At 39.7% G+C, this 107,031-nt stretch overlaps 1 protein-coding gene across 2 annotated transcripts; it reads right to left on the bottom strand.

Annotated features, from left to right (window-relative positions):
- Nucleotides 1-1,215: 1,215 nt before the first annotated feature.
- Nucleotides 1,216-102,758, bottom strand: SLC24A4 (solute carrier family 24 member 4). 2 transcript variants are annotated; one of them, XM_074868635.1, is made up of 17 exons: nucleotides 102,155-102,758; nucleotides 99,666-99,776; nucleotides 37,809-37,885; nucleotides 36,541-36,615; nucleotides 34,394-34,478; nucleotides 30,054-30,157; nucleotides 29,234-29,308; nucleotides 28,180-28,205; nucleotides 27,439-27,492; nucleotides 26,651-26,793; nucleotides 21,653-21,822; nucleotides 19,515-19,659; nucleotides 9,282-9,448; nucleotides 6,917-7,031; nucleotides 4,700-4,812; nucleotides 3,992-4,057; nucleotides 1,216-2,232 (listed from the first exon to the last, which is right to left on the bottom strand). In XM_074868635.1, exons 1-17 carry the CDS (start codon nucleotides 102,309-102,311, stop codon nucleotides 2,080-2,082), a joined length of 1,836 nt encoding a protein of 611 aa, XP_074724736.1. In that variant the 5' UTR covers nucleotides 102,312-102,758; the 3' UTR covers nucleotides 1,216-2,079. The 2 variants fall into 2 exon arrangements, with proteins under 2 accessions (XP_074724736.1, XP_074724737.1); XM_074868636.1 differs by having other exon boundaries at nucleotides 26,708-26,793.
- Between the last annotated feature and the right edge of the window lie 4,273 nt (nucleotides 102,759-107,031).

The raw sequence follows: 107,031 nt of genomic DNA, 5'->3' as shown, positions 1-107,031 counted from the left end.
AGCCTTTCTGCAACAGAAGACTCATAAAGATGAATATGAATTCCATCTCCTCAGCTTTACACTGCAGCAAAAATATCTTGAATGCCTGGAAATGGGGCCACTGGCATACTTGAGCTCAAATGTGTTTATTGTCATGCTTGCCTATTCAATAAAGCACTTTAATAATGCTATATTTGTTGCCATCTTTAGGACTGGCTAGTTTAACTATGTAACTACTTAATTAAGGTGAAAAAACCCTGAAGGGGTACAAATACTGATATTTTTAACAAAGTGTAAAGCAAATAACAACTATGTTGCTCTTCTTTCCTTAGGATTACACTGAAAGGATCCAATTCCTAGAAAAATTCAACAGCAGAATACATTCCTTAATTTGTACCAAAATAGTTTTTAAAATAGCCTTAATTGTAAACACATTGCCTGGTGTAAACAGTACTATGCATGTGAGCTGGCTAAACATAATTATTTGTCATATATGTCAAAATAAGGAATTTTCTGAATAAGGGTGTATTTGGTAAGGTTTTATAGTATGTTCTCATTGACACAAAAATGGGATTTTTTTATGTATAGTCTTAAGTGCAAAATATTAATATATTTTAAAATGCATCAACTGTTAGTTGATAGATTTGTTTTGGTTTATAAACATTAAAAAAATTTAAAAATCTATGTATAAAATTAACTGTGCTTCTTTAGAAACTTTATGTGATCATTCACATACAGCTTTAAAATATTTTTAAAGTTCAGTAGCAATTCAAAATATGCTGTCTCAGTGATCTGCAATCATATGACTGCTACAATGTGGAATGTTACCCATTATTTTTAATACTCTGATCAGATCTTGCTGTTAGTTACATCCAGAGTAATTCCTTATATCAGATTTATGCTGGTTGAAAGGATATCAAAACTTGGCTTCTACTGGGGGTTAAAAAAAAGTATATCATGCTTCAAAACTTGCATGCAATCAAATCAAGGGCCATATTCTCTTGACAGACTTGCTTTTGTTTAGGTGTTTCTTATCTGCACTGCTCAGTGTCAGACACTCATCTTCATTAAGCTTCTGGGAATAAATAAAAAATGGAGAATACACCAGTTTCTTGACTGATGATATAAGCTCCTTCCTCCTACCAATCAAATCAAATCAAATCATAATCAGGGTGGGGTTTGTTGTAAGAAAGTCTGGATTATGTTCAGATACTACTCTCAGCTGATAACAATAACTGATAGTTACTGAGCACCCAGTTATATTTTATTTGTTTAGTTTCTTCTAAATTTACACAATGGGCATACAAGGGCCAAAGCAAAGTTTTTCTTGTGGTGTAATCCACAAATGTTACTTTATATTTATATATATAGCATTTCTCATTAATGGTAAAACATATTTTTCAAGTAAGAATTTCTGCATGTAATTCTCTTCTTCAGTATGCAGATACTCTGACTTTTAGTGTGCATCATCACAAGTGATACAACATAGAACCATTTCCTCTTCCTTCTCTGCCACATTGTTCATGTTCACTGAAGGAGCGGTAAATACTCAACACTGCCATGGAAAACCATCAGTGCAGTTCCTCTATAAGCAGAGCACTTGAAGGGGAAAATGATGTCCTCAACAGTGCATGCCATGATATGTGCCTTGGGACTTTCTGGTCCTGTAGTTGAGATATTTTGACTGAGCCAAGAAAAGTTCTGAACTTGCCTCTTATCCTTCCGTGGAAAGTAAATGTCAAAACCAAAAGAACTATAAAGATTTTTCTCCCATCCTTTTGCTATCCTTGGTGGTGGTGGTTGATTGTCTGCAAAAGGAGAATGAAAACCACAACAGAATGTCCCAGAAATGGGTCATTTTAGAGTTCTGCGTAAGATCCACACAGCTTTATGACTGAGCAGCAGTATCCAAAGAGGAGGAAAATGCTTTGGTTGCCTTGAGCTAGCATGTTAAAAGAAAGGTATGCTTTCCTTCCACACAGCTGATGAAGCAGGAACAACACTCAAATTACTGATGGAAGAAGGTAGAAATGTGAAATGCCTCCTGTCATTTACAGCACATGTAATCAGAAGAATTTCAGTCTCTCTCCTTGTTGTGGTTTAAAGTTCTTCTCGGCACATAGGGAAGTTGACAAAGGTGAAGACATTAAACTCTATCAATATAGAGAAACACAGGAAAATGGCATAAAGAAACAACACATAGATGCCTAATTTCCTGTCAAGTTTCCACTTATTTACATGGATTCCAAACACCTGCAAGCAAACAAAGTGTTAGTTAATTAAGCCCCAATGTAGACTTTTGGAAACAACCACTATAAGCTAAAAATGAGTCTCTTGCATTACAGATCCTGAATGAAGATAAAAATATATTCTCTATATTTTATAGATCAAAAAGGCAACATATATTTTTCTGATCAAGAAAATTAATGTAAAAGCCCAAACTAAGAACTCAAACGCTGGCCTGACTCTCAGTTGTCCTAAGATCCTTTTACAAAATATTAAATGAACCCACTTTAAGGCCCCTTCACAAGTTCTTTATGTAACTGAGAAACAGGCCCCTAGGTGCTCAGTCTCAGTATGCGGTGCATTTTCAGTACATGGGGCACGTTCTAGTCAGGCAGCACTCATTCACTGATTCAGTATGAACTAAAGGAATGCACTGAACTACATGAATGCTTCTCCCTCCAGTGTTCCCCTACAGATCCTTTATGTCCCAGTAGTATACCAGCACCTAATGTTCATTCTTTCAACAGCTTCAGAAAAAGTGCTTTTTTTGATGTTTTGCTCAGCTCCACAACTAAGAGGAGTTACAAGTTACAGGTAGCAAAGCAATGAACTCCTCACAAAGACATCTATTTTCAGTGGTGTTGAGTGCCTCTGAATTATTATTTGTTTTGCTCAAAACTCTCCACTGAGTTCTGCTAGGAGGGTCTGCGCGAATCAGGGTAGCCAGCAGAACAAATGAGACAATAATAGATGCTTCAAACTCAGGAGATACAGCTACTGCTATGAAAAGACTCTCTTCAGAAAAACATGAACAGCTAGCATAGAAACACATCTGCATAATCCTCCCATTTTTTTCCGAAGTGCTGATTACCAATATGCATGCAGCAACATCAGATACAACTGTCTACAGAACATCTCTGCGGTTTCACAGGCACTGTGCAGTGTGACAGAACCAGAGATAAGAAAAGAACAGGCTCCCAAAGCTTACGTATCAGATGCATTAGGAAGTCAGTGGCAGAGTGAACAGCCCTGGTCATTCTATCATTTAAGTTGTGCACAGATGATGTGGAGTTTTGTAAGATTTAGTCACGCAATAGTGTGAAATCTCCAGTGATAATCCCCTCCTCTACAGAGCATCCACAGGCAGTCAGTAAAAGACATTAGTATAAGTGGATATTTTTATACCTTTGGGATTTGATTCTTCCCACAGAGGGTTCCCTGGGAGTCAGCAGGATCAGACCTTAAGTACCAGCAAAATTGACTTTTGAAACAGAATTATTGTTTCACCTTAACAAGTCATATATTACAAGGGTGTCTTATGCTGAGTGACATTTAGTATGCCTATTCAAAGTTCTGAAGTTCACAGTCTTCATAAACTAGTCTTCATTAAGGGTTTTGGCTATGGCATTTGATTAGTCCAGGCTAGTTTTGGAAAACAGACATGGGTAAAGGGTGATGAAGCATACCTGGGTCTTGTCCCAACATAGAGACAGGCCTAGGGTATGCAGCTGGACACAGGAGCACAGAGGTATTATTAGATCTACAATTTCAACACTGCCCCAGTGGGACCTACACGTATACAGCATCTGTTGCACCAAATGTAAGATTTCAGTCCTCATCAAGGACAATGGTAGCTCTTCAACTCATGGTATTGCTAGAAGAATGATACTTTACAAGAATCAATGCTTCAGGGATAATAAGTATTTCCATTTTGTCCTTCTATAACATGTAAATAACTAATTAAGTATTTTGCAACTGGAATACTTGGAGACACTCAAATACTTACGGTAAGTGCCACTGATCCTAGCAAAAGTGCAACTGAATAGACCAGTCCTTTGCTGTTAATCTTCACCTGTGGGAATTAGAGGAGAGACTTTCTAAATGCTCAGCATATAATAACTGTGCTTGAGAGATCAGAAAACAATTTATTGATCTATGGTCCATCTTCTGTTTTGAATAGAAACTGACTTACACATTTTAAACTATGCAAATCCATGACAGGTTTATCATAATGAAGAAAAGGAAGGCTAAGGAATCAAAACAAATTTATAAGTAATCCCACTACCATAAGAAAAATATTCAACATTTATAATGGATATTATGTTAAAAGAGTCTCAGGAGAGAGAGATGCGCTGTTATTCTCATCTTACAGCCAAAAATACTAAGGTACAGGAAGATAGACAGGTGTGCTTGAAGCTGTGTAATGAGAAAATAACAGAGTCAATGAACAGATATCCATGGCGCTATTCTTCTGTTATACAGTATAATGTACTCCAGTTGACAAACTAGGAATTAATTGCAGCTTGTGGAAGAAGAATTGCTTCCTTAACTCCCCGTTCCTTGGCAAAGAAATAACACCTTATTTAGCAACCAATAACATGCTTAGCAGGTTGTTGCTTTCTTTTAAAAATTTCATTTGCATACCTTCTTTTTAGGATATATTTTTTTTTAAACAGACAAAAAGAACAAATTAAAGATTCGCAAGTATACGTACAGTTGATCCACAATCAATTGCCATGGTCTGCAAACCCCATGGAACGCCAAGGCCCACCAGAATGTCAAAGACATTGCTTCCTATTGTGTTGGATACTGCCATGTCACCAAGGCCTGCAGAGAAAAAACCCACAACTCTTGGGTAAAAACAAAGTATAGGACCATTACTCTGTGTACTAGAGGAAATGATCTGCATTGATCCAAGCCCCCTTGGGCTGCCCAGAGTATCTGAGGTAGGGAGACAATTTCCATAATCTTTGCATGACTTCTGAAAAAAGTGTGCAAAAATTGCTCACTCCAACTACACCTTCCTTGTGTCTTGGAGAGTCTTTACTGGGTGTGTCGTACCCATTCAGCATCTGAGTCCAATGCCAATTAAAAAACCAAGTCTTGTTCTAGGTAGTCTGCAGCCACAGGGAACCTGGAGATTATGTACTGTATTTAGCATGTGGACATGTGGCCTTTATCTCATGTGAATGATGAAAAGGGATCCTGAAAAGAACCCAACCAGATGGTGGTAGTCAAAGATATTAAGCACTGTGGGGCTTAATCAGCAATAATTTCACTTCAGGAACAATAAAATGCTATAGGAAAGGAAAAAACAGAGTAAATGGTTGTGAAGTCCCTAGGCATTACTCAAAATCGACTTCTAATGCTCATCACTGGCTGGCATCTCATTCTGCAACAATGTCAATGGATGTGAGGAAGGCAGAACTCTTCTCTGTGCCTGCTAATTTCCCTTAGGCACTGGCCTAACTACTGAATTACTTCCACACAGTAAATACTGGAAAGGAAGAGGAACTCTGATGTAAATGGGACATGTCCCACAAATACTTTGAGAGTACACAGAGTGGAGATAGACACTGCCACACCATAAGTACAGTGTCTTCTTGCAGGAAGCTGCCGAGAGAAAGGTTATGCTTTGGATCCATATTACGGTAGTGTCTGTCTCTACTTTTTAGATATTTGTCTGCAATCTGTCAGTAAAAATCTCTCTCAAATCCAAGTAGTGCAAAGTCCCTGTATTGTCTGAGAGGATGGGGCTGCTTACTGCCAAACTATTGCTTACCTTCACTTTCAGAGGAAACAATCCTACAGTAGTTTTGCCTAATACTAAAGAAGAACCAATCTAAAGAAGCACCCTGTCCATTTAAAAATGTAACATGTTTTCCTTCTGTTCTTGCAAAAATCTGTTCACTTGAATACTACATATGGAAAACTAATTTAGTAGGAACGTGGTTCCATAAGAATCCTGAATACTTTTTGTACTGATTTTTGTGAGATTTTCCTGCACACAACAAATAATACAACATGGAAAATGAAATATTTTAAATACATTTTTTTTTTTCAATCCAGCAACATTCAACAGTACTACTCTTATCTCAAAGCTTTGAGTACTTGATTTATCACTTCACAACCCTTGTTGTTTGCCCAATGATATGTGCTGGAGATCTCATTATCTGGAAAATAAAAAAGACTATAGGAATTGGAATAGTGGAAAAGAATACAATTAGGACCTTTTCTTATTCTACTGCAGTACAGGAGATCACACTGTCAGGTTTAATGTTAACAGAAAGGATGTGGCTCCCGGTATTTCTCAAGTAAGAAAGGAAATGTAAAGAACCTTAATCAAAACTTAAAACATACAGGAGAAAGCCTTTGACAATTTCAATTGGAAAGCTGGTGAGGACATAGCTGACATTTATCTAAAACCCTTTCCAGTGCAGCTATTCATATATCCCAGTGGGAAAGAGGTCTGCATTTGGATGAGCAATAGCACTTGCCTGGAGCAACATCACTTCTGCCAGGTCCTCTTAAACCACTTCCCTGGGTTCCAAGGGTCTTCTAGAAATCAGTACAAGTTTTACATGGACAAGTGCTGGTCAGCATGTATTTTTCAATATAGTTTTTAATAGCTGATATTCCAGTTTTGTCTACTACTTTTATCTTTTTAGCCTGACTGATACATACCATGCATGGGATATCTGAGTGTTGAATGACCTTCTAGAATGCTAGGATGTGCCCAGTCCAAAATAAGCAAAAGATAACAGGACAGGGATCATTTTTTTGGTTCACAATAACTAGAAAAGTGGTTTGGCTTTTAATGAGGCCCTGAATCAGCAAAAATACAAGAAAAAAAAAGAGTAAACTTGCATGGAGGAAGCAAATCACAGAGCATGTATGTAAGATTGCGGCTATGCTTCAGCAGACACAGTACCTTGTCTTGCTACTATTAAGCTGGCCATGCAGTCTGGGACGCTTGTTCCTGCAGCTAGGAAAGTAATGCCCATGATCACATCTGGTATCCCAAGGGTGTATCCAATCACAGTCACCTGAACAGTGAGGAAAACAGATTAACCTATCATATTTGGAAAGTCTCCTTATTCCAACACAGTTGTGGCATACTCTTAACTTTGGTTTCTGGTGTGGATCCTAACAAGATTAGACTCAGGATACTTATCCATTTCTGCAAATTAAATAATTGTGGAATAACCAGCCTAAAACCAACTCTGTGAGAAGGAAAAGTACTTTGGGTCATATTATTCAACATTTTATGAGCAAACAAAAAGCTCAATTTTGTGTACTTCTAACAGGATGTACTGACCTTTTAAGGAGGAGCACAGACATAATCCAACCTGTGGGTTGTTTTTTTTTTTATTCCTAAGGATGGCAAAGTTCTTGCTGGTTCTATTCTCAAAAGCACAGCAACAAATTTACATTGTGTTATAGGGGCAGAGATATAAATAACTTATTTTATCCCAACACATAAAGAAGGAACCAGTTTCTTGCATGACTTCTGATATAATCCCAAGGTGAGCAAATCTGGTTATATTGTCTGCTGAGAGTCCAGATGCAGCTTTAAAAGAGCTCAGGGGAAGGCCGAAGCTTGTAGGAGAGCTCTTGGAGAGGACAGGGAAGTGTATTTAGCTGGAACATCCAAAGAAGGCTGAAAAAGCGTCAAGAAAAAAGGCTGAACAGGCAGCTGAAAAGGAAATAGCCTTGTGAGAGTGAGAAGACTGAATCAGGGACAGGCAGCTGCTTCCCTGCTGAGACTGCTAAGGGTGGAAATCTTTAAGGTTCTGTGTTGTTTCTTGAAATAGTTTGCCCGTCTCCTACATGAGGAACACCGGACCCTTCACCAAAGAAAAGGCATATTTTAGGAACCTGCTCACAAACCTTATTCTAAGGGGCAAGCTGTGGCTCAGAAATAGAAGCAGGCATGATTCTCCTGCTGCAAGTGGCAACAGGGTATTAAAGTCTGGCTGCCTCTTAAAATAAGCTGCGTTGCAGTCTTCATGAGCACATCTCTCATTTGTAAAGGGGATATCTACAAACGGAACCAAGGTACAGAGCATGGTCTTGCAAAGGACATATGGTATGAAACGAATGTGTGGCTTTGGCACCATTATGCTGGGCAGAATGAGTGGCTGGCATATGAATTTTTCCAACGCAGTCTACATTAAGAGAAAAGAGGATTATTTTACAATGCAAAACTTGTATAGAAAGTTGCAAGAAGTATATAAAATACACAATCTTCCATGAGAGGAAACATAAATATAAAGCAGTTCGCAAATGCCTGACACATTTGAGGAAGGTAGCGATGTTCTCCACCCAAAAAAGATTTTGCAGGTAAGATGCTCATGAACAAAAATTCTTCCATATGCATGACTAGAAAAGTGTGTGTATATATATATATGTATGACTACGAGTGTATGTATGTGAGATTATATATATTCCAGTATGAAACCAGCTGAAGGTTTCTTCACTGTATTTTCCTTTAAAAGGAAAAAACAGGCACATAAATTCTTCAGCAGCACATCCTACCAGTATTCCAGTTATAGGTATATACAACTTTTGGGTTTTCCATCTTTTAGTGTAGAAAAAGTTACCTTTCCATATTTCAAATGTATGGCTAATTTTTCCATCACAGAAACTATTTGAGGAGCTTTCCTATTCATGCCTCTTCTCTGACTGAAAACGTAAACTTGAGAAACTGAAAAAGGGTAAGAAAGAAAAAATAGGAACTTATTCAAATCTTCCGGTGAGTGTGCTCCTGAACTGACAACAATTTACAGATCTACACCCGATACACTGCTTCTCACAGATCTAAGGCAAATGGAAACATACCAGCAGTCATAAAACTCTTCACTAAGAAGGATTTTCTTGCATTATTCCTGTCTACTTGAGGTGTTTTGCACCACATCTGAATCTTTAAATTTTGCCATCCATCTGCCTTTTATGCATGTTTCAGTATCAGACCCTGTAAAGTTCTAAAGATGGCTCAGCTGCTGAGAGTTAAACATTTTCATTTATACTCCCTTTACTAGTAGGATGCGGATGTCCGCATTCTCTTGAAAATCATGATGGCACTTTCCTTTACGGTATTGGGCCCTATACAATAAAGGTCCAATTATTTGTGCAGAAAAGAGCAGCAGAAAGCTAAGATTATAATAATTAGAGTATGAGCTGAAGAGACTGCACTACAATTACATGTCTTTCTTTAACAAATACACAAAAGATCTATTATCTGTTTTGAGATGCACATTTCACTCAGTACGAGGAGTCTTGATACATGTACTTACCATCCACACCATGAAGTAGGAGAACAAGGCAATCCAGAGCGTGGATAAGACAAATGTCACCATAAAACACCTCTCCCACCGTGGTTTGCTGCAGTTTGGAATGGTGCAAAAGAGCACGAATATCAACGGCCATGTCAAAATCCATTTAATTTTGTTCATTTTTCCATCTGCAGGACAAAGAAATGAAAGAACAAGTTTAGCTTTCCCATCACTATCCCAGGCACAGTTACACCTCTTTGAACACAGCAGATGATCCCAGAAGGATGTTTACAACTGTGCATGTCAGCTCATTTTCCAGTGTACCTTTCATCTGTACTTGGTCTTGTCACTCTCAGCCAAGTTCTGCATGTACATCCAGAATCTTAAAGTTAAGCCTGCCAAGGTCTATGTAAATCCATGAAAGAATTACAATGATTTTAAAATATGGCTGACTTTAAAACCAAAATTAACAGTCAGGTTTGTTGCTCTTTCAAATACCTGTATTACTATTACTCCAAAATTAAAAAAAAACCAAAACCAAACAACCAAAAAAACCCATCCCCTTCACCTTTTAAAAAGGAAGATGGAAATCCTTGTAGTGAAAATAATTTGTACCTTCTGTGCAGCAACAGAAAATACTTTCACAGAAAACAGAAGCAGAGATCCAACCTATGAACATGACAAACTTGTTTCACGTGCCTCACAGTGGTCACCTGGGAAGAACTTTAAAATGGTACTTAGGAGATTTAGACTTGTTAACTCTCCCCAGCTGCACATAGACCTTGAGATGGTCTCTTATCCTCTATAAAAGGAAACTGAGGATGACCTCCCTCATACAGGTCTCCAAAATCAACCAGTGAGAAATACCAGAGAACTGTCATTACTGAAGACAAGTATACACCTTCTCATTTTTTAAAAATGTAAAATATTGTAAATGTGCACAGAAATCTCAGTACATAAAAGAGGATTATTTTATAATTGGGCCATAAATAAATGGAGCACTTACATTTATATGTTTCATGAAGTATCCTGTAGGTAGGCTAATAAATTTGTTTATCAGGCTAAACCACAGTATCACAGCCAACAGCATGGTGCTTCTTGTTTGGGTTTTCTTTACATTGTTTTAGAACTATGCTAGTAAGGATTTCCATCATTAACTGATAACAATATGCATGCGATCTAAAAAAATACATCATTTTGAATAAAACAGTTGATCACATTGAATGATATTATCAGATACAGCTTCCAGTGAAGTTATTTAGCTAAGTTACAAAGGGCAAATAATAATCAGCAAAATCTTGTATCAGTTTCACCAGGAATTTTCTTTCAGCAAAGACTTGTTTAATGGGAGTTTTTGTCAGTGAATTCAATTAGATTGAAATCTGTCCTCTAGACCAATGTACACCACATGCAATGAAATTAAATATTAAACATTTAAAATTTAGTAATACTTTTGTAATTTATGAGGCTACTTACCAGTCTAATTTAAATTGGTGAGTCCAAATGCAAGTCTTTATTCATTTACTTTGGTATATATTCTAGTACTAAAATGTCTTGCTTAAGTTATGAATCAGTTCCTTAACTTGGGATTTTCTTGTGAATTCTGAGATGCCATCAACCCACCAGGAAATCTTAGACTAAGCTTGGCTCTTTATTCCCATTTAGCCTGTGGCTGTAGAACTTCTAACACATAAAACTACTGAAGTCTCCTAGGGTCAATTTTAATTCTAGAGTTTTACGTGTCTCTGCGGATCTATTACAGATTTTACAGGAAAGTCCTTTTTCCCTCTGGTTACATATACTGCTATGTAGATATTTAAACCAGTTATTTTTTATCTGTTCTGTCCAGAAAATGACACTCCTTAGATCCCATTTCACTTTAATTCTGTTAAAAAGGCTGTAAATATCCTACGGTAATTTATATCTGCCCCTGTTTAATTTGTTAGTTTGGATCATTAAAAGACTCCTGCTAGTTAATTTGTACTCTTTGTCTACCCAAGTTGCTAAGTTTGGTTCATAGTCGAACAAGTCAGCATGGCCTAGGCCAGTAATTTCCTCAGTGAGTAATTCCAAATGCAGGGTGAGTAGGTGACTGTTTGGCAGGAAAAAATTATGGATCTGATTCTGATCTGATGTGGGTGTAATCTGACTAACTTCAGTGCTGTTACACATAGGAAATTCAGTCCCATTTCTCTTTTCAATAACATGAATAAAAGAAACAAAATTGCCTGGAGAACAAATAGAGAATAAATAGATGCGCTCAGCCTCTGCTGAGGTATATGCATCTTGTCAGTGATCCCGTCTAGTGCCCTGAATTACTTAAACAAATGCTGAACTGTGAGAATTCGCAGGGCTTTACCACTGGCATTGCTATGCTTGCTCAGATCCAGGAAAACCAAAATATTAGTGGAGGAGGACTGGCCTTTCCCTTATCTTTGCTCAGTTTGAATGGATGTGCGTCAGATTAAAATTGCTGGCTCTATTAGTGGTGATGCTTTACCCACACAACGTCATGAGTCAGAACTGCTTTTTACAGCTAGATGGTTTGTGGAAGTGACATTTGCATTCATTACATGGCACCCAGGCTTGAGACTTTGGGGAACAACTGCATGTAATTCTGGGTTTTGCTGGGTTAACAGAGAAGCTGACTGGCCATCTGCAGTTAGCTTGGAATAGTTCTGAACCACCACAGTCAAAGCAGCGTACTTGACACACTTTACATTGGCTTCTCTTTTGCATCAAGGTTTGCTAGCTTTTATAAACTTTTCTATAAAGCCTTAAGTGCATCTGGCCTTGGTTTTGCCTCAGGCCCTTTTCTTCAGCTCCTGCTATGCTGGGTCATGGAAATTGTGTGGTACCCAGTGCTAAAAAAGTCTCCTCTTATGCTGTAACTTGGTAGTTTTGTAAGAATTTAGTAAATAAGTTTATTGAGGTTGCTGCTAAAGTGAGACTTTATTTCCTGAGAAAGCAGATGACTTAATTCATTTCACCTGGCTTAGATGAATGCACAAACAACATACAGCTTGAAAATTTTAAATTTTTTTTAAGTTCTTTGAAAATTGCTTCTTGTGCTGCTCTGTTGTTTTGGTTTTGACCACCCACGTTAAAATAATCACTAAAATTAGTGATAAATTTGTTAAATTGGAGTATGCTTTTAGTTCATGACAAATTGTTTTATGATTGTTGCTTAGCTTCCTAGTACATCTGCAAGGAAGAAAATTATCATCCTCATCAAGGCTATTATTCAATACATAGATATTCTGCTAAAACCAACAAACAGTCCCATTACAAGACCTTAGGTCAGTTGTTTTAATAGCAGTACCAGCCACTCCTGTGAGTCCTGAGTCTGAAAACTCCTGCAGCAACCCACATAGCTGAGGAAAGTTGTATTTTGTTTGCTACACCTCTCACAACAATAATGAAAGAATATTGCTCTATTACAGAAAGCAACACTGGTCTACATTCTGGTCACTTCACTCTACTGTAAACCAGAAAGATGAGGTTTTTTGCATGAAGTTGTTTTTCCTAATTTATACATCCATTTTCTGTTTATTCAGATATTTGGAAGCCAGGCATACCAAGTATTTCAGAGAAGTATCATTACAGAAGAGCTCTGAAAATGAAGCAGCAGACCTACAACAAAGAGCCTTTTGCTAATTTCCAATATATTTCTGGACTTGTCATCATTCCAGATGTTATGCTCACAATAATTACTTTCACATACAGATAGTGTCCTGGTGAGTGAAGTCGACTCCACACATCACAGCACTGAGAGGAAACTAATATTTCCTTAAGGCACTAAAGAAAGTGCTTTTTACAGGAAAAATACTGTCCTATTTTCAACATTCACACAGAGTTGAGAGGAGCTCAGTATGAAAGTGTGAAACTACATTTGTGTTTTCATTCAGATCAGGAGTGTACCCTTGAAGTAAATCTCAAGATTGTTCCCATTTACTGTATTTTGGTTTGCAATTTACTGTATTTTAGTTTGTAATACGGAGCAGCCTTGCATCACACCAATGAGATTCCCTTGGTATAAAGCTGAACCAGAGGCACAAACTCAAAATTGCTCCATATATTAATGGGTGTTTAGTCCATGGGACCAAGCTAGAGCCAGTCTGAAACACAACTTCCAAACATATAGTGCGGACAGCCTATGTGTCCTAATCAATAAGCTGCATAGAAAACACTTTTTTTGAGTTTAGACAGACTGGAGTCTGCAGCTACACCGTAAGGAGTCAGACCTAACTTACTGCAGTTAGTTAAATTTGATAGCTTTTCCACTTAGTCTTCCCTTTAAAAGTGTGGCAGTCAGGCATAGACCACAACTCCACACATGAGCTACTTCAGAACATGCCTGAACCTTCATAAGGTGCATCTCCTTGCACAAAGCAATTAGTAGCTGACTGATCTAAAAAAATTATAATATCCCTGAAAACCATGAATTTAATTGACACACAGGATTTTCGTAACTGTATTGTTATGAATTCACACAAATCTCTAATTTAAGGTAACTTGAAAAATGGGAAATGCTTTCTCTAATTGAAGTCTATCTGTGAAATAAGAAAGGCTTCCTGGAGTTTACTACTGATTTCTATTTATCTGGATTTTTTTTGCTTTTGACAATGGTAAACTTAGAAGAAAAATAAGGCATGTCCAGGTTGGCCTAGGAAGATTATTGCTGAAGATTTTTTTGGTGCTCCACTTCAAAATTTTAAAATTCTTTTTTTAATCTTTTTAAATCTCTACCATTTTTCATTTAAAAAAACCAAAACCAAACCAACTGGCTATCCCCAATGAAAAGTGATTTTTAAATCACTTGTCCCCTTGGTCCTAATTAGGCTTTATATTTACAAAGATGTATTTACATGCACCTATCATTACCAGTATGAATTCAAATCTTGACGTCAAAACATGTAACAGTAACACACTTCCACACTGGGAGCTTTGTAGTAACCCAAACAGCAAGTAAATTTCTGCTAGAAGGTGCTGCTATTTATTAGAGTTGAGACTGTCTGGAAAAATTTAATATATGTAAATTAGCCAATCTGAAAGCCTAATTCATTTCTGAGCATATGCAGTATCCAAAACACAATAGAGGAATATAAATCTTTGTCCCAAGTATGGGATTCAACATAGAAACAACTGAAATAGATACAACAACCTAGATCCATTGTGAATTTTGCATCAGAATTATCTTCCACTGTAAAATGCCTTTGTTGCAAAATAAAAAATTTTTGAGAAAATGGTTTTCAATTTGCTGTTAGGAAAATTAACGCAGCAGCTGCCTCTTCACCTTCTTGGAAAATCCTTATTGATTTCGGCTCTGCAACTTTCCCTAGGAACTGTGGAAGCAAGATACTCTCTGTGTTACCACACCAGACAGGCTAGTACTGTGTAAAAGGGTATCCAAGAAGGCCCAACCTTTGTCAGCCTTCCAAGTGGGCAGTTGACATATTAAAACATTTTTATTGCAATTTTCCTGCAACAGAGCTTTGGAAACAATTCTTTTTTTTTTTTTTTTTTTAATGTGGAAAATACCGAGGTTTTACTTCATCCTCATTCAAAACATACTCTTTTCCAAACTACTGACACTCTTCTCAGAAGTTCCATTTTCCAGAACACAAGTTCCAAATTCCAGACCAGGAGATCTGTCCAAAACAACTCAGATTTCTATTTTCAGCCTGTGCCTTTACCGCACTTTGCATATTTGAATTTATGTCAGTAAGTTTCTCTTAAAGACACATTTTTGGTACAGTGGGAACTGGTTCGGAAAAAAGAATTTGCTCCAGTATGCAAAAACAAGCTTTATTCTCAGAGTTACTGTACGCTTACACAGGACAATATTCAACAAAAATAAAATGTAATTGAGCAGAGGTAGTCCCCATCTCTTGTTTGACTTGGTTGGATTTTGGCATGGTTTATTTTATGTTTTAACCTTGCTGTCTACTTTATCAAATTTTTTTAGGAAGAACTAGGATTTATAGACTTCCTCAAGTCCCTCTTTGCCCATCAGAATGAAGTGATGAGTTACTAAATTAAATCCTTGCCCACTTCTCTTCCGATTTATCCTGTGTATACTCCCCTCCAAGGTAGAGCACACTCACTGCTCTTTCCAGTTTATTCTTCTACAAAAGGAGTCCAGTTCATGAGCTCCACAAGAACACTATGCAAATCAAAGTGCAGTAACATGAGGACAACAGTGAGATGTGCCTTAGAAGCACACTCGTGTTCTGAAATAAAATTCTAAGGTCAATGCGCCATTACATAGGTAGTAGCAAGAGGAAGCTCTTCCAAAAAAGCATTTCAGAATATTACAGTTAGGTCCTGCTCTGAACTACCTTCTTGGAAGAACTTTTCTCTTGCAACATCACAGAAGCTATGGAAACTAGCTCTCTTCCTAACTCAGGCACATAAGTCATGCTTCAAACTTTGGCAAAAGCACCATAAAGCAGGCCAAAAAGAGAGTCTGATGAACAACTACAAAGAGGAATCAAAATTCACAATAAATCTTACTTACATTAGGAGCAGGAAGTCTGCTGGGTCCTCTAGTGATCAAAGTATAAAGGAGCACTGAGAGAAGACAAGGGCATTGCAGAGAAGCTAAAAGAACTCTGCATCAGTGTTCAGAGACAGAAATTTTAGAGGTTTCTATATGGAACTCTTTTCCATCTCCAGCTCAGCCTTGAGGACATACAACTCCATAGGGGACATAACAAAGAGCTACAGCATCCTGAGTGTTCAAGTGAGGTACATAGGATTTTGCTTTGTTCACTGTGTTTTCCAAAAGAAGACAACATCAAATGAAACTAGTAGGAGCGAGATTCAAAGCAAGTAAAAGGAGATGGTTCTTCACACAACCATGGGATGTTGTGGGACCTAAATGTTTACAAAGATTCTATGAGAATTAGACAGATTAATGAAAAAGAAATGCATTAAGGATTTTTAAATATTTGGACATTACACCCAGTCCAGGAAGTTTCTTGAGCTAAAAATAGCTGAAGGCCAATTTATCCTGTCTTATTCTTCCCCAGGATTCTTCATAAAGTCATCGTTGGAGACAAACATTTGGTTTGACCAAATACAAACATTTTTAATGTTTTTAGTAGATACTGTTAATTCCTTTTTGCTTCTATCCTACATGTTACCTTTGTATTTTGTATCCCTACAAAAATGGGCAGGATTGCTAATCTCCTTTATTGCCATCTCATTTTAGCTCTGGGAATTATAATTCCTATTTTAACTAACAGCATCACAACTTATATAAAGCATGCATGGTCCAATCCTGTAAGGGAATGAGTTCATTTCTGTGAAACCAGAAGGAGTTGAGAACACTGAGTATTTTAAAGGATCCTGTACATGTGACAGTGAATGGGATTTAAGCATCCATTAAGAGCTGCACAGAAGTGCTTTTTCGAGTCTGGGCTCTAAAAAACTACTTGAGCTATGCAAGGGCTTTTACACATCATTTTGTTGTCAACATATGCCTGCTCAGTTTCATCCTGCTTTATTCTGATCTGTGGGGTTTTTTTAAAGTTTAAGACCTGTTTCCAAACAACTGCAGAGTAATCGAACTGTAAAGCATCAAATGAGCCTTTCTCTTGGAAGATAATCATCATGGCCTAAAGGTTAGGTCAAGAAAGAAATTACTCTTAAAAAGAATGTTCCTTTCCCCACAGAAACCAAAGGCAAAGGCTGGTTAGTATGATACCATACGTAGTTTCCATAAAAACTGTGTTGTCTCCTGTTTCAAGATGGGCCTGAACCACACCCTGGGGGCTGAATTTCTCTAGATGTCTGACATATGGGATCTAGGCTGGATGCTGTGGTTTGAGACTGTTTTCATGTAACAATTTTATTCTCTATGTGCTAAAGCCCTACATTTATTGCTAAGCACTGCTGCTCATAGACGATAAAAGAGAACAATAAGCAAAACTTACAGATGGCAAATGATTGCTGAGAATCACTCAGAGATAATGTAGTGCTTTAAACTTCATTCACATTTATTTCTGTTTCAGAAAAAACTTGTTCTTGCAAAAGGATCTAGAATACATGATTTGAAGGAGGAAAGTCAAACCCCAAACTAGGCTGAAAAAGGTGACTACAGAACAGCAGAAAAAAGGGTTTGGGCCAATTCACAGCCACTTCCATTGCAGCTCTTAAAATACCGGAGTGAATTTTCGACTTAGCACACTGCAAGTAGTTGACTTGGAAAGTCCTATTGGAAAGTGAAAGCCTATTCTTCATAGAGGTCTTTGTAGTACTGAAAGAATACGTGAACTACTGATCTTTAGAAAATGTATGTATGTGCCTTATTCCTGGCCTGAAAATATATCAAAAGAAGAACAGGAGATTCTGGGAAACTGTCTGCAAACTACTTTTTCCCTAAAGCCAGTTTTAAATGTCAGGGTTTTTTTAGGCTACCGATTGTACCACAGTACTTAAATAACAACAAAGCATGATGACGGTTCTTTACATTTTCTCCAAAGTTATTAAAGTGGTACTTCTGAAAGCAAACATAAAAAAATTCTCCATCAGAATATATGAGTTGAGCAATGAGAATCCAACCAATAGATAATAATCTCCAAACAACAGGAGTAACAAAACCTGAAGATAACGATCAGAATTTTAAACAATCACTTTAGCACTTTTGCACAACTCTTTGACTTTGTGTTGAACTTTTGCTCCATGCCAGTATGAACTGTATCATCAGTGGTTCCACTTTGGCCTGTTACACCTCAATTATCTTTAAAGACTTTCTCAAAATGCAGAAAAACTGCATTTGAAAAAGGCCAACAGCATAACTAATAACTCCCTCCTTAGTTCAATGCATTTTGTCTACTGTGAATGTCACACATTTAGGAAGCTCTATTGCGAAATCTATTTTTTATTCATAAAGAAGCTGAGTCTTGAACAAATCCAAATATGGTCACCAGGTAATGTTTGACACATGTTAAGATTTCTGCATTGTCCTGGAATGTAAGAAGAAATGCATGACTGCACTGCCCTAATAAAAACTTGAATCCAAAAACTTGTTAAAAACAACTCAGTTAAAAAAAAATCTTCTTTGTCAACATGTGCATTGAATCCTGCATTTTAAAGATGGTTTAGGGAGACATTTTTGGTTTTTAGAAGGTGTTTATTACTGTTACTGTTATTGTTGCTGTTGTTACTATTAACAACATGTTCATGCACACAAGCATATTGCTGACTTGGGTCCACTTATTTCACCATACAACAAAAACAGGTTTTCATTATCTCATTGATTATCAGGAGCCCATCTAATGGGCCTATCTTCAGTGAATCAGTGTTTCCATTCTTCACCCCTGATGAAAGTCCGTAACTGCTGACTGCAAGAAGCTCCTGTAAGAGCACATAGTACAGTAACATGAAAACACCCTGTTTTAACCAGTCTTCATATAGTATGTTCCGATGTATGTTCACTCACAAACATCTTTTCTAAGATGATAGCAACTGAAGCAATGAGATCTCTAAGAAATTAGAATCATATACAACATGGAAAATTCTTCCTTCCTTTTCACTGCAGGTGATATTCATTTATGCCAAGTAATATTTGTGTTCAACAGTAACTGTGTGACAGACAACTACTGACTACATGTCTGTGAGGGGTGATCTCACCTCTGCTGTCTAACCTCCAAAGCATTTGGGAGACAGTCAACCTGCAATGTGCTATGGGCACCAACCTAATAAGGTTGGTTATATATAGCCCTTCACACCAGAGTTTCCAAAAAATTTCAAAAGGTGAATATTACTACATACTGCTAGTCTAAGAATTTTAAACACTCTCAAAGATATTAAACACAGTTTCTTCCCCTAAACCTTTCTTTCTCTTCATCCAAGAAGCCTCTCCTACAGTCACTAAACCAAGTTATATATTTAGACACCTAGCTGCCTCTGGCCTAGCCATCTTCAGTGGGCCATTATTAACTATTGACTTCAAAATTACTAGCAGTGCAGTGCTCATTGGGTTGGTCTGACACTTTTTTTTAATATAAACCTGCCTTACCTGTTTTCCCTTTCCCTCTGGCAAATCAGCACTTCTACCCTTATCGTTCATGATGGCTGGAAAACACTTTACTAAGATCTGCTTTTAGCCACGTAGCCTCCAGCCAGCCAAATCAATCCCCTTCCTCCTCTCCCCCCACGTATATTATCGTTTCTTACAACCCAGTGTTTGGCATTTTAATTATCTTTTGTTTCCTTACTATAAACACTTGGAAAGTAAAGCCTTACCTGGCAATGAAAAGGGAGATAGATTGTCCTGTTCATTTTCCTCCTCTTGGTTCACCACAGGTATGTTCCCATTTTCAATATTCTCATGTCTCCCATTCTGAAGTGGTTTGCTTGAGCCATTGGCAGATTGGATTAACCGCTGACGCTGCACAGTGTCAAAGACAAAACTTCCACAGTTTGGAAAATATTGACTTTGTTAAATCTGGGTTTTTATCTCTGTCCAGCCCCAGTCATGTGAGCTATGATGTTTCTCCACAAAGCCTTCCTTCCAGTCAGCAACAAACAAATCTGTCTGTGGCCTACCTGTCTTCATCAGGCCAGTGTTGACAATCCACCTCAAAATTACTGGCAGAAGTCTTTCAAGCCATGATGGAGGAAGTGGTCATATCTGTTCTTCTGTGTCATGTTTTAATAAGTGTGGTTATTCTGAAGCACTTCTCACTCCACAGTTTCCACTCAAACCAGCAATAGCACCATAATCTAGTGGTAACACTCAAGACATTTCCGCACTATTAGAGTTTGCTTATGAATCACTCATTAACCAATATCTCTCCTACTCTGGTCCAACTCTCCTTCCTCCTTTTCATCCCCATTCCTTGAGGTACATGTAAAGGTCCTACTTAAAATTTCAAAAGCAATATTAATCCGTGTTGCACTTGTCCGATTATATACTTCCACAAAGCCCATAACTGGCCCTGCAGACACGTGTAAGGCTGCTACAGTTCCAATACATAGTACAACAATTACAGGAATGGATTTTAAACATCAGTATATATACCCATTAATACACTGGAGAATATGAGATGTAGCAGTAATTTCCTACTTTCATAAAAAAATAAATATTTTTAGTTAATTAGTTGAGATAACGCAGGGTTGATAAGTTTTCTCTCTTTCATGACAAATTGTTGCAACTTCCTAAAAATTGCTCTGAAATGCCTTGAAAAAATAAAATAACTGCACAACATGCAAAAAAATTATGAAACTAGTATTAACACTGCAATTAAAAATAGAAAAAACTCACATCTGAATACTTTGCAAAACTTTGGCAGTGAGAATACATAAGAACATAGATCCAAAATTCTTTGTTTTAGAGAATGTTTTTTGCAGATGTTGAACTAGCACATCTGTGCACATATCCATTAAGAATTTTTTTCTGATCAACGAATTGCCTTCAAAGCAGAACTTCTACAGAGTCAACTGCTGCTGTGTGCCCTATCTGCTCTTCTCCTCTTGACTGTATGCCACCAAATTGACTTGCTAATAAACATTTCACTATTTTACCGTTAAATTGTACTTTTTTTACAAATGTATTAGTGCTGCTTTCTTTTATTGGGGTATTCACAATGCTGGGTAGACACATGAACTGTGTTATGATGTTCAAAGTCTAGGAACTTGCTAAAGCTTGCATTTCCTAAACTACTGAAATAATTTATTTGCCAGAGTAAAAACTTCTCATATTTGACATTGGAGGGAGCAAAGAATAAAAACCTGCCTTCATAGAAGCCAGGGTTGGCAGGCTGAAGATTTCACCCCAAGTACTTCATACAAGCACAGAACAGTGTCACTTGGCCAGCCTTATCACTTCAGCTGCAGGGTATGAAACAAGTAATATATTATATGGTGGTGACAAAGTAACAGTGAACTGAAACTGTCCAGGACAAATTCCCCTTGTGAAAAGATTTTGGTTCGTTTTTATTTTGAGCTGAGGACTACACTGAAGACTAAAGAGGGCAAACATCTGATGTGATCCTGATGTGCTGCTAATATAAAAGCAGTTCTAACAGATCTTTGGTGCCCTGTCCATTATCATTTCTTAGCCTGACAACTTTTGCAGTGATCAAAACCAATTCTGCTGCAGATAAAATCCAAATGTGCACACATACACACACTGAAACGAACATCTTCAGGCAGGGAGATGAGGGAGTCCTGCCTTGATGACTGCCCTCTCATTAAGACAGGCAGCATCACCAACTGGGAATCCATCTTCAAATCTGCTGTGACATAGCTGCTAGAGAAAGACATAGTTCTAGCCCATCCCTAGCATCATGGGAGAATCTGAACTTCAGAGTCACTATGAGCATGGCTCTTTGGCAATGCCTCTGCCTCACAGTCATTTATTGTTTTCTTAATGTACCTACCTCATTAATGATGAGTCGGCTTGCCATCCGCATTCTGGTGCGTGGTCCAAATTTATTTGTAATCATAATTCGTAATCCAGCTTCAGGGAACCGGTATTTAGGGGGACTGGAGCAGATGATCTCATCCACCATCACAACACTGTTTTTGCCATACTGCTGCATCCCCTTCACTAGTGATCACAATGGACAGAGTTAGTTGCAGAACTGATCTTACCATCCTTCCCATCACCCAGAGTCATTCTTTTCAGGCTCAGGTCGGGATAATATTCATCTGAATGCCTGAATTTACGAATGACTTTCCTGTAGTAGTTCTGCAGCCTGGTTAATCTGCTCATCAGCTGTGCACTTCGTTTAGATCACATGCTGAAAAGGGATTTCACTCTGCTAAGGTAGCCACCAATCCACTCTCAGATGAGTGGGAGCAGTTCTTACCAAGCCGTTCATGCTGTAATACCAGTTTTCTTTGCTTATGTCCCACTATGGTTTTGTAAGCCTTCACTGTGGCAATGTAGACAGTGCTCCTGAAACCTCTAAAGCTATCCCATTGGATCAATGTGCTGCACATCCAGAAGTCCCTAAAGTTCTGCTCACTCCTTTTGGAAATCTTCACTTTACTCTTACAGAATATTATCAATATCTCCAACATGGTAAGATTTGGAATAATGAAAAACAATTGTCAAGAACAAATGTATGTTACAAGTAAGCCTTTGTTAACATAAAGGAACTTGTACCAAGGTTAAGAGTTTTGTTCTACCATGTTAAGAACACAGAGAGACAAAATTATATTGGGAATCAACACAAGTACAGGCAAGGACTTTCAGAGCTCAACAACAAACCAATATTCTCACAAATGCTACAGACTACACATAGCAAGCAGAGCAAGGCTCAGCAGACAGGAGACATACCCATGTGGTGTTAGAAAGCAGGGCAGGAAATATGCATATGACTGTAATAAATATTAATTATTACATGTAATAATATGTATGGAGGGAAAAAAAACAATAAAATTCTTTGCTGCTTGTTTTCTGCTTTGCTTAGCTTGGCTTCACCCTCCCACTCCCCTTTTGCATTAAATTACTTACTTTAAGAAGAGGAAGAGAATTTAGGAGGTAGAAGTGAAAGATAATTATTAGTGCATGGTTCCAGTCAGGAAGCAAAGGAAATCTAAGAAAACATTCAACTCAAACAAAGGAATTAAAATGGACTTGTTCTAAACACACAGAAATCTATATTGGGGTTTTTTTGCATTATTAGAGCATTGAAATATTTTTGTTTTTCAGGAAGAAGACTGGATCCACGCGTGCATGTAAATCACATCACGCAATAAAGGCTTTGCTGTCTCAAGCATCTTCTAACATATTTGAATTTGAAGAAATAAATCTTTCCATTATTATTCAACAAGAAAAATCTAGCAAGCCTGTAAATCATCAGTAAATAGCTATATCTTTTACCCTTTAGCATTTGAGTATCTTGCTTTGTTTCACTAAAATGAGTTTTCAGTGAGTACACTGGGGTCACCTGAAGTGTCATAAAGAGACCTTTGGTTTCACAAATAAATATGCCCAACTCAAAGAATCCACTCTGTAGTCTTGTCTTACAGCTTAATATTGCTAATGGAGAATAGAACCAGTAGTAATTTTGCATTTGGTAAACATAAAGGAGCAATTATCGTCCCACTGCCCGGATATCTAAACCAAATTAACCTTGCTGAGTACTGCAGCTGATGATGCAAATAAGGAGCACATCCATTCCAATGACTTAAAATTAAGAGTGTAGCAGCTTTTCTGCAAAGGAATATATAGCCAGCAAGCTCCCTTGGAACCAATCCTCACAGAAGAGGCTACCTAGGAACCAGTCCTCACAGAAGAGAACTCAACCACAGTAGCTTAACTTTTGCTTTAGTTAGACAAAAATAAATGTTTGACAGCAATCCTGGTAAGGTAAAAAGGCCACATATCTTTTTAATAGTCTCATCAGATTAACTGCTCTCAAGTAAGTTTCTCCAGTGAAGTCTACGAAGTGCTTCTTTATTTTACCGTGTCATGAAAAACATGGAAGCACTGCAGTTACTCTGGAACTGTTTCTTAGTGCTCTAAGGAGACAGTGACCAAACATACTCAGCTTTGATGAAATACCATGATAAAAAACCTCAGCACTGATGTAGAATACATCACTATATATACTGCAACTGTTTTGACTTACTGCAGCACATTGTTCTTATATTTTCATAACAGCTCTTCAGTCTCACTCCCTATGCCCAGAAACATACTCACCTTGGTCCCACATGGTACAAACAGGCTCCACCTAAGACTTGTAAAAGTGATTTTCACAAATGTGAGACAGAGAAAATCCTTTTTCACTTCTCCTTTGTGATATTCCTTAGAAAAATATCTTCTGAGAACAGCTTTTCCTTTTAACAAACTACCTAAACTTCCTTCTCATCACAAAGGGTCATCACCAACAACCTTGTCACAATAAACAGAAAGCTTCTCGCTGGCTTTAGTTAACTCCTGATCAGGCCCTCAGAAACCCACTTTTTTCCAAATTTCTGTTTTTAGGCAGGAATCGAACAATGCCACCTGGTGAAAATCTGGGTCGACATAATAAAAACCAAGGGCAGTGAGCTACATGTTTGTACTTTTAAAACAGAAGAATTATTCACAAAGTACAAATATTTCACCTTTACCCATGGTGTGTAGAACTTGCCCTTGAAACTGAATTTATCTTATGGTGAGAAGCTCTCCTTTTTCTCTCTGAAACGTGAGTAATGGAAGCTTTCATACTGTACCATTGGAAGCTCTTGAAAGTAATAAAACTTACAGGTGTAAAAGAGAGCTGTGCAGCATGTGAACCCCCCTTCTATCTGCACCTTGAGCAACAGACTAACCATCCTTGGTAGGAAGAAAGTTCCTCACCCAAAGCAACTATTCTTTTTTTGGGAAGTAATCAGACTTTCCTCCAGTGGAAAATGGAATTAAGGTTAGACCTACACCTTGGTGAAACCAAGGGAGGTTTTTCAGTGGATCCTGAAACTTGCTAACCACTGGCTGGAGGTAAGGCAGAGGCCAGCTCTAGTTCTCTACCTGCTACTATCTGTGCTCCTGTTTCTGAAAGCTGCTGCTGGGGAAGGTGCATCTCAGCTTGTGAAGCCAGCCAAGTGTCAACAGCAAGTCACTGATAGGTCATGGCATATTTTGACTCAACAGGAGGGAGATGCAACAGGCAGCCACGTGATGATTTTCTAGGACAGCTTCTTGACACATAAAGCACCCATCTACAAAGCAGCTAGGCTAACACTGCTATCCTCCTCTCCCACTGCTCACTCCAAACCCTCCTTAATCTCTTCTTGGTGTCCTCCCTCTTGCTAGGTAGGTTTGCCTGTGATATCTACTACACTCTCACGCTTTGAACAATGGTCCCTCCACCGCAGCAAGTATTTGTGTAATGGGTGCTGGAGAAGGCAAAGGGAATCTGACTGAAACTGCAGTCTCAGTACATCTTTGAGGGAAACTGGAGAAGAATCTGCTGTGGACAGTTGCTAGCGGAGACACCATTCTCATGAGTTCAGGTTTTTATTAGCTTTCTTGCTCCTTTTCCTAAAAGTTCTGCATGTTCTTCAAAAGCATCAAATAGTCTTCACATTTCCTGAAAAGGAAATAGGTGGACAGGCAAGCACTCTGTGCTATCATCTCTTTACCACACAGTGCCTACAGAGGAGAACATGCGGGGAGATGCCATCAAAACCCAACAAATACCTCAGAAGTAAAAACCACTAATATCTGTTTCTTTCACCGGATCACCCTTTTCCTGTGTCCCCACTTGAATACATCAGTAACAACTGCCCTAGAAGGTATACTCTAAACCTTGTATGTACGTAGCTCCCCACACAAGTGACAGACTTCACTATACCACAGTCAATACTCACAAAAATTCATTGCAAAATGAGATCAAAGTATTTCAAAGGCATCTTCATTTAATTATGCTACAAAGTCCTATGAGAAGTAATTTTAAATCTCTATTAAACTATTGTCTAAACACCGTATCTGAGACCAGAGTATCAGTGTCATTGCATAAACCTGTAGTAAGTGACAGTACCTACCTTGAAGAAAATCCAGCCTAACCACTAAAAGCAGAAAAGAGTGAAATTCTCTGAGGCTGCTCTAAATTCCCGTTTGCCGCAATCTGTTATTACATGAGGACCTTTCCAAATGCTACCTACATTGCTGTTGAGCTCAGCCTTCTAGAATGAGAGATATTTTCAAAGAACAAAGCAAGGAGATCTCACTTGTTAAGAGTAGCCCAAGGCTCACCAAATTATATGGTTTGTGCTTTGAAGGTAGGAATGATTTTGCTCTGCAGAGAACAGAGGGAGTGGAAGAGAAGAGGGATAAGACAATGATAAAAACAGGCTTACAAAAAAGCCTAAAATACCCAGGTATGTTTGCTTACCTTCAGTACCAGAAGCTGAGTATCATCTTCTTCCCCTTTATGATAAAGACACAGAAAGCAAAGAACCTGCATTTCTCAATTTTACATATGTGATTGGCAATGTATGCAGAGCTATTTAGGCAAGTGAAAGCTAGTCTTCTGAGGATCTGAACTCAACACATAATCCCTCTTGCCCACTAATCTGCCACTGTCCTTTCCTTCAATACCCAAGTCTCAGCTTCTAGTTCCAAACTAATTTTTGAAGTGTAAATTACCTTCTTCCTGGAAAAAAAAAAATATATTTCTTTCACGGTGTTGTAGCTCATCACTGAACAGGAGATAAAAAGGGAGAAAAATTGCCAATGTGCAAAGCAGCTTGTTTTCAGAATATCAAACAGATTTTTGATTGGGGTTTTTTCATCTGGCAGTCTGACTGCTGAATTGTCAAGTTAACTCAATAAAAATTCCTGCTTATGATTGAATAGCAACACTCTTTTGATCCACATTAAAGAAATAAAAAGGATATCCTGTGAACTACTCTTTTTCCAAGTCCTGTCTGCTCAGCCTTACCTTTCCATAGTAATGGAATGGATGGGTCATCACAACTAGAGGCATAACATTTATTACCATCTTCCAGCTCATTGTTGACTGTGTCACCATTTCCAACATTCTTGCTTTTAAGGGTGAAGAAATTTTGTATCCTCGTATTGTACCTGAAAATGCAAAGGAAAGATCTGAAAAGGTTGTATTATTGCATTTCCTCATCAAACTTTTAAGTGCCTAACTTATGCAGGCAAGCAGTAAAGCCTAGATGCATGTTCTCTGACAAGAGGAAGTTAAAAGAAAAGACTATCCAATTCAGTGGCCAGCTGATAAGAAAGCAAGGGCTGCACCTATCTCTCATGAGATATGGAAAACTGAAAAAAGACACTAGGGCAGATCTACTGAAGGCAAAACACTGAAGCTGTGGATTTTGGAGCCAGGACATTCACTATACAACAGCTTCTTTCCTCCTGCATCAGCTCGCAATTCACTTCACTGTTTCTCTCAGTACTGTGTTCCCCAATCTAGAGTACCTAGTGGACTATTTCCATATATCTCTGCATAAATGACATTTTCTCTCAACTTTTTCTGAAAGCTACTCTACACTGCACTGTGAAAAGGATGCATGAAAATATTTGCGGTTGACTGAGCACAAATCTAGAGTGAAACTGATTAAGCATGAAAAAGCAAGGAATCTTACACAGAAACATAACTGGGTGTATTGTCCTCAGCAGGAAGGCCAAGGACAAAACCACACCAAAAGAATGATGGTCAATTAACACCTAAAGGGCATACAGAGGAAGAAAAGCACTTACTTCATGATAAGTATGTAGAAGGCATACATAATGATGAGTACAAGGCTTTCCCACCTCAAAAAGACAAAAAGAAAAAGTGTTAAAAGGTCATTCAAACAGCTGTATGCTTTACAAGTTTTATGTAGGAGTGTGCATTAAACATCTAGTACAAGTCACATCTGTGTACACAGGATTCACATCATTAAGATTAGATGGCGTCTCAGCAGAATGAAGGGAAAGCAGACTCTCAAGTTCCAATAAATATGCAAATATAATATTTCAGAAATGTGCTATGCAGACTGAAACCATAGCTACCTTCTGACGATCATAACGCCAAGGCCTTTTGTCATTTCAGTGCTGAAGCACAGGCCAGGCACTCTGAGAGGAGTCTTTTAGAGGTTGCTTATGATCTTCCACAAGGATCCCACCTTGGACTGTTCAGCGGGACACCTAGCACTCCCATAAATGTTAGCAGCCAGAATCAGAGCAGCAGAACTTTGGTTACCCTCTCTGCATGTGTGTCTTCAGGCCTTACATATAGCCTATTTACTTCGTTAATGTTTCCAGGTTCTTAAGTTTTCTTTTAGTTTTCCCTGATCATCATAAAAAATATAACCAAAGAAAATACATAGGATTTCCTAGTTGTCAAATCCAGCTGATACTCCAAGCATGTATGAATGAAAGCTAATTACACTTCAACTCTATTTACTGATCAGTCTCATGGCAAATACAGGACTGCAGGGAATAATTTACACAACTTACCATTCTATTTCCTCATCATATATGAACTAGAAGGAGGAAAAAAAAAAGAAAACATATAAATCATTCATTTCTCTGATCTATCTTGAAAAACAGTCAAATTTATTTAATAAATATATAATATCATTTATAATGTAATATAATAAATATCAGCCATATCTAGCCAGAAGCTACTTGAGTTTTGTCCCTTTCTAAACAGAACTTTCACTGTATGGTTTGTGCCCCTCACAAAAGCACAAACCTTGTGAACGAGGCTTGGATCTCTCTCAGTGACTGTTATAAATACTATTTAGTAAAACAGTGTGAGCATGTGACAGACAGACAGATATGCACACATGTATATACAACATGCTGTGCTGTGTAAATGACAGCAGAGTCATGTATTCTGAAGAGGCCTAGCTCTGAGTCCTTTTAACAGCTAGACTAGGTTTAGCAGAAAAGGCAGCTGCTCTTAGGCCAAGTGGTTATACACATTTTCCTCCACCCTATGTAACTCCTATAACTGAATGGGTAGCTAGTGATCCATATTTATTACAAAACAAAGTGGATTCTTCTCCTTGCCACCAGATATAGTAAATGTGTACGTTTTAGAGCACACACTTCTCTACATGAACAAAGTGGTATCTCACCTATGCTCTACTTAGAAAAATTTACCCAGAATCTGTGAAACAAAATTACTGTGCAGAAGCAAGAAACAGCCACCTTCCCTATTTAAAATATAAGCGCAGCTCAAAATTTTTCATCTCCACAACAAGCAGTCCCCTAGGTCAGAAGAGAGTGCTAACTGCACTGTGTAACACTAGCCTGCTAGCCTGCAGAACTTTACAGGCTGTAGATAGAAAATGAATGGACATTGATGGACTTGATGGACACATATTCTGTGGGACTGTATGAAGTTTTCTATTTGGACCATATTGTGGAGCTGAGCCCTCACCTCCAGATGTCACTAGAACTAGCTATGAAAACAATCTTTTACCAGTGTATATCAAGGGTTAGCAGGTTGGTCCTCCAAAAATTCAAGCAATGAAACACATTAATTGGTAAGAGAACTACTTACAACAATAAGTACTATCACAGATATCGTGTAGTACACAGAGTCCCGGAACACAGCCCACTGGGTGAGACAAACCACCTGAAAAATATCACACCTTCAGCCAACAAAAATATGCGATTTTAAAGACAAAACAAAAGCCTCTATCTTGCAATCACTTAGGTGTGTGAGCAGAATTATTATCAGCAATGATTCTGGAACCAATCACAGTTTTATGCTAAAAGGAAGACATATCAGTCTGTTAGACAATGGATCTATAATAACCACCATAATAAAAAAATCATATAGAAATTTCCATTAATGAAATACATTTCTTACTAATGATATTTTAATTGGTCATAATTTCAATTGTAAAGTACAATTCATTGTACTGCAGCAAATCAATGGTTCCCACTTCATTATGTTTGTGGATATATCCGACTTAATACTTCAAAAAATATAATACATAGTCTAACCATCTACTGAGTAGATGGAGGAAATCTGATGCTTGTGTCCTGGATTCTTTGATCACCATCAGTATGAGGAAGGATTAGCAGATGCCACTGAGCAGCTGACTGTGAACACAGTATTGTATGAAGAGGAACCGGAACCAGTTTCCTCTGTATGTTACATGTTCAGAGTGCTGAAACTACAGCTGAATTTTTTGGAAACATTTGGTATTTGTAAAGCATTTGTAAATTCTTTCCAACATTCGACATTTTTTACAATGCTAGCTCATTTTTTGTTTTTGACTAATACTCCTTTTTTTTTTTAATTTTTACATTTGCTCACAGAAACCCCTAAATTGTAAGCAATTAAACGCCATAAAGATAAGTATTTTACTAACCTGTCCCGCAAACATTCCACAGACACCAACAATGCAGAGGATGTTGAACACTGCTGAACCAACAATGGTCCCTACTCCTACATCTCCATGAGTGATAAATACACCTGCAGAGGGAGCAGAACACGCATTATTACCTCTGTCATTTCATTGTAGGTCACAGACAACTACTTAGAACATGTACTACCTGAGAACAACAGGTTGTTTGAAAGTTTAACCAAAAGATATTTCAAAATAAACATTCATGTCTCTGTGGAATATTTTGTGCTTTTAGTCTAGCTAGCAGCTCCCCATTTTTGGCTTAACATCTCTACATATATATTTTTATTGGAAGTAAGTGATTTCTTAGCTAGCTAGTTCTACAGTAAGTCCTGTATTTCACAGCTTGGTTTTTAGTGGTGCAGTAATCCATTAAAATGAGTATAAAATATCTCATCACATCAGGATCATGGAATTCATTTCAAACAGTATAATAAAGCACAGAAACCTTAATATTTAGTGTGTTCTTCCTTGCAATGTCTCACGGGAGCAAGAGATTCTTCCCTTAAAAAACTGGTAGCCACTTTGGGTGCAGTAATGTGTGCCTTCTGACTCGAACAGAGAACCAGCATTCAAGACTTAACCTGTTTTAGTACCAACTTTCAGATTTCCCTTAGTACTGAACCCCTCTATGCCTCAGGTATCTATCTGTAACATAATTGTATCAGAATGACAAAAATTAATGGCTGGAGTGGACCTCCAGGGATTATCTAATGTAACCTTCAGCACTGAGACAGAACCAAAGATAACATGAATGCACTATAGAGCTGTATCTACTTGTACTGTATATCTTCTGCTAAAGTGAGCCTTAAAGGCTTACACTTGCTGCTTTTTAATAAGTTGGACATGAGGTTATAGTGCATTCCTTTAGACTGTATTGCCCTAAAGTTTGTAAAAATGTCAGGATAGTAGCAGAAAGCCTACTAAGGCTTTACTAAAGACAGATTCATCAAATTTAAGCCACAGTGCTAGAAACTTATGATCTAGTTGACATTACTGAAACTTGGTGGGACAAATCCCATGGTTGGAGTGTGGCTATCAATGGCTACAGACTGTTCAGAAGGGACAGGTGAGGAAAGAGGGGTGGGGGGGTTGCCCTCTACATCAAGAAATGGATAGATTATGAAGAGCTGTCTCTGAAGAATACCTACGAGCAGGTTGAAAGCTTATGGGTAAGAATTAGAGGCTGAGGCAACAAAGGAAACCTTGTGGTTGGTGTCTACTACAGGCCGCCCGATCAAGGGGAGCCTATTGACGAGGCTTTCTTACTCCAGCTACGGAAGGCATCATGCTCACAGGTTCTCATCCCGCTGGGGGACTTCAACCATCTGACATCTGCTGGAAAAGTAGCAAGCTGTAGGCAATCCAGGAGACTCCTGAAGTGCATTGAGGATAACTTCTTAAGCCAGGTAACAGACAGCTCTACCAGAGGGAATGCGATACTGGACCTGTTGGTCACCAACACAAGTGAGCTAATTGGTGACATGAAGACTGGAGGCAGCTTGGGCTGCAGTGATCATGCACTGGTGGAGTTCGCAGTCCTGAGGGATATGGGTCAGGTGAAAAGTCAAGTCAGGACCCTGGATTTTAGGAAAGCACACTTCCAGTTGTTCAAGGAGTGGGTCATTAGGGCCCCTGGGAAACTGCCCTCAGGGACGGGAGCAGAACAGAGCTGGCAGATCTTTAAGGTCGCTTTCCACAGAGCACAAGAGCTCTTGATCCCCAGGTATAGGAAATCAGGAATGGAAGGGAAGAGACGGGCATGGATGAGTCAAGACCTACTGGTCAAACTAAAGGGCAAGAAGGAAATGCACAGGCAGTGGAAGAAGGGACAGGTATCCTGGGAATAGTGTAGGGATGCTGCCTGGCTGGCAGGGATGGGGTCAGGAAGGCCAAGGAGTGGCTGGAGATGAACTTGGCACACGACACACAAAGAACAATAAGAAGGGCTTCTACAGGTATGTCAGCCAGAAAAGGAAGGTCAAAGAAAGTGTACCCCTTCGATGAGCAAGACTGGCAAAATAGTTACAATGGACAAGGAGAAGGCTGAGGTACTCAACAACTTTTTTGCCTCAGTCTCCACTGGCATCCTCTCTTTCCACACCTCTCAAGTGGATGGACTGCAAGACAGGGACTGGAGGAGCAAAGTCCCTCCCACTGTAAGAGAAGATCAGGTTTGTGACCACCTGAGGAACCTGAACATACTAAGACTATGGAACCTGACGAGATGCATCCCAGAGTCCTGAGGGAACTGGCTGATGTAGTTGCCAAGCCACTCTCCTCCATGATATTTGAAAAGTGATGGCAGTCAGGGGAAGTCCCTGGTGACTGGAAAAAGGGAAACATTGCACCCGTTTTTAAAAAGGGGTAGAAATGAGGACCCTTGGAACTACTGACCTGTCAACCTCACCTCTGTGCCTGGGAAAATCATGGAACAGATCCTAGAAGCTATGCTAAGGCACATGGAGGACAGGGAAGTGATTTAAAACAGCCAGCATGGCTTCATCATGGGCAAGTCTTGCCTGACCAACCTAGTGACCTTCTGTGATGGAGTGACTACATCAGTGGACAAGGGAAGAGCTATGGATGTCATCTGTCTGGACTTCTGTAAGGCTTTTGACATGGCCCTCCACAACATCCCTCTCTCTAAATTGGAGAGATATGGATTTGTTGGGTGGACTGTTCAGTGGATGAGGAATTGGTTAGATGGTTACGTTCAGAGGGTAGTAGTCAACAGCTCAATGTTCACATGGAGATTGGTGATGAGTGGTGACCCTCAAGGGTCCATACTGGGAGAACTACTGTTTAGTATCTTCATCAGCGACATAGACAGTGGGACTGAGTACACCCTCAGCAAGTTTGAAGATAACACCAAGCTGAGCGGCATGGTTGACATGCCTTAGAGACAGGATGTCATCCAGAGGTACCTGGACAAACTCGAGAAGTGGGCCCATGTGAACCTCCTGAAGTTCAACAAGGCCAAGTGCAGGGTCCTGGACATGGGTCAGGGCTACCCTCAGTATCAACACAGGCTGGGGGATAAAGGGATTGAAAGTAGCTCTGTGGAGAAGGACTTGCAGGTACTGGTGGATGAAAAGCTGGACATGAGCCGGCAATGTGCACTCACAGCCCAAAAAGCCAACCATATTCTGCATCAAAAGAAGTGTGGCCAGCAGGTCGAGGGAGGTGATTCTGCCCCTCTACTCCGCTCTTGTGAGACCTCACCTGGAGTACTGTGTCCAGCTCTGGAGCCCTCAGCACAGGAAAGACATGGACCTGTTGGAGCACATCCAGAAGACCACAAAAATTATCAGAGGGTTGGAGTACCTCTCCTATGAGGACAGGCTGAGAGAGTTGGGGTTGTTCAGCCTGGAGAAAAGAAGGCTCCAGAGAAGCCTTTTTGAGGCTTTTCAATACTTAAAGTGGGCTTACAAGAAAGATGGAGACAAACTTTTTAGTAGGGCCTGTTGCGATAGGACAAGGGGTAATGGTTTTAAACTAAAAGAGGGTAGATTTAGACTAGATATAAAGAAGAAATTTTTTAGAATGAGGGTGGTGAAAAACTGGAACAGGTTGCCCAGAGAGGTGATAGACACCCCATTCCTGGAAACATTCAAGGTCAGGCTGGATGGGGCTCTGAGCAATCTGATCGAGTTGAAAATGTCTCTGCTCATTGCAGAGGGCTGGGACTATATGATCTTTAAAGGTCCCTTCCAACACAAACTATTCTATGTATCTATGACATTTGCTGCTTTCCCCCTTCTCTATCAGTAATCCTGTGTCCTTCCTTCTCTTAACAGGTACTGCTTTTGCCATTTAGACCTCCTCTCTATATCAATAATTTTTAATATTTTAGAGATTACTTCAAATAATTCTGTAAGTAATGTACACCATGTCCTTCTGTCTTTAACAGGTCTGACTTAGCTATACATTAATTTGTTCTTTTCCCCATGTTCCCTGTTCTCCTACTTCCTTGCTAAAATTAATTCCCTTTATTCGCAAAGAAAGAAGCCGAAGAGGCATCAAATATCTCAAATTCTCTCTCAGGGGACTACAATAAATCTCTTCTTTTACTTTTACTTCCTATGTTCAGAATCAGCCACTCCCCTCTATGTTTTGAGAGGAGATTCACAGTTTCATGAGATATTTTGAGTAGTTAATTATACCATGAACCAAGACTAGCTGACAGATGCCATTGCTGATTATAAATTGACAGAAGAATGGTAACACTTTTGGATACCTCTGCTTCATCTGCTGATTTTTTAACAGCAGATCTCACAAAAGCTAGTCTGTGGGCTCCATACCTATAACAGATGCAAACAGTTCTGGAGTGGAGCTCCCTGCTGCCATGAATGTGGCTCCAGCAACATCTTCACTCAAATGTAGCTTCTGGAAGAAAAGCATCGGTAATTTCAGCACCGCTACTGTACTTACATTGCACAGTTCTACAGTTGCAAAGATAGAAGCTCTTAATTTTCTGGCCACATTACTGTTAAAGGATGAACAGTCACTATGACAAGAAATCAGACACTGCTTTTTGAGAAGGCATATAAACTTTGGACAAGTAAAGTGTTTGTACCCTAACCGAGTGAAGTGTAAGATAAAATTATATACATATTATATTATATACTTATATATAACTGAATAGCCAATAGTGTAGCTGATTAGAGAAAAGCATCTCTGCAGATTCAAAAAGATTGTAAACATCTCAAATTGTTTTCATTAATTTACTTTTGGAACTCTAAACACAATCATTCAAGAATTAAGGGCAATTCTTGGGGCTTCTAAAATTTGAAAATAAAAATCTGTAAGAGAAAAATACAACCTCTGTGAATAAAACTTACAACTGGCAGGCCTGATTCTGGCTTCACTTTACAATTGTGTTAATCAAAAGCAAGTCTGCTGACACAGACAAAATTAGTCCAATTAGACACAGAGAGGCCTGTGAACTGTAGACAGATCTATTTTTATGACAGTGTCTCTAAAGCTCTAATAGGATATAGATAACTTAAGAGTTATCAGACCAGCAGAAACATGTGTAGCTCCACAAGTGGGCTGCATCAATTTAATACTCTGAAGAGCTTTCCTTTGAACTAGAAAGGAGGTTTTATGGAGGAGCTTTTTCCTTTTTGAGTCTGTAGACTCATCTTTAGCGACTTATCTTTCTTCCAAGGATAGAAAAGTGATTAGTGACAGAAGGACCAGTACAGAAATCAAGTATTTTTCGGGCAGTATGCAACATTTTGAACTGATAAAATTGGCATCCTACAGAACTTGACAAAACACAAACACAAGCCCTTACTGTACCATTTGAACTATTACCAGTCATACTGTTGCAGGAGCTCAAACGTAAGTGTGCTGACTTCTTTTTAGCTGTTTGAATGTTCAGCAGAACATGAGACAAGCAGCAAAGATTTTATGAAGGATCAGTGACAATATAATTAGTGCAACCCAACACATACAACTTAAATATTGTGTATAAGGTGCATGCTGAAGACAGAACACCTGAAAAGGGAAAGAAAATATCCCTATTGAGTATTTTACTATTATGGGCAGCCTCCCTTATTCTTCTATTAGTTCTTCTATTGATAAGCGTAAGTACATAGCTCTAACACTAACAGGAATTCAGTATGTATATCCATTGGAAAACAGACTTTTTAGCTACAGGAGTTTTTCAGAAAATGGTCATATGCATTTTTGTTAAAAAGCAAAGGAGATGAGATTTTCATTTTGCCTTCAATAAAGAATTAAAATCTGGTTTTGTATTTTGTATTAATTTTGTAGTTGTTCACCAAAACCTTACCTAACATAACATTTACATGCCAAGTATAAATTCTACACTGTCCCAACCAACTCACTTAATTAGAATCCTATGTGTAATTCTGCAAAATCTTCTCAACAATTATATAAAGGAATTACTTTTTTTGGGCATATAAAAATATGTATTTTCATTCCATATCAAACCAACGTACATACTTTTCTCATGCATTGTCTCTTTTTTCACTTTTCTCCACTTTATGCTAAGACCGCATACACTTGCTTTCTACTTGCTGATACAGTGACAGATGTACAATAAAATTTGCAAAGCCAACACATTAATTTGGCTATGTATGATTTCTTTTCATAAGTGACTTTTAAAACTAGGAGTACAGTAATAAATCCGATTTATCCATATGTCATATCCATCCTAGCTACATGCTTCAGGTATTCAAGAGTGGGTTTTCCCATCTGATCTCATTAAATCTTTAACTTTTTCTCCTTGAGTGTGGCCAGGGGGACCAATGTGCCCAGACCACAGGTTTGGTTTTTGATAGAAAGTTCAAATCATTTGAAAAGGACCGAGGCCAAAAAGTTGACAGGAATGAACTCCAAACAATGACAGCACAAAATGTTTGATTCTGTAATATTCTCTAAATAAACTTCCAAAAGAGAATAAAGTTCTTTAACATACCTCACAAATTTTCTCTAAGGATGGAACAAAGAAGTCATCACATACTATAGCCAAAGCATAGAACATATAAAGAGCCTGTAAAGAAAATGAATTCAGGAAATACTTCAGATTTTTCCTGTACATGAAAAAAGGAAAGAAGGCAATGCTATATTTATCCAGGCTAGTAGAAATATATAGCCTCATTTTTTATTCCATTCCAAATAAAAATCCCTCTGCTGATCAATTTATGGCATAAAAGCAAATTCTTGAACGAAAGACTAAGTTTAGACCAAGAATGTTTGCCAGACCCTAGAATATGAAAGGTACCACAGTTTGACAGAATAGGGTACCACAACAGACTTTATATAAAGAAAAGTAATGGGTAAAGCTTACAAAGTTACATAGTCATCATCTATATTTTCAATTAATTATCAGACCAAGTAATTAAATAGGAAGTAACACCATGTTGATTAACAATACTCAAGAAATAATCACACTTGAAAATAATCAGACACTGACCATGGCTCACTGCACCAAACCTCTCAGGAATGATCCTGGTTCCCTGCATACATGTGATTCTCCCACTGCCTTATGTGGCTTTATGTGCTGGGCTCATGCAGTAAGCCTAATCCTGCTGTTGTCCATCAAACAACTCCTTTTTACTTTACCTTCCCCAAGCTGGGAATGGAAAACTGGAGCCTGCAGGCCCTACTTGTTTTGTTTATTCCACAATAAAATATAAAACTCCATTTGACATTTTCTATATTTCTTCAGAGTTGTTTGGGGTTTTTTTAATAACAATTGCATCTTTTGCATAGAGGCACAATAGGAAAGAAAGAGAATCAAGAATCTTCCACATCATGTTTGATGTCATCAACAAAGGAATCCCAAACTCTGTTTATACAAGATGAAATACAAACAAACACAAGTCTGTTATCCATGCAGTCAGGATTTTATCTCCAAGAGGATGAATGTGCAGGCACTGCAAATTCAGACTTGCATCATTTTCTTAAATAAATCATAGAATCACTTAGGTTGGAAAAGACCCTTAAGATCATTGAGTTGAACCATTAACCTAACACCACCAAGTCCACCGTTAAACCATGTCTCTAAGATGTTACCTTTTGAGCATTTGTACCCATATAGACATATTAGAAATACTGAAATCACAGTATTAGAAAGATGCTGATACATACAGAGCACTATTTAGTAAGGCCACTAAGATGATTAACATCTTACAGACAAATAAAAGAAAAACAAAAATGAAGCACAGTAGGAGAAAAACTTACAGCAATGATATGAAGCAGAACTCCTCCTTGCTGCCGTTCTTTATTTGTAAACACATCTTCAGGAAATTCATTAATGGCTGAAAAAGAAATATACTTTTTTTTTTTTTAAAGTTTACAACATCTATAGAAGGAAGACTGAAAAGTAAGGATGCATCTGTATAAATATATGACCAAATGTGAAAGCATCTTCGAGTTTATTACACTACAGTTTGTCACCTCGGAATCTCTTTTCTGCTCTGTAGAAAAAAGAGAACTGATACTCAGGTGTTATTAATTATCATCATTCCAGTGGCTTAAACCAACCTCCACTGTACTAAGAGTTTCACATTCTTATTTTTACTATCATCTCCTCTGTGTGTCCTCTAAATATAGTTCCAAAGTGATAGGCACAGGCACAAAAATTCATCCTGAAATTTAAGTGTGCCTTGCCTGAAAAATTATGCAATAGTTGTAACCTTCTATCAGGTTCTTAACTACAAACTTTTATAGGGCTCCACAGTCTTGCAAATCATTTCAGAAAGATTAAAGGGATTCCAAGTACTTTCTCCAGAAAGTCTAAATCTGGCAAAGGAAGGAATGAAACAGGAATGGTAGGTGTATGATAGGAATGTGCAAAGGTATGAGTTTTGGGATTATTTCTGGGTGACAGTGAAGCTGTTTGGAGCTCAGTTAAAGGATCTATGTTCCACACAAAGGCAACGGAGTGAAAAAAAGATTCCAGATGCTGGAGACAAAGACAGCAACTAAATCAAAAACCTGAAGAAATATATGAGATAAAACACATCTAGACTGACAAGGCAGGCAGAGATAGAGATCTACAGTGCCTCAGACAGAAGGCACTGTATTTCAGCCACTGGAATCCAAAAACACTGAAGTTATTAAATTATTATTCAGAAATAGGTGTTCCTGACTGCAAGGAGTTGTAGGTGTAGGTTGACAACAAGATAAGATGCAGAAGGTTCTTATGAATTTACCATAATATACTGAATATCAGGGAAGAAAACAGAGGGAATATATGATCATCTTCCCCATATTCAAGACTGCCAGTTTAACAAAATGCTTAAGAGCACAAAATATTATATTTTTGCTGTTCTATTTTCAACTTCAATGGTATATTTTCTCAATTTCTCAATATAATTCTGCAAACAGTAACCATGAACCTAGAAACTAAGAATTTGAGGTATGGTTTATGTTTTTAGCTACTAAAATTTAAATACTCTAAACCAGCCTTATTTTCAGAAAATGTTGCGCTGCAACTCTTTGAAGATTGCACTTTCTAGAGTATCTTAAATTTGAGTTACCTGTAGTCACCAAACACAGTTGAAAATCTTCACTGCAGTGAGAGGATAATCTAGTTTCAAAGACCTTAATGACTTCTTATCTCCTCAATCTGAGTTTTATATATAGAAATGCCTCTTTGCAGCTGTACTACACACACCTACATATGTTGCATATGTCTAGCTTGACAAAGACTTGACAAAGAGTGTCTCTGCAAAGCTGAAGATCCCATACCTCTGTCTTTTCCTTAGACTGCCATAAATGTATTATTTTTGAATTAATACACTGGCAGCAGGCAGTGATTAAAACTTTATATACATAAATCATACTTACTTTCCTGTCAAAGTTACCATTTTATGAAATCTCTCTAAATCCTCCAACCTACTATTTGAAAGCCACTGTAGTTTTCTTTAAAACTACTGATGGTCTATAAAATAAAAATTAATCAACAATGACTAACTGCAATTCCTTTACTGATTTTCATTAGGCTTTTCAATACGACCTATTCTTACGGTTGTATTCTGACTGGAACCAGTATCAGCACTTGATATGTTGAATAGTGCTTTCCCAAGATATAGGTGCATCTTTTCTTTTAAATCTCAGACAACAAAAACAATATAAATCTATACTAAATTTTGCTTAGGTGCTCTTGAATGTGATTTCCTATTGCTAGGTAAATGTTCTATTCCTGGTCCTCCTTCTGTAATCACCAGGAAAAATGAAAGCAATAGAGGATATAAATATAAAATGCATCAGCACAATAGCACAATAATACCCAATCACTCATTGAATTATGGAATACCATTCAAGGGTATGCAGAGTACTTCAGTGCCTAAAGACCATCAGCACACCAGTGTTTAGCAGGACCAGCTTCACTAAAGTGGGTCTGGGTTGCTACAGAACTCCACAGTCTTCAAGGGCCATGATTTGCACCGTAAAGAGGTCTGTGACCAAACGAAACAGTCTGAGGAATAGTATTGCTATACAAATGCAAACCACACTGTAAAAAAAAGACATCTGACTGTTGAGCCAAACAAATTCAAGTTCTTCTAAAATCGAAATATGTGAATAAAACATCTTCCTTTCTATTTGGTTTTCATCACTATTACCCTCAAACAAGGAAAAGGATAGAGGAAATGCACATAAACTGTGAGAAAACTGGTTGCATTCTAGTTTTGAGACAATGTGTATTTACAGTTGACATTCTAACTCTCTTACTGAAAGACAGTGAAGGCTAATCCACAAACTATTGATCAAGATGCATCAATCTGCAAGGCTTTTATCTACAGATAAACCTTTTAAGATGCCAAAAGAACCTTACATGCATGTAACAGTCAAGCACGTTCTCTATAGTAATATACTGCTATATATAGTAATATGTAATATAATAAAATACGGTAATATTGTTCCCCCCATGTAGCAATCAGAAAGGAATACCATTCTGGAATAATATCGGAATATCATAAAATCTAAGAACTTCCTGTCAGCTACACTAGCTGCCAAAAGCAAAATTCTCAGAGGAGTTATTCGCTACCACATGAAATAAAGTATGGCAAAAAATTAATCAGAACTCAAAGCATGTGGTTTTAAATAAATTCTGCCCATTAACAATTAATATTAACTAAAATGACTAATAACCAAAAAAGCATCAAGGAGACTTCTCCTTTGGGAGAAAAGACCCAGAGGTACAGCTGCTGGCATCTTACACAGTATGGTTGTTCTTGCATCACTGGCTAAAATACCATCCTCACATGGATGTATTCAGGACATACATACTATTTGTCTTATTGCATTTGTCCTCTGTCTCCTTCATTCAAGCCGTGGCTGTGAGAATACACATGTTCTAGCAATGCACTAGGACAGCAGAGACCAGAGCCCTGGCCTGAGTCTCTAGCAATGATAATGTGACCCTGCGCATTGCGTGCATCCTTTCACATAATCTGACGCAAAGGTTTGCAGCTCCCTTCACAGGTGCTTGTGTCAGGAACACCATCCCCCCTTACTGCCACCATAGACCAGAGGGAATATTTCCTTGTCCCATAACCTGACAAAACGGATGTTTCATCTGGGAAGCTATTACCTACCTGGTAATCTCATTCAGTTGACTGTAAAATATTTCACAGTATAACATTAAAAATGGTTATGTCAGTATAAACTGAAGTTCCAAGAAGCATGAATAAAAATAACTACCTTTCTAATCTTTCTAATGTGACTTTACTTATTTGAAGTTAATACTAAATAGGAAATCAGAAGACCAGAAGATATCAAAGGTAAGAGCCAGAAGACAGAAATGAGCCCAGGCATTGATCACCAAGCAAAAGTAAACCAGCTTCACTGCAAACCATCCTGCTTCATGTATAGTCTGATGATGTAGTATTTGTAATAAATAACTACTTGTAATAAATATCTGCTTGCCTCACAGAGGTAATTTAAAATGAATTAACATGAAGACAGCTTTTCTCAAAGATAATGCTCCTCTCTACACAGAACTCATGGCATGCAATTGTTCTCACACAGAGACACTACAAAATCTTCTTTAAAAGCCAAAGAAATGAAGCAAGGCTCTGGAGCTTGGTAAGCAAGATTTCTTCCTTATGAAAAGGCCACCTGCTACAGAGTTCCAAGGTGAAGTTTGGAGTTTTTCAGTGAAAGCATTTGCTGTCTTTATGGCTTTATTATCTAGATAATCATAGGTTTTGTATAATTGTCATCTATAAATTCTGTATACCTTATCTACATGCACTGTTCTTTTTTTACTCACCGTATCACGGCTTTAATATTTTAAACAAAGGTTTGTTTTTCTTACCTACTGCTATGATAACCTGGTTGCTCAAGAAAAGGCTCTTTGGATTCCTTTGGCTCCTAGCTTAGGCCTGGGAATTAACATCACTTAACTGAGGGGGGCAGTGGTATTCTGTCATCTGTATGAGCTGACAGAGGGGATGTGACATTATCATGGAGTGTGAGAGAGCACTGTCTGCCCTCATGGTACGATCTGATGTGTATGCGCAGCAGGGCACCGGTCTACTTCACACAGAGATATTTTCTCATATATTGGAGACAGAGCTATCTGGCAACCTGAGTGGGAGCTACATCTCCACAGTTTCTACTGAAAAGAGACAGAACAGATGGGAGAAAGAGATGAAATGAAGAGCAGTACATCTAATGGGGCTAACCTTTGCCAAAAAAAAAAGGAGGGGAACATACACCAATCGTCTGAAAATCAGCTAGAAATACAGAAATATTTATCCTGCTGGTACTGTTGCAAACCCATGGCTCCTGCAGATCATCTTATCAAGCACAGATTTATTGAGGGGGAAGGGAGGGCACCAAAAGAGCCAAGTCTATATTGGAACTGTCATCATTATGCAGCTTGTTCCCGCTCCCCAATCATGAAATGAGCGGGGAAACAAAAGCAGCTTATCCAGCCATGACTTGGAGGGGACACCACCACCTTTTTCTCTGAGTCATGGAAACAAAAAATCCTTGATAATGCCACGACAGAAAGGATGATTCAGCTTTGATAAAAAGCTCTGGCTGAGCTGTCTGTGGCTAAAAAGCTACCCAAGGCATGCAAATAGCATGCCTTGGAACAGAATATAACAGCAGCTGCACAGCTTAAGCTGTCTGCATGGCCCTGGAGTGAGATGTGATATGCAGCAGCCAGGGTAACCCAGGCATGCCAGTGACACCTGCCCTGACTTAGGCTGTTACCGGATTACTGCTGGGTGCCATCAGAGCATTGTTCCCATATGCCCTATCCATACTGTGACAGGCAGTCTGCCAATGAAGATAAGTTTCAAAATCTCCTAAGCCTGACAGAACATCTCAACAACTACGTGGATCTGTGGTTTTATAACCTACCTCAACATGTGATTTCTTCACCTTATCAGCAGTTGATTTACTCACAGAGGCAACAAACATGCCAACTCTTAATACCTGCTAAGCATTCAAGTCTGTTACAATGCTTAAATTTCTCCTCATAGGGAGGAGGGAGCTGTAGCTGATTGAAAGGATACATGCAATCGGCTCCACTCTGCCTTTGCAGGAAGCGGGTTAGGCAAACGAGGTACACAGAAGCCCACTTCCACTTCTAATGCCTGCATCTTGTTCCTCTGCCTATGTTCTTCTGTCCCTTCGGGACATGTTACAACTACAGATTGCAATACCTACCCCCTTTGCCCTGGCATTCAGGGGTTGTTGATCATCAGACTCACCCAGGGCAGAGGTATAAGGGGAAGACAGAATTACATATTTCCACTTTTACCCCCTCTATAATCACATTCACAAGCCAGCCTGAATATTCCAAATTTGTGTCATTTGTTCAAGCACTTCAAGCAGCTTTAAGCACCTCTGCATTTAGTGTATTTCTGCTTATGTGCAATTCCCTTTTCATGTTGCAGAGCCTCATCTTCCCAAGGCCTGGTGCTGCTTTCATGCACATGTATTTGTGCCTCAGTGACAGCAAAACAAACTCTTCACTGTGTGCAGAAATGAGCTTCTTCATACCTGTCAAGCAAATGCATACATCCTTACCTGATGTCAGCAGTAAAATGTCAACAGTTTGTGCACCAAGAGTTGAACTTGCAACAGCTGTCATGGCATTGCAACTTGCACTAATTTACAATTCTGTACTAATATAATCTGTTAGAAGATTTGAGGGAAAGCCAAAAAATCATCACTTCTTTCAACCACATCTCCCTGAATGCAGGGGTTCTATATGAGCTGAGTTGCAATGAATGGGCTAGGTATGTCTTAGAATTACCCTTGTTTTCAAAACATTTGTGGCTTTGACCCATACCATTCTTCAAAATCAGTGCACTGGGAAGATTTTTACAGAAAGAAGGTTAGCCACTTTGAAAGCATCCTGATGGGAGAAATTCCTCTAATATTCTCTTCACCACCAATGTCAAGAGGGTCAGTCCCCTGTCATGTTTCACATATTAGCTCAGGTGCTGAAGTGGTGACAGTCCCAGAGATGACTGTGGTGAGCTCAGTACAGCCAAACATGTGTAGGTAGTCTTGGGGAACAGCATAATACACTCATCTAATCTTCTTGCATAACCTGTGCACTGTCAATATTGTGACAGCAATTGTGTACTTCAGAAAAGAAGAGCAGGGTTGCTTTTGCTCATAGGAAAGTATTGACTTATTTTAGTTATGTATTCCGGTGTTAGCACTGGAAACAAAGTCAACCCGAAGATCATATTATCACAGTGAAAATAGTTTACTCATATATAATACGTGTCATATGAAAGTCCTCCTTTTTAATACTACTTCCCAAATCATAAATTTTAACAGTCATTAGAAAATCATAAATGTGCCACAGTACATTAAAGCTATATTTTTTACAGAATTACAGAAAACCTGAATTCATTAAAAAACCAAAAATCACATAAATCTCAAATTTTAAAATAACCCTTTCTAACACCACAATCTAACGTGCCCTTAACTCTGAATTGCCAGTGGAGAAAAATGGTATACTCAGCAAATGCTTTTATACATGAAAGCTGGTAACTTAAAACATCATACAAGGACCAAAGAAGGAAAAAGAAGACCAGTTCAGTGATAATCCTGGATACCATCTGGAAAAAATAAGAATTACCAAGCTTCAAGATTAGATTCCCATTACAGAGCTGTTTCTAGTTTTCTGTAGCAGGATGATGTGGATTTTCCTTCAAATACTCAGCTTCAGCTTCTGCTGGATGCTAATCTAGGCACCAGTGTTAAAGCAAATCAGGAACAGGCAATTCAAAGAAACGCACACGTTTACTTGAGAAATTCTGCAAGGAAATTCCTTTAGAGATAACTCTTTAGTAAACTGGTTTCATGGATTATACCAGCTGGACAGCAACAGAGCATCCAAATGAAGTGCACTGAACTGATATGAAATACCACCCAACTTCTGAGAGACATTTGTGCATCAGTGTAATGCCGTGTGATGCCAAAGATCAAGCTTTCTATTTGCCGGCAAAGTACCATACAGCAGGAGGCACAGTGAGCATCCTCCTCCATAGCCCTCACCTCAAAACCAGTAGAATTATAAGCAAATTTTATCTCTGTTGTATATTAATTCAATTTGCATTGCTCATCCAAAAGATGACTGCCAAATGCGATTATCTGTGCAATGGCAAGAGACAAGTTATGAAGCAAAAAACTGACTCAACTCTAAACTATTAAATTGATTTAATATATGTATTGCAAAGAATGGTGTATTAATGAAATAGCCTTCAAAACTCTCCTTCCATCAGTATGAAATTATGAAAATTTCTATACAGGACTGGATTAGCCACAATAAAAATAACATTAATACCTTACTAAACCCTGGACTTACATTTAATTTCTTTTCTCTTTTATAAAAAAGAAAAGCGTCTGCACTCATTACAGCAAAGTCAAACAATCAAATAAAAATACATTAACAATTATCTGCCAACAAAAAGAAAATTGAAAGGAATGATGAAAGCTCATCTCCTGATCTAGGGAGTCAGTGATGACACATGGATTGCACAAGTACTGCAACATAGGGACACATCAGCATATCAAGAGTGCAGTGTTTCATGCATACTGGGCTTTGTGTTAACGGTTTTAATGTCCTCAAGATAACTCTAAAAGGACCCTAAGGTTTGGAATCACAGATTTATTTTCATCCCTGGCCTCCAGATGATATACTCTCTAGAAACTGTCTTTAAAGAGCTAGAGATGAAGAATCTCATTATTATTTTCTTTTCTTTCTGACAACAGTTAGTTATTTCACATTATTTTCTCATATGGATAGCTCTTGCCTGATGCCTTCATACAGCTGTATCTCAACCTTATCACTGCAAAGTAGCAGTTCTATAGAAGATGGTTGGAACCTGCCTGGAACACCTCTACCACGATCCCGGATTTCAGTACAGCTATCAAACTGTGAAGTCCACTCAAATTAATTAAGGAGGAGGACATGAACATTTCTAAATCAGTGCTGAACAGACGTGAAATTACCAACACCCAGGTTTTTTACAGTCTAAGAACAACTTACATTAAAAGATTAAATTCAGTGTAGTGCAGTGCCCTAAGTCTGTCTCTGACACCTCTGTTGGTCTCAGTGACCAGTCACAGAATTTCTGAACTCTGCTCACATCTTCTGTGATTATGGTACTGGTTTTCCACAAAGCACATGTGTATTCTTCAAAATCCCACCCAAGGACACCAACCCTTTTATTTTACACCTCAAATTCCTAAACCAGGATACTAAAATGTTTTTCACCTTCTCCCCTTTCTTACTGTCTCATACTGCCTCAGCTGTGTTTACATTACTCTGAGCCAAGGTTGCCAAAGCAATTCAAACATTAGCAGGGTCCAGCACTGGTGTGGCTTATTCAGACATGTCACTTTCCAGCTTAAGGGGGAAATAACATGATCCATCCTCCACTCAGGACTGAATAATTATTGTGGAATAACCTGAACAGGTTTAAATTGTACTAGTTTATGATTGTTTTGTGAATTAACCACAGATATCAGTCACCAGCAAAAACTGGTGTCTTCTACATGGAATTTCTCTCTGGTTTCTCACTCTGAGCTTCATACATTTGACCTCCACCCTTCCCTTCACCTTTCCCTCATTTTTTGCTTCCTGAAAGTTGATAGTTTCTATGGTCCACAGCCTCTTGTTTCATTTAAGGGAGGGAGCCCTCTGCCTATGCAGGGTTTTGGACTCAGTTTAGTTGTCTCCTTTTTAAATACAGGTAGAAGGAGATGTCCCTGGCAAGATCACTACCTGATAGGAAAAAAGTTTTGAAAAAGGGATAATGATTGAATTAACTATCAATACTGTAACTCACATAAGAAAGGACAGTTATTAAAAGGTCAGGCAATTTTTCATCCCAACAGAAAAAGAATAATTCCTTATGTTTTTCCCAGGCAAGCCTTCCAGCGGCAGACAGGCTGGAGAATCAAACAACACTTGCTTTCTGTGAGTTTTTGGTATCATCACCTCAAGCTCAATGAGGTCTTGATTTGGGGGATTTTGCTGCCAGTCAGACTTTAAAATCTCTTCCAGAACTAAGAGATGGAAAGCATTTATGCTAGTTGTTCAGCCTATCCATTCATAAACTCCATTTGTTCACCTCTATGCAAAAAGGCCAGAAGTCTGCTGCCAAGGACAGGCTGCATTTTCTGCAATGTTAATGACATCTGCAAGGGGATTTCACTACAAATCTATTAGGAAACTGTAGAGCCAAGGAAAATGACAGTTTGGTTTCAATACCAGAGGCTTTAAAAATCAACAAGCAAGCTGTAGCACTTCACTGAAAAGATTATGAAAAGTGTAACATAATTTTAAGACACTGTGGACTAGTAAACCTCTTTGAAACAACATGATATTTGGCACAAAAGAAGGGCATTTTTACAGAAGGTGGGTTATAATTCCCCAATTTTGTTACTGAATATACATTGGAGCTGCTTTTATATATAGTGTTGTTGTATTATGTCTAATGAACAGCTCAACAATCAGAGTAGACCACTACCTCCCGTTTTGTTCCCAAAATGACTCTTTCAGCAGGTATACAAGGAACAACTACCACAGAAGTTGTCCTTGATGGATTTTCCTATGCTACAGAATCTCATAGCTGGAAGAATCTCTTTTCTGTGCTGCCTGAATATGCAAGCAAGACAGATCAGTAAAGTGAATTTGGCCCAAGGTTGAAGTCTCCTTCCTCTCTGAACATCTGCTGTGGTTTAACCCCAGCCACCAACTAAGCCCCACACAGCCACTTGTTCACTCCTCTGCCGGTGGGATGGGGAAGAGAAGTGGAAGAGTAAAAGTGAGAAAACTCGTGGGTTGAGGTAAAGACAGTTTAATAGGTAAAGCAAAAGCTGCACACACCAGCAAAGCAAAACAGGGAATTCATTCACCGCTTCCCACGGGCAGGCAGGTGCTCAGCCATCTCCAGGAAAGCAGGGATCCATCACAAGTAACAGTTACTTGGAAAGACAAATGCCATCACTCTGAACGTCTCCCCCTTCCTTCTTCTTTGTTCAGCTTTATATGCTGAGCATGATGTAATATGGTCTGGGATATCCCTTTGGTCAGTTGGGGTCAGCTGTCCCAGCTTTGTCCCCTCCCAACCTCTTGTGCACCCCCAGCCTCCTCGATGGTGGGGTGAAGAGCAGAAAAAGCCTTGACTCTGTGTCAGCACTGCTCAGCAGTAACTAAAACATCCCTGTATTATCCACACTGGTTTCAGCACAAATCCAAAACATAGCCCCATACTAGCTACTGTGAAGAAAATTAACTCTATCCCAGCCCAAACCAGCACAACATCTGAAGAGCTCATTTGGCAGATGTCACCCATTTCAAAACTCGGATGCATTGTTATTCCATTGATGCCACATAACAATGGTATCAAAACTGCCCTTCAAAGACAAAAAGAAAACCTGGCTACCAGTGACAGAGCTGATATGAAAGATGATCACATTTATGAATGGATATAGACGGTCGTGGCAGGAAATAACAGTTTTCCTTACAAAATATCACTGATACTGTTTAATGAACATCTCTGCTTACAAACTGACTATAAAAGTATTTGTCTATACAACCAAGTTCTTTCTTCCCAGCTTTCTTCTGTGAATAAAATAGGGTGTTACTACCTTCTTATACCTGCTGGAGATAGACCCCAAATAACACAGAATACGAGGCTATTCCCTGCCTGGTACATACTCAGTAGAAGTGACAACCACATTCAAACTGCAAAATGACTGGCAAAATTTGACTCAATCGAAGTCAGACCACAGATTAAGTTTGAACTGCTGGAAGCTAGAAAAGTTACCATGTTACTTGAAAACTGAACAGATTACATGTAGAAAACACTAAGAAGGAAGAAACAAGCAACCACAAGAGCTGCCAGAGCAGCTATCCTTCAGAATAGAAGTGCACTTTAAATGAAACTGTGCTATCGCGCCTTCAGCACAGTTAATGCATAATAATAGGCTTTTGAATCCCTTTCTACTTCAGCAAAAGCTGCAGTATGGCTCATTTAAAAGCAGCTGTATTGGCACACACCATTTTTTTCCCCAAATGCATGGAAAAGAAAATGAAATTCAATTTTTAAAATATATGTATTTTTACTGTTTTTCTGATACCAAATCCAAGTAGTTACAATCCAGGAAAATTTTGTTAATCTCCAAGTTGAAACAGCACAAAAAACATAGATGATATCTTCTACCAGGCTAAGATTAAGTTAAATAAACTGGTTTTCTAGAAACATGTTCCAGAAACAAATGGGCTCAAGGTAGCAGAGCAACAGCAGGCCTACAGAGACAAAACAGAGAAAGGCATAAAATAAAGTCAAGCATGGGTATTGTTTGAACTTTCTTTACTTAGAAGGCTTTCTTTCTGGATACAGAAGGAAAATGCTGGTAGGCAGCAGTAGAAAGACCTACTTGAACATTTATTCCACCCCCTGCCAATTCAGGATTGTTTCCAACAGTGAGTTTTCTAGTGCTTTGTCCAAAAAGCTCCATCAATCAAGAGGGAACAGGTAAAATACACAGATACAATAATAAGGCAGAGGAAGTCCCTTAAGTCTGTTCATTAGGTGATCTTTCTGGGGCAAGAATTCCCAAAAGGGTTCAGCACAGGCAAGACAAGATTTTCAAGGAACTCAGCTCACCACAGTCACCATGCCCAGCCCTTACAAAAATCAGGCTGTTGATACCACAAGCTGAGATCAGCTGATTAATTCTCTTAATTTTGCCTTCATTTTGGAAGGAAGCTGCATGTTGAAAAAATGTTTCAAGTTGCACATATTAAGCTCTCAAAAAAAATGTTAAAAAATACTGTATCTGTAATGAAGTCAGGTTTTGGAGTCGAGTACTTAGGATAATTTTTTGTTCCATGTACCCCTTGGTGCTTTGAAAAACTCATTTTCATATGGACAAACAGAAGCACAACACTCTCTCCCTGTGAGCCACACACATGTGGTGTAGCCAATTCTCATTACTTCATTGTAAACCATGTTATATTTGTTTTTTACTTTTCCTGAAGCCATGGTCCTGGAATCATGCAATTATGTAAGAACATCAGCTTTCACTTAAAACAAAAAGTCTGCTTCTGGCCTTTGTGTTTGTGGAAGAGGGCAAGCTCAAAAATCTAAAAGACTGACAAAACCCAGAAGACAAACAAAAAAAGAGACCCAGACTTGTTGTTTATCTTTTAAACAAACATCACAATTCTGCAGGGCTAGGTTTACACTTTCTGAGCACACAGGATTACTAGCATTACTCCTCATTTCATATGCTGTAGCTCAAAGTCACAAATACATGTACATTTCAGCATGTGGTTTCTGCCCAATGATGTAAAGTTATGCCAACATGTTTCTTATACCATAGGCTAAAGCCTACTTCACCTTTTGCACACAAGTAATCCCACCTAAGGCAACCAAGATTTAACCCTCCAGTTCCTATGTCATGATTCATTTACTACGTAAATAATTTTTCAAATGGCAGATTTGCACAGTTGTCTGCTATTTTTCCCCAGACAATATCCCTCAGGGCATTTTTTCCTTACTCTAGAAATTCAAAAAGGGGCTGTAAACACTAATGGAGTACTTCAAGAATGATCTCTTTTCAGTCCTAGCTCTACTATATGATTCAGCAGCCTCACATTTGATATGAAATCTGGTAAGTAAAAACCAGCTTTTTAAAAGATTTGGAGACTTCCACATGTTTAGCAGCATATTAAGTGGCATTTAAGATTTGAGGGAGGGAAAGTGATTTGTTTCTTAAATGCATAGTAATTATTCCAGAATAAAAGCAATCTTAATCCAGAATAGAGCCATTTAGCAGAAGAGTCCACTGCTAGAAGGTGAAAAGATAAACATTACAATAATTCCACAATCCAAATTTATAGTCCTTCTCACACTATCTTTGTCCACGCGAAATCCTATTCCATGATTATTTAGTATCTATGAATGAATGGCAGCCGGTCACGAGTGGTGTCCCCCAGGGCTCAGTTTTGGAGCTACTCCTGTTTAACATCTTTATTGATGACCTAGACGAGGGGATCGAGTGCACCCTCAGTAAGTTTGCAGATGACACCAAGTTGGGTGGGAGTGTTGATCAGCTCAAGGGTAGGGAGGCTCTGCAGAGCGATCTGGACAGGCTGGAGCAATGGGCCGAGGCCAACTGCAGGAGTTTCAATAAGGCCAAATGCTGGGTGCTGCACTTGGGCCACAACAACCCCCAGCAGTGCTACAGGCTTGAGGAGGAGTGGCTGGAGAGCTGCCAGTCAGAGAGGGGCCTGGGGGTGTTGACTGACAGCTGGCTGAACATGAGCCAGCAGTGTGCCCAGGTGGCCAAGAAGGCCAATGGTATCCTGGCTTGTATCAGAAATAGCGTGGCCAGCAGGGACAGGGAAATGATCCTGCCCCTGTACTTGGCACTGGTGAGGCCGCACCTCGATTACTGTGTTCAGTTTTGGGCCCCTCACTACAAAACCGACATTGAATTACTCAAGCGTGTCCAGAGAAGGGCAACGAAGATGGTGCAGGGTCTGGAGCACATGTCGTATGAGGAGCAGCTGAGGGAACTGGGGTTGTTTAGTCTGGAGAAGAGGAGGCTGAGGGGAGACCTCATCGCCCTCTACAACTACCTGAAAGGAGGTTGCAGAGAGCTGGGGATGAGTCTCTTTAACTGAGTAACAAGCGATAGGACAAGAGGGAATGGCCTCAAGTTGCGCCAGGGAAGGTTTAGACTGGATATTAGGAAGCATTTCTTTACAGAACGGGTTGTTAGGCGTTGCAATGGGCTGCCCAGGGAGGTGGTGGAGTCCCCATCCCTGGAGGTGTTTAAGAGTCAGGTCGACATAGCGCTGAGGGATATGGTGTAGTTGGGAACTGTCAATGTTAGGTTAATGGTTGGACTGGATGATCTTCAAGGTCTTTTCCAACCTAGACGATTCTGTGATTCTGTAAATGTTGCAATGAAGCTCATACCTATTCACATGAAGGAGAAACATAATCTTCAATTCGAGCAGTGCATAAACAAAGCTGAGTACAAGGCCAAAGGCCACAGAAGTGAAATTGCAAATGGAAAGAAAGAGGGAAAAATGGTACATTGATTTAGTGACGTCACAGCCCAATCGTGAAAGATTAGTACAGAGTTTTTTTAGATTTTAGAAGTGTAGAAGAATGTATAGTTTAATACAACACATCTCTTTAATCTAGCCAGGTCAGCTACCAATAATAGAGGAACTACTGTCACACAAGCTTCAGCACATATGGTACAAGCCCAGCTGGAAGCCTGGATATATAGGTCATAGCTGGAGCTTCTCCTTCACTGCTGCTGGTACCACAGCTAGCTCACTTAAACTCAGGTATTTCTCCATTACTGCAAAAATACTCTGTAAATTTGGAGTGATGCTTTCTAAAAACAAGCATCACACTGTCACAATCCTACATGCACATCCACTGTCTGAAATCAAGTCAGAAAACAGCACTTCTTGTGCCAAAGCAGCCATCAGCAGTGCACACAATTTAAAGAGTGCTAGCAGATTTTATTTTAATTTATTTCCAAACTTCACTGTTAACAGCAAATTGATGAAAGTGGTACCTAGAGTTCTCTCCAGCTTACTCTGCACTGGTTTACTACACAGCATGCATGCATACTATGGGGAAACCCTCAGCAGAAAATCCCAAATCAGCACATCAGAAATGTATTTGTACTCGATGGACATTTGCACTTGGCTCAACAGGCACCAAACTATGTTGTCTGGCCCTGAGAGGCAAGAAAGAGACATTTACTTGGAGTCTCAGAAAGACACCCACGGAAAACAATCACTATCTATAAATATCACTGGGGTAACCATATAAATGAAGAGAAAGAATTATGGAGAGTCTTGGAACATGGCAGGAAAAGAATCAATGTCTGAAAGCTAAGGAAGGAAAAAAAAAATCAGTTAAATATATGCATTAAGTTCTTAACAAGAGAAGAAATAGGAAAATGACATACTCATCTAATCATACCAAACAGTAGCAGGTATTTAAGACAGATATATTATAAAGCACTTTCTGATACCATATACAGCAAATTAAAAAAATCTCTAGGAGCTCCTTCTAAAATATTCACAAGAAGCATCACACCAAGATGGTGCCCAGCAAAATACATGTAGTTAGAAACAACTGATTCAAGGGACCTTTTTTAGTCTGGTCTGAATGAGGCTAGACTCCAGTGTTACCCACATCATACTTTACAGTGCCATTCAGTGCAGTAGGACCACACAAGATACAACCACCTGCAAAACATACAAAATGCTTTCACATCTGCCCATATAGGAATAATACTGCTTTACCCTTCTTTCTTAAAATAAGCTTGTATCATCTTCATCTCATTGCGTCTGGTGGTTCAGAAACTGTTTTTGCTCTCCTACCACTTGTTTAGATGAATTGAAGAGGAAAACCCACTTTCCTAATATATATTAGAAATACACAGAAAAAAAGAACATATTCTGTTTATATTCTCTCTACATATATCTATTTAGGTCTGCCTCAAAATGTTAGGCAAAAAAAACCCTGCCATGCAGAATTAAGGTGGTTGCTTGTATTCCTGTTGTGCAGGAAAACAGAGCCAGAATCATAATATGGCTGCAGGAGCAGAAGGGTGCTAAAAGACCAGTGTGGTCACAAAACCAAGAAATGTGGATTAGGACAGCAAGTACTCAAAGACAGCAGAGCCTCACCACAAAATTCATTGCTTTCAGCTGATGTAAGGAGAGCAGAGCAGGAGTCTTGGCTTTAAACGGCTGATCTGATCAATCATCTCTCACCCGCCCAGAGAGGGCATTTCAAAAGATATTTATATGCCCATTTTGGATTACTAAATCTATGAACTTAATTTATAGTGTCACTGTGTCATTTAATACCAATCTCTTTCACAGTCAGACGGAAGACTAAATGTATGAAAATGCCTCATACTGTTTGTACCTCCCTTCAACAGCCTGGTTGAATGCAGCAAGCTGAGCTGTCTGTGTGTTTCGATATATTTGGATTTAAGAATTTGCAAACCAGTTACAAACTCCAAGGGACATTACCAGATGAGTAGCATTTTCCCAGGCTTTTGTTCTGTGAAAATGCTTTTCTGTTACCTTGCAATCACCAAATACTGGGCATAAAATGTTGTACCTGGTTTGTGAAACAGTAAGGCCTGGTAAACCTTTCCTGCTTAATAATGGATTACACCTTTTAAAATCCTTAACTTGAGCGTGACAGTGCTTTGATTCAAGTTGGCTAGCCTGTCAGAAAGCACTAGTTACAACTTACATTAGCATATCTCATCAGCCACTCTGCAGTTGCTCTCATCTGTGTTAAACTACTCTGAGATAGATCATTCAAGTTAATTTTGCACAAACTGAATGAGAGAACATGATTTTCCCAACTGCATGGCCTATTTAATGCTACAGTTGGGAATGACATGTACCAGTTTGATTTCCAACAGTTGTTCCATCCACTAGACAAACCTCTTCCCATTCTTACCGTGAAAGCATAGATTGTGGTTTAATAGAAGACCGGGCAGTTGACCAAGTAACAGCTTGGTTTTTTCAGTTTGTGTTTTTTTTCCTAAATTTAACAGCTGGGAGATTCTGAAATGCGTCTGCAGATGAATCAACTGCTTAAATGGTTCAGTGAGCAAAATAATTGTATGGATTTTTTTTTTGTCAACATGGGGATTTTAACATATTTGCACTTGGCAGACATAACAAATTCGAGTAAAACTCATTTCAGTTCAATTTCTGTTCTCTTTAACTCTCATTTCTTCACCATATTTCTGCTGAAAGGCTAATACTGAAATTAAGGAGCATAGCTCTACAAAAGTTAGTGGAGCTTTGCTGATTTACATCAGCTTGAGATTCCAGCCCACATATTTTTCTTTAATTAGAAAGGTTCAGAGGCATAAACAGTGCAAACACTGTAAGTGCATGATGTTGTTCTCAAGTATGAGTTTAGAATTAGACAAAAGAATTCTGAAGTAGAAAAAAATGTGTGGATGGTGCATTTCAACAAAGACAGAAACAAAGTTTTTGCAGCTTTTCATAACAACTACAAGGCACGGGGCTATGAGTGCTGTGTCTCTGTAAGGTCATCAGCACAAATACTTGTTTTCTGAGCCAGGCATCTATCTATTTAAGTACTCTGATAAAGCTCCTGTGATGATCTTATCTAAAAAAAAGTCACCATGCAAAGACATATTTGCCTTTGCAGTTCATTTCACTGAAGACAGTCCAAGCTGTAACTACACTGCAAACCCACATTCTACTACAATACAGTACTATTTACACTAAGGAATAATTATGAGGAATTATCACTGGTAGGCAAAACAAAATTCTACATTCTGAGAAACATATGTTGACATTTTAGCCATTAATTATAGTCAACGGCACTGATGCCCTTTTCTAACGGCTTCACACAAGTAAGGTTAACGATAAAAACAGCACAGACAAAATAAAGCTGAGCTAGCACACAGGGTCTGCTAAATGTTCAGAACCACTGGGTACTGCTTTCTACACAACTGATAGGGAAAAGTACTGAGACATCTATGTCAGGCCAGGCTCCTTATTCCAGTTTGTAATCTAGGCATTGTGGACACTGCTCCGCTAACTGTATGGTGAACCAGTGGTAGCCCTGGATAGACAGAATCTGAATTACTTAGGCACTCTCTTAAAATGTGATGCTAAAAGAGATGCCACACCTAAGACAAATTCCTTGTAGAAAGAAATCAGAATATAATCCCTTAAGGAAGCAAGGATAATGTCCAAGTATTAGAGAATTCCAGCCATATACAGTAACATACACTGTTAACATCCCAAGCTAAACCTTACCCCTACTACTCGAGGGATGCTGGGGCAGGGCGATTAGGAATGTGATTGCCAGACTGAAATAAACTCAATTATTTGTGGAAATATTTGGAACACAGGAGATCATCAGAGGACTCAAAGACACAAGTGGTGTTTCACACTGGAAGAGGCCTGCCCTGGTTTTTGGATGAGGCACACCACACCTAAGACTGGGCTGTGAATGGTGAAAATGTAAGGAAATGACAGATTCTGACACATACAGTAATAACTGTAGAACTTAAAAAATACCAGCAAAATATAGTAATAACAGAAAGGCTGCAGCCAAGTAGGAGTGAGGAGGTACTGTCCACAGGGGTCCTCTGCCACCACATCAAGTGGGAAGAAATTTGTTTGATAACCAAAAGCAGGCACAGCTTCCAACAAAAGGAGGATGGCACAGCTGTGCCAGCAGGCTGAGGAGGTGTCAGTGGCATCTGGAAGAAGCTGAGGACAGGGTGGTAATTGTCTAAAATTAACATTACAGAAGGAACAGTGTACCCATGAATAACTGACATGAACAATCACAAGACGAGTTGAATCTTTTCCTGCTAGTAAGTGCATCCGCATAAAGGCATCAGAATGTTGACTAACCTTCAGTGAATAAAGCACTGAAAAATAGCAACAGCAAGTGCACTGTAGGAAAGCTAGATATAGGACACAGATTAATGTCAATGCCTACAGAAATAAAATACATACACAGATTTTACCAAATGACATTCCTTCACACATTTGATATGCAATCAAATACTTCATTTTCCATCAAAAAAAAACAACTCCAGCTGGCATAGCTCTGGGTTAAGGGATACAGACTGCAGAAGGGACATGTTTGGAGGAGATTTCACAAAACCAGTTTACATGCATTTGTCTTAAATGCCAGCTGCACTTCTAGTAAGCCTTTAAATGCTATCATAGTGACATCCTAGAGACATGAAAGTGAGATCACAGGACTGTATATGCTAAAAATAATCAAAGTAATAGCCTAATTTTACAAGCAATTTCCTACAGTTCAAATTCAATGAAGTATTGCTGCAAATCAGTTCACACAAAAGTCATGCCATCATTATGGCATGTTCTCCTTCTTAGGAGAAGCTGAAGTAGTATATTATATTCATAATATTATTAAAATTCATTATTACATATACACTATTTGTAAAAGGTATGTCTATAATAATACAATTAAGCACAAAAGTTAATGTTATAAAAACAAAAAGAAATCATAGACAACAGTATACAGGATGAAGAGATTACTGATAAATTGCTATAGGAGTAAAAGGTTTTAAGGAAAAAAGAGCATGTAACAGGGAAGAAATCAAAGACTTTTTATGAAAAAACAAAGAGCTATGAAAGAGAGGACTGAAACAAGTGCAGTGCATATGGAGAGAAGTACAGAAAATAAAATGAGGAGTGGGAAATTACACAAAACATGCACAGTAAGAAATAACTACTGAGAGGCAAAATGATGTACCATTTCTGACTAAACATTCAGGGATGTGCTAATGAGACGCAAGGACATCCAGGAAGAAATGCCTGAAGGTTCAAGATCTGACAACAGAAAAATGTGCGAGAAGCAGGCACAGATACACATACCTGGAAATTACCATCAGAGAAGTTATGATTGAACCCATCAGAGCAGAGCTGAAGGTGTTATAAAGAAGAGAAAGCAATAGAAGGAAGAAACATGAATTATGTCAAAAGAAAAATAAAAAGGAAGCCAAAGGAACTATGAGCAAAGCAGAAGATATCCAATAGAGCACAACACCAAAGACAACAAGAGCAGGGAAAAACCAGAGGTACTGACAGTAGTACAAGAGGAAGCGTGCAGACAGATCAAGAAGTGTCCCAGTGATCTCCCTAAGAGATGGACACATAAACAAATGGCAATTGCCCCACATATTTCATTAGGAGTGAACCTGTGGGAACCACAGATGTTCAAATCAGTCACAGTCAAACTGTAATTGCCATCAAAGAACTCACAATAATAAATAACATATAAAGAGCCTGATCGAACACCTTCACAGAATCACAGAATTGTCTGGGTTGGAAAAGACCTTGAAGATCATCCAGTCCAACCATCAACCCAACATTAACAGTTCCCAACTACACCATATCCCTCAGCACTATGCCAACCTGACTCTTAAACACCTCCAGGGATGGGGACTCTACCACTGCCCTGGGCAGCCCATTCCAACGCCTAACAACCCGTTCTGTAAAGAAATGCTTCCTAATATCCAGTCTAAACCTTCCCTGGTGCAACTTGAGGCCATTACCTCTTGTCCTATTGCTTATTACTCGGTTAAAGAGACTCATCCCCAGCTCTCTGCAACCTCCTTTCAGGTAGTTGTAGAGGGCGATGAGGTCTCCCCTCAGCCTCCTCTTCTCCAGGCTAAACAACCCCCCACTTCCCTCAGCCACTCCTCGTACGACATGTGCTCCAGACCCTGCACCAGCTTCGTTGCCCTTCTCTGGACACGCTTGAGTAATTCAATGTCGGTTTTGTAGTGAGGGGCCCAAAACTGAACACAGTAATCGAGGTGCGGCCTCACCAGTGCCAAGTACAGGGGCAGGATCATTTCCCTGTCCCTCCTGGCCACGCTATTTCTGATACAAGCCAGGATACCTTTGGCCTTCTTGGCCACCTGGGCACACTGCTGGCTCATGTTCAGCTGGCTGTCTGTCAACACCCCCAGGTCCCTCTCTGACTGGCAGCTCTCCAGCCACTCCTCCCCAAGCCTGTAGCACTGCTGGGGGTTGTTGTGGCCCATGTGACCCAGCATTTGGCCTTATTGAAACTCATACAGTTGGCCTTGGCCCATTGCTCCAGCCTGTCCAGGTCTCTCTGCAGAGCCTCCCTACCCTCGAGCCGATCAACACTCCCACCCAACTTGGTGTCATCTGCAAATTTACTGAGGGTGCACTCGATCCCCTCGTCTAGGTCATCAATAAAGATGTTACACAGGAGTGGCCCCAAAACCGAGCCCTGGGGGACACCACTCGTGACCGGCCGCCAACCGGATTTAACTCCGTTCACCACAACTCTTTGGGCCCGGACATCCAGCCAGTTTTTTACCCAGCAAAGCGTGTGCCCTTCCAAGCTGCGAGCAGCCAGTTTCGCCAGGACAATGCTGGGGGAAACGGTGTCAAAGGCCTTACTAAAGTCAAGGTAGACAACATCCATAGCCTTTCCCTCATCCAATAAGCAGGTCACCCTCTCATAGAAGGAGATCAGGTTTGTCAAGCAGGACCTGCCTTTCATAAACCCATGCTGACTGGGCCTGATCACATCTGGTTGTCCCACACATGTTGTATGATGCTACTCAGGATGAGCTGCTCCATCACCTTCCCAGGCACCGAAGTCAAGCTGACAGGCCTGTAATTTCCCGGATCATCCTTCCGACCCCTCTTATAGATGGGCGTCACATTGGCCAGTTTCCAATCTGTCGGGACCTCCCCGGTCAGCCAGGACTGCTGGTAAATGATGGAAAGCGGCTTGGCGAGCACCCCAGCCAGCTCCTGCAGCACCCTCGGGTGTATCCCATCCAGTCCCATAGACTTGTGTGTGTCTGTGTGATGCAGTAGGTCACTGACTATCTCCTCCTGGAATGTGGGGGGGTCGTTCTCCCAGTCTGTCTTCTGGCTGAGGAGGCTGGATTTCCTCAATACAGCTAGTCTTGATATTAAAGACTGAGGCAAAGAAGGCATTAAGCACCGCAGCCTTTTCCTCATCACTTGTTACCATGTTTCCTCCTGCGTCTAGCAGGGGATGGAAAGTCAGATAACACTTGCAGTTCAGGGCAAGTCATCTGCAAGACTTCAATAACTTGCAATACTGAATTCTAAACCACAGTAAAATAAATGCAGCAGTGATTACTTGTCCAATTATTTTCATGGTAGCTTTCCCCTGAAAAATGACTGCACATTTTGGCCCACTCAACATCATTTTTCTTTACATTTAAGAAACTTTTCTACGCCAAAATCTAAATTACTTTTTGGCTGACATTTGAACAGTATTAATTAATAAACTATAACACTTGGGCTACTATTCTGTTCTCAGCTCAGGCAGTGCTGTGACTTATGACCTTGAATAAATCACTTGGGTTCAGATCATCTGTTTTCCTTCTCACCATTTTGCTTCTTCTGACAATTGGGATACAAAGAGGTTTTGCAACTGAGGATTTGGTAAATAATAGTATCTACATTAAATGTCAAGCTAACAAAGTACTTACATTGTTATCAGATGTAAACATACCAGTAAAAACAAAGAATACAATTTCAAGACATCTACTGAGATATAGGAGACCTGGATTATTTTGCTATTTGATAGCTGGACTTGCTATTACTTCAATCTTCGTATCTGTAAAAGCTTTGCTAACAATATTAAACAGACATGAGCTAGCTGTGTTTTTCTGCTTTTGATATATGTGTCTATATATGCTTATGTGTGTGTGTTATTTTGAAGTATTTCCACAAAAATCACCAAACTTTAGTGATATCAAACATAATGGTCTCAAGATTTTGCCTCTTTCTTAAGCAGTTCAGCAAAGGAAAAAAATACACTGTAATGTGAGCACATGCTGTGTAGAGGTACAAAATAGCCATTGCTGTCTCAGAGAAAACAATTTTAGACAATGCTACGTTTCACGCTTTGAATTGTTAAACTCTACAAACTCTGAGAGTATCTGATCCTGTTAGCATCTGCCTTCCCACTAGCAAAAAGAACCTCTGAACTGCAGCAGCAAAAACAGTATCGCTTTTTACCAGGTGAGTTGAAGCAGACTCTGACCACACAGAGCAAAAAATGGAATTGAATGAACTGGAAGCATCATCTTCTACTTGGACTTCCCTAAATTGCATAACCAGGTAAAACAGCATCTTAGCTCAAGTTTGAAACACCTGTGCTACCATGTACAAGTAAATCCCCACTTAACTCAATCCACTAACACATCTTCCCTCTATCATTCAACCATATAAATTATAAAAACCTCCTGCAGAAGGGAAAATAGAAAAGAATTTCATCAGCTGAGATCAAATTGAATTCAATGTAAGATGACTTGTCCCGTTTAGCTTTTATTAAAACATAAAGCAAGCAATATAATGGGTTGCCACAGACATACTAGAAGACAATGCTGTGCTGAACAGCCATACTTAAAAGCATCCTTCTTCCAGCCCTATGTTTCTCTGACTGGAGGTGCAGAAGCTTCATCTGGTTGATCTATTCAAGTGCAGGTGCCCCAAACAAAGTCTGAGCACCGTAATCATAGATGCCTATTTCTAAGTAGTAACCCAGCCTGACCATTTGCTGTCACTTCTCCACCTCTCAGTTTCACATTTCCACCTTGCCACCCATGCTTACCTCAGCCTCCAACTCTCTGTACCAAACTTGCTCTCAGCCCTTTTTAAATTGCACTTTCTAATCCATAGCCTTCCTGTCTCAGGTCCAGCACTCGCAGGAACTTCTTGCATCTCAGTCACTTTCCTACATTTTATTTTAGGTCCTAATCTAGAGAAGCACCTTAAAGCATGGGTAGATATGCTTTCTCGAATAAGGATAGACATTAACACATGCTATACTAAGTCAAAGTCTGGGGCTGTACTTCCTATTGAAAGCTAGGAGGTTTTTTTCAGTTGGGATCAATATCTTTCTAGGTATCCTGTTTGGCACCTTGTAAATTTACAGACACATAGAATAAGAAAAATACAGGAGGGAACAATGTTTCAGGTTACTTTTCATTTACTGAATTAGAACATATTAAAAACTGGTAATAAAGCACAGCTGTAAGAAAACAATAAAAACTATATTGATTTTTGGTTTGGGGCTTTTTATTTTAAGAGACTGTTGGCCAGAGCAAGGGTATATATAGTTTTCCTATATGTTCTTCCTAGTCTTTTCAATATACAGCTCTCTTCCGTATTACAATATAGTCGTAAATAACTAATAATTCCCCCTTTTCCTTCTATTCCCATCCTTTAAAAGGTCTCAAAACCAATTATTTTAAGGTAACTCTGGTCACAACAGGACACAGAAGAACTAAGATAAACAGCTTTTATCCACTACAATGAAAGGAAGCAATTAAGAAGCCAGGAGCATCATTCTTGGTCTTACAATACTTAGTAGCAAAAGAATGAAGATGAAAGTTTTCAAAGATGACTGGAGGATTTAGTCCTACTTTGATTTTATTGAAATTATGTATCCAGATCCCTTAACCAGCTGTGAAATTTTCAGCTAGGAAGTTCAGATTCCACGATGCTAGAGGAAAAATGTCTAAAATTCTGGTTTCCATGTGCAGTGTAATATAAGAGATACTACACTCAGTGGATCTAACAAGAAATTCCATTAAGACTCTACTTTGAACGTTTTCAAGTAAAATAACCAACTTAAACATTTCTAACATGCCAATTACCTTAGAATCCAATTGCAAATGTTATGTAAAACAGAATAACTATCTACAGCTGAAAAGCTGACATACTGACAGTCTAAAAGTTTGGCTCCTAGCACTGTATGAAAAGAATCAAAGAGACTACCAAAACTTTTGCAGGTTGATCCGTATCTTCCTCAAAAAAAGGAACAAAGGAAAAAGAAAGTATATAAAATATGAGAAGAAGGTGATAAAGAAGAAGAAAGAAAGAAAGGAAATTAAGATACAGTAAACAGAACCCTGGAAAACTTTTCCAGTCAAAGGGTGTGATTAGTACTACCTGGCTGTATACGATGCACTCTTTTCTGAGGTTTCTATGGCTATCTGATACAAGGCCAAAGGCAGACCTTCCCGCACTTTCTAGGTGCTTAGAAGAGGAGAAGAAATAGTTTCTATTAATAGCTAATACATGCTAAATTTAAAATATATATTCAAACCAAATATACTGCTTGCAAAATGAGGTAGTCAAACTGAATGTTCAGAAATCTATTCTTTCAGAAATTTCAGCCCAATAACTATGCTTCAAGAATAATCTCTAATATAAGATCAAGGCTCAAGATGAGTCCCTTTCTCTTTGTACTATTTCTTTTTGAGAGAATCTGGAATAAAAAAAAAAAAAAGTGCCAATACACAGTTTATCTTCCCAAGAAAGCATTAACTTGCTCGGAATAAGAATTGCAAAGCTTATGTATTACAGCACCACCTGGTGTGGCTTGCCATGGATAGAAATTTTAATTGGACAAAACCTACCAGGTCATCTAATTTACCTGTGAACCAGTGCAGAATTGATCACTATAACATACCTTTGGTGCGTTTCATTTTAAATTATTTGTTTTGGAAGACATAGTTCATATCTAATCAGATATCTGCACAACATTTGATGCGGAAGTGGCTCATAAAATTCCAGTTACAAGACTGATAGTTCAGTTTTAATTAACAAATACGCTGTTGGTAAACCCCATGACTTCCCACATCACAATGACTGTCAAGCAAGTAAGAAAACATGCCACTATCTTCTTAGAAATTTAACTTTACTAAGTGTTTCAAGCAGAAAAATGGGAAATCTCAATATGAAAACATAAAGCAGATTAGCAAAAATCAAGTTACAAAGCAGGATGACCCCTCAAATTCTGTGAGAGAAGGTCTTTCTATCAGGTGATGAAGGGGCATTCTGATGAGATTACATAGAGGACTACACAGCACACTTAATTGCATTGGGTTTAGCTGTTTCTATGCTTAGCTGCTTGGCAAATTATAAATCAGAAATTACTTCTTTCATTATTCTATCAATATTAGGATAGACAGCCATAGCAAAGCATGTCTGGAATACTCTAAAACATCTATGTATCTGGGTTACAGGCACCCTATGCATTGTTTAATAAAGTGTTCCATTTCCCCCTTACCTTTCTCTGCTAACAAAAAAAAAAAGTTATTTTATGACACACATAATCCAAAAAGCAAAAGGCCTTGTTTACCTCTTATGCTGTCATAAATTAAGAATAATGCATGAAATCCAGTAGAATGTGAACTGGTGTAGATTAGCAGAAAATCTGCCCCAAAAGCCTCTACTACTCCATCAGCCAGAATTTTCTCTTGCCAGAGAAAAGAAATGAGTTGCTGTGCTCAGCTACACCGACTCTCTTTAACACACAGATATTAGAGCATTTGTGCTCATTTTTTGTCCCAGGCTACGGGTAGGGAGGTGCATTTCTGGCTGGGTACAGAACAAGCTAGCACCTGTCTAGTCACACAAAGTGCTAAGATTTAGAACATCACATAGAAATCTTATTTAATCCTGCCAAATTCTGTTGTCTAAATATTCTGTAAAACTGACTTCTGTGTACATGGTAATCCACTGTCCTCCATTCGGCAAAGAGAAGAGCATTCTTGACAACTAATCAACATACAACTTTAATGAATAAGCTGGCATATCTCACTATAAATTGGCATATCTCATTGTAAATGTGTACAAAAGAAAAGGTGAAACTAACACTGAAAGATGGATGCAGCTGCTTTCTAAAATACTCAATAGTAATATTATCTACATTCTTGCTATGTCTTTGTCACGAGTTTGGATAAAGGCCAAGCAACTTGAAGGCAGGCCTTTCTTTACAATTAAAAGCTTGCTATGTTTCTAATTACCTCTCAAAGTCTGCCAGACACATTTGACAATTTTTAAATAGTTTTTTTGTAATTGTAATGCCATTACAAAAAGGAATCTGGTAAGCTAAATCACTTCCCTAAGTTCTGAGTCTGTATGCAAAAAGCTAGTGCACACATATCACCCATTGTCCCATAAGATAACACTCTAAAAACAGACTGAGTATTAACACTGTCAGTCAAGCTGAAACAGCCTAAAGGAACCAGAAAATTTCCTTTATTAAATTTTTAATTTTGAAGTTCTGTTACCCAAAAGAAACCACCTGCCAAGTTCTTCTGAAATACAGAGGGGTATGTTTCAATGGAAGAAAAAGCATGAATGTTAGTCACAAATACACCCAATGCTCAAGTGGTAATTGAAAATTCATTTTGCTGTTTGCTTATCCCCTTCATTTCTCATTTTATGTGTATATAAGTCATCAAAGTTCCCCTTAGGACCAGTCTATGCTTCTGTTCTTTGAGGTTGAAAGTATGAATCACCAGAACATCATCAATTGCCAGCAATTAAATCAGGTAAAACAGTATCAGGCAATTTTGGAAATAATTTTCGAAGAAACTCTGCAAGAAAATTAAGTGAACAAAATATCTGTAACCCCTTGTCAGCATGCTGAAAAACTAATTAGGTCTGTGCTTTTGATAAAGTAAGCTGACAAGAACCTTTCACCTCTTCAGTAAGATCCAATTTGCCTTGAAAATTTCTAATTTCTCTTTTGGTGTGTCATATGTGATTCATCCAAATACAAAGCAAAAAAGGAAAAAAAAGAAAAGGAAAGATCAAGTGCTTTTGGACTTGTACTAATGAATAATGTATACCATTATTCCAACCATAGTATAAATTTTCTAAATCTAAACTTTCATGCCTAACAGTTTATCAAGCATACCTTCAAAGTTACCATAAAAATAACTCGAGGGTGCTTTTTTACCAAAAATAGTACAAACTGCCAGAAAAACAGTTTAAATTACCTCCATTCTACTTAGCTATTGCCAGAATCTAAACATTTACCTAATAACACCAAATATGTGCAAAAATAAATTGGGAACTGCTTCGGAACTGCTGAACCTAGAAGGTGTCCAGCTTGCTGTGGTATAATGTTTTGCCTACTCATTTAAGCTGGTCTATATGAAACACCCTGGTGACTCTTAGCACATGGGGATTTTGGAAAAACACCTTCCAGCTTATGCACCACTACCTTTGATGTTAGAAGGGAGAAAGCAAACCATTTAGTCTATTACAGATTTACATTCTTCATTTGTGGGCAGTCCTGCTTCAGGAAGGCTGAAATCTTTAAACAAAAAGACTCAACTGGGCCTGGTTGTATGTCCAAGAATCTGAACATCCACAGTCCCCAAAAATGAAGAGGCAGAGTGTCCCATTTTCTCAGTTACTCTTAAATTTAGTTTCAGTGTCTTTTCCCATTTCCTAAGAATCAAGTCAAAACTAAAAAAAAAAGACAAAATACCAAGTAGTGATCATCTTTCACATGTTGGGCAATAATTTTTTAAACATCCAGTTTCTAAATGCTAACTACTATTCTTCCAAAGAACAATTGGTGTGGTTTCTTTTAAATGGCCCCCTTGATAGGGGATCATTTCTTCAGTGCTCTCCCAATGTTCAAATCAGAAATGCAATACTGCTTGTCCTCTGAATATTTCATATCAAGTTCTCAAACACATGCAAAAATCAGTGAGATGATACCCTAGCATAGCTTTCTATTATAGGAAATACTTTTTCCTCTTTTCCAATCAGTTTTCATAGATTTTCACATTCTGAAGCTAGAAAGGACCTTTCTGATCAGGTATCTTAATCTTCTATTTAACCTACTGCAGGATAGGTTATGCCAAGAAACACCTCCTCCCATCTCAGGAGTGATGCATCCCAACAAAGAGGAAGCCAGATAAGACCGCCAGGAGGCCTGCATAGATGAACAAGGAGCTCCTGGACAAGCTCAAACACAGAAAGGAAGCCTACAGAGGGTGGAAGCAAGGACAGGTGGCCTGGGAGGAATACAGAAAAACTGTCCAGGTAGCCAAGGATCGGGTTAGGGAGGCCAAAGCCCTGATAGAATTAAATCTGGCCAGGGACATCAAGGGCAACAAAAAAAGCTTTTACAGGTACGTTGGTGATAAAACAAAGACAGGGGAAAATGTGGACCATCTCTGGAAGGAAAAGGGAGACTTGGTCACCTGGGATATGGAGAAGGCAGAGGTACTCAATAATTTTTTTGCCTCAGTCTTCACCGGCAAGGGCTCCAGCCACACCACGCAAAACGCAGAAGGCAAAGGCAGGGACTGGGAGAAGGAAGAACCACCCACTGTAGGAGAAGATCAGGTTCAAGACCATCTAAGGAACCTGAAGGTGCACAAGTCTGTGGGACCTGATGAGATGCATCTGAGGGTCCTGAGGGAACTGGCGGATGAAGTGGCTAAGCCACTATCCATCGTATTTCAGAAGTTGTGGCAGTCTGGTGAAGTTCCTGCTGACTGGAAAAGGGGAAACATAACCCCCATTTTTAAAAAGGGAAATAAAGAGGACGCAGGGAACTACAGGCCAGTCAGTTTCAACTCTATGCCCGGCAAGATCATGGAGCAGATCCTCCTGGAAACTATTCTAGGGTACATGGAAAATAAGGAGATGATTGGTGACAGCCAACGTGGCTTCACTAAGGGAAGATCGTGCCTGACAAATTTGGTGGCCTTCTATGATGGGGTTACAGTGCTGGTGGATAAGGGAAGAGCAACTGACATCATCTACCTGGACTTGTGCAAAGCATTTTACACTGTCCTGCAGAACATCCTTGTCTCTAAATTGGAGACACATGGATTTGATGGATGGATGGACCACTCAGTGGATAAGGAACTGGTTGGATGGTCACACTCAAAGAGTTGCCGTCAACGGCTCATTGTCCAAGTGGAGAGCAGTGACGAGTGGTGTTCCTCAGGGGTTGGTATTGGGGCCAGCGCTGTTTAACATCTTTGTTGGTGACATGGACAGTGGGATTGAGTGCACCCTCAGCAAGTTTGCCGGCAACACCAAGCTGTGTGGTGCTGTCAATATGCTGGAAGGAAGGGATGCCATCCAGAGGGACCTGGACAGGCTTGAGAGGTGGGTCCATGCAAACCTTATGAAATTCAACAATGTCAAGTGCAAGTTTCCGCACAAGGGTCAAGGCAATCCCAAACACAAATACAGGCTGGGTGATGAGTGGATTGAGAGCAGCCATGAAGAAAAGGACTTGAGGGTACCAGTGGATGGAAAACTGAATATGAGCCAGCAATGTGTGCCCGCAGCCCAGAAAGCCAACTGTATGCTGGGCTGCATCAAGAGAAGTGTGGCCAGCAGGTCGAGGGAGGGGATTCTCTCCCTCTACTCCGCTCTCATGAGACCCCATCTGGAATACTGTGTCCAGCTCTGAGGCCCCCGGTGTAAGAAGGATATAGACCTGCCATAGGAAGCCACGAAGGTGATCAGAAGGCTGGAGCACCTTCCTTATGAGAACAGGCTGAGAGAGTTGGGGTTGTTCAGCCTGGAGAAGGTGGCTCCAGGGCGACCTTATAGTGGCCTTCCAGTACTTAAAGGGGGCCTCCAGAAAAGATGAGGAGGGACTCTTTGCCAGGGAGTGTAGGATGAGGGGTAATGGTTTTAAACTGAAAGAGGGTAGGTTTAGATCAGATGTAAGGAAGAAATTCTTTACTGTGAGGGTGGTGAGACAGTGGAACAGAGAAGTTGTGGCTGTCCCCTCCCTGGAAGTGTTCCAGGCCAGGTTGGATTGGGTTTTAAGCAACATGATCTAGTGAAAGATGTCCCTGCCCATGGCAGGAGAGTTGAAACTGGATGATCTTTAAGGTCCCTTCCAACTCAAACCATTCTATGGTTCTGTGATAACCATTTGTTTATTAATCCATTCTGGATTTAAAGACAATACATTATGTCGCTAAGTAATCTTTTTTGAAGCTGGATTATGCTCATTTTTAAAACATTCATTTGCTTTTTACTGTGAAATTATCATAGACTTGCTTGTGATTTCCATTTCCTGCTGGATGAAAGTGCCAGTTTTTCAAAGACTTCAGGACAGTTATACTCATTTATATCAAAGTAAGGATCTCATATCCCAGGGTACAGTTCTGAATCATTACTGCTTAAAACATGGTGAGATATAAAACTGCAAGATTTTGAACAACTTATCTAATAAATTAGTTCAAATTGCTGATAAGCATATGGACATTGAGACATTCAGTTCTGTAACAAGAAAAAGATGATGGGCTATTTTGTCAGGAACTGTGTACCTGAGTCACAGAGAAGACACAAGCTTATCTCTATAATGTTTGTAAAAAGCAGGTTCTATTCCTGACAGGGGTTCTTGGTGGCTAATGTAGCATATCTACATATTATAGACACAAACAGTATTATATTTTAGTGCTGTAAAGTCCTATTACACTACGCTATCTTAGTTGCAGACCCGCACTTAGATATCACTGTACAAACACAAAGCAATTACCAAATGCAGCAAATTAATTCACTTCTTATTTAGGCAAAATAACAGTTACCCAGGTCTTATATACATGAAGAACGTAACTTTATCTGCATTTTCCTTCACTGTTTCACAAGGGAAATTGTCAGGCTTATGCCCACGCCAGTACTATTAAAGCACAAAGTGATCATGAGCAAGACTGACACTATTCCTTGGTATTCTACCCAGAGGTAAACACCTGCTGCAACCTTTTTAGTGAAAGCAACATCCCACACCACATCTTTTCAGAAAACCCTCTCTCAACTGGACAACTGTCTCTGATTTGCAGTTTATTTATGAAGGCTAACCGCACTAAAATGGTTGCAGTGACTAAGGCTGGAAAGAGTCTACGGCTTGCAGCTTCCCTTGAAATGAATGGCTGATGCTTACCACATGATCCCTGTCAGGCTGCTGGTGAGGTGTTGAACCCCAGCTGCACCATTCAAGTTTCAGAACTGCAAAACAGCTTATACTGCTGTTAAACCATATTGTGAGAAATGAAGAAAACAGCTGTATCCAAAGAACTCCTATGTGTACTCAGAGTCATCTCAGGCTGGTGTGAAAATGGTACATTTTAAAAGATCTTACTTTTAACAAAAGGTCAAATTCTGCCATCAAACACATACACATGAATAATTCTAATAAGGAAAATGAAGCCATAGGCTACATTATACCTCATTAGCAAACTTCTGTATATCAAGAACAACATTTCAAAAATGAGGATTTCAGTGTCAAGAGAAAAAAACCTATATCTGAATTAGCATTTACTTATTACTAATACGCATACAAATCAAAAACACGCACATGCAACAGGTGACTCTTGTGTTTACACATTTAAGCTGTTTTCCATATCTGAAAATAACAGTAGTGAAGTTGCACGCATGTACGGTATCAGACCCAGGAGAAGTACAGGAGGAATGCATACTGACAATGAAAGTAAGGATAAAATTTAGAGATAACAGGGAAATGGTCAAATTCAGCAACTCAGAACTACTATCTACATTAGAGGGGAAGAGTGAAGAAAAGACTGGGAGAGTGGGAAAAAAGAACCAGAGATCTGCTGAGGTACAGACCTTTCCAAACAGACATTTCCAAACACGTTTGTTGGCATGTGTACCCACGTACACATTCCTTATTGTTACCTAATAATAATGTTAAAAAAGAAAATCTGTTTGGCTACAAGCCATATGAGATGAAGCCATAAGCTGTCTCTCTCCTGAGATCTCAGCAAAGCTGACAGCCTGAGTTAACAAAAGGAAAATTTCCAATGTATTTGGAGAAGAGACAGTTTAGGAGCAGCTTGGTTTTGGTGACAGTCAGAGGACAACTCAGAAAGATATGAGAGTCACTGCCACAAAGATGGCAGTGAAAAGTGAAGAGAAAAAAGAATACCAGTGACAGACACCTGAGGGATCCCAAAGGATGACAGCAGTGACAAATGACTTTCAAAAAAAACCTGGAATAAATAGTACTTCAAAATGAAAAAGAAAAAAAAAAAAGTCTTATTTACATGTTGTGAGAAGGTCCTTTAAATGAGTGCTTTTAAAAGAGTGATAGGTACAGAGATCCTGCTCTTCACTCCTCATGCACTGACACTCTTTCCAGTCTCTTCAGCTGGATCTACAGGAATTCTTAATCAATTCCTAAGAGTTCAGTGAGAATTAGGCACTACTGTGAAGAGACCACACTGAGAAGTACTTATGGGCTAGGGAGAAATACGCAGGCTTGAATAGCTACTAGAACACCTAAACAAGACACTCATAGATTTAAACATGAATTAAGCTTTTTAGTAAGAGTTGAGCGTACCTACAGCACCGAAGTCAAGGTTATTCTAGAGATTAAAAATACTTTTAAGTGCAAAGAGAACATGTATCAAATAGATCAGCATTACTCCTTATCACTGTTAGAATACTGGCATTTTACTAACAATAAAAATCATGCTGTTTCCTCCTACAAAATTCTTAGGAACCTCAATTATTACATGTGACCAAATAAGTGAGAGCCACAGTGTGGCGAACAGTGGTAAAGCTAGTAATAAGACAACAAAATACGTCAGTAATGTTCCTTAGCTACAAAGTGAGTTTCATCTTAAAACCTCAACAGTGCCACCACCTTTGGCCTGAAATAAAAATCCACACTAAATCCTGGCTGACTGTAGCCGAATAGAGCTTTGATTCAATATAAAATAGAACAAATTTCATAGACAATGAACTCCAAGTTCTTTCTAATAGGCATGAGAGAAACAACTGCAGTCAGATACCATCTAATGCTGAAGCCACTGTATATAATTGTAACCCCCAGACATGTAGAGAGCAGCAAGAGTTCTGTCTCAGCTTTAATTCTTTGGTTCCAGTGGTTTTGGTATGCTGGATGCCAAGGGAAGTTTGATTCAGGAGTAGATTTTAAAAATTCTGCTTAGATGGAGAAATCCTTGACCACTGTGATGGAAGAGCCAACACATTACACATAATCTGGTCAATAAAAGAAAGGAAACTAAGTGGTCCTAAGATACAGTATAGTGATTTTAGCATTTTCTGAAAGAGTCTCTGAAATGCATTGTCATTCCCCAGAAGACAAACATGTTATACTCAGTGTACCAACCTACAGCAAAATGAAGAGTTGCATTTGACTGACTTTGTTACAACCTATGTAGTATTTGGAGCTGAACTGACAGAAGGGACTAATAACCTAATGGTAGTTTTCCACGATAAAAAGTTGAGTATAAACAGCTGTGCATAATTTTTATGCTTGCATTTCCTTCTTACACCATTTCAACAAAGCACTTAAATTTGCACATACCAGTAGCTTAAATAGTATCTAGAAGCTTTTTTGAATTAGGCCCTAAGGTAAGTCCCGATGAGTAGAGAAGGCCCATATCTAGAATCAAAAGACAATTACATAGTAGACTACTTCCCAGACCAACATAATTCTTAAGCTCATTTTCAAAATAGCAACAATGGCCTCAACTAAATCACACACCTGCCTGTTACACATCTACAAACTTTTTGCTGTTTAATATTCAGTTTCCTCATATTGTCATGGAGCTATTTCAACTGGAAAATTTTAATGCCCACATCATCAGAAAGAAATTATCTGCAAGACTACTATTTTTTTTTAATGTGGCACAGAAAGTAACAAGTTGGTATTATTTATGCCTTTAAAAATTGCTAATTTATGAAAGACAAAAACAATCTTTCAAAGTTCTAGATACTACACAACAGTAAATAGTGTTTGCAAACTCTATTCACTAAGTAGAAGAAAAAAAGAGAGAAGAAAATATCATAGTAACAAGGGACACAGAAACAGCTCTGTTCTACTACCTACCTAGACACTTGATATACCTGCACTGTTGTGTTTATCACAGCTGTTGAAAGAATGTTTAACTTTAAAAAATACATCCCAAGTAAGGAATAGTTCATATTTGCATTGCCTAGGATTAGCGTAGGAATCAGAGGCTCGTGACCATTGCTCAGATTTCAAAATACAATATTTATCAGATCTACACTCAGTACCTACTCTCCTTCCCCAAAGCTGAAGTCATTCTATTTTTTTCAATGTCTCCAGATTTACATCTCAGAGCAGAAAGTGTCCCTCAGTCTCTGGTTTATCTGGGGCAGGGGGAGAAAGTACTTTCTTGCTACAAGAAGAATCACTTATAAGATCAGAAGTTTTTGGAAGTCCCCGAATCAGCAAAGCACTTTTATGGACATGCTACTGGCATTTCAGTATTGCACAATACAGAGCTGCGCAGGCCCAGGAAGCAGATTAGCCTTCTTAGGTGGTGCTGCACCAAGGCTGTAACTCCACATATAATTAAAAAAACCCCAAGTTTCAGGTGGTGGCAAAGCTAGAGTAAGAAGTTCCTGTCTTGTATCTGCCCTGCCACACAATTTTTTCCCACTTTTGTCCTCCTCACCATCTAAGCTGTGCATGTACATCTATTCTGAGATGGCTTCAAATGAGGCCAGTTCTTTACCTAGAGCTTTACCTGATCTGCTTTACAGCACAACAACAGTAACAGTAAATGGGAGTAATGAGTCAGAAACAAGAGGTCAAAGTTTAGGTCTCCTTAAGTCAGTTTTATCACCATAGCCAGCATCTCACAGAAGGACCTTTAACATTTCACATAATTCCAGACAATTCCTAGCCAGCTGCACAGCGCCAGAAGTAGCAGCCTAGCACTAGTCTTCTTGCCTAAGTCCAGGTTCTGACAGATTGCCTGTACTGGAACACGGCAAGATGTACACATCCCCTTACTCACCCCTACAGCCACTAATACTACAAAAATTGAAAGTAGGGTCTGCTACAGATCCCCCTATCTTCCTTTACGAGGTTAGCTGGAATTTCTTCTCTCATTTAATTGTGTCATATGTGTAGGGCACAATAGTGTAATGGATGTGTGACATCCATGCCTGTGTATGCAATAAATGCATAGTTCAGTAATTGTATGTATCTTGCACTCCATTTTCTTATGCTATCAGCATGTCTCATGCATATATGACCAGAAAGTACTGCATGAACAGAATCAAAATACCCCCTTTATCAGCTGAAAAATATTATGTTGGGAACAAAATTTCAGCTAGATGCTTTAACACTGTAAGATAGCACATCTAGTAATCGTAGTAGCAACAAACAGCAGGCATTATCTTGCTTACAGTACAGTACGTATGTTGTTTCAAGAGACATTTGGAAAAGCTTTTGATGGTTCACAATTACAATGCTTTTTAGATCAAAATGTACTCTGCAATTTCTTCTCTTTTAGCATGTGTTCACAGATGACTCGATTTTCTGACAAATACTTATTTAATACTTTTACTTAATAGAAAAATCAGTGAGAAAAACAGAAAAATACTGATGGGAGATCCATAATAAGAGTAAGGTGCATACTCCTTCAACTCTTTGCTTTCTGCTAGCTCCAAATTTTTGATTTATTGGCTGTCCATTTTGCATCATGGATGTTTTGGGTAGGTGTAATTTCTACCTATTTTTAATACTCTAAGAATATAAGAGATGTATTTAAAAGGGTTACACACCTACAGAAATAATGTCTTAGCAAAAAACTGCTTCTGGCTTTGCCAAGTGGAATATTTTGAAGACACTTCAAAAAGAAGTCAGGGGAAAACTTTAGTAGTTCCTCCTTCTGTATTTGAACCACCCATAAAGCACATGAAATTATTTCACAGTGCTTAAAATATAAGAAAAGACTTGATAAGCTTTAATTATGGCCAAAGAATAGACCTAGGCTACGAGCTTATGACCTAGATGAAGAACATTCAGTTACTTAAACTAACAGTTGGAAAGATGCTTAGCTTGTAAGACAACAAACATCAGCCTGCTCTGTTAGGGATCAGCCCTAGGAACAGGAATAGCGAAGTAATGGTATGCTAAAGGGGATCAGTAAAATAATCACCCCTCTTTCTTGAGTTTTATAGTCTGTCTTTGTTCTAGATGCAGATGTTGAAAAATAGCTGGCAGTGATAGCAGCTAGGATACCTGCAAATAATTCCCTTTATACTATCCCCATCCAACTTTCTGGCTGAATCAAGAGGCCACAGAGTAAGGCACCCCTCTTTCTTGATCAAAGATTAATCTGTCAGTTGCAGGAAAGACACGAAGTGGTAAACTCTGCATTATGCTAAGTAGAAATTAATAAACTCCTTTTATGTACGTTTACCGTTAGGCACACTAGTGCCACTTCCCTGGCTGCACAGTCATCCAGTTTCAGTCAGAAGGGTGGACCATACTCTCAGCCAGACTACTTGACAGTCTTTTCATTAGGGCATGCTCCTGGGAAATGTGGCTTTGAATCCACTTAGGCTGTGAAGGAAACAATGCGACTCACTATGAATTCCCCATGCAAGCCTCTCAACTCCTAGACTGCTACACAAAATGCAAGCACAGTTGTCTCTCCTTCAGCCACAGATTTGAGAGAAAACAGCCATAGTTTCCCTATTTTGGGCTAAAATCAGTGAAATTATATGCTCCGAGCATACCATTATGCCACTCCTGCAGGGGAAGTTCAGGTTTGCAAATAGTGTTAGCACCTGGATACTGAACATGGGCAATACCCATGGTTGCACACCAGAACTCTGAGGTAAATTTCAGTGCTTCTTATTGCACTTTGTGGAGATCATGGTAAAATTCAGGCTGGAAGGGACCTCCAGGGGTCTTCCGTCCAACCTTGTGCTCAAACCAGGGTGAGCTATGATATCAGAACAGATTGCTCAGTGCTTCTACAATCACATCTTTAGAAATCTTCAAGGATGGACGCTGCATGAGCTCTCTGGGCAATCCGGTCCAATGCCTGGCTTTCCTCATGGTGAAAAACCTTTGCCTCATATCCTGTCTGAATCTTTCTGGTTTCAACTTGTGCATAGCCTCAGTCCTTCATGTGCTTAAATTTACTCCTGAGCTCAGTTCTCTGTCTGTAAAATGGGTCCAATAATCAGTCTCTGCCTCTAGGGAGAGAAGACGCTGTAAGAATAAATTACTTAATATTACTCATTATTGTTCAATCTTTTAAGTGAGGAGCTCACATATGAGAATGCTGTAGGCCACCTATGTAGAAAAGGTACTTTAACACAGCATATATTTCACTGAACTCTCAGTCTGGAGCAATGTCTGCTAACCAGTTCTGCTGACATGATCTGTAGAGGGACTTAGGGGGGGGGAATAGTTGGAATGCGATCAATAGTTCATGCAAGAAGAAACCTTTGGTTGTGAACTCAGAACAGAAGAAATGAAGTGGTGACATGGTGTTCACTCCTCAAGATTCAAAGCACTTCTCTGTGTTAATCTTGAGTGTAATCCAATGTATGCATGGAACAGCTAATAATTAGAACATAGATCTTGTTTCTTTTTATACAAGCAATCTTTCTTTCCAATAGTACTGTTTCTGTTTGTGAAAGGGCATCCCCCTCCCACTATAGTATCAGTTCAAAAATAAGAAATTAAATTTTCTTCGAGGTCTCTGTTTAAGAGAACTCCAAATTCTACCTTCAGCACAGCCTGTAAACAACATGCTTAAATGCTCTCCTGAATTAGGGCCATAATTTGATTATGTATTGCATGAGATCAAGCTGGTAGTTGATTTAAAAATATTTCCTTAAAACATCTACAGATGCAGAATTATATAATTAAGCTATTTTAGACCATTTAATGAGGCTGCAAAAATGCACTAATACTGATTTGCCACTTGGAAGCTTGTGATGTTGGACTTACGGTTACTAAGGCAGCCTGCCTTAGTAGAGCAAGAGGACAGGAAAAAACATCTTTGTGAAAAAAAATACAACCTTCTACACATTTTACTTAAGAGCAGTTTTGCTTTAATATCTAAAGTAAACAGAAACAGAGTAGGATATGGTATACTATAGGTTTTATTAGCATTCACTTGAGATGACCTCTATTGCTCACTAGCATATTCAAACATTGGAAACACTAACAAAATGTTCACAAGACAAAACACAACTGTGTATTCTGCTCCTGCTTTGGTCACTCGTCACATGTGTACACATCAGTGACAGTAGGTATGTAACACACATCACAGGATCTCTCAGTTTGGCATCTTAGCCCTAGGGTTTTTTAGATAATTATGCCAGGGTAACATGACTTGCTCTTGCAATCTTGTCTTTCAGAGTTTAAAATTCAGAGTTCTTTCCTGAAGAAAATTATATTTAACAAGTGCTCTAGGGCATACAATTTACATACAAGTGTCTGGAATCATAAAATAATGCTGACCACTGAGTGCCTGAAAAGGACAGGCTTGGTTGCTGTTCCAAAGGTAACAGGACAGAGGAACACAGCTATGAGCACTGCTCTTGAGTGTATCTACTCAAATACTGTATGTTTCCATTTATTTTTATGAGTTTGGCTGGTCAGTCAAATTTCTATTCCTGAGCTACACTGCACCCATCTGACTGATAGGAAGTGGACTTGCTTCTCCCGAAGAGGAGAAAACACAGAACACGGTAGGACTATAAAGAAAGGGTTACAAAATATTTCAGCTTTGATGTTTCAGCAAACATGCATACTTACTTACAGGAAAAAATATAATCTTTGTTTTCTGGTCAAATACACTCAATCAGAACATACATATTACTGAACAGCCAGAACCATGTCGGTATTCATACACAGCACTGTGAGGTTATGGACATTCCCCCAGAAACGGGCAAAATAAATAGTAAGTGAACACGAGGGGGAGCTGTAAATGCAGAAGGAGAGAGGCACAAACGGCACCACATCAAACTCGTGATGGCCCAATTTCCTCGCGATTTCCATAAAATATACTCTCTCACTAACTTCTCTAGTTAAAAACAGATCCACACCACAATAAGTGCCCCGAGTTTATTACAGTTTGTGTTCTTTGGATGGAAGAAGCATTGCTATGCATGTCCCAAAATTATGAAGTCTAATTACTACCTTAGCTACTCAGCTGTAATATAACTCTGCAAGTGAGACTAATAAACAGTGAGACATGCAGAAAGCCTACGACATTTTAGTGGCATTCCACACAGGATCTAGCAATTATGTAACAGTGAGGATATAAAGACTGGGAATTGTTTAAATACAGAATTTAAAAATATATAATATATATATTATATATATAAAATACATAATATAAAAATATACTGATAATATAAATATTCTACTGATAGATCATGTGTGCATGCTCAGTAGATGAATTTGTCAAAAAATCCATTAAAAAAGCCCTCAAAGCTACACTGTAGAAGATAACAACCAGTAAGATGATGCATGATACAGTGTCTAAGGAACAGTCTTGGCTTCTGTAGACTCGGGCTTCTGAAGAATTGAATCCTCCAGTGAAGGTTTCAGTCATAAGACTGAGCTGCTGCCTGGGGCAGTAAGTGACAGCAGCAGAGGCAGCTGACTGCCTGACTGAAGGAACCTGTGTGACAGATTTGGCGATGAACAGCATTTGAGGAGTGAGTCAGCAATGCCTAGTTGGTGGCAAAAGTAGATTTGGAGCACTCTATATAAACAACACTTAGGGGGTAAATTGCTAGTCCTGGAAGAGCAAGGAGAGAACAAGGGTCCTAAAATACACCTTGTGTCCAATATGAGAGCTAGACCCTGGGAGAAAGAATCAGCTGGTGTTTTGAAATCACATTCTCCATATGCAGATAGTGACAGTAAGCACAGCATCGTAATTTTTACTTTCTAAACTCCTTTCCTCTACTACATGTAACCAGTAAGAAATTAATAATGGAAAGGTCCAGTTACACTATACATCTCTTGTCACTTGTTCTATGAGACAGAGCAGTAATGCCTTCAGCAACACAAATGAGACAACTAAACGTCCTTAGAAGTCACACATACACAAGTTCTTCCAAAATAATATTTGCAGTAGAAGGGTCTCTTAACAAAAGCAATTCACAAAAGCCTAAGACAAATCAAAGCAAAATGAAAAGTCATGGGCAAAATGTAAAGAACTACAATGCAATAGCAAATTAAGAAAGAAGTTAGTCATGATTCTACCAACTTAGCTGAGCCTTTACCAAAACATACTTAGAATTGTGTTTCTGGAGACTGAATCTCTCTCATATAACACTATGAAGGATGCTTGTTTTAGAACAGAAAAGTAAGACACACCAAATTCATCCGACCCTCAGTGTGCGAGGTATTTTGAATGCCTGTCTCCACTGAGGATAAACATGGTCTACATGACTAACAGTCTGAATTTTAAATGGCTAATGTCACATGGAATTTACTCTCATCATAAACAACCAACATGATATGCATTACAGGGAACCAAACTTTCAACGATGTGTTCACTGCTGTCTACAGAGCCAAATACTCAACAGTTTAAAAAAAACAAAACACTGCCATCACTGGTTTTGAATGGGTGAATATTACTTTAAATTTGCAGATACAACAGCTATAGCATAAGATTTGGCATGTCATTTGAAAGGTCTGTAATTTTGTCAGTAAATATTTTCAGGGAGGAGTTACTTCAAATGCAATGTTCAATTTGAGAAATAATTTAAGTGTATCTTGTCTATACATAACTGCCTAGTGTCAAGTATTCGGCGGTTATGACTGTCTGTCTGTTTGTAGTATTCTACAGCTTCCATTACTGTAGCATAGCACCTCAGTCTGACGCATGCAACTTCATTGTACTTTTGTGAGACAGAAAAGTACTTTTAGTCTAACTCTGTAAATGAGGCCTGCAACATGGAGGATTAGATCAGAACTACGGAATTTAGGGCTAAAACAGGACTAATACAGAACTTGAGTAAGTAAGTCTAAAGAAACAACCCAGAAAGTCTGCACTAGCAGTTACCTATTCCTGGAAGAAGCAGGAATTCAGCACCTCCCTGTTTATCTTGCAGGTTCCCTAGGCAATTTCACCCACGCAGAGCTACCTTCATCTGAGGAAAGAGGCAACTAGCTTTTACCTGAGCAACGCTACTCTCCAGTAACAGGGTAAAGCAGCATTAAAATTTGCCAAAGCCCCTAGAGAGACTTGATCAATTAGGTGTGCTCCAAGTACTCCCTTCATATCTCAGTAAGACTGAATTCAGCACAAAACACAGTTACTATGGCCATTTTCAACACAGAAGTTAAACATAAATCCTTCAATTCCCAGGCTAGCACTCTCACATCTCACTGGTTGCTAATTCAAGACAGTACCACCTCTCCCTCAAAAAAAAGATACAGATTATAACTATCTCAACTACAGACCTAACATTGATTCATACAGTATAACAGTTTTGCATCTTTGCACATTTACTAGTAAACGTAAATGTCCAAAACAAGTTCCAAACAGTTCCCAACCTGCTCCACAAGAACTAACTTTTGAACATGAGTTTTCTCCCACAGTCAAAGACCTTTGCCCTCTGATGCTTCACTGTCCCCCACCTCAAAAGCTCCTTGCGTTTAGTGTGAAAGATTCCATAGTGAGGGGCAACTCATCCAATCCTACCTGACATACTTGTCAAAAACCCATTTTGTGTTCAGAAGTCCTGACCAACTTCACTGGGAGTGCTGCAGGTATGATTTGGGGTTAGAGACCCACAGCACTCCAGAGAGAAAATACAGTTCTTCTAAAACATGGCAGAAAGTTTTGAGTTTTCCCCTGCTGTTGAAGTGACACGATGTCCAGGTACATAAGGATGCACTTAGTGAGATTGCCAAAGACATCTAACTCCAACTGAGAAACTTTACTCCAAAGATTTCACAGAGTATTTAGGTACTGAGGCCCTTAAAATTCCATTCTACACCCCATTTCCCTCTCCTGTTCAAGTGAATTTTCCTTACTGACTTTAATGAGAATCAGTTAGTTTTTAGTAACATATTCACTGTCAGAGAAATAATTTCTATGGACAGGGGTACAACTCACACTAGAATAATATGTTGCTTTATTAAGCTGACAGTATCAGTTCCATAGCTTTGGATGCTCAGAAATAGGTAATTAATTTTTAAGGGGGACGCAGTACTTTTGGACCACGCACAACATTTGCTAACGTCATCTGGTGCTTTTCCACAGGCCAAGGACAACAAACAGTCTCAAGCATAGAGATTTACAGTTTCTGCTTTACCACCCAAAGTCATCTACCATGATTCAAAGTGCTTCTATGCAAAAGATAGCACAAGAAGATTGCCTGGAAGTAATTAATTTTCATTGTCTCCCTCTCTGAGAGGGAAACCACTTCAAGCAGTGGCTACTTTGCTTCTCACCAGACAAATTAGTTTCACTGTGATCTTTTTCAGATGTATAACCCATGAAACTTAAGTTGGTTGTAAAAGTCTACAGAAACCCAGTTTATCATCTTCCATCTGTACTGATTTAAACACTCTTCTTGAACAGCAACAATAACAGTTTTGAAATGTCCTTTCCCTTGGCTCCTCTCCTTCCTCCTACTTATCTATATGCTCTCTAATAATTTTGATGGCACAGGGATATTTCAGTACTTTAACAATAAAATTGAGCATGTCAATGTTTTTGCTGTGTAATTAGCAGAGGAAATACAAACATCTGACAGCAAACTCTGTGATTTTTTTGATTTAGTATCAGAACAGATTTTCGCTGTTTAAAATGACAAATAAGCTTCACAGACTGCTACGTAATCCTGCTGTGAAAGAAAAAGTTTCACAATAAATTAAGAGAAAACTTCAAATTTTTTCTCTTTTATAAGGTGCATTAGTAACACAAATTAAGAATAGTGTCTCTGAGTACCAAAATAAAGGATACATCTCTTGTTGGAATTAAGAATTTAATACTTCGCCTTTGATCTGAATTACAGAGTATTCTTTAAATCCAAGAGCACAGAATTCCAGACTTCAGTAAATAACCTGGAGCTTGCTAGCACAAATCTGTCAGCTAACAAATCACTCTTTATCTCTCCTAAGGCTGCATTTTTAAAAGTCATTAGATGGTCATCTCACACACTAGCTTTACAGATCATGTAAATATCACAGAATCATCTAGGTTGGAAAAGACCTTGAAGATCATCCAGTCCAACCATCAACCCAACATTAACAGTTCCCAACTACACCATATCCCTCAGCACTATGCCAACCTGACTCTTAAACACCTCCAGGGATGGGGACTCCACCACCTCCCTGGGCAGCCCATTCCAACACCTAACAACCCGTTCTGTAAAGAAATGCTTCCTAATACCCAGTCTAAACCTTCCCTGGCGCAACTTGAGGCCATTACCTCTTGTCCTATCACTTATTACTTGGTTAAAGAGACTCATCCCCAGTTCTCTGCAACCTCCTTTCAGGTAGTTGTAGAGGGCGATGAGGTCTCCCCTCAGCCTCCTCTTCTCCAGACTAAACAACCCCAGTTCCCTCAGCCGCTCCTCGTACGACATGTGCTCCAGACCCTTCACCAGCTTCGTTGCCCTTCTCTGGACACGCTCGAGTAATTCAATGTCCTTTTTGTAGTGAGGTGCCCAAAACTGAAAACAGTAATCAAGGTGCAGCCTCACCAGTGCCAAGTACAGGGGTAAGATCACTTCCCTGTCCCTCCTGGCCACGCTATTTCTGATACAAGCCAGGATGCCATTGGCCTTCTTGGCCACCTGGGCACACTGCTGGCTCATGTTCAGCTGGCTGTCAATCAACACCCCCAGGTCCCTCTCTGACTGGCAGCTCTCCAGCCACTCCTCCCCAAGCCTGTAGCGCTGCTGGGGGTTGTTGTGGCCCAAGTGCAGCACCCAGCATTTGGCCTTACTGAAACTCATACAGTTGGCCTTAGCCCATCGCTCCAGCCTGTCCAGGTCTCTCTGCAGAGCCTCCCTACCCTCGAGCTGATCAACACTCCCACCCAACTTGGTGTCATCTGCAAATTTACTGAGGGTGCACTCGATCCCCTCGTCTAGGTCATCAATAAAGATGTTACACAGGAGTGGCCCCAAAACCGAGCCCTGGGGGACACCACTCGTGACCGGCCGCCAACCGGATTTAACTCCGTTCACCACAACTCTTTGGGCCCGGACATCCAGCCAGTTTTTTACCCAGCAAAGCGTGTGCCCTTCCAAGCTGCGAGCAGCCAGTTTCGCCAGAACAATGCTGGGGGAAACGGTGTCAAAGGCCTTACTAAAGTCAAGGTAGACAACATCCACAGCCTTTCCCTCATCCAATAAGCAGGTCACCCTGTCATAGAAGGAGATCAGGTTTGTCAAGCAGGACCTGCCTTTCATAAACCCATGCTGACTGGGCCTGATCACATCTGGTTGTCCCACACATGTTGTATGATGCTACTCAGGATGAGCTGCTCCATCACCTTCCCGGGCACCGAAGTCAAGCTGACAGGCCTGTAATTTCCCGGATCATCCTTCCGACCCCTCTTATAGATGGGCGTCACATTGGCCAGTTTCCAATCTGTCGGGACCTCCCCGGTCAGCCAGGACTGCTGGTAAATGATGGAAAGCGGCTTGGCGAGCACCCCAGCCAGCTCCTGCAGCACCCTCGGGTGTATCCCATCCGGTCCCATAGACTTGTGTGTGTCTATGTGATGCAGTAGGTCACTGACTATCTCCTCCTGGAATGTGGGGGGGTCGTTCTCCCAGTCTCTGTCTTCTGGCTGAGGAGGCTAGATTTCCTCAATACAGCTAGTCTTGCTATTAAAGACTGAGGCAAAGAAGGCATTAAGCACCGCAGCCTTTTCCTCATCACTTGTTACCATGTTTCCTCCTGCATCTAGCAGGGGATGGAGGCTCTCCCTGGTCTTTCTTTTGCTGCTCACATGCTTATAGAAACATTTCTTGTTGTCCTTGATTGCTGAAGCCAGATTAATTTCCAGCTGGGCTTTAGACCTCCTGATTTCCGCCCTGCATAGCCTCACAGCATCTTTGTAATCATTGTGAGTAGCTAGCCCCTTCTTCCAAAGGCCGTAAACTCTCAGTTTCTCCCTGAGTTGCAGCCAAAGCTCCCTGTTTATCCAGGGTGGTCTTCTCTGTCGCTGGCTTCTCTTACAGCACCTGGGGACTGCCTGCTCCTAAGCCATTAAGACTCTCTTCTTAAAGAGTGTCCAGCCTTCCAGGACCCCTATACCCTTCAGGCCCGTCTCCCAAGGGATCCTGTCAAGCAGGTGCCCAAACAAGACAAAGTCATCCCTTTGGAAGTCAGTTCTGCTTCCCCCTCTCCTGGCCTCCCTAAGAATAGAGAACTCTATTATTTCATGATTGCTGTGCCCTAGTTGGCCTCCAACTGCCACACCATCCACCAGTCCTTCTCTGTTCACAAAGAAGAGATCCAGCAGGGCACCTTCTCTGGTCGGTTCACTCACCAGCTGCATCAGGAAGTTATCTGCCACACATTCCAGGAACCTCCGGGACTGGTCCTCCTTTGCTGTGTTGTATTCCCAGCAGATGTCTGGGAAGTTAAAGTCTCCCACAAGAACAAGGGGAAGCGATCATGAGATTTCACCTAGATGCCTATAGAATATTTCATCCACCTCTCTGTCCTGGGTGGGTGTCCTCTAGTAGACTCCTACCACAAGAACTACCCTGTTGGCCTTCCCCCTGATGCTAACACAAAGACACTCCACCCTGTCTTCACTATACTTGTACTCAAAGCAATCAATATAACAGTCCCTAACATACAGTGCCACCCCACCACCTCTCCTTCCTCATCTATCCCTCCTAAAGAGCTTGCAGGCATCAACTGGCACACTCCAGTCATGGGAGACATCCCACCATGTTTCTGTAATAGCCACTACGTCACAATTTTCCTGTTGCATCATGGCTTCAAGCTCCTCCTGTTTGTTACCCATCCTGTGTGCATTGGTATACATGCACTTCAGATGGGCTGATGTTTTGCCCCCTTCCCCCTTCAAATCTAGTTTAAAGCTCTGTCAATGAGCCCAGCTAACTCCTGCCCCAAGATCCTTTTTCTCCTCTGGGACAGGTGCTTCCTATCCAATGCCAAAACGTCTGGCATCTTGTATACCAACCCATGATTGAAAAATCCAAATCCCTGCTGGTAACACCACTCTTGGAGCCACAAGTTCATCTGTTGAGTTCTCCGGTATTCTTCTTCATCCATCCCCCCAACTGAAGGGATGGAGGAGAACACAATTTGTGTCCCCAACCCCTTAATCAGTTTCCCCTGATATATTATAATAGATAAAGACATATAAAATCTCCATTCCCCATTTCAAGTAGCAGTGCTTCTCAAGAATGTATCATCCCTGATGTAAATAAATCAGAGAACCTGCATGCAGGCAATATCTGCAGGTAATAATAGCAAGATCCTAGTTTCCACTAGATACAGCAGTTCAATGCTGCATTTTCTGTGCATGGAGAAGTCCTACTGAAGTAAAGTGGCTTAGGAAGGGCCAGTAAAATATTCCTTTGAAGAAAAAAACCCACCACCTCAAAAACCCTGATTTCTGCATGAGTCTAAGTCCCCATTTTGCCTTAACACAAGCTAAAACATGAATGATCCTTCCTGAGGAATGCTCAATGTGTTGGAAATGTCTCAGTTTGAGAAAGGATCAACAACTTCAGGTTAACTACATGTTTAATTTTAAAGTTGTGCATAAATGCTGTACTAAATACAGAATGTTTGCTCAAGTGAACCAAGTAAAATAATGGATTAGATCCACTGTGAGTATACTTAAAAATCTGCCCTTCAAACTGAAGTGAAGGCACTGTAGTATGGGGTATTGTATCAAACTTCCAGTTCTAGACAGCTTTGTCCTGAGGCAAAAATGGTCTCCCCCAGGGACTGCTGTTTGTGTGCTAGTACCTCAACAGCAAAACTCCATTTCATAGTCTCCGTTTCCAAAAAGTGAACAAAAAAATGTCAATTAAATGAAAAATTAATCCAAACACCAGAAGTAAATAAATGCAAACCTCTTAAGTCTAGCCATACATTTAGACTAACTTTGAGAGATAGAACTATTTCTGTAATACTGAATTGCAACAATGTTTGTGGAGGTCATTTCACTTTAGCTGAGATGTCACTCCAGCCTGTCCTCAACACTATGTGGGAAGTTTACATTAATCAGCTTTTTCTGAAGTTAAATTCTAGCATCACATCAATAGCTGTTACACAACATCAAGAAATAGGAGTTGTGCTGATTTATGAAAGCCAACCTGGTCCTATTTTCAAGCAACTGAATTATCAGATATTTTCCCCCCTAAAAATATTTTACATCATAAAGCTAAATGTTTTAATTAAGAACAAATAAATACAATGATGCATCGTGCTCTAAAAAAGCCAGAGCTATTTTACAGTTAGCATTTACTTTTGCTAAACTGGGGGGGGAAGACAAAATTTAAAAAAAAAAAAACATTTTAGAGATTTTTATCATCAATAAGTACCTCATAACGGTATGATTTTTCTCACAACTTTAATTATGTGTTTCTATCTTCATACATTGGAGAGTGAACATTTTCCCAGAAGGGGGAAAAAAGCACACTCATTTCCCAAGTTTGTTTCAAATAAAATCAAATTATCTGAATTATATTCTCATAAAACAGACCATACAGCTCAATAGACAGTAAAGCCAAATTTCTATTCTTAGTTTTTGTTATTTTGCAGTGGTAAAGCTGCCTGATACTCATAGCAGCATCTGAAGGAACACCCATGGAATTTAAGCCTTTTAAACTCTTCGAAAATCTTTCAGCTAACAGAATTTTTCTCTAAAGGAAAAAGGAAAAAAAAAAAAGTGGGTGGGGTGGGGAAGAGAGAGAATAAAGTCAAACACATGTCCAGTCAAAGCACACATGTATTCATATATCAGACTTCAGGAAGAATTAAAGCACAGTGTAACTCTGGTTAATCTCATAATTACAAGAGGCTTTTATCTATGGCTATTAAATAATACGATTCAAGTTGCCTCTCCAAGTGTATAAAGTCACTGTGCAACTAAAATAGCAAGTCACTGAAGGGTATGCTACACCATTTACATAAAGAAGAGAAAGTTCATTTTTAGTAATTATCCTTGTAAAAGAACTACTGTTGTTTCCTTAACACACAAATAATATTTACTAGTAGAATACAAATGCATACATTGGGAACATAATGACTGTAAAACTTTGAATTTTTACTTCTGTAAATGCCTAATCTGATACACTATTTTAAAACAAGCAATCCATTTGTTTTTCCCATATTAAAGATAAATTTTACAGGCAGAAAAGGAGGAAAGGTGTTTTTGCAGAGGAAAAAAATAAATAATCAGAGCAATGAACTCAGTAATCTGAGGATAAGAAACACATGCCTCACTGACAAGCTACACTACATTTACACTCACTCTAAATCAGAATTTATACTGTGGCACATAAGTAGGTGCAAATCTACCACTGAGAAAGCCAGGATCATCTTCATTCTCTATGGAGAACAAGGCTTACTATTATAGAGATGCTTTTCATGTTCAGACCCCAATCTAACCGGATAATATTTGTAGAAGGGATAAAAGGATCTAGGTTCCCCACTAGTGTTCAATTAATTTTTTGCTCCCTGCGGGGGAAAAAAAAAAAAATCCTAAACTTTTTGTGAAGTGAAGGAATATAGGGGAAAATCATAAAGGGCAGTCACTGCTGCAGCCCAGCTAGAACTGAGGATTTCCTGGTCCCCATGCCATGCTGAAACACTGGATCTGGGTCTCTTGCAGTAAAGATCAGTGTATAAGGTTATTATGCAGCCCTGTACATTTCATGTCAAGGCACAGAACTACTGAACATAAACTTCAGCTACTACACTAAAATAGCCATTAAAACAAAGACAAACCTATCTATAACTTACAAAAAGAGAAGCAAGATTTTGTTGTAAAAACTCTAAACAACATGAACAAAGATCTCTTCACTTAGTACAGTGACTGAATTTAGTTTTCTGTACAAAACAGATGATATTTACAGTATCAATCAAGATGTCAGTTTGGGGTCATGTCTGTAGGCACTCCAGAATCATGAGATATCACTCCCTACTACAGCCTGAGCACAGTGAGATGTCACAGGGCTAAATGCATTACCACAGACAGGTACACAGACAATATTGTCCAACATAGCCATTTTCCACCCTACACTTTGGATACAGGAGGTCCTCATCTCTTCCACAAGTTATCAGATATGCTGCTGTTCACAGTTGAAAACCGTTTGGAGAAGGACAAAACTGACCCACAGACCACAGCTTGGCCCCTATCAAAAAGTACCTGGCAGAGGTGCAATCTCTCCTCCTCAGAGCTGCATAGCTCAACTCTAAGAGTCCACAACGGAGTCAGCGATGTGGTAGGACCAATTAGAATCAGCTACTGGATGGAAGGGAAGAATTTTGGTTGTGAAGATGATCATTTTATTCATTGAGTAGCATATTGTATACACATCACTACTCCCATCCCATCTGCAATCTCATCACAGAAGAGTAATGCTAGTGGCATTTGTATTAGCATTCAACCCTGCAGGGGCTGGAATGGGGGAGAAAATATCAAATTTTGGAAGTGTCAGCAAAATCAAAAGATTCTGCAAATAATTTAATGCATTCCACCAAATCTGACCAATTTCAAAAGCCACTGAGCTAATAGAAGCAAAGTACTTTTTAAGACACTCAAATGCTTGTATGATCAGGGCAACTGTTATTTTTCCAATGTAACATCTGTCTTATATGTGCAAATTGGTCTTGTACCTACATCTATGTGTACAAACTGGTGAAACAGTTACTAAGTAAAGAGAATTTCACAAGTAATTATTTAGCAGAGATGTAATTATTCTTTAGTCCACATTTTTTCTTTAAAACAAATTTGAATCCAGAGTGCAAAATGGGTATCATGATTGTTTCATAAAGAGTTATAAATACACCTTTCAATGTAAGCAATTTGTGCTAGTTTTGCTACCTCCAACACTACAATGAAGAGTAACATTATTTCTACTGTCACAACCCCATAACAGATGAGACAAACTCTGAGTTGGGTAGGTCCAGACTCTGTGCTCTACAGAAGATAACATTGAATGAAGTTGACTAATTTCCATTTACCAGTCTGTTGTCTTGCAGAGAAAGCAGCCCAGCTCCAACCTTTAATTACCTAAGTAGTACTTACTAAACTTAGTTGCCCTGAATATCCACAGATTAAAGCAGTTCTGGAGATGATCCGAGATAGTCTTTCCAAGTAAGAACTCTCCCATCAGGTGCTGTTACTAATCAATCCTGGACAACCAAATAACTATAGTAAACCCATACCAAATTAAAAAACATGATTAAATTCAGATCTGAAGTACTTGTTCCACACTCAAAAGACAGTTACAGTCAAGACAAAGCCTCCCCGCCCCCCAATCAAATAAAAAAACCCGAAATATTCAAAAACCTTTGAGTAAGGCATAAGCACAGGTTTGCTCACACATCAGAAAATATTGCTCAACTCTTTCTTTCTTTCTTTCCTCTTTCAGCCTGCAAGCAACAAGAGATGCTCATTTTATCCCTCGTATGGCAAAGGAGTGTTGGTATTTTATACAGTCCCTCTCACCCAGTGGTCCCAAGAAAATATTTTCCAGTGCTAGAACCATCACCACAGCAGAGACCTGCAACCTCCCTAGGCACAATTTTTCATCTCCATTCTCTGTGGATAGCAGCTGGCCCACAGATGGGCCGGCTAGGCATTTCCTCACCCTCTGGTTGGAGCAACCTGAAAAGACCTATACGTTCCAAGGTTCTTCCATTGGTCCTTCTCCCGCTAAGTGGAGGAGAAGGAGAAGTAATTGTTCTGTAATGTAGCATTCAGCTACCTGGTATAACTGGCATAGGTATAACCTTTAGGTATCACCATAAATCAAAAACATTCAGCATACTGAAGCAGTTCTGGGCATAGCCTTACTCCATTTATACTAGTAAATAGTCTTGGTGCCACATGTTAGGCTTTGTAAAAACATATAGCAGGGCAAAAAACATCTCTATTGTGAAAAGTTACGTTTCTCATTAAAAAAGCACAATAAAAGAGTCAAATCATTATGAGCTGATCAGGAAGGACAGCAGAGAGCTGAAGGTGGTAGCAGCAACAGCTCCAGTCTCAGCGAACTTAGTATGGCTAGAATTTATGCTTAAGGAGGGGGAAATGCAGCTTAGCTACTGACCTTCTCTGCAGACTTTGGGCAAGTCACTTTGCCTTTTTCAGTCATCTTTCCTTTTCCTTGTCCATTTCCATTAGGCACTCTTACAGACTGCCACTGCATCTAACAACAAACAACACTATACTTCTATAAGGACCCTCCCCCTCTCCCTCCACCCTCTATTAGCAAAGCCTCTGTGCACGACCGACTGATTAATATGCTAGCTTTAACTTCTCCCCTGTCTAACCAATCCTGGCTGTCCGATCTCCTGAGAGCACCATGAGATTCAAAAAAGGAGATAACTGTAATATTCCAGATAGTTTCTTTCACATAATAATCTGCAAGGGGCTACATAAAAAATAACAAGAAAAGGCAAATGGACACTGGAAACTCATCTCAAAGTTTCAGTGCAGGTAAAGGAAGCAGACAAAGGCTAGCAGCAAGAGGGAGGGGGAAGGTTTGTGAAAGGCTTAAGAAGGCAAGAGTCTTACAATTATGGGCAATAGTAGCCAAAGATCCTGTGGAAGGACTTAAAGAAGCATAACATAATCAAGCAAAGAATGCAACCTCTATGAAAGCATGAGAAGTATTTAAAGAAAGAAGATTCTCACCAAAGAACTAAACCAGAAACAGCATCTAGCCATCCAGCAACAAATCTGTAGGGCAGAACCTCAGCTACTGTAAACTGTCACGGCTGTAATGACATAGTGGAGTTAAGGCAGTGTACACCAGCACAGGTATGCTCCCAGAAGCCCTAAAGAACAAATGCCTCTCTCTTTGAGAGTCTATGTTTTCAGCTAGGAACTCACAAAATTCAAAGCATATGCTGATTCGCAGTAAATTTAAAAAAAAAAAAAAAATCTGTTTTCCCCATTTCAGTCTCTTTGAGCTTCTAAACATGAGTTTCACCCATTTTAATTTCACCATTCCCGAAGTTTAAATGTTTCCCACCATCTGTGAATATTTACATCTTGCTATTCAAAGGTTTAAATACCTCTGTGCAATAGATCCAGTCATATTACCCCCAACTCACTGAACGAGTGAGTATATCATATGCAGGGGAAAAATAATTCATCAAGTTTTGGCAATCTCTGAGAACAGCCCAACAAACAAGTATGTACAGAAACTGAACGGGTAGAGTCTAAGTTATCTTCTTTCTTGGCAATCTCTGAGAATAGCCCAACAAGCAAGCATGTACAGAAACTGAACGGGTAGAGTCTAAATTATCTTCTTGTTCGCAGGAAGGCACATTCGTCACTGTTCCCCACTAAGGGTAGAGAATATCATCTCAAGAATGTTAATGCAGCACCTGTCATTAACATTAAAACCGTTAATTTAATGTTGCAAAAAAGAAAACAATTGAACGAGCACATATACATGTATAGCCTGTGTTCTACCTGAAGTGTCTGCTCTGCTGTACTTCAACTAATCAGTGGAGTCCCAGCAGGAATGAATTTTACTCAGTTTCTAAGGCTATTATATTTTCTACTATAATGTCTTCAATGTCTGTCAACTTTAAAGACTAAAGGAAACCATCACTCTTTATTGCCTGAAGGTCCTGCCTTCCTGTAGAACAGAAGTGAGCCAGTTTAATTGTCAGCAGGTTCATGGAATATTTTCAGCCTGCTAGGTGGATAACCACATCTATTCTGTAAAAGTCATTGGCGTTAACAAATACAGTAATAGATATGTATAATAAAATTTTGTAACTTCTGAAAAAACAATTATGAGCATTCTTATCAGAAATATTAGCAGAACAAAGCTTAAAATTAATTTACTGTAATGAAATTGCACACTGTGCCTAAGTGTATTTTTAAATCAGTCATTTTGACCCCCAAAACAAACACTGAGATTCAGAGACAGAGTTGAAGCTCAGGAGGGTCTGGTTTTGGTAAATTGTTCTATATCTAGATGGTATCATTAGTACAAGCTCTGAAAATGTTATCTGTTGATACCAAATCCATGCTAAAAAAATAACATCTAAATAAATCAAAGAATGGATATAAATTGTGAATGCTTCCACTTTTATGTGCCAAACACAAGGCTAAAAGGTAGCTCTTTTGTATCTTAAGTCCTTTTTAGAGACTCCCTTTGCTTTTCATTCTAGATTCCTTGCCCAACCAAAACCAAATCTCTCACCACATTTTGATTTTTCATACCTCTTTTCTCCCTTCTTCTGCTTACTACTTCTCAGGGCCTGCCTCTTTGCCCTGCTATTCTCAGGCTTCTCCCATAGTTCATTATTCAAATTCAGCCTCCCCTCACTCATATCTTTGTGTCCCTTTCACCTATCCTCCAACTCCAGGCTCCATGAGTCTTTCTACCACACAGTTCCAAACCACAAGTTTCTCTATCCCTCCTGCAGCTTCTGATGACTGTTTTCTACCTCCAGGTGCTTTTCACAATCTACTTCCCTGCAGCCCAGTTCTGTGCCTGTCTAGTTTTGCCTGAATCCTCCACAATGGTGGTCCAAGCTATGGACTGATGAGACACTGAGAGCACAGAGATGAAGTAACAAAAGCAGAAGTTTAACATTTATTAAACAATTCAGTACCTTGTAAAGACTCTTAGGCGGACCCCAAAAGTATGGATTAATGCTCACAGACTGATCTACAATGCCTTTTCCACCCACTTCCTACAACAGTAAAGTGAGGTGTGGTAACAATTATGCATGATACAAAGCAAGACAGCAGCATTTTCTGTCTCAATTGCAGTACACAGTGACATGTCACAGACAATAAGGTAAAAATCAAGGACTGAAAATGAAATTGCCATGCATAAGGATGGGTAAATTTAAACACAGCTTTTATACCAACAGCACAATTTTCTGAGTGGAAAACGGAGCAGATTTCCACACAAAAAGGTCTACCTGCATGGTCATACTAGCAAAGAACAGATCTAAATACACACACATTATTTCACATTAAGGATGAGACAGTCAGCAATACCATGGAGATCTGCATGCCCAAGTCACATTAACTTTGATTTTGAAATCCCCAATTCAGGATTTCAAAGATATCCTGAGCGAAATGTCATTCATTTGGTTTCCGTACCAGACCACAGGAAACGCAGGTTGGACGGAACCTCAGGGAGGTCATATTAGTCCAAACCTTTGTTCAAACATCACCTTTGCAGAAGCCTAGATCAGGACTGAGGTATCTGGATTTGATTCTTTGTTCTACCACATATTTCCTCTTTGAGTTCAGGTCACTAATTTACACAGCTGCTGTCTGCCTGAGTTGTCTGCAGCCACAGAAAAAGAGATGTTGCACTATTACTACATTAACATTTGAGAAATGCTTAGGTAATGTGGTTTGAAATACAGGCAGACATCTATATATTAGAGCTGGGCTAATATGGGAAACTTTAGATCTTAGTCTAGCACTCCAGAGCATTCAACCTGGGTGTTTTGTTTCATTGAAAGAAAGTAAGGGCCTGTATCCACAGACCTTAAATTTGGTTCTGAAGTTGCTACATTTTAGAAATTCTGATTTTTGTTACAAGCCTGTTTCTAGGTTTCAGACCAAAGACTTAGCTTGGAAAAGTTGTTATCCACAGTGTGCTTCAACAGGACCAAACCCAACTGTAAATAAATCTGAGTCATATGAAATAAAGATTATATCAAGTAACATTTTTATTAGGTTTAGGAATATACAGTAATATATTACACAGTACTTATTTTTGTTTCATTTGCCCATGTTTACTACATCTCTAAATGGCATTTAGTCAGACCCAAACTACTTCCTGCAAACTTGGCGCCTAGACCTGGGGAAATGGATAAATTACCCTGGAGTTCATATTCTGTTCTCAGCTCTCCAGGGGATGCTGCTGGCAGGTTGAGCCGAAGCACGGAGAGATGTTTGTCTCCTTTCTTTCTACTATTTTGGATGCCAGTATTAACACACTGCTAGAAAATGAACAGCTCAGAGAGAAGGTTAGTTATTTGTTAAATTCTAGTTTCAAACAAAGCACATTTCCTAAACTGCTTCACAAAAAAATAAACAAAACACTTTTCCCAATTAACTTTAATGACATCTACCTGCCAGCTGTTTTAATACCCACATCAATAAGCCAGGAAAAGTGTGTCAGAAGTTCAAGCTAAATCTAGGTGTGAATTCTGATTAAGAGACCTTGGGAACCACACAAGAAAAGCTTGCCATTAAACATTTGTTATTTGCTCTCAACTAGTCCACTAAAAGTGGTTTTAAATTGTCACACATCTATCTCCCTCTGGAAACAGAAACCATCCAACTGAGATCACAATCAATAAAGCTTACTGCTCAGCACCTACATGGACAAGAGCGAGTCCAGAGACAGCAGGGCCGGGGGGGTGGAGCCAGCAAGGAACAACCCAAACCCAACAAAACCCCACAAGCATATGACAAGTGGCTACAGAAGTAAGCTACATGCTAGATGGTTAGTAAGTCTTTCCACTACATAAATGGGTATCTGTGCCTATTCACTGGACACTGCACCTATATGTTATGCGCATACCATACGCATAAAGGAACTAAGAAATTTTTTCTTAAACTTTTCCTCATTTTCATTTCCTTTTAGACCAACGCAAGAACAGAATAAGGCTGGTAAATTTCCTGGTCTTTAAGGGCATAAGACATTGGAGTAAAGAAACACTTTAAATCAAAATGTATGCACTATCAATAAGTCTATCATACTACAACAGTTGCACATTTTCTATGCATCAAGGCATAGAGCAATCTGACTAAAAGGCTAGGGGGGAATACCTGTGAATAACATAACACAGTTATTATCTGCATTACTTCAACAAGACCATAGTCTTTCTGTGCTAGGTACTGTATGTATACATAGTAAGAGAACCTGCAGGTCATGCTGAGCTTACCAGTTTAGACTATTCATGAAACAAAGGGTTAGAGTGAAATTATTAATACCACCTCCTCAAAAGTGAGGGTCTAAGGCATTTATCCCTGTTACAAAACGGAAGTTTAATCTAGGGAAGATCACAAGCACATTGTTTAAAAGAAATACATATTATCACATTGTTTAAAGAGAATTTACATGAGCACAAAATGACATATTCCACCACCACCAAAAGTATGTTTAGATCAGCATTTATTACACAAAGTTTATGATCTTATATATTAAGGTGTCTATAAGAATTAAGAAAAAGAGGATACATCAATCCAGCATATTGAGAATGATGTATTTAACTAAGCACTGTGTTTGTTAAATAAAATTGATGGAAATCAATGCTTCCTATAGTGTCTTTACTACAAATGTACAAGAAATAGCTTTTTCTATTCCTTTGGAAAATTATTCTGAAGAGACAGTTCTGTCTCCTCTAGTCAGCAAGAACACCATCATTGATTTTCGTAGAAAAAGTAACAGGCTCTTGTACTCTCTATGGTATGTTAACAAAACTGTCTAAGACTGTAGTTTCTTTACAATGTATTACATCCTACATGAGTCCCCAACGTTATAACTAACAGTGTAAAATATACACAGACTTAATGACTTTTGATCCTGACTCAGAAGTCAGTTATACATATGCTGCTGGGAAACTCATTTTATTTCACTGTAGAAGACTGATTCTTTCTCTCTCAATCCAAGAACAAAAAGCATTGCTAGAATGTGCCTTTTAAGTCTAAAAGTAAAAAGGCAAAATGGCTCAGAAAGAAATACTAACCCCTGCCTTTCCCCCAACCCCCAATTTATCTTTACCCACTGATAACAGTGGGAGGAGCACACTTGAACCAAGTCCCCAGCTATTTAAAATCAGTGTAGCTCATGAACTGTCCATGACTGACAAACTGCTGGACAGAAAACCCCACCGACTCTTTCACTTTCAAGGCAGCTCGCTGACTAGCATCAGAAGACTAATGGAAATATATTCCAATACATTTCTAATTCACAGCAAATAGTTTAAATATTCTTTGTACTGTATACAGGGATTACTTGAAAATATTCGCAACAGAAGGGAGTCCAGATCAGTTGCTTTAACACAACCCAGTGGAGTCACACAGTTAGAAACATCGCACCACCCAGTCACCCCAGCTTGTAATTGCTCTGCAAACGTTACTCAGAGTTCTGGAGGACATAGAGACATGGAACATTTTGAAACAAGAGGCGAGCCATTGGAGCAGAGAAGCTATAAATCAGACTTGCTGGGCAGATGGCACTGCAAGCTAGCAAGCCGATGGCAGATGGAAGTAAGAGCTTGGATAAGGCAAAAAAATTGGTTTTGCAAACTAATGAGATCTGTTAAGATGCTAGAGACAACTACTCTCCCTTTCTAATAGTTCTGCTTTAAGTGAGGGTCAGATCAACCCCTCCTCCCACAGACATTTACACAGGAAAAGTTTTCAGAGCCATGAAGAAAAGGTAGCTTGGTTTGCTTCAAAGAGAGATACCCACAGCAGCCATCCAGGAAGTTACTCAACATGAAATAACCATAAGATTCATAATTCAAAAATCCCATAATTCAAAAATCTCACAAAATTTTTGAAGTCCAGAGTCTTCTACATACAATTTGTAAGCCCTCCAGCCTGGCTTCAGGACTTGTATATTTTCATGGCAGAGGAGCTTCCAACAAAGGGGAAGTTTCCAGACAGGAAGGATCTTTAATGGAAAAATGCTACACGACCCACTAACTTTGGTGAGGATTTGGTCTTAGTCCAGACTAGAACTTCATTCTCACAAATGCTCCACCTCCTTCCTGCGGCTGACCGACAGCTCCTTTGCTGCTGTTATAGGATAGGTAGTATCCTGTAACTTCTTATGACTGCAGGATAGTTACTATCAGAAAAAATGTGTAGCACCTCTTAAGATATTCACGAATATCAGTCTCTCTAACCCCCAAATGTTAGAAAAACTTTTCTCCTCTACTTTTATATATATATATATATATACACACATACACACGCACTCACACATATATATTTTCCTTTCCTTTGCAAAGCCTCGGGGTTCTTTTTTAAAGCAGCATTGCCAAGACTTCAAAGTTTTTTCTGTTCTGATACAATGGCCCCAGAAGCATTAATAATGTTTCCAGAAGAACACAATACAAAAAAATCTACTTCAGTAAATTACAATCTCAGTGTAAACTATGTGAGCTTCTAGCAGATAGCAGCTTCCACAAGCTTCTAACATTACTTCTAGAAGCTTATGGAGGTTTTTCTCCCAAGATATATTACCAAGGGTGAGCCTTTCTTACCATTGTTGTAAACTGCAAGGATCTCATGGTCTTACAAACTTCTATAGCTGCAATTTCTGACAACTTGGGATTTTTTTTTTTTTTTATTTGCATGTAAGAAAAGGGGGTGAAGTGGTAAATAAATTAACTTTGTTGAAAGCCTTTGGGAAAAGGGAAGTAAAGCTGCAGACTTGTGTGGGAAGCTAATAAAGAGGGAGCACAGCAATAGCACTGCAATGACACAAAGGATTAACAGGCTCTCAGCAAGAACTTGCATTTCCCAAGGTATTATGAAGTTCTTGTATCCTAAACACACATAGAAAAACATCCACATAACATAAGAAAACTGCTATATACCATATACACACCCATGCATCTGTAGGGCCCCTAGTGCTTACGGCAGATACAGAAATGACATGGGTATGAATAAGTATTTCTCATAAAGGAGCCTACAGAGAGCACTGTATTCATACAACATAGATCCATATTAACTATCTGTTCTTAAGATTTAAAAAACAAAAACAAAAAACCCAACCCAGAAATAAAGTCCAGCCATTTAAAGTGTTTGACAGCACATTCCTGAGATTTTCATTACATTGGGATAAGTACATGACTGAAAGCTTGCATATTCCAACTGAAAATCCACATTCTCTCACCAATTTTCTATGCAATCTTGATCAAGTCTCATGACCTTTCCTGGGACTACTTTTTCCAGATGTAGTCATGGGGTTACACAAGCTACATTCCCATGGAAATGAGCTATGCTACTTGCTCCTTTTTGATAGGTTTTAGGTCATTGTACCTTCTTCTCAATACAAGGCAAATCTCAATCTTTGGCTACTAAATAAGAATGGAGGAGAAAAACAAACAAAAAAACCACCAGGAAAAACCCCCAAAACCCAACCAAATCTACAGAAGCAGATTTTTACTGAGCAGTAACAACCATGGGTTCTTATAGACCCATTCCTGTCCAACAAACATAAATTTCAGATATTTTCAGCTCTCTTTATTTGCAGATATCTTACATCTAGCCACTCTTGCAGCATCTAAATCCCCCCTTCAGCTGCAGAAGATACACAGAGATAAGTTGTACATAACTGTAGCATAACAGGAAGTGACTAAAAAAAAAAGCTACAATTGCAAACCTGTGACACATTTGATCTGTAAATCTGTATTCTAACAGAAGAAACACCTTCAAAAAGAAAGGATAATTCCAGCACTGTGACTAGAAATCACTAATTTAATGCAAGTCTCATAATATTTTTCTTAAAACCTCAGCATCCTAAGGCATATTTGAGCCTTTCTTGTGTCCAGCTCTTGTGGTTACAGAGAAACGTACACTTCAACAACCCAAATTTCAGAAAACATATCAAAACAACCGGACTGTATTTTTTTATTCCAATTGTTCCTACAATTTTAAAGGAATGGAAGGAGCTGAGCTATTCATTCTAAACACCTGGAGAAGTGAGCACTGCTCCTGGTATTCCAATTTACACATAAGCATACGTTTTCCCTTGGCAGCTTTATCATATCACTGTAAAAAAGTTCTCATTTATACTAAATGGAAATCCCCATCAAGAACTTTGATGGGCATCTTTCTGATCCAGCTTCTATGATTTTGTTGGCTTGGCTCCAAATGTGCTGCCTAGTATGTGTTCAGACACGATCACATTGATGCATCCACATAAGTGGAGAAAAATGAAAGAGAAGTAGGAAAAATAGTATTTTCTGACTATTCATCAAGAATAATTATGTTTCCAAAGTGTCATTTTTGTCTTCTTTCTTGTCTGTGAACAACTTTGACAGACAAATCAATATTATCATAAGGTTACAGATGCAGACAACAGCAAACCTCGAAGTTCTTAACAGAAGCACAGAGAAACTCTTGGACATCCACATGATACAGTTAAAGCTTTTGGACCACATACTTTGCACAATGTTCTTCCACTCCTCTGTCAAAAGTACGTAAGCACAGTACTGACCCTCAATCTACAAAACAGGGGCCTCAGCATTACAACAAACATGTAACAGGGTGGGGGGAGGAGGGGGGGAGGGGGTACTGCTCCAAACTCTTCTAATGCCTGGGGCTGACAGTATCCCAAAAGTCATGCTGTCACTGTTAGCAAGAAGGCACAGATTCTGCTGTCATCAAGGACTTGATCGGAGAATCATATTTAAAAAAAAAAAAAAATAAAAATCTGAACTTTAAATTAATTTGGCTAGTGCCATTGGCAAAATGTCTCATCTCCCACACACTGTAAACCACAGAGAGGCAAGGAGAGAGAGAAAGGAAATACACACTGGAAAGACAGATGGGAAGATGAAAGCATTGTGGACTAACACTGATATTAAAATGCGTCATCTATCCCTGCCCTCAATCAATTATTATCGCCTGGCTAGGCTAGATATCCTGAAGTAAAATGAATTCTAGGGTTTCCATATTACTTACCTCATCATCCCCCTCCACACAATATAAATTCCTACTCTGAATACATAGTTTATCATTAAACTAGCAAAACATGATTAAATATATAATGGTAATGAACACAAATTACTGTGCTCAGATGGTATCTCAAACACTGCATGTTTAGCTCCCCATAGTTTCAAGAAGAGGACACCTCTCATTTAGCAGTGCAATATACACAGCATCAGCTAGATAGGAATAATCACCAAAAGAAATAAAATTAGAGAAACCAAATTGTCAGCACAAGTTTCATAATGACCCCAAAACATCCTTATATCTGAACATTTACGTTTGATAGATAAAGACATGGCATTATATGGCACAATAAACCTTATTTCTACACAGAACAGTCCTGCTTTTTTTTTTTTTTTTTTTTTTTTTGTGTTTGACACTTTTACATTTACCCTAACACATCACGGCAGCTTGGTCATGACAGCACTATGAAATACAGCTCAAGAGCTTGTAAGACATGACAAAGTCTTCCCATCTTACCTGGTTCTGTACAGTTCTTTTCTTCATGTGTCCCATTAGGTGATGCCATCAACCTTCTATTCCTCCACACTTCTGACAAAACATGTCTGTCTACAATAGTTGATTCTCGGCCTATATTAAATAGAAAGAGGTTATGCCCACTGTCACTGATTTTTTCATGCATCATCTTAACTGGACTATATCCCCCCACCAGCAAGGAGCATAGACAGACCATCAGTACGTGAATGCAGCAAAATCATCTATGACTGGGGCATGTGCCAACGTACATACAGTAGGTGCTCCTAGAGACATGAAACTAGCTACAAATGTGCAGTATCAGAGCTGTTCCATGTTCTGGCTATCAGAATACCTGGCTGTGACCCACAACGGGAAAATATTCTGCAGCAAGCAACTTCTGAAGCCTGCACCTGTGAAACTCAACACTTAACAGTTCCTGTAGATGAAACCAGCCCAGCTATGCTGACATGAGCAACAATCACACTTCCATTTAGTCATCTGCACTTGCACATACTACATTACTGATTTCTCAAAAAACAAAAATGCATATGGACATGTTCCAGTTACATTTTGGTTTATTCTGAGTCTAGGGGCTGATCTTTTCAGTGTTGGGTATACTTGATAATACCAATCCCTAAAATAACTTGTCAAAGAAAATGGAAAATAACTGCACTGTGAATTCCCACAAGCTTTAAGAAAAACAAACTTCTTTAGAAGTCAATGGAGCTTTTGCCTAAACTCGTATTCCAGAAGCATTCTCAATAGAATTTGCTGAATAGAGTACAGAAGGAGCACTTGTGATAATGCAGAGTATGCAATTATAATAATCAAAGGAAGAATAGAACCTCTTAATTAAATCACTTCCATCTCAACCTTATCCATTTCAAATGAACATATTATAATAACAAAACTTCTTCCACGGCTGATCTTAAGAGCTTATATTCAGTCATCACATAATGCTTGTGCTTTGTTACAGTGACTCTTGCAAAAAAATCTAGCTTGGAAGTTAGTTTGGCTAGAGTATTTGCTAAAATATTCTGATGCCACAATTATAAGAAACATAGAGAACAGATGGTCAGTGTTTATGGATACAATATACTGTAAATTAGCCAGCTGAAAAAAAAATACCTGATGCAGCATACCGTCGAAAATTAGGTTATGAGAGATTTAGCTGATAACCCAGGAGATTAAAAACTTTCATTAGTCATGACATTTTTCATGTAAACCTAAAGAAGTTCTGGAAAACTGTTAATGTGCAGCAAAAAAAGACCCCTCAAACTACGTAAACATAATCATACCCCAATTACTTGCTTTCACAAACCAGTAACTTTATGAAAATAAATAGCTGGTATAAGGGAAAAAAAAAAAAAAAAAAAAAAGCATAGGCATGACAAACAGTTCTAAATAAAGAAAGCAACAGTATACTCTAAAACCACAATTTTAAAAAAATTTAAAGTTCTAAGATGAGCAATATGCTAATACGGTCTAAGACACTGAATTCTTATATGGATGGCTTGTTGCCATCCTAGATATATATCTCAAACAACCCAGGCAATAATTTGAGCACAAGAGCGTTAGAAAGTATGACAAGTTCCACCAGATTTTTCTTCCCTAAAGCACACATTCTGCTGAAGTCTGATTTTCTTATATTAAATGTGGACCTGGGCTTAGTTTGATTTTGTTCTTAATTCCTCAAGGACTGTTGGCAGTCCTACCTAGCGACTCATGTGCTGCCCCAGCAACCTTAGACTTCGTATCCGAGGGATGCAAAGCATATTGCAGGAAGAGGGCCTGAAGCTGCACACTTGCAGCCCAAACTGTGCCAGCAGGCGGGAAAAAAAAACACGAATGGGAATGATGTAGTTGATTATAAATGCATCAGTTTACCAAGACGGCACTTGCACAGAGGATGCAACAGACTCTATAAAACCTGAGATTAGCACTGCTCCTTGCCTAAAATACAGAATTTTCTGTCAAATCCACACTGTAATTTAGGGGGGGTGGGAGGGAAAAGATGGAGAAAAGAAGCAGTGGCAGCTGATGGAGGTTTACAACCTAGGGATAAAAACGAAAGGTGGCCCCAAGTTGCAGAGGGGACCACAAGCGGCTGGAGAGGAATCAGTCCTAAGGCAGCGGCGGGGGGAAACGACTTCAGGGCCGTTCCCAGGCACCTTGCTGCCCCGTGGCTCCCCGTCGATCCCCGACCTGAAGCCCCCCGAGAGGCAGGCGGGCGGGCTCGCAGCCGGGAAGCCCCTGGACGCCGCTGCCCCCTCTGCCCGGAGCTGCGGCCACGCACCCACCCGGCGCGGGGGCTTCTCCCGAGGGACCCGCGCTGCTCCCCGGCCTCGCCCGCCCGCTGGGGTATTTCCAGAGAAACTCAAAACGGCAACAGCCGCGGCCGCCAGACCCCGTCAACCCCCGGCTGCCCCCGGGGCGGCAGCCCCCGGGTCGCCCTCCCGGGGTCCGCCGGTTCCGCCGCCACAGCCACTCACCCAGTCGGGAGAGCAGGCTGGACATGCACCAGACGAAGAAGAGGATGGCGCAGATGAAGCCCAGCTGCTGCAGCAGCATCTCCCGCCTCTTGCGAACTTTCCTCAGCATCAGCAGCATGGTCTTCGGGGGGGCGAGCGGCGTCTCGTCCGGCTCCATCGGAGCAAGCGCGGGCGCCGAGGGGGCGGTCAGCAGGTCGCTCCGAAAGCGGGGATCAGTGCCGGCGGCTTCCCACAGGCGGCTCCATGCCGGGTGGGCTGCAGCGCGGAGAGAAGCCGATGCCCAGCGCCTCGGGTCGGCGGCGGCGAAGCAGAGAGGCGGGGGAAGGCGGTCGGGGGCGCGGGGAGGACGGCGGCGGCAGACCGGGGAAGGGGGAGGGCGAGGCGCCGCTCTCAGGGGCCGGGCTGAGCCCCGCGCCCCACACGCACCATGGCCGGCGGCGGAGGAGGAAGCGCCGCGGCAGCGCCCCGCGCTCCCCTGGCAGCGGCCGCCCCACACCGTGCCGCGGGCCGCGAGTCAGCACCGAGGGACGGCGGCATCCACGCGGCTCCCCGCCCGCCCCGGCCAAGTTTAAAGTTTGTCCTTTACCCTCCTCCCGCCGCCGGCAGCCGCTGGCGGCAGGTGAGCTTAACAGCCGCCGCCGCGGGATCAGCCAGCCCCGGGGCTCCCGGCGCGGCGCCGAGCGGCCACTCAGCCCCGGCGGGCGGGGGCTCCCCGCACCGCCCGGCCCCCTTCTCCCCGCCTCTCTCCCGCAACTTTCTGGGTGCTCCTCCGGCGCCCATGGCAACGCGCAGGCACCCTCCCCCCACCGCTTTGCGGGAGGCGGAATTCACCGGCCAGATGAATCCTTTCCCCCACGGGGCGCGGGAATTCCCCGCTCTGGGTTCGGCGGGGGGCGAGGAGGGGCCGGGCGGCGGCAGGTGCTGCGGGCCGGGGCCCGCGGGGCCGGCGGCAGGGCTGGGCTGGGCGCGCGCTGCCTGAGGCGCGGAGCGAAGGCGCGGGCAGGGGCCGGCGGGCGCGCGGCTGAGGGGCCGGCGGGGAGGGGGCCGGGGGCGGCGGGGTGCTGGGTGCTGGTGCCCTCTGGGCGCCTCCACCTGACTCTGGGAGACGCGTCTCAAGATGGACTTCCATGGGGGGAAAGGGCACTGCTGTGATCCGCGCTGTAACCAACGCGTGGTGTTAACGGCACAGAGTGAACGACCCGTTTTGTGAAACAGCGGTTAGTTCCAGACTGTCCCAAAGCAGACTTTTTTTTTAACTAAAATTTACTATTTACGTTAATTAAGTGGTTACTGATAGCCAACGAGAACAGTTCTGGGAACTTCCTACAACAGCACAGTCATGGGTTCTGTATTCCTTCCAGGTATCCAGAAATGCTGAGCATGTCAGGGAGCACGTGTAGACAAAACAGGATTAACTCATCGGATCTTCTTTTCAATACAGCCTTTGGTTTACAATGGAAGGCCTTTCAGGTGATTCCCTCTGGATCTCTGTCCTTGTACTTCAGAACATATAACACATCATATCTGGCATTATTTCTAATGGTGTCGTGATTATAATACAAATATCCTAGCCTACAAAAGCAAATCTTCACAAATAAAACATCACTAATCCTCTGTGTTTTCCCATCTTCATGCAAATGTGTTTTTTTCTTATGTTTATGAATTATATCTGCTACAGCACAGTGATCAGGTACACATGTGAAATGGCTCTAGATTCATGCTGAAGGCTGCCCAGTTGTCTCAAGTGCAAAAGAGATTACAGGAGCTGGAGAAGCAGAGAGAAGCAGTTGTGTTAACCTTGTTGCTTGCCTGCACACACATAGCTACAGAAATTTTGGGCTTTAACTGTTCAGGCTCCAGGGGCACCTAGGCTCTGATGGGCCTTTGACGTTCTGATTTATGTTAAAGCAGGAAAACAACTGCATGTTAGAAGAATGGCCCTAAGACATGCCCCAGTCCCCTCTCTTTCATTCCCTTTATAGCTGCTGAGAGAGGAAATGTAACTCTGAAAACTCTTGCCTGCTACAAAAAAGGTAGTAGAGAAGATTACAAGTCAGTTTGTGTCCCTTTATTTTTCTCCATGGCCATGTAGAAAATCTCACAGGTGAACCCAGACTGATAAAAGCCATCCCTGACTGAAAGAACTAATAGGCTAATTAGATGCAGAGGCATGAGAAGGTGGATAAAGGTAAGTGAAGCTCTTCAGATCAGGGCTGTTATTCATAGTGGACTGGGGTTTTTGTTGAAGGCCTTTAAGCTCCAGTGAAGTTCTTGGCTGGCCATGTCAGTAGAGGTGCTGTTGTGTAGTTAGATGCCACTGCATGCCCTGTCAGCTGTCATAATGCCTGTGAGCTAATTCTTCACGTGGCTTTTAATCACCTCTTTTCTGAGACTAAAGCCTCCCCTTCCACTCAGAGTGACAACATGAATATCGGTCTGCCATCCCCTTGTTCTGTGTTTAGTAAGAGTTGCGGTGCTGACAAGACTGTAGTTTTCTGTATGAAGATTTTATCTAGCAATAGAAGGATGGTGACACTGGAAGGGATTGCAGAGATTTGTTGTTTTTTCAGTATCCACTTGCCATAAGTTTATAATCTTCTTCACTGATAAGGCAGACCAGGGCCGTGACTTCAGAGAGGCTGTCCTGATGGTTGAGTCTCTCCCCACAGTTGACAGAGGTTGCTTGTGATTTTTATATTTACCAGGTTTATTCTCTTACTTGCTCTTTACACTGAAGACATTTTCAAAGCCATGGCACTCCTGATCTGAAGAGTTACTGATATTAAGATGTACAATGACAGGTTTGTCTGGAATTAAGGTAAATTTGGGTCTGGAGATGAGGCTGTGATTCACAGATACTCCATATTTGTGTCTATAGGTTGTTTACATAAAAGATCATGGAATTGAACCATTGTTAGAGATCCTGAGTTTCACATGTGAGGGATTTTCATTAATTCTGTCAGGTCTTGTGAATATCACATGGATCAAACCGAAGCACATGGTTAGTTACAGGAATGCAAGTATAATATTGCCTTTTTTGACATAGAGTTTTTTCTGACTGTTAAAAAGTTGTCTGTTTTAGAGGTAACAGTTAGTGACTATAGAAACCCTGGGGCCACCCTTGTGAGGAACTGAAAGCAAGAAACAAAAGAACCAAAAAAGTGAAGAGATCTTTTGTGAAGAAATCTGCTACCCATGAAAGCAGTTCTCAGTGTGATTGTGTGTGTCTCTCCCTCTCTGTGTCCACAATTGAGACAGCTCAAAGTTCAGACAGTACTAATCTCCTAATCATACAAGCTTCTGATTAGCATTTTTAATCAGTTTGGTGATCACAGGGCAGCTTCAAGATTGTTCTTGAATACTAAACTTTCAGACCAGAATTCCAAATCACTTTTTATTTTGGTGTGTCCTGTGAAAATATGCCAGATACTTGTGTAGGATGTCTCAAAGGGAAGTGGTGTGCTGCAGAATTCAGCTCCAGTTACCTCAGCCCCAACAGTGAGCAGGACCCGCACCTGGAGGGTCTGTTTGAGTACATTCAAGCCATTCACACGGAGGTCATTACTGGAATGATGTCCCAACACTTTTTTCTGATTTGAGACATTCATGCTGTGTATGAGAGAGTGGTGATACAATGTCAGAGGCAAAAAACAAGCAAATGCTTTTTGCATAAGGTGGCATTAGAGAAATTTACATTCATTTTTTAAGTCTTAAATTATTGCTATCTCTTAGTGCAACCAGAACAACTGTATATAGATTCAATGGCGTCTTTCCATTAATAGTCTCCAAAAAAAAAAAAAAAAAAAGACGACGACATACATGGTTTTCTGAGTGATGCCTTCACAGCGAGTGGTTTGGTGATACTCTGGATATTCTCTGTTTCCATTATAATCAGAACAAAATGTTTTCCAGACTAAATCTAGGAATTTTCCTGAAATAATTACATTTTGGAAATTAGAGATATTTGGGAAATATCATTAAAAAAAAGTGTAGAGGAAGAAAATATTAAATACACTTGTCCTAAACTAACCCAGACACAAGAAACAACCTTTCTTTCTTATTACTGTGTTTATGATTGTGATCATTTAACTATCGTGTGTGTCCCATGCTAAAATTTCTCACTAGAAGCACAGACTAATCTAGCATTGCCAAATTTGGTTGTTTTTCATCTCAAGCACAATTAGTATCTTGAACTGACTAACAGCCAAAAGGCTTTGAATTAGGGAAGCGTCTCACAGGAGATCCATGAAAGCAACTAATCTGAGAAAAAAATATTGATGCTGCTGAGAGTCAAACGAGAAGTTTAATGTTTGGATTAATTCTCTATGGCACTTCCTAAAAGGAGCAGAAGAAGCAGCAGCAGCACACCAGGGTAACTGGCAACTGAGACCCTGTTAGTTGGCCATGAAGACTGTTCCAGCACAGAAGAGCTGAGAGTGCATCAGCTGAGAAGCCTGGAGGATTAAGAGGTGCCAGCACCCCAGTATCATTTCCCCTGTCTGCAAGGTCAGGAGGTAGTATCAAAGAAAAGTCAACAATGTTCCCTCAAAAAAGACCAGAAAATCTTCCTGAAGCTATGAAAACTCAACTGAGAGGAAAGGCATTGGTGAGGGAGGAGACTTGGATCCTATGAAGGTGGTTCATTTGAGGGAGCCATGGAGAGAAGCTTGGTGCTTTCCGTAGTCACCTGCCTGTCAAGAAGGGGGCAATCCTGTGCTTATTTAGGACCCGGTCCCTGGAAGAGGAGCACACACAAATATGACTTGACAATACAAGCTTGCAGAAAGCAATATTTAAATGTTGAACTGTAACTCAGGTCACCATACATCCTTAGGTATATAGCCAGGTGTTGAAAGCCCCTTTGCTGAACTATACTT

The sequence above is a fragment of the Strix uralensis genome, chromosome 4 (genome assembly GCF_047716275.1).
Source record: "Strix uralensis isolate ZFMK-TIS-50842 chromosome 4, bStrUra1, whole genome shotgun sequence".
In the NCBI taxonomy this organism is placed as follows: Eukaryota; Metazoa; Chordata; class Aves; order Strigiformes; family Strigidae; genus Strix; species Strix uralensis.
This window is presented reverse-complemented; position numbering and strand designations above follow the sequence as displayed.

Coding starts and splice junctions, on each gene's coding strand:
- SLC24A4 (XM_074868635.1), bottom strand. CDS start 102,311: ATGGAGCCGGACGAGACGCCGCTCGCCCCCCCGAAGACCATGCTGCTG. Junction 34,479..36,540: donor CCTTAGAGAAAATTTGTGAG/GTATGTTAAAGA, acceptor CTTTTCTTCCAG/AAGCTACATTTGAGTGAAGA. Junction 30,158..34,393: donor ACTGTTTGCATCTGTTATAG/GTATGGAGCCCA, acceptor CTCCCTCTGCAG/GTGTATTTATCACTCATGGA.